Source organism: Artibeus jamaicensis, unplaced genomic scaffold (genome assembly GCF_021234435.1).
Source record: "Artibeus jamaicensis isolate MK-2021 breed Jamaican fruit bat unplaced genomic scaffold, CSHL_Jam_final contig_548, whole genome shotgun sequence".
In the NCBI taxonomy this organism is placed as follows: Eukaryota; Metazoa; Chordata; class Mammalia; order Chiroptera; family Phyllostomidae; genus Artibeus; species Artibeus jamaicensis.
Genome location: NW_026521883.1, coordinates 16189150 through 16291107, shown reverse-complemented (window position 1 = coordinate 16291107; position 101958 = coordinate 16189150). Strand labels below are relative to the sequence as shown.

The 101958-nt window shown below is 37.7% G+C and overlaps 2 protein-coding genes and 1 pseudogene across 4 annotated transcripts; 1 reads left to right on the top strand and 2 right to left on the bottom strand.

The window, feature by feature from the left end:
- The first annotated feature begins 14835 nt into the window (after positions 1-14835).
- Positions 14836-64662, top strand: TEX9 (testis expressed 9). Of its 2 annotated transcripts, none has more exons than XM_037151106.2 (12): positions 14836-14888; positions 15005-15096; positions 26417-26480; positions 28355-28434; positions 42557-42602; positions 42877-42959; positions 44962-45140; positions 47438-47520; positions 47887-48060; positions 54710-54844; positions 63827-63961; positions 64496-64662. In XM_037151106.2, exons 1-12 carry the CDS (start codon positions 14862-14864, stop codon positions 64571-64573), a joined length of 1176 nt encoding a protein of 391 aa, XP_037007001.2. In that variant the 5' UTR covers positions 14836-14861; the 3' UTR covers positions 64574-64662. The 2 variants fall into 2 exon arrangements, with proteins under 2 accessions (XP_037007001.2, XP_053526141.1); XM_053670166.1 differs by having other exon boundaries at positions 64491-64629.
- LOC119053491 (40S ribosomal protein S4, X isoform-like) lies at positions 19819-20307 on the bottom strand (annotated as a pseudogene).
- Positions 64663-64706: 44 nt separating the features above from the next.
- Positions 64707-99457, bottom strand: MNS1 (meiosis specific nuclear structural 1). Of its 2 annotated transcripts, none has more exons than XM_053670165.1 (10): positions 99412-99457; positions 98074-98292; positions 91079-91206; positions 76771-76873; positions 73135-73364; positions 72348-72564; positions 71913-72020; positions 69009-69266; positions 67748-67873; positions 64707-65697 (listed from the first exon to the last, which is right to left on the bottom strand). In XM_053670165.1, exons 2-10 carry the CDS (start codon positions 98275-98277, stop codon positions 65614-65616), a joined length of 1458 nt encoding a protein of 485 aa, XP_053526140.1. In that variant the 5' UTR covers positions 98278-98292; positions 99412-99457; the 3' UTR covers positions 64707-65613. The 2 variants fall into 2 exon arrangements, with proteins under 2 accessions (XP_053526140.1, XP_037007000.2); XM_037151105.2 differs by lacking the exon at positions 99412-99457 and adding an exon at positions 99174-99254.
- Positions 99458-101958: the final 2501 nt, after the last annotated feature.

Sequence of the window (101958 nt, the reverse complement as noted above, 5' to 3'; positions counted from 1 at the left end):
TCGATTAGACTCAAAGCAAGCAAATGACCTAGCAAGCAGGTGAGTGAGCCCATGAACCGAACTTTGGCTATGAGTGGTGCCCTCATGCCCAGTAACTGGCCAATACCAAAAGAGACTACTTTTAGGGAGTTCGAATGAGACACCTGCTGTGAAAGGCTATTTCATTGTTATTGACAGACAGGAATAGTAGCAATAAAGATAGTAACTGAGTGGCAGAGCACTAGAATTGGTAGCAATGAGAAGTCAACTATTGTTGACAAGATGAAAGAAGCAGATCGATAGCGTTACATCATTTCCATAATGATACCCCAGTTCTCTACTGCCTGGCTAGATGGTTATTGAGACTATGTCCTTTTCTTCTAATGACCTGCCATCTGTATATCCACAATAGATCCTCCTTATTTGAAATAACATGAGAATGTTCCTTAAAATCCTAAAAGGAGAGCAGTGCTTCTCAAATTTTAAAATGAGTACGTATCTCCTGAGGAGCTTGTAAAAATGCAGATTCTAATTCCGTAGGTCTAAGGTGTTGCCTGAGATTCTGCATTCTATATAAATTTATATAAGGTTGTTCAAATATTTGTAGAAGTTAATTATAGAAAACTAGTTTTGAATTTGCAATTTCCATTCATAGTAGAAGTAATCAAAAGCATTGTTATCACAGAGCACTTCCTTGTGCAAGAAAGGCACTGTGAGTGACATGTGGTACCCGTGACTTGACTTACAGCTGATTCTGTTAGTCATTTAGCAGGTAGACAAGTAGTACCTGGAAAACACCAGAAAATTGGTGTTATTAAGGCAGGACTGGGTGACCTTTGTCATTTGGGGGATGACAGATCAAAATATGGTGCAGCTTTGCAAATATCTAATTATTATTACCCATAAACATTGGCATAGATAGAGGATTTTGAATAATTACAGCTAATACTCTGCTTTTGCTCAGGAAGGATTTAACACACCTCTTGCCTGTCCTCATCTGACATTAATTACACAATGTTTGAAGGTAGGGAACAGCTGCTGAAAAATACATAGCAAAGAATAAGAGGTGTAAATATGTCTTGTTGTTTGCTGCCAATTGTCAGTCTGCTGAGGAAGAACATCCAGAAATCATCCCTCCTTCCCAAAATAGATCGTCTAAACATGTTTACAGACAGCAGTGACTTAGAAAACATTCCCCTTAACTATTCATTTTATGTATATTCAGCATGACTCTTCTAGGAAGTTGAATTTTCTATAGCATTGGACTAGTCTATTCTTAAAACTTAAAATTTTTTTCTGGTAATAATTTTAAAGGAAGTCATTACAATAAAGAAATGGGTTTTACTAAGGTGTCTACATTTACTTAAAAGTATTAAAGAGATAACCCATATTTTAACAACAGTAGCTTTTTTTCTATAAGTGAAGAGAAAGTGAAAACTTTCTATGACTTTGTTATAAAGTTCTTGATAACTAAAACTTAAAAAAAATCATGGTTTTTCTACTAGTCTTCTGACCAAGAAGAGATAAATTAAATTGGTTCCATAATTGTTTTCCTATTGCCCTGACTGGACTGGCCTTGTTTTCTTTGTGTCCACTTTTAACTGCTTTGTACATTTTAACATACATTCGATTTATTATATTGTTTGCATTTGCTTGATTTAATGGTTAAGGCACACGCTGTTGTTTTGTATTCTTACCCTTCGCGTCAGTCATGTTGGAAATGAGCAGTAACTCCCCACAGGTGCCTCACATAAATGTATATAGCCTTGGATATTTTTAAGTAAAAAATGAGAGTAACCATTATTACCTAATTTCTGATGTCTCTATAACCCTATTGGGGGAAAGTTAAAGTGATGCCAGTACTCGAATAGAGAAGCACTTTTGAAAATTTTAAATTTCAGCTTTCTGAGTTGTGAATATCAGCTTCTTTTAAGGTTACATTAATTTAATATGAACCAAATAATTATTAAAAGAGATTTTGGCCATGATTAAAATTGTCTTTTTTTTTTTTTTTATTGTGATTTTATTTTATTTTATTTTATTTTATTTTTTTTTATGGATAATATAACTTTAGTCAAAGAGTGTCATTTTGTCAAATTATTCAAAGAACAAAGGTGAATCATTTCCAGTCCATACAAGATTTCCATGTTTGACTACGGCACTGGTGTACTCAGTGGTTGGGTTCTTCCTCTTCAAGCCGACTGGTTAAAATTCTGGGAGTCCCACTCATAAAATTGGCTTCTATAGGCACATGTGATTTTTCTTCATTTAGTTATTGGCTGTTTGTAATAAAAACTTGCTTGAATTTGAAAACAAATAAAAAATAAAATTTGACAGTGTTTGTTTTACATTTGCTTAAAGTAGTTGATAAAGCATTACTTAAATTTTAAATCACTTAGAAAAAAACGGCAAAATTCTTGCTAAAAAATGTTACTGTAAAAATGTAGGCTTGATTATGTTACTGAAGACACTTTTATATAAGTAAATCAATAAGGTTATTTATAGAGAGTATAAATACTATTACTCTTTTTCACAGAGAGGTACATACAACCACATAACTAAGTAAATAATTAAATATTTTACTACCGTGATTCTCAGGGGGACTCTTTTTTTTTTTTTTTTTTTTTCTTTATCCACTCATTTATTGATGGACATTTGTGTTTCTTCCATATCTTGATTATTGCAAATAATGCTGCAATAAACATATGGATGCATATATCTATTTAATGTTTTGGGTTTCACTGGACAAATAACCAGAAATGGAGTTGCATGCTTCATCCTTCTTTAATCACTGTAGATTTTGTCTTAAAGTCTATTTTGCCTGATATAAAAGTATTACTACCCAAGATTTTTTTTTTTTTTACATTTCTTTTCCTTTTATTCTTTTTTATTTAAACCTTTCTATGTGTGATTTCAAGCTAAGTGTTATTTTTTTGGAAATTAAGTTAATAACTTATGAAAAAAACATCATAATGTCTGTACAACCTGATTTTAAAAAGCATTAACTTGGATTTGCCCCTACATAGAAATTACTCTAGTAAACATTACTTTCTTTTTTTCCTTATAACCCTGGGATTTCAAAGTTATAATACCTTATTTATACCAGCACATTGTGTTAGGATAGGCTTGATAAGCCTCTATTTTTTTTTTTTTTTCTCCCTTCCCCCCCCCCGCCCGGTCTCACCCCTCCCTCCCATTCCCCCCCCACCCCCAGTCCTCAACTCTGTGTCTTTCATACTTGTTCCTCAAAATCCCTCCCCCTTTTTCCCCTCAAGTTCCCTTCCCTCTCCCCTCTGGTCGCTGCCCACTTGTTCTCTATTTCAGCGTCTTTGTTTTTATTCTGTTTGCTTGTTTGTTTTATTCTTTAGCTTCCTGTCAAAGGTGAGATCATATGGTATTTGTCCTTCAATGCCTGGCCTATTTCACTCAGCATAATGCTTTCCAGTTCCATCCATGTTGTTGCAAAAGGTAGTAGCTCCTTCTTTCTCTCTGCTGCATAAAATTCCATGGTGTATATGTACCACAATTTTTGGATCCATTCATTTACTGATGGGCACCTAGGTTGCTTCCAACTCTTGGCTATTGTAAATTGTGCTGCTATGAACATTGTGGTGCATAGGTTCTTTGAAATTGATGTTTTAGGATTCTTGGGGTATAATCCTAGCAGTGGAATTGCTGGGTCAAAAGGCAGGTCAATTTTTATTTTTCTGAGAAAATTCCATACTGTTTTCCATAATGGTTGTACCAGTCTGCACTCCCACCAACAGTGAACTAAGGACCCCTTTTCCCCACAACCTCTCCAACATTTGTTGTTTGTTGCTTTGTTTATGATAGCCATCCTGACTGGTGTAAAGTGGTATCTCATTGTGGTTTTAATTTGCATCTCTCTGATAGCTAACGATATTGAGCATCTCTTCATGTGTCTCTGAATGTTCTGTATGTCCTCCTTGGAGAAGTGTTTGTTCAAGTCCTTTTCCCATTTTTTAATTGGGTTGGGTGTCTTCTTAGAGTGGAGTCGTGTAAGTTCTTTGTATATTTTGGAGATTAAACCTTTGTCTGAGGTATCATTGGCAAATATGTTTTCCCATACAGTTGGTTGTCTTTTTAATTTAATACTGTTTTCTTTAGCCATGCAGAAGCTTTTTATTTTGATGAGATCCCATTTGTTTATTCTTTCCTTTATATTCCTTGCTCTAGGGGACATATCAGTAAAAATGTTGCTGCGTGGAATATCTGAGATTTTCTTGCCAATGTTCTCCTCTAGGACTTTAATGGTGTCATGGCTTATATTTAAGTCTTTTATCCACCTTGAATTTATTTTGGTGTATGGTGTAAGTTGGTGCTCAAGTTTCATTTTTTTGCACGTAGCTGTCCAGTTCTCCCAACACCATTTGCTGAAGAGGCTATCTTTACTCCATTTTATGTTACTGCCCCCTTTGTCGAATATTAATTGACTGTAGAGGGTTGGGTTGATTTCTGGGCTCTCTGTTCTGTTCCATTGGTCTATGTGCCTGTTTTTATGCCAGTACCAGGCTGTTAAAATTGTCATTTTAAATGACTTATCGGAAATGAAATGTAACAAAGAAAGATAGTGTGGAAAAAATTTAAAGGGACATGTAACCACCATGAGGCAATTTGGTTGGTCAGGCCTCAGCCTCAGGTTTCTGTGTATGGACTGACTCACAAGAAGCGCACAGCCATCCTCTGGCACCAAATTCCTCAAACATATTGCGGCAGTAATTGCCTTCCACTCATTCCCTTGTAACATGGCTAATTCTTCTTCTTTACAATAAATATCCTTCCAGAAGTCAGATCCAGAGGCCTTTTCTCAGTCTGCCTATTGCTTAATCTTTCCATTGCATTTTAGGTGGTAACCTCATATTTGTCTTATTTTATTTTTAGCATTCTAAATATTATGAAAGTAATATGTATTCTTTGTAGTGAATCTGAACATACAGATTTTAAAAATCAGTTGTGATAACCATGGGTAACGTTTTAATGGTATATATCCTGGCTTTTAAATACATTTTTATACTTCGTACATTTTTATCCTTTCAGTTGGGGTCAGAGGTAGGAATCACTCTTACGTTAATGCTCAGATGTGGCTTTTGCAACACCTGCACATAGAGGACATTGCCCACTTCCAGGGCACCCTTCAAGTACTCCTGGGAGTCCCTAGAGCTGTCTCTCTGGTACTTAGAAACAGTGAGATATCCACCTCCTGCCTACTCCGGTGAACACTGACATTGGCTTTTCAGAGACCTTGAACTAACTATCAGAGTAACTGCTGATCTCCAAAAGCAGAGACATTGGGAAAAGACCAGGAAAATGATTTTAAAAATCCAAGTTAGTTATATTTATATCAGATAAAATTGACAAACCAAAATTTGTTATTGGAGATAGATTATTAATAATAGTAAATAGTTTCATTTCAGCAATATGTAAACCTTATTAGCTTCTACCACATTTCAATACCAAGATCCTTATTTTTATACACTTCTTAAAATATTTGAAGTCAGAAGGCATTTATAGTCACAATCAGATAAGTGGCAGGAGCAATGTGATTACCATTGTTTGAACATTCACATCAAAACTTGCAGAATGGGACCTGGCTTGTGTCGTTCAGTGAATTGAGTGCTGACCTGCAAACGGAAAGGTCGCCAGTTCCACTCCCAGTCAGGGCGCATGCCCGGGCTGCAGGCCAGGTCCCTGGTTGGGGGCATGAGAAAGGCAACCAATTGATGTATCTCTTGCACATCGATGTTTCTCACCCTCTCTTCTTCTTTTTCCCTCTCTCTCCTTCTCTCTCTAAAAATAAATAAATATAATATATTTTTTTAAAACTTGCAGAATGGGTGTCAGAAGAATCAAAGTAAATTCTGGAGAAAATAGTAGAGCACTCTTTGTAAGTGCTACACAACCAACACTAGACAGTACTAAAGAAATCACGGTATAGAGAAGGGTGGACATCTACGAAACATAAAAGAAAAGTGATTCAAACAAGTCAAACAGAATGTATATGAGGAATAACTTACACACAACGAAACTCCCCTATTTTAAGTGTATAGTTAATGGGTTTTGGCACTGAGGTACAATCATGTATCCATCACCACAATCAAGATATAGAACATTTCCAACAACTAAAAGTTCCTCGTATCTCTTTCCAGTCAAGGCCTTCCCTCCTCCTCCAATTCCATGCAACCATCCAGCTGCTTTTCTGTCACTACGGTTTGTCTTTTGCAGATTTTAATGTTAATGGAATCATATAGTACTACTATTTCAACCGTTTAATCTCATGTCACACATAAACTAGTTACTAAAATTCTGCAGCATACCAAAAAGTATATATTTTTGCCTACCTGACCAAAAAAAGGTATAGTTTTGATTCATTCACACCAGACAGCTGTTGTGTTTGCTGTTGTTATTTTTTAATATGATAATCTAAGGGAAAAGAGGTCAGTGCCCCAGACTAAATAGTCAATTATTGCATGTTTTAAAAATTCTTGGGACACCAGTTTAAAATGACTGCTACAGTATATAGCCTTCTGTGTTTGACATATTTTTATTTGTCTGGTAATTACCTAGATTGCTGTGTTGTATGATAAGTGTACGTCTAACTTTATGACACTGCCAAATTGATTTTTCTTTGGTCTGAAGAGTGGATCAAAGTTAAATTCTTTCTTATGGACTTATAATTGATCCAGCAGTATTTGTTTAAAAGCTAATTCTTTGGTGTCATTGAATGTCTTTGTACCTTTGTAACTTTTAAAAAAGGTGTGGGTCTACTTCTGGACTCTCTTCTCTTCCACTGATCCATGTGACTGTATTTTTTGTCAGTACCACACTGTCTTGATTACTGTAGTCTTACGGTCAAGTATTGTGAGTCCTGCAACATTGCTCTTCTTTTTCAAAATCTTTTTGGTTAGCCTAGTTCCTTTGCCATTCCATATATGTTTTAGAATCAGCTTGTTAATTTCTACAAAAAATCCAGCCAGGATGTTTGGAGGGAATTGACATCTTCAGATTATAGTGTCCTTCTCCACAAACATAGGACATCTTTCCATTTATTTAAAATTCTTTGTATCCTTCATCAGTGTTTTGCAGTTTTCAGCATTTAAATTTTGCACTTATTTTGGTAGATTTATGTGATACTTAACCATTTCATGTTTTTGAGTGCTATTATCAATAGTACTGCATTTAAAATTTTAACTTTCAATTGCTCATTGCTAGTCTATAAAACTACAATTACATTTTGTGTATTGACCTTGTATTTTAAAATTTTACTAGATTCACCAAATAGTCCCATGGATTTTTTTTGTTAGATTCTTTGGAATTTCCCAAATAGGCAATCATGTCATCTATGAAGAGAGACCATTTTACTTCCTCCTTTCCAAGATCAACTGACTGATTACCTGTTGCACAGGTTAAAATCTTCAGTCCCTCAGTATGATTGGGAATAAGAGTGGGGAGAGTGGGAATCCCTGTCTTGTCCCCCACATTAGGGGAAAGCATTTGATTTTTTCATCATTAAATTTGTTAGATGTAGGCTTTTTGAGATGCTCTTTATCAGGGTGAAGAAGTTCTCTTCTTTTCCCAGTTCAATGAGCATTCAATTCTTAAAAAAGAAAACACAAAGAACTCCTCAGTGTAGACATTACTAGTAGTAGTAGGAATTTTAGAGAAGTGATTTATTTAGACCTACATGCATGTTTACCATTTTATTTGTTTACCATTCTTTTGGCATCTCAAAGAGTTCCTTTGGCATTATTTTATTTCTTCCTGAAGTACATCTTCTAGAAGTCCCTTCAGTATGAGTATGCGGGTGATAAATCTTGTAGGTTGTATGTCTCTGCAGACGTCTTTATTTCATTCCCACTCTTCCCATGTAGTAGTAGTGAGTGAGTGAGTGCGCAGTTCTATATTGAAGTTATTTTCTTTAATCACTTTGAAGATAAAATAAAATCTGCTCATTATAAGATTGATTATGATGGAATTTTTTAATTGTGAAAAGAGAAAAGTGGGCTTATTGTGAAAAATTAAAGAAATCAGTCATCTGAGTCTGTCCAGCTGGTTGGCTAGCAGCTCTAGTGGTCTGATTCTATAATTAAAGTCTTTGCTCATCTTGGTTGTAGTTTGGCAGGAGTTGGTGATGGTTGTCTGTTTCAAAGTAAATGTCGATGGTGCCAATTCCGGATCCTGTTTCATTGGCTGCAATGGCGTTTATAGTAATCTATTTATCTGGGACCACTTTAGTCACTCTAACCAAAAGAGATAGGCTGGGAAACTACTGGCAACAGAGGACTCACCCTCTGCCTCCCTGTTCCCTCTGTAGGGTGCTTACTTTTTCCTCACCCAGCCTTCGCCTTTCCTCCATGTCCTCTAAGCCATTCACTCAGAAGAGAAAAGTTTATCCCATCCCATTTGAAAATGAGGGCGAGACAGAAGGCAGCCAATCATTAATGATTAAGAGGTGATTAATCACCAATCACATTTAATCTAAATTCTCCTTATAATAGGGCTTATTATTACGAGATTTCACTCATTATTTTACTATTGTCTGGCTTCCATTGTTGCTATTAAAACACCTGCTTTTAGTCTAATTGTTTCTTTGTAGGTTGTCTTTTTTTTTTTCTCTAGCTGCTTTAAAGATATGTTTTTCTTTGGTGTTTGAATTTTATGACAGGTCTCAGAATAGCTTCTTAAATTTATCCTCCTTGTGATACTTGGTGCTTCTTGAATCTGTGCATTCATGTCTTTTTGAAAACCTGGAAAATTTTAAGCAATTAGCTTTTGTAATATTGCTTCTGATTTCTTAACATCTATTCTTGAGATCTGATTATTTCTATGTCAGACCTTTTAAGCCTAACTTCTAGAATTGTTTGACATTTATTTCACATTTTTCATTTTATTTTATTTTTTAAAGGTTTATTTTTTTATTCAGCTGCCTTTAGCATGCATCTCAACTGAGGATCTGATGGAGCTCACAACCCTGGTATGTGCTCTGACCAGGAAATTAACTGGTGGCCCTCGGTTATGGGGCGACGCTCTAACCAACTGAGCCATGCCAGCCAGGGCTCTTTCGTGTATCTTATACTCTTAACATTCTCTGTTCATTCTGGGTAATTTTCTTAGATAGTTTACAAATTTCCCGTGTCTAATCTGCCATTTAAGCCATTTACTAACTTCCCATTTTAACAAATACATGTTTAATGTCTAAAAGTTAATGCCATTTGATTATTTGGTACATCTGCTTGTTCACTCTTGATAGTCTTTGTTTCTTGCTCATCGTTATGATTCTGTCTCTTATTTCTTTAAATATTTTCTAAATAGATACTCTACATTTCACAGCTAATAAATTTAATATCTAATTTTGTTGAGGGTTTGTATTGCCACCATTCAAGGCCAGACAGGTTCAAGAGATTTGGGCAGACAGAAGAATATTCATGGAGCCACTGGGATGTCTGACATGCCTCTATTCACGGGGGAGTGAGCCACACATGCTGCAAGCTGAGTGTCCCCCTGCATGTCTCTGCATGTCACCTGTCCCCCCTGCATGGCACCCAGCATGGCAACCCATGAGGAATCCCTACCCCCTTAAATACTAGGGACAAACAAGGCCAGCAGGATACCAACAGATCTTATATAACAGAGCTTCATACTATGCATGCGAGCCCACTTTAGGCTATGGGAACACTTTATGAGACCCATTCTCTAGGCTTTGAGAGCCCTACTTATCAGGCCCATTCTGAAGGCTATGAGAAAGTACTTCCCTCAGTTCCCCAGACACCTGGGTGAGGAAGCCAGCCTGCCTCCATTTACCATACAGGGTTCTAAATATTATTTCTTCTGATTTCTCACTCACTGTGGCTTGCTTCCTTTATGCCTGGTCATTTTTTTATAATAAACTCACATTTTCTTGATCAAAATACAGAAATCTGGTGAACTTAATTAGAGATATTTTTGTCTGAAAAAGATTTGTGTTTGATTCTGCTAGGAGCCATGCGCACTACCAATTTAGAACTGCATGGGCTTTTTTCAGTGAACCTAGTAGCTGGGAGCAAGGATGTCAGGCTCAGCTTGATCACGTTGCTGTTGACCTAAGCCTTGCTTTCTGAGCACAGTTCTTTTACGGGCATTTTCTCAGGTTAGTCCTTTTGTTCTTAATTGCCTTTTGAAGAATCAATTTTGTTTACTTCAGGGAGCAGAGAGCTGGAGGGGGTCAGAAGGACACAGAAATTTTCCCTAGTTCCTTTAATTTCAGTAATGCGTATATATGTGCGTTTTACATATTATAATTTGTATAATATATAGCATATATTATTTATGTCCCATTGCTCTCTTTAAGCTTAAATTGCTCTCCTTTCTTTCGTTGCTTAAGGTGGAACCTTATATTGTTGATTTTAGATTTTACTTCTTTTCTAATATATGCACTTAGTGCTAAGCATTCTTGTCTAAGATTTGCTGTCACTGCATCCGACAAGGTTAGAAATGTTGTATTTTCATTTAATTTAATATGCCTTTAAGTTTCCCTTGAGACTTTTTGTTTGATCCATGTATTATTTATTTATTTAAATTTTATTTAGTTATTTTTCAAGTACAGTTTTTTGTCTATATCCCCATCCCAGCCCCCTGCCCCCATGTATTATTTAGAAGTGTGTGTTTAATCTCCAAATATTTTGGGATTTTTCCAGCTATTTTTCTGTTATTGATTTCTAGTTTAATTCCACTGTGGCCTGAGAACATAGTTTGCATGATTTCTGTTATAGATTGAGTTGTGTTCCCCCCAAATATATGTGCAGCCATAGACCACCACCACTCCAACCTGCGAATATAAACTTACTTGGAAATAGGGTCTTCGCCGATGTGATCGAGGTAGGATGAGATCAATAGGGTGGGTGTGCAGAGTAAGTGCCTGGCAATAGTGTTTTTATTGTAATATAAATGCCTGTTTTAAGCTTGCGGTTGCTGGAGCATCCATTTCAAAGACAACCACCTTGAATAAACACGTTCCCAGGCGGATGACACAGCTACTTGCTAAACAACTAGTTAAGCAGCCAGTCCTCCCCCCTCTATAAAATTCTCCTTTTAGAAGGGTCTTGGATAATCTAGATAACTGTTCGAGTGACTACAGTTTTTCCTTCCTGCACCCTAATTCCCAAATTTAAAAATTCACCAAAAAAGTGAACCTACAAAACCCAAGGACCCCACCCTTGACCTCAATAAAAGGCAGAACCCAAGGTTTGTGCTTTGTCTCTCTACCTTGGACCTCTCTGTGTGGCCCTTGGACTTGACATGCATCTATCTTCCAGGACCTTGTGAGTAATAAACCTTGTCTTATCAGGGTTCCCTGATGGTTGTTGCTGAGGTGCATCTTACAATCACAGAAAAAACCACAAGGTCCAGTCCAGCCACAGCACTGGCTCTGGTTGGGGAAATGTCTGGGGTGGGGGAGTGGAGGGGCATGTTTGTGGGGGCTGGCCACAAGTAGTAAGAGCTCGGCTGAGTGCCCCTAGTCATTTCTAGCCAATACCATCACTATCCATAGGCTGAGACTGACATGAAAACAGGGTCCTAAGCCAATGGATTGGAGTCTTTTTGAGAAAAAAATGTCAAGACACACAGGGGGAACCGCCTATGTTTATTATAGAGGCAGAGACTGGAATGATGCAGTTGTAAGCCAAGGAATGCCAAGGACTGACAGCCATCAGCAGAAGCTAGGTAGAGACAAGGCAATATTCTCCCTCACAGGTTTTCAAGGGGAACATGTTCCTGCCAATACCTTGACTTTGGACTTCTTGCCTCCAAAATGGAGACAATATATTTATTTCCTGTTAAGCCACCCAGTTTGTAGTATTTTGTAATAGCAGCCTGAGAAAGTGAACAGAATTTCAATTCTTCTAAATTTATTAATGTACTTTATGGCCCAGAATGTGGTATATCTTGGTGAATGTTCCATGTGACCTTGAGAAAAATGTGTGTTTTTGCTGTTGTTGGGTGGACTGCTTGCTAAATGTCAATTAGATCAAGTCGATAGTACTATTAAGGATAATTGTATCCTTACTGATTTTCTGTTGGCTTAAACTGTCAAATGATGAAGGAGGGGTGTTGAAGTATCCAAATGTATTAGTGGATTTACTTATATCCTTTGCCTTCCTATTAGGTTTTGTCTCATGTGTTTTGACACTCATTTCTAGGTTCATACACATTAAGAATTGTTATGTCTTCTTGGAGAATTGGCCTCTTTATCATTATATAATGCTCCTCTTTGTCACTGATAATTTTCCTTGTTCTAAAGTCATCTTTGCTCAAAATTAATAGTTACTCCAGATTTTTTTGAATAGCATTGGTATGGTGTAGTTTTCTATCTCTCTTGACTTTTTCATTTTAATAATTTATTTATTTTTAATGTTTGAACAACTTGATTGATGCTTTTCACAAACCAAAAATTTGCCCATATAAAGTATACTATTCATTGGTTTTTAGTACAATATATTCACAAAGATGTGCAACCATTAACACAATCAATTTTAGAACATTTTCATTAATGCCCCCCTCACACCTCTTACCACACACACACACACACACACAAACCTCCTTACAATCACTTAGCTAATCCCGTCATCTGCTAAGGCTAGAGAGCCACTAATCTAATCTAATCTGTCTCTACGGATTTGCCCATTCTGGGCCTTTTATACAATTTGTAGCCATATTTGAATGGAACGTGTTTTTTTGTGTGAATTGTTTCTTTCACATAGCATGTTCTCAAGGTTCATTTATATTGTAGTATGGTCAGTACTTTATTCCTTTTTGTTGCTGAATAATATTCTGTTGTATGAACATACCACTTTTTAAATTTACCCATTATAGTTTATCATTGGTTATTTTCACATTTTGGCTATTCTGAACAATGCTGCTATAAATATTTGTGTACAGCTTTTTAAAAAAGACTTTATTTATTTATTTTTAGAGAGAAGGGAAGGGAAGGGAAGCAGAAAGAAACATCAATGTGTGGTTGCTTCTCAAGAGCCCCCTTCTGGGGACCTGGCCTGCAACCCAGGCATGTGCCCTGATTGGGAATCGAACCAGCAACCCTTCGGTTCACCTGCACTCAATCCACTGAGCCACACCAGCCAGGGCTGTGTACAACTTTTTGTGTGTGGGTAATTAGTTTTCATTTTTCTCAGGTATTTACCTAGGGGTAGGCTGCTGAATCATGTTGTAATTCTATGTGTAAACTTTTGAGGAATTACCAGACTGTTTTCCACAGTGCCTGCATAGTTTTATATTCCCATCAACAGTATATGAAAGTTTGAATTTCTCCATATCCTTCCCAACACTTGTTAGTGCCTTTTTTGATTACTGTATAGTCATCTTGGTGACTATGAAGTCTCACTATGATTTTGATTTTCATTTCCTTGAAGACTAATAAGATTGAGCAACTTTTCATGTGTTTTTGGTTATTTGTATACCTTTGGAGTAATGCCTATCCATGACGCTTGCCCCCAAATTACTTGGGTTATTTATCTTTTTGAGTTTTAGTAACTCTTTACATATTTTAGATGTTAAGTCTCTTATCAAACATAAGATTTCTAAAATTTCTGCCCATTCACTTTATTTATGGTATCCTTTGAAACCAGTGTTTTTAATTTTGTTGTGTTTTTTTTGGGGGGGTTCACATAGAATAAATCATTACCTAACTCGAGATGGTGGAAAATTTACACCTATGCTTTCTTCAAAGAGCTTTATAATTTTGGCTCTTAAGATTAGGTCTTTTGAGTCAATTTTGAGTCAATTTTTGTACACAGTGTAAGATAAGGGTCCAACTTCATTCTTTCACATGTGGACATCCACTTATCATAGTATTATTTGTTGAAAAGACTATTCTTTCCCATCCAACAGTGTTAGCTGAAGATTAGTTGTCCCTAAATGTGAAGGTTTACTCTGGAGATTACTGCCCCCAAATTGGAATTTTTTACTGTTTACTGTGTTCCAGGCACAAACCTAAGTACATTTCATTTATTCCTCATATCAACTGAGATGGGCACTATTCTCATTACCGTTTTACAGATGAAGAAGTTGAGACACTGAGTGCTTTGTTCAAGACTACATGGTTAGTAAGTAACACAATCAGGACATAAACTTAGGCCTAATGACTTGAGAGTCTGAGCTCTGACACATGCTATAAATAATTGTAAGAAATCAGAACTAGGAATTCCGCTGACGAGTTCATTTTAAACAAAACAGAGGAGGTCGGATTGGTCACTAACTTTGGAGAAAGACGGCGGAATAGGTTTACTATTTTGCTCCCACCAAGTATTAGAAATGGACCGGTCTTCTTTGGTTGAGACCCCTCCATGCTAACTTAAGAATTTACTTATTTATCTTTTTGTCTTTCTAAAAAGTAAACATTATTGAAGTATTACTCATACACAATAAAATACTTTAAATGTACAACTTGTTGATTTTTAACAAATTTATACTACCATTACAATCAAAATGTAAATTTATTCTATTATCCCCAAAAGTGTCTTTGTGTCAACAAAGTCCCATCAAGGTCTCATCACTGTCAATCCCCCTTGCCCCTCCCCCCTTGTCTACCACTCACGAATTTATAAGTCAATGCAGCACTTTGGCTTCTTAGGTTCAAGGCAGCGCGGGGGCTGCTACCGCTCCCGTTCCCGTTCCCCTGCCCCAGCCCCTGCCCCTGCCCCAGCCCCTGCCCCTGCCCCAGCCCCTGCCCCTGCCCCAGCCCACCAGCAGCTCTCCATTCAGAGCAGGGGAGTGAATGAAGTACGCGCCAAGGGTGTCAGGAGGCCCGAGATAAGGTAGCTCTCGCGGTAAGTTAGGTCGTTGCCTCGGTAACGGCGTCTTGGTCGTGAAAGATGGCGGGGCGAGGTCTTGGTCTCAGGGTCAGTTTAAGTCCTAACTCCTGGGACCGAATAGGTTGGGAGGAGGCGGTGGGGAGGCTGCAGGGACGCTGAATCTCTCTTAACTCTGGGTTTGAAAGTCTCCGTCTCTTTTACAGAGACGGACTGTTTCAGGGACTCCACTCCCGCCACGCGTTCAGCAACCTGCTACACCTCGACGAGACTTCCTCGCCAAGGAGGAAGAATATAAGTAAGAAATCTGACGGTTCACCTTTTCCTTATTTCTTTTACCTAAGTGAGGCTGCTTACAAATACTGTTACTGGTGGCTAGGTCCTTGGGACCACGCACTGCCCAGCAGTCTCTTCCATCTTGAGCTCGCCTTCGTCCTAGGTGTTTGAAGTGGGTGAAAATTTAGTGTAACCCTAGCAAACCTGTTCGTCAGTAAGATGATACTGTTAGACCTGGTTTTGATAGCAGGAATTTCCACGAGTAGTGCAGTTTCTAGTTTAAGGAATTCCATTTAATTCCAACTTCCTCGAGTTTATGTGTAAATTTCTTTTAGGCTTTGTTCCTAAATTGAAAGCCTATTTCTCAGGGCATTTGGAATTACTATTCTTGCCCACATTTGGTGGAGTTGGGAGGGTTTCCTTCCTTTATCTTTTGAGCGAAATTACAAACTGTTCCGACAGCACGGGCTTTCATTCTTGGACGATGCCAGTGGTCATGCCCGTTTTCACACAGATGCCAAGAGTAATCTTTTAATTTGATCATGTCATTCCCTTGCCTAAAACTTTGTAGTGGTTTTATGTTGAAGTTTACAAGCTCTGTCAGATCTGGCTCCTGCATCTTGCTGGATCTTTTGCTCTCTCCAGCCTCATTGACCTTTCGGTTCCTCGAGCTTTTCCTTTTTCTTTCCTTGAGGGCAGTCACACATGCCTTCTACGTATCATGTTCAGAGTGGCCTTCCTTGACTATGCTAAATAGGCTCCTCTTTTTTTTATGGTCTTATTAATTTTTCTTTGCATTTAGCATAACGTTACAATAAATTCATTTGTTAGTTTACTTTTTGTCTTTTTCCTCCATTGGATGATGAGTTCTACAAGGTTCAAGAGCATGTCTTTTATTTACCATTGTATGTACACTTACAAAAAATTATATTTCAGCAGTTCACTGTCTTTCTAAACAAATTTAACTTAAAATTTGGAACACATTCTGACAGTTCTTTAAATAGTTAAACAGAGTTACCATGTAATTTGTACTTAAAATTAAAGCATATTTAAAGTTAAAACTGATATGTACTCTCTTTAGATGAATGAGACGCATGCCCCCTTGCCACAGCATGTAGGAACATAATCATTCCTATTTGATGAAATGGATCTGTTATTCCCATTAGGACTGTACTTAAGCAACAGATGTGTTGTCTGTGTACAATTCTGAAACAGTTGTGCTCAACCTAAAACAGTTATTTTCATCACTATACACCAGATAGCACTAACCAGCTGTATTGATCAGGTTAATTTGTTTGTTTATTTAAGGGTATATTTTGCACCTGGGTCTGGCTGTCATTAGGGATATGGTCCTACTTAAAGGCAGGCATATACAGGAGCTATTGTATTTTAGCAAAAGTTGTTTTGTGGTAAAGGCAACCAGGTGTTACTCATTCTGTAACCTGTACTCTGCAGCGTACAAATTAGAGGCATTTCGACAAAGTAGTTTTAAGCTCTGACTGAAGCTTGTACATCACTTTTGCAGCATGGAAAAGAGTAAAATGTCTGGCCATTCTTTTTTTTTAATTGTGGTAAAATTGGTATACAATATTACATGCATTTCAGATGTCCAAAATTATTGATTCATTACTTGTATATATTACATAGTGATCAACACCGTAAGTCTACATCACTCTCTCTCCCAGCTCCTGCCTATCTGTTCTTTGCATCTATGATGGTTGGTTTGTTTTTTTTTTTCTCTTCTTTTTTTTTGGATTCCAACATATAAGTGAAATCATGGTATTTGTCTTTGGTCATTTTTATAGGCAAGAATATGAGTTCATAACACAGTATTTTGCCACTTATTATTTTGATGTTAAGCATATGGTGATATCTTTTCAATCAGCTGAACACAGGACTTCCCAGGGATTTCAATCCAGAATTGGAGGAGATAATCCCTGAGGGGATAGACTAAGAACATGCTTATCATCCAAATCAATAGATTTTACAAGTTTCATGTGTATATCATAAAACCAGAGAGCTAAACAGATAAGATTATGTGACATCTGTTTTAATTGGTCTTGATAACTGGTGGGGCCGACCTCCACACCACCTTCCACCTACCAACCCCCTGCCTGTAAATGCCAAATACATTGTATTTACCGATTAATTTGCAGAGAACTGACATCTTTATGCTATTGAATCTTCCTTTCCACAAATACGGTACATCTCCATTTACACAGGGGTGTTTTAGTGTCTGTTAATAGTATTTTATCATATTACTACATAAAAGTCTTGCATATATAATTTTTCAAGGTTCCTCATAGGTTTTGTTACTATATGATGGCTTTTTTTCATACTATATTTTGTAATTGGCCAGATGTATAGGAACATTGATTTTTGTATATTGATCCTAATACCTGTATGTATAGATACAGATCATCAGCGCTGCTTACTTTTTTTTTTAGTTGTGTCATGGCTGTTGTTTGTTACAGTGAAAGGTTACAAAGCAAAATCAGTAATGGGAAAAGGTGCATGGAGAGAAGTCTGGAGAAAACCAGTCAAAAGCTTCTTAGAGTCCTCTCTTGGAGGTTTTTTTAAATCGTGAATGAATATTGGCTTTTTTCAAATGTTTTTTTCTGCATCAATTTATATGATTTTCTTTTTTTAGTTTGTTAATGTGATGATTACATTAATTGATTTTGAATGTTGAACCAGCCTTGCATACTTGGAGTAAATCCTGCTTGGTCGTGGTATATAATTCTTTTTATACGTTGTTGGATTTTATTTACTAATATTTTATTAAGGATCTTTGCATCTATTTCATGATATTGACCTATACTTTTCTTGTAATGTCTTTGTCTGGTTTTGGTATTACCTTTATTCCAGTCTCACAGAATTAGTTAGGAAATAATCCTTTTGCTTCTAGTCTCTGGAAGAGATTGTAGAGTATTGGTATCATTTCCTTCTTAAATATTTGGTGCAGTTCACCAGTTAAAGTGTCTGGGTCTTGTGCTTTCTGCTTTGGAAGTTTTATAATTATTGAGTTAATTACTTTAATAGATACAGGCTTTTTCATATTATTATTTCTCCATGTGTGAGTTTGATAGTTTGTATCTTTCAAGGATTTGACCTATTTCATCTAAGTCAATCACATTTGTGGGCATAAAGTTGTTCATTGTATTCCTTCATTATTCTATAGGCCATGGGAACAGTAGTGATGGCTTTTCTTTAATTTGTAATGTTAGTATTTTGTGTGTTCTCTCTTTTTCTCTTGGTTAGCCTAGCTAGAATTTTATAATTTTTTTATCTTTTCAAAGAATTAGCTTTGGTTTCATTGATTTTTCTCTATTGTTTTTATTTTAAATTTTATTGATTTCTGCTTCAATTTTTATTACTTTTTTCCTTCTACTTCTTTTAGGCTTAAATTGTTTTTTATTTTTTGTTTCCTACCATGAAAGCTTCAATTATGGGTTTTAGATTTTTCTTCTTTTCTAATATCTGCATTTAATGTTATAAATTTCTCTCTAAGCTTTGCTTTTACTGCACCCCACACATTGTTACAATTGTATTTTCATTTTCATTTAGTTAAATATATTTTTAGATTTCCTTTCTCTTTTGACTCGAGTTACTTATGTTTTTTGTTTAATCTCCAAATACTTAGCAATTTTTTGTTATCTTTCTGTTTTTGTTGTCTAATTAAATTCAGTTATGATATGTGAACATACTTTGTGTGATTTCTACTCTTTTAAAATTGTAAGATGTATTTTATGGACCACAAAATGGTCTATATTAGTGAATGCTCAGTGTGAGCTTGAGAAGGATTGCTGGGTCGGGGGGCCCTGCCCACAGGCTTCTCTTGTCCCCCCCACCCCACCTGGCCTCCACAGATGAGAATAAATCTACCAAGACATGATCTTCTTGGGGAGGAAAGGTAGCTGATCTCTCAGAGAAGAGCCAAGAGCCTTTTCCTCAATGGGTTTTTCTTGGTTTCAATTTGCACAGGAATACAGGTAAAGCTCATCAATCATTGTCAGGCAGTAAAGATCAAACAATAGATAACATACAAAGAACTATGAGAACTTATTCTAACTCAGGGTCAGTTAGCTAAGGGGCCATAAAACTTCGGGAAACAAACTCATTTCCCGCTTGGATCCTTATCAGAAAATTGAGAGCATTCTTAGCAAAGCAGGTTTCACAAAATTTTATACATTCTTTCTTAGCCCTGATCGCCGCAGGGAACCCACCTCTAGCATTGTTTCAGGCTTAAGCCAGGCAGGGGAAGTAAGGTAGCCAAGAGATTTGGAGACTTGTCACAGACAGAATGAAGACTCAGGCTATATCAAAGTCGAGGGGTGAGGGTTCATCACCCCCTTTTGCTATAGCCCCCCAAGTCCTTCCCTGGGGCCTTCTTAGTGACCATGCTTGTCTTAGGTCATCCCTCCCTTGAGGAATCTTACCCATCATTGGCTAACTGGTCATGCACTGGGGGCCCGGCAGGGTGAAGTGAAAGGGGTAGAGGTGGCTCCCCTACCAGGGAGATAAGCTTTGTCTCTTTAGTGGCTTAGGGTCTCAGGGTCTCTCACTCAGCCTTAGCCATGGGGGGGTTACAGCTTCTGAAACCAGTCAGGGTGGTTCCCAGCAAAGGCTGTATATTATGTGGTTGTTAGATGGAGTATTTTTTTTCATTCCATATTATCTTTAAGTTAAAAAGCTTTCCCAATTATGTTGCCTATGGATTGTAGGTAACCCCCCATGGCTAAGGCTATCCATTGTTCATTTTGGTTGCCAGTCTCTTGTCCCTATCTTCAGCAGTACCTTTTTCCTTGGTGAAGATAAATTGTCTTTGCTAATGATAAAGATGTGGGAGAGCTGGGTGGCAAAGCTAATGCCTTTGAAATCTTTCACGTGAACCACATTAAAAGAATCAGAATGTTTCTGTTTGTTGGTGATCACACCAATTCTTTGGTTTAGCACCTCTGTCTACCACCGTACACAGTCTCCAAATCAGTTTGAATTGTGTCATTCACCTTGATGGGGAAATCAGGGTGGCAGATGGTGTGAGCATCATGAGTAACCAGATGAGAGATTCCTTTTGGGCCCACAAAGATCTTCTCACTCTCTACAACCTGTATGTGGCCTTGTCAGGTATAATATAAGGAAAAGCAAAGCAACCTTTGGTGTCATAGATCAGATAGAAATTGTTTCTGGTCTCGATGATGATAAAACCAGCAGAGTAGATTATATCAGTTCAGACCTTGCTTCAGAGCTGCTACATGCCTTCAGATGCTTCTTGGACTGAAGAAGTCAGATTCACTCCAAGTTCCAGCAGTGGGACAGCAGAGCACTGGAAAGGCACCGGGGGAACAGGAGGAGGGACTGAAGTGTCTGGCATCCGGGCAAGACCTGGAGGGGCAGCTTTCTCTCAGACTGCAGTGCTGGCAGAGGTCATCATTCCTTTTCTTGAGCCCTTCCCTTACAGAGTTGGCAGGCTGGCTCTATATCTGAGTCACCATCAGCCTTTCTGCTGAACTGTCATTCAATCTGTAGAGTTCTTTGGATTTTTCATAAACACAGTTATATCATATGCAAATTGTGATTGTTTGGTCCCTTTACAATTTTTCATGTATCTTTCTTTTCTTGATCTAGTTAGAACCCCTAGTTCAATATAGAATAGAAAAAGTGGTGGTGAACATCTTTATCTTTGTTATGATTTAAAAATTTTTATTTATTTATTTATTTTCAGAGAGAGGAAGAGAGGTAGAGAAACATCAGTATGTGGTTGCCCCTCTCATCACCCACCCCCCACTGGGGACCTGGCCCACAACCCAGGCATGTGCCCTGACTGGGAATCGAACTGGTGACCCTTTGGTTCACAGGCCAGTATTCAATCCACTGAGCCACACTGGCCAGAGCTGTTTTTATTATTTTTTAATAAATGCATTTAATTTCTGTAAACTTCTCTCCGATTCTCTCTGTATTGCAGGACCTGTTTTGATATGTATTTCTTTTGTCATAGCTTAATAGTTTTAAATATTTTATGATTTTCATGTTGATTATTTAAAAAGTATGTTTTTAGTTTCTAAACATTTTTTTTCATTTTAATTATATTATTTTAATTGCACTACAATCAGAGAATATATAGAACATTGATTTTCAAAAATGTATTGAAACTTAGTTGTGGTCAAGTACAATACAAGTTCAGGGGGAAACCAAGTTAAAGCAGTATAGTTCACTTTTTAATAATACTCTTTGATAGAAAGTATATAACTGCCCTGGCTGGTATGGCTCAGTGGACTGAGTGCCGGCCTGAGAATTGAAAGGTTGCTGTGTAGATTCCTAGTCAGGGTGCATGCCTGGGATGTGGGCCAGGTCCCAAGCGGGGACATGCAAGAGGCAACCAATTGATGTTTCTTTCCTTTTCTTTCTCTTTCCTTCTCTCTAAAAAACAAATAAATCTTTAAAAAAGAAAATGTATTACTATTTGCTGACCATTTGTTAGATTAGGCTAATTAATTTTCATGCCCATACATTAGTATACATCATTTTTTTCCCTACTAGCTGCATTGGTTTCTGTTAGAGATGTATTAAAATCAACTATAACTATAATTGAAGAATAATTATTTATGTAATTGTTTCCATTATTTGATTTATTTAAATTCTCTAGAGGTAAATTATCCCTTTCATTGTTATGTAATATCTGTTATATCTTTATTCATTCCTTTGTATTCAAACTTATGTCATTTAGCTTTAAGAGAGTATTCCATTTATATTGAGTCTGATAATTTCTGCTTTCTAATAAGTGAATTGTTTATATTATTTTGTTTGTGAATTTGAAGTTGTTTGGCCATAATATTTTTTTGTTTTATATTTATTATGCTTTTTTTTGGTTCTTCTGTTGTATTGAATGAGCTTACATTTTTTTAATTTATTTTTTTAAACATTTTTTTATTGATTATGCCATTACATTTGTTCTATTCCCCCCTCCTTTCCCCTCCACCCTGCACACCCCTCCCCCACCATTCCCCCCTTTAGTTTGTGACCATGTGTCTCAAGTTCTTTAGATTCTATATTTCCCCTACTATTCTTACCCTTCCCCCTATCTATTTTCTATCTACTGTCTGTGCTAATTATTTTCTGTACCTTCTCCCCCCTTCTCCTTTTCCCACTCCCCTGTTGCTAATCCTCCACATGCTCTTCATTTCTATGGTTCCACTCCTGATCTAGCTGTCCTCTTAGTTTGCTTTTGTTTTAGGTGTGGTTGTTGATAACTGTGAGTTTGCTGTCCTTTCACTGTTCATCTTTTTTATCTTCTTTTTCTTAGGTAAGTCCCTTTAACATTTCATGTAATAAGGGCTTGGTGATGATGAACTCCTTGAATTTGGTCTTATCTGAGAAGCACTGTATCTGTCCTTCCATTCTAGATGAAAGTTTTGCTGGATAGAGCAATCTTGTTTGTAGGTCTTTGGATTTCATGACTTGGAATACCTCTTTCCAGCCCCTTCTTGCCTGGAAGGTCTCTCTTTTGACAAATCCGCTGACATTCTGATGGGAACTCCTTTGTAGATGACAGTCCCCTTATCTCTTGCTGCTTCTAGGATTCTCTCCTTCATTTGAATCTTGGCTAATGTAATGATGATGTGCCTTGGTGTGTTTCTTCTTGGGTCCAACTTCTTTGGGACTCTCTGAGCTTCCTGGATTTCCTGGAAGTCTATTTCCTTTGCCAGAATGGGGAAGTTCTCCTTTATTATTTGTTCAAATAAGGTTTCTACTGGTGGCTGTGCCTTTCCCCCTTCTGGTACCCCTATAATTCGGATGTTGGAGCGTTTAAAGATGCCCTGGAGGTTCCTAAGACTCTCCTTATTTTTTTGAGTTCTTGCTTCTTCACTCTTTTCTGTTTGGCCATTATTTGCTTTCTTCTGGTCCACTCCATTGATTTGAGTCCCAGTTTCCTTTTCATTGCTATTGGTTTCCTGTGCAATTCCATTAATTTCAATTAGTTTCGCCTTCATATGTTTGTCTAATTTGTGGCAATAATCAGCCAGTTCTGTGAGGATCCTGATCACCAGTGTTTTGAACTGTGCGTCTGAGAGTTTTGCTATTTCTTCATCGCTTAGATTTATAGGCTCTGGGGCTTTGAGATCTTCTTGAGCCATTTTTGGTCTGTTTGTGCCCCTTAAGTATGAGGAGCGGAGCCTTGGACTCCCAGGTTGCTTGTGACACTGTATGTGGGGGCATGGTCAGAGCAGGGAAGTGGGGGCCCCCCTGCTGTTTCGCACCGCTAGGTGAGGAGCAGAGCCTTAGGTGGTTCACCAGGGCTGGGCCACTCAGAGTCGCTGGGTTATGACGCTGTATGTGGAGGCGGGGTCAGAGTGGGGAAATGGCCGGGCCCTCTGCTGCTGCTAGCCGCCTGTTGGGTCCCGTCTAATTGCCCACTCCCTCGCTTGTCTATCTGTGCAAGAATGCGTGACCACAGTCAACCTGGAGCCCTGCTCCCTGGCTGTCTCCCCGAGGTTGCTGGCAGGCTCTCTCACTAGGTCCAACCCTGCGCCTGGATTCCGCGCGCCTGAGTCCGTCTCACCGAGTTTTCCTGTGCAACCCTGCTCCACCAGCTGCTGGTTTCGCCCCTCTTACAGGTCAGGCTGAAGAATTTGTTGTTAACAGACTTCTGAAAAGTTCAATTTCCTGTGTTCTGGCTGTGTTTTCTGTTGCTAATATTTAGTTGTCTCTAAACTTGGTTGTGTGAGAACTGCTTCTCCACCTATGCCTCCATCTTGGCGGAAGTCTCCAAGCTTATATTTTCTTTCACTGGTTTGGAAAGAGCTTAGACTGCTTAAACTTGGTTTCCCCCTGCCGGTTCAGTTAGATATTATTAGCTATTTTACTTCCTTTCGTTTTGAATACCCCTACCTGTTATTTTTATAGTCTGTACTAATTTAGATTTATCATTGTGTTTTCTAATTTCTTTGCTCATCATGATTCTTCCTTTTTTCCAGGTTTAATTTTTTTCTTACTGAAGTATAGACCCTTCATTACTTCTCTCTGTGAAAATTTGAATCTTAAACTCCAGTCTTTTTTGAAAACTTTTTTTACTTTGCACTTATTCTTCAAAGACAGTTTAGCTGAACATAGAATTCTAGATGGCCAGTATTTTTCCCCAAACAATTTGTTAAAAATACCATTTCATTGTCCATTGAAATGTAGAGATGTGGATGAGCCATCTACTGTCAACTTTTTAGATAATCAGGCAGGTAGATTATCTGTTCTTATTAAATACTTGCTCTGGTAATTTAAAGAATATTTTTTTTGTCTCGAAAGTTCTGTGGTCTTACTACAATGTGTACCAGTGTGCATTAGTTTTCTTAATTCTGCTCAAGATCTATATCTTCCTTTGTGTCTGGAAAATTTTCAGCATTATATCTCTCATTTGGGATTTCCTTCTTACCTTCTCTTAGGTAGATATTAATCTGTTTTTGTCAGATAGTCTGTCTTTAATGGATGTTAACCTTTCTTTCATATTTTTAACTTTCTATTTTTGTGTACCTCCTTTCAGGTGATTTCCTCATATCTGTCTTCTAATTCATTTATTTCCCTTTCAGTTCATTCTATTGTTCAACTTATCCATTGAGTTTGAATTTTTAATTTTTATGACTGTGTTTTCATTTATGTAATTGCTATTTGGTTTTTTCCATGTTCAGTGTTCTTTTATAATAATGTGTGGTTCTTACCTAATGGTGTCTATTCTTTCTTTTTTAATTAAAAATGGCTATTTAAAAATCTTTTTAAGATTGTTTTATTATCTTCAGTTCTTATACAAATTTTGTAGCTTATGCTGATTCTCCCTCTTGGTGACTTGTTTCTTCATGCAGTTTGTTATCTTTGTGGCGCCATCGTTAGCAGGGTTTACTTCCTGAGAGTGTTATATATCTTATAGATGAGTAAATGTCCTTCAGGGTGGTTTTGCATTTAGCTTATCAGTTTTTTCATTGGCTAGACCAGCTTTCTGTATTAAAGTTTTGGCATAAAATCTCTATAGCATCTGGGTGAGATGAACTTGGACCACATTCCTGTGTGCTCTCACTACTCACAAGAGATTCTTTTTCACCTATATCTATAGTTTCATTTCTGCTCACCTAAGGTTATGCTTAGTGTTTTTGTTTGTGTTTAACAGGTGTAGCTCTTCATGACTCCCACACATGTATCATTTTTTAGCTGTTAACAGCTGTTCCTGTTAACTGTTCTCACTTTTAGTTGCTGCGTTATTTTTGGTGCCGAGGTATTTCTCTTGCCTGAGTGTGAGCTTAGCAGTATATCCTTCATTATATTATATCCAGTATTTCCATGGTTTTTGAGTAGAAGAAAAGCCTTTTGAGGCATCTTGGTCTACTATATTGACCAGAAGCTTCTAGTGGTTCTTGTTAGGGAAATGTGAGACCTCAGATAATGCTGTCTTAAATGGAACTTTAAGTCTTTATTAGATAGTTTTCTTTTAACTCATCCTAAGATATAAAAATATTCTCTAAAACATTGGACTGTTTTAAGAAGGGCTATGTTACTGATTTCTTTTTTGGGGGGTTGGGTAATTAATGTTGCAAGTGGTTTGTGTTACTTCTGAATCACATATCTAATAAAATAACAAAATATCTCATTTTAAAAATTGCTCAACATATTTTCTTCATATAACTTCAAGAGATCCTAGATGGTTTAGATATTTTTAAATTTTATTTTATGAATAGAATTAAAAAGTTACATACTTTTAAATATGTTTATTATAGTGTTACTTTTAAAAGTGAAAAGGAACTTGAACTAACAATAGGGATAGATTAATACATTATGTTAACTTCAATTGTTAGAGTATTTTATATCCATTTAAGGCACTAATTATAAAGAGAGAAATATGTATCTTCAATTTGTTATGGGAAAACGTAATACAAAATTATGTATATGCTATAGGTGAAAAATAGAAGGGAAGATAATTAAAATATCACAGCAGCACCCCAGACCAAAGCAGGCCTCTCTGCTACCCGGCCCCACTCCTGCCCCCAGTTGGAGTTCATCTCAAGGAGCCGCAGAGTGGAATTTATTCCCACCATTTTGTCATTCCCAAAGAAGTCGTTCCACCTGAAGTGAGGGTCAGAGAGAAGCTAGGAGTTACACTGTTGGAATTCTACCAAAGTAATAATAATAAGAAATAATCATGGGGAATTGGAGATAAGTGTTCTAATAGTTAGGTTAATTTTAGAATAAAGTGTTTGTTTTGAAATTTGCTGATTAGCTAAAGTGTAGTTACTGAAATTTAATTACTTGTATTTTTGTTAGGATCTTCAGTACATCCCAATTAGTAAATTATTTTCTGCTTTTAGGCGTTTAAATGCAGAATTGGAGGCAAAAACAGCTGATCTGGTTCGACAAGCTGAGGAAGCAATAGTAAGTAAATGTTAGTGATTTCATGTAAGTGCTAGATTGTTTAATTTTTAATTTGATTTATAATATACAAAAATGTACAAAGCATAAATTTTCAGCTCATCAAATTATCACAAATTGAACATGAATATATGTATAGTAGGGAGGTGTATTTATACATGTGTTTTTGATAAGCACATGTTTTCTAAAAGCCACTGAAGATGTTTTCTATTTAGGTGTCCACTCATCTCATAAGAATGGTAATATTTAATAATCTTTCCCACTATTTGAAGATTAATATATGAGCATAGCTATGTAGAATTAACACTGGTAATTGAGTAAGGAAAGAAGGAAAATGTTCTCTGGACAAAAGTTGGATAAAGGATAACAGTCATCAGATGGTAATTTGTCTCAAATTCTGTAGTTGGTTATAATTTAAATCTTAAGGCTAGAGCATAATTGGATTTATAGTTAGGAAGAATGTAGTGAGGTTATAACACTAGACAATGTAAGAGTTTTTGCCCCATGCTGAGTACCAGCGTGGTCATTCCTGCTGTAAGCATCCAGCTCTTAGCATTAGCATTCCCATTGTTCATTGATAGCACATAGTAGCGTTCCTTAGAGGGATTAATGTGGCTTGCTTTCAGACTTTCTTTTTTAGGTCTTACTCTGATTTAATTATAATTCTTTCTTTTAAACCCCACCCTTCACCCCATGGTGGACTTGATGGGGGGCAGGGAAGAAGAGGCAGTATTTTATTTTAAGGTCTTGTACAGATTTCATCATTATTTGTAGTTTAGAATAAGGAACATTTTATATATATATATATATATATATACACACACACACACACATATATTATAGTGTTCATATATATATATGAACACATTTCAGATAATTATGTAATGGTTTTTTTTACATAATATATTTATGTGATATATAATATATACGTAATATATTTTTATGTAATATATTTACATAATGGTTTATTTACGTAATATATTTATGTAGAATAAGGAACATAATATATTATAGAATATATATATTATAGTGTTCATATATATATATATATGAACACATTTCAGATAATATATTTATGTAATGGTTGCAGATTTGCTAGTTGCATTTGTAATTAAATATTTTACTGAAAAAGAAATATTTTTATTACATCTTTTAGTTTTTGTCAGTGTCTGGTGAGCCAGAAAAGACTTAAACAAGGAAACCCAAAGTTATAGTAGAATGAGGGATTCCTTAGGTATTCTGCTCCAAGAGCTCGCTAATAAGGACCTCTTTACTTACTTACTTATTTAAAAGGTAGAGTAGAAAATTGGGAAGGGCTAAGAAAGGGAAGAAGGCATTCCTGCTCCCACAGAAGCTAATGGATATAATATTTGCCATGTTGAGTATTTGTTTACTCACATTCATTTCTTGATATATCTTTGCCAAAAGGTTTTACTCTTAGTGTTTCTTTTTTTAGCCTTTTTGTGGTATACTTAACATTGAAGCTTTGTGTGATTCGTGACAAGTTTTTCTAACCATGAAACAGATTTGTTTTCCTTTCATGTGAGTCTAATTTCATTTGCATGTTACACAAGATGGAAGACTCTAATGTAGTGTGGAAGCAGTAGTTGGATAAGATCATGTAGTGGCATTGACCTCTTATATTTTGCCTTTAGAATTGATTTTCTTAACCCAAAATGGATCAAAGGTGAAACTGCATTGAAGCTACATTGTAACAGACCTTATTTTCATACCGTATCATTTAGAATTCTGTGCCTTGATTTCATGGAAACTGTGAAACAGCTCTGAAATGATGAGTGATCAGAAAGGCACATAAATAAATTCTACTTTTGTGGAGTTTTTTTCCTATGTGACTTATCTTTACTCATTTAAACCAGAGAGATCAACAAGAAGTACGATCTCGGCCTGTTTCAACACAAGTTAAATCATATGAAGAGGAAGATGATTATAGTTCAAGGTAAGTCACCTAAATTCTCAAATACCTTTTTTTACCTGGGTAGATGCTTTTAGATTGTTTTTATTTTAAATTAAGATCTAATCAACATATTGTTATTTTCAGATGTACAACAACGATTTGATGTTTGTGCGTTGTGATATGGTCACCATAATATGTCTGATTACATCTATTACATACATGGCTACAGAATTTTTTTGTTGTGATAACTTTTAAGATCTACTTTCTTAGCAACTTTCAAATATGCAATACAATGTTATTAACTATAGTCATTATGCTGCACACTGTATCCCCATGACTTATTTTAGACTAGAATTTTGTTCCTTTTCACCCCCTTCACCCATTTTTCCCACCACTCCATCCTCAGCCTTTGGTACCAATCTCTTCCTCTTCTCTGAATTTGAGCTTTTTTTTTTATTTCCACATATAAATGAGGTCATCCAATATTTGTCTTTTTCTGTCTGACTTAGCATAATGGCCTTGAGGTCCATCCATGTTATTGCAAATGGGTCTTCTTTATGGCTGAATAATATTTCATTGTATTTATATGCCACATCTTTCACTCATCTGTCGATGAACATTCAGGTTGTTTTCATTATCTTGGCTATTGTAAATAATGCTGCAATGAAAATGGGGTGCAGACATCTTTTTTAGTGTGTTTTTGTTTTCAAATAAATACCGAGAAGTGGAGTTGTCGAATCATATGGTAGTTCTCTTTTAAATTTTTTGAGGAACCTCCATACTGTTTTTCATAGTGACTGCACCAATTTGTATTCCTACTAAGAGTGCACAAGGGTGACCTTTTCTCTATATCCTCACCAGCATTTATCCCTTATCTTTTTTATAATAGCCATTCTAACAGGTGTGCAGTGCTATCTCATTGTGTTTCTTTTAAATTTTTAATTTTTTTAGAATAAAAAATTTATTTGTTTGTTTATTTATTTTAAAGTGTGGGGAAGGGAGGGCGAGAGGGAGAGAAATGTTGATGAGAGAGAGAAAAATCAGTTGGTTGCTTCTGGTATGTGCCCCGACTAGGAACAAACCCACAGCCCAGGCACGTGCCCTTATCAGGAATTGAGCTGGGGACCTATCACTTTATGGGATGATGCCCAACTGAGCCTCACAGGTCAGGCCTCGCTGTGGTTTTAAATTTACATTTTCTTGATGATCAGGGATGCTGAGTATCTTTTCATGTGACCATTTGTGTGTCTTCTTTAGAAAATGTCTGTTCAGATCCCCTGCCCATTTTTAATTGGATTTTTTAGCTATTGAGTTGTATGAGTTCTTTATGTATTTTGGATATTAACACTTTATCAGATATATGCAAAATATTTTCTCCCACTCAGTATGTTGTCTTTTTTCCCTCCTGGTTTTCCCAAGGAGTTTATTTGGACAGAACAGGGGACAAGGAGGCCCAGCATCTAAAAGAAGGTGTTGGGTCTCTTGGTGGTAAAGCTTGGCTTGTGTTGATAACACTTGTGCTGATGATGGAGGACCCAGTGGGGCAGTGGGAACTTGACCATGGAGTTGTGGAACTGCTTGACCTGCCAATCAGTGGCCAGGCCTTGGTATTCTCAGTACATGCTGTGGGTGCTGCTGTGGGAGTCGTAGCTCAGCCAGATGCTAGAGTTCTTCACCTGAAGTGGGGAATTATCAAACACTTGCCAGCAGGAGGTGATTGCCCCTGAGGACTTCTTTGTCTTCTTCAGCTGAGATACAAAGTACCAGAAGTACGTCTTGGGGGAGACATGGTTAGGTGCAGAGATGCTTCTGTGGTAGAGGGGGGCGGTGCGAGGCATTGGCGGTGGGTAGGCAACTCCTCACTGCCTTGTATTATGGCAGTGTGCCACAGGTCTTCATAAAGCTCTCTCTGGGCATAGGTTGACTTGTCATTTTGTTAATGATTTCCTTTGCTCTACAGAAGCTTTCTAGTTTAATGTAGTTCCACTTGTTTATTTTTGCTTTTGTCGCCTTTGCTTTTGGCGTTAAATTTTAAAAAATCATCATCAAGACTAACGTTAAGCAACTTACTACCTATGTTTTCTTCCAGGAATTTTATGTTTTTAGGTCTTTCTTTTAAGTCTTTAATCCATTTTGAGTTAATCTTTGTATGTAGTGTAAAATAGTGGTTCAGTTTCATTCTGTTACATGTGGCTGTCCAGTTTTCCCAGCACTGTTTATTGAAGAGACAGTTCTTTCCCCATTGTATATTTTCCTTTGTTGCAAATTAATTGACTCTATATGTGTGTCTATTTGGGACTGTCCATTCTGTTCCATTCATCTGTGCGTCTGTTTTTTTTTTTAATGACCATATTGTTTTGATTATTGTAGCTTCATAATATAGTTTGAAGCCAGAGAGAACTTTTTTTTTGATGGTACAGGTAGATGCTTTATTATATAAAATCCTTTTGCATGTAAGTAATGTAAATATATAATTTGAAGAATAATGTAATATATGAAATACTAATAATTGGGGACTTTACCAATCAGATACAATGTAATCCATTTACCTACCTTATTTTGTTTAGTTCTCAAAGTATTATTTTGAAATAAATATTATTGTCCTCATTTTGAAAATGAGGAAACTAGAGATGCTCGGTAGTTTGTCCAAAGACATAGGGACAGAGGGATACTATGTAATTTCACTGAGATCCAAACCAGAACTGATAAGGTTTCTAAACCTATTCTTATATACTATACTACCTCTCTTATAAAATTGCATATCAAGATTAGGTAAAAATAAATATGTTTGTAAAAGTAAAATGTATCAGATCTTTTTTTCCTTGAATTCCATATATGTCAAGAAGTTAGGAATATGTTTGAACATGTCAAGAAAATATTCAGGGTTAAAGTTAACAGGAAAAGTATAGGATCTGTGTGAATAAAACTATAAAATCTTGCAGAGGCAGTGGTGATCAGCAAACATTCCAAGTCTCCTGCTATGAGCCAGAGTCAAATTATTCTTTTGCAAGCCTAAAAAGACGGGAGTTGGTGTTTGAACCTCCCATTGACTGTTTCTTTACTATGATCAGTAAAAATTCAATTGGTGAGACCTCCCAGCTTGGTCTCTGGGTGACCATGTGGAACATAAAAATGGGTTCATTCTCCCTCTTTCTCTCCCTCCTACAATCTCTCTTTTTTTCCCTCTCTCTCTCCCCACTCTCTCCCCTGTTCCTTTCAGTGTATTAAGCTACTGAGATTTTGGGGTATCATCCTAGCCTATCCTAATTAATATAGCAGTTGGTATTAACAGTTGGGTGTTTTAAAACAAAACTAATAAAAATGTGGCTTTAGCTTAGCAGTTAGGTAGTGGCTAGCGAGGAAACTGGTATTGGAGGCTGGAAAGATAGAGGAATACTGTTATGTGTGGCAATGAATTTATTAAGGCTGTCACCTTTGGTAAATTGGGAGGTGGAAGAGATGTGTAATAAACTTATGCTGTAGGGGAAGAAGTTGGAAAACAGAATATTAGTAGTGTGTGCTGTTACTATTTGCCATGGTATTTAAGGAGACAAGTTTGGGAATGAAGTGGCTGTTTTGCAAGCAGAAATGAAAGGGAATATGGAGATTCTAGGAATTAGAGGCCTCAAATATTGGAAGAGTCACCTGCTTCTAATTTTGATGAGGTCCATCTTATCTTTTTTATTTTTTTATTTTTGGTTACCTGCTATTTTGGAGTCATATCTAAGAATCAATGGGTCCAGTGTCATTAAGATTTATCCCTCTGTTTTCTTCTAAGAGAATAACACTCTTACATTTAGGTCTTTGGTCGATTTTGAGTTAATTTTCTTGTGTAGTAGGAGATGAGGATCACCTTCATTCTTTGGTGTGTGGGGTATCCAGTTGTGTCAGTGTTGAAAAGACTATCCTTTCCCCATTCAATGATACTAGCACCCTTGTCAAAAGTCAGCTGGCCAGAGACACATGGTTTTATTTTTGGACTCTCTGTTCCATTGATATATGTATCTATTCTTAATGCCAGCACTGCACTGTTTTGATTATCTTTGTTTTGTAGACTTAATTGTTTATGGACCGAAAAAATTGAGAAAAAGCTGAGAAGGTCTTTGGGGAACAAAAGCCTACTAAAGTTCAACCTTGAGCCAAAAATCAGACTAAAGGTGTGGTTTTCACAACTATTGATAACATTTTCTGATGCGGACCCTGGCCGGCAGGATCTGTGTGTTGTGGCCACAATGAACAAATTCACATGGACTACAGAAGTTCTGTGGAGAAAAAGGAATGGCATGGCCGCTCTCTAAGTGAGAGAGAGGGCCCCAACCCCTGCCTGGACAGGATTTTATTGCTTTTCGGGGTACGTTACATGAGGATGATCCTCATTTACTATGCACAGCTTCCTGTAGGTGATTACCTTTTACAGATAACAAAGGAAAGAATGTTGCTAATTACTTGAAAGAGAAGGATGTTGCAGATGAAGGGGAAAAGTGGTTGAACTGGTTCCACTCCATACTAGGGAGGTTTAGCACAGATTTTAGGAAGTTACAGTAAGTACCTGCTGCCTCAGTTCAGGCTGAGGGAGTTTTAGCAAAAGCAAGTCTCATAGCAGCCTAGGTACAATGCAGGCCTGATTCCCGTCGGGAGAACCTATCCAAGGGTGTGGGTCCAGTGTGCCGGACCTCACTCCCCACTGGCCTTTCCATGGGGGCTGGGCTACATTCCCACGCCACACGGAACGGTTCCCTATAATTTTCCAAAGGATTAAGGTTCTTCGGGGCAAGGACCATAGTAAATGGCACCTAGTCAAACTTTCCAACTAGATAAAATGGCTCAGGGTAAAGATCTAACTATAGGTATAGTCTCCCCATGGAAACCTGGCAGCCTCAAAGCAACACATTTTTAAATTGGGGTGTGGAGAAGGGGAATGAGGGAGAGGAGGAGAAGGTGTTTAGGGCAAAGAAATAATTGCTTTGGAAAGAATTGTGGGTGTGCTAATGGCACATGGAACTGACTGGAATCAAATAAATAAGAAACTCACTAGTTTTTGAAAGTTATACCCACAAAAAAAATTTAGAGCAATAAACTTAAACTGTTACTTTTTAAATCTGAAAATAGGTATCAGTACTCCCATCTCTTAAGATGAAGCAGGCTGTGAGAGTTGTACAGCCCTAATTCAGGGTATAATGTTTAAACTCCTTAGAACTTAGACTCAGGACTTAGAACAAAAAAAGGAATGGACTTAAGCAACAGTATATTTGGCTCATACTTGAAATGTTGGGACATTATTCAGGTACTCAAAAAAATTATTGCATATGATTCAGCAATTCCACTCTAAATATTTAACCAAGATAAAGGAAGACATATTTCCAAGCATAACTTGTGTATAAATGTTAATTAACAAAACCTGGGAACATCTCAATATCCAAGTGGTGAATGGACAAACAAATCATGGTATACTAATGCAATGGAATACTACTTGGCAATAAATAGCAATGGACTACTAATACTGCAGCGACATGGATACTAAGTGGAAGGAGGCAGACTAAAAAATGTATGTATTGTATGACTCCATTTATTTGACCTTCTGGAAATGGTAAAACTATAGGGACAGATGTCAGTGGTTGTGTGGGGCTTGGAGAAGGGGAGAGGACTAATAAAAAGGGGCAGAAGGAATTTTTTGTGGTGATAGAAATATTCTCTATCTTGGTTGTTGTAATGCTTACATGACCTTATAAGTTTGTTCAAATTTACAGAACTGTCCACCTAAAAGAGTGTATTTTACTATATGTAAATTATATCTCAACGAATCTGAAAAAGTAATTTTTGAACATTGTTAGTGCCAGGTCTAGCTACTGGTAGTACAATGGTGAGTAAATAGACCAGGTCCTGCTTCCAAGGAGTTAATGCCTAGTGTGTTGCTTTTTAACTTTTCTTTTAATTAAACAAATTTTCCATAAAGTTTTTTACATCATCATTTGATATCTATATGTGTATATATAGCATGAAACTACTTATCCTTATTATATGTAAGGATATTTTGTGGAAATATCTGATATTTCTGATATTAAAATATCTCTGATATTTTATGGGAAACAATGTTTAATAGTTATCAAAATTTGAAACTTTGAATTACAAATAAGATTAGGCATGGCTTTTATTTACTAAACTAAAAGATTAAAATGATGGTAAAACAGCTGATCTCTAGATTCTGTTGAAGCAAGTGAGAGACTGATTCACAAACATAAAAATAAATCTGTTGATTTTTTTTTTTTTACTATCTTTAAGTGCAAGAGGGCCGGACATGACACCTCTGTTTACCTAGAACAGGTGGCTTTTGTAAACTGGCTTTGAACGGATGGCCTTTACCACAGGAAACATGGCACTGAACTAGTAGTTGGGAATTGCTGAAGATGGGAGATAATTCTGTAAAGAGATAATTTATTTCAGCTTGGAACAATGATAATTTACCTAAATTATTATAGTCAAGCAGTATTTATTATAATAAGCCCTCAGCATCCAGAGTTACTCTGTCAAAAAATGGGAGAAACCAGAATTACTTTCCTGAAAGGATATGTGTAGAGCACGTACCCTTCAGTCTGTTGGAAGCAAGGTTTACCACACAAATCATTTACATTATATCACACACAGACCTTCCATGGAGATGTTTAACAAAAGAGAGAGAAACACTGATTTGTTGTTCCTCTTATGCCTTCATTGGCTGCTGCTTGTTTGTGCTGCAGCCTTGGTGCAGCGGGATGGCCCTCGCGCAGCTGAGCTACCCAGTGGGGCTGAGAATGATTCTTTAGTCTCGGTAATTATAAGTTATTTTGAAAGCCTTTTTTTCTTCTAGAGCTATTTCTGGTTCTTTAAGAGGTTGTATTTAGTAATATCTACCTAAGTATATCTTTGTGTTTAATATTGAGAAAAATCTATATATGATTAGTTCAGTAGGTGGTATCTGATGGAAAGTAATTTTGTTTTTATGTCTTCTACTGTGGTTAGGAGTTCTTAGGAAATATGATGGAGTGTATTCCTCTTAATTTTTCGTGGCAACAGTAGATAGTAATGTGGTACGTTTTCAGAAATATTAAAATGTGTTGAAGATGATGTGGCATATTGATCAGGGGTAGGCAGATCTTTCCTTTGAAGAGTCAGACAATAAATATTTTTGGATTTGTGGATCATACAGTCTATCACAACTATTCAACTTTGCTGTTCTTATGTGAAAACATCTACAGACAATGTGTAAATGAGTAGACAGGAGTGGAGTCAGCGCGTGGGCCACAGTTTGCATCTCACCATAAGCCTCTTTGTTTTAAACTACAAATATATTTTGAACTGTGTGTGGTGACAGGTGGGTACTAGACTTACTGGTTGGACCACTTTATAAGTTATATAAATGTCTAACCACTATGCTGTATACCTGAAACCAATATAAATAATATTAAATGTCACCTGTAATGGAAAAAATAAACTGCAAATATATGTTGAAAATTTTGTGCACAGAGGTGAGCTGTATTTTAGATATACTTGTACATCTAACAAATATTAGTGCTAATTTAAAGGCTTGTATGCCAGGTACCATAAGTAGGAGGCATAAAGTAGTGAACAATCACATGTCATTACTATCATCATGGAGGTCACAATGTAAGGGAAAAACAGACACTGACCAAGTATTTAAATGCATTGAGTGGGCTCACAATAGAAAATTGTGTGTTGAATCATTTTGTAAAATAGATAATCCCTGAGTATAGCCAATTGTCACTTCTTATGATTTTTCATTCATTAAGGTTGGTGCTGTATTTGTTTAAAAAGAATATTATAGTATATCTTACCAATGGTGAAATTTTTTAATTATTTTTTTATAATTTTTTATTTTTTTATTGATTATGCTGTTACAGTTGTTCTATTCCCCCTTTATTCCCCTCCACCCTACCCCCCATCCCCACCATCACCCCCCCTTTAGTTTATGACCATGTGTCTCAAGTCCTTTAGATTCTATATTTCCCATGCTATTCTTGCCCCCCCATCTATTTTCTATCTACTGTCTATGCTACTTATTTTCTGTACCTTCTCCCCCCTTCTCTTCCTCCCACTCCCCTGTTGCTAACCCTCCTTGAGATCTTCATTTCTATGTTTCCACTCCTGATCTAGCTGTCCTTTTAGTTTGCTTTTGTTTTAGGTGTGGTTGTTAATAACTGTGAGTTTGTTGTCCTTTCACTGTTCATGTTTCTTTAACTTCTTTTTCTTAGATAAGTCCCTTTAACATTTCATATAATAAGGGCTTGGTGATGATGAACTCCTTGAATTTGATCTTATCTGAGAAGCACCTTATCTGTCCTTCCATTTTAAATGAAAGTTTTGCTGGATAGAGCAATCTTGGTTGTAGGTCTTTAGATTTCATGACTTGGAATACCTCTTTCCAGCCCCTTCTTGCCGGTAAGGTCTCTTTTGAGAAATCTGCTGACAGTCTGATGGGGACTCCTTTGTAGGTGACTGTCCCCTTAGCTCTTGCTGCTTCTAGGATTCTCTCCTTCATTTTAATCTTGGCTAATGTAATTACGATGTGCCTTGGTGTGTTTCTTCTTGGGTCCAACTTCTTTGGTACTCTCTGAGCTTCCTGGATTTCCTGGAAGTCTATTTCCTTTGCCAGATTGGGGAAATTCTCCTTTATTATTTGTTCAAATAAGTTTTCCACTGGTGGCTGTGCCTTTCCCCCTTCTGGTACCCCTATAATTCGGATGTTGGAGCGTTTAAAGATGTCCTGGAGGTTCCTAAGACTCTCCTCATTTCTTTGAATTCTTGCTTCTTACTCTTTTCTGTTTGGCCATTATTTGCTTTCTTCTGGTCCACTCCATTGATTTGAGTCCCAGTTTCCTTTTCATTGCTATTGGTGTCCTGTGCAATTCCATTCATTTCAATTAGTTTTGCCTTCATATATTTGTCTAATTTGTCGGTATAATCAACCAGTTCTGTGAGGATCCTGATCACCAATGTTTTAAACTGTGCGTCTGTGAGTTTTGCTATTTCTTCATTGCTTAGATTTATAGGCTCTGGGGCTCTGAGATCCTCCTGCGCCATTCTTGGTCTGTTCGGGCCCTTTAAGTGTGAGAAGCGGGCCTTGGATTCCCAGGTCTCTGGGTTGTGACGCTGTATGTGGGGGCGTGGCCCGAGCGGGGAAATGGCGACCCCCGCTGCCGCTTCTCATAGCTGGGTGTGGAGGAGCAGTGCCTTTGGTGGTTCACCTGGGCCGGGCCACTCAGAGTCGCTGGGTTATGACGCTGTATGTGGAGGTGGGGTCAGAGCAGGGAAATGGCGGCGCCCTCCACTGCCGCTTGCCGTGGGGACCTGCGGGCCCGGTCCAACCGCCCACTCCCTCGCCTGTCCACCCTCGCACAAATGCGCGACCTCAGTCAACACGCAGCCCCGGGCCCGGCTGTCTCCCCCGCGGTCGCTCGCCTGGTTGCTCGCTGGGTCGCTCACTAGGTCTGACCCTGCGCCTGGATTCCGCTGGCCTGAGTGTGTCTGGCCGAGTCCTCCTGTGCAACCCTGCTCCGCCAGCCGCTGGTTTCGCCCCTTACCGGTCAGGCTGAAGAATTTGTTGTTAACGGACTTCCGAAAAGTTCAATTTTCCGTGTTCTGGCTGTGTTTTCTGTTGCTAATATTTAGTTTTCTCTAATCTTGGTTGTGTGAGAAGGCATGGTACATCCACCTATGCCTCCATCTTGGCGGAAGTCCCTAATTATTTTTTTATTTTTCAATTACAGTTGCCATACAGTTTTAGTTTCAGGTGTATACCTGAGTGATTAGACATATAACTTATTAAGTGATCACCCTGATAAATCCTGTACTCATCTAACACCATACAGAGTTATCAGATTATTGACTATATTTCCTATGCTGTACTTTATATCACTAGTGACTATTCTGTAACAACCAATTTGTACTTCTTAATCCCTTCACCTTTTTCACCCATCTCCCCAGTGCCCCGCCCATCTGGCAACAGTCAAAATGCTGTGTCTAAGGGTCTGTTTCTGTTTTACTTGTTCATTTATTTTTCTTTTTTTAGACTCAATTTTTTATATTTATTTGTCTCCATTTTATTGTTTGTATTTTTTGTCTTCTTCTTCTTCTTCTTAAGCAAACCCTTTAACACAGGGTTGTCCAACTTTTGGCATTTCTGTGCCACACTGGAAGAAAAAGAGTTAGTTGTCTTGGGCCACACATTAAATACATTGTGATACATAATCACAAAAAAATCTCACAATGTTTTAAGTAAATTTATGGTTTCGTGTTGGGCTGAATTTACAGCCATCCTGGGCTGCATGAGGCCCATGGGCCACAGGTTGAACATCCCTGCAAAATTTCATGTAATACTTATTTGTTAGTGATGAATTCCTTTAGGTTTTTTCTTATCCTGGAAGCACTTTATATGTTCTTTATTTCTAAACGATAGCTTTGCTGGGTAGAGTAATCTTGGTTGTAGGTCCTTGCTTTTCATCACTTTGAATATTTGTGCGAACACCTTCTGGCCTGAAATGTTTCTGTTGAGAAATCAGCTGACAGTCTTATGGGAGCTCCTTTATAGGCATCTCTGGCTGCTTTTAAGATCCTCTCTTTGTCCTAAACCTTTGCTATTATTTTTATTACGCTGGGTCTTGGTATGGGCCTCTTTTGGTTCATCTTGTTTAGGACTCTCTGTGCTTCCAGAACTTGTATGTCTAATTTGCTTCACCATGTTAGGAAAGTTGTTTATCATTATTTTTTCTAATAGGTTTTCAATTTCTTGCTCTCTTACTTCTCTTTATGGCATCCCTATGATGTGACTGTCGGAATGCTTGCAAGCTGCTATACAGGTATCATCAAACCAAACCATACGAAAACAACAATAAAAATAGCAAGAGAATAAAAAATTGAAGAGAGGAATAAGAGATAAAAAGCATAAAAATAAGAAAGAGAAGAAAATGATAGAAAAAAGAATGACAGGAAAAATAGAATAAGAAAAGGAATTATAAAAAAGAAATATGAAAGAAATGATAGAAAAAAGAATGAGAAGAAAAAATAGAATAAGAAAAGGAATGATAAAAAAGAAATATGAAAGAGAAAATAGAAAAGAATAGAGAAGAAAAAAGTGGAGTTTGGCTCAGCAGAGTTTAGTGCCTACTGCAATCTCCCTTTGGATGTGCTGTTTATGAAGCTTGTTGGGTCTTGCTCCGACGTTGTCTGAAGCTGGCCACTTGGTATATTAGTTCTGGGTCTCTTGGGAGGGACTGTAGTACAATAATGACTATGCCTGCCCCTTGGCAACCTATTTGAAGCTCCAAGTGATCCTCAGATTGTGGCTTCCTCTTCTGGGCTTGGCTGTGCACTGGAAGGATTAAGTGCACTCCAAGGCTGGCTTTTACCAGCATAGGGCCCAGGGGCAGGTCAGCAAGTGCCCTAAGGCACACGGGGATCTGTTGCCTTCTGCCTCTGCCAGTTGGCTGGCTGTTGGGTCATTAAAAAGGCTCAGTCACTGAAAGATCATATGGTGGTGATTGGAAGGATGGGGCTTTCAGATCTCCTGTGAGGGGAGGTACCAATTGAGACTTCAGAAAAGATAGTGGGTGTGATGCCTTACCTGAGAGCCACATGTCTGAGTCTTTCCTGGGTTTTTCCTTAATGTTGGCAGGGTAGAGCCCGTATTAGTCAAGCTGGTGAGACCTCTGAAATCTATAGGTTGGGTCTGCCGGAAGCAGGGAGGGTGTTTCTATCTGATCTTCCATGAGGGGGAAGCGCCATTCAGTTTCATGGGAAAGTTAAGGGAATGGCCCCACCCCAAAGCCAGTCACTTACACCTCTTGAGCCAACCTGGACCTCTATACTCCAGCTTATGCCACTGACTCCTCACAGAACTTAACAGCCACATGGTGGGGTGAGAAAAATTCCAGAGGGTGAGGTCCTTGCTCATTCCCAGGTTCATACTGCTGGGAGAGGATCGTTGCATCCGAGAAAGAGGCTGCTGCAGTATTGGATGATGACTCAGTACCGGGATCCGGCGGCTGGGAGTGTAAGATCACCTGCTTCACCGCCATCTGGAAGCTCTGCAGATTCTTTCTTCCTTTTGCTGTTCTGATTGGGTATTTTTGCTTCCCTATATTCCAGATCCCTGATTTTGTTCTGTGTTTCTTTCATCTTCTCTACTGTTGATTCCTTGTGATGTATTCTTCATTTATGACTGGTTGTATATGTTTTTTATCTTTGTTTTTATGTTTCCTATCCCTTTGTTGAAGTTCTTACTAAATTCATTGAGCATCTTTATAACCAGTGTTTTGAACTCTACATCTAGTAGATTGCTTGTCTCCATTTTGTTTAGTTCTTTTTCTCAAATTTTGATCTGTTCTTTCCTTTGGGACATGTTTGTCTCCTCAATTTGGCTGCTTCCCTGTGTTTGTTTCTGTGTATTAGAGCTGTTATGTCTCCTGGGCTTGGTTGAGTAGCCTAATGTAGTAGGTGTCCTGTAGGGTCCAGTGGCACAGCCTCCCTTATCACCTAAGCTGGGCACTCAGGTGTGCTTTCTGTGTAGACTGTGAACACCCTCTTGTTGTAGTTGAGCCTTGATTGCTGTTAGCACACAAATGGAAGGGATTTATTCCCAGGCCCATTGGTTGCTTGATCTGGTTGTGATTACTGGCCACCATGGAGGGTAACTTTCCAAATGTCCACCCCATGGAGAAGGACTTCTTGGCAGAGCTCTGGTGCCTTCTGAATCCTCCCCTTAAATGTGTTTCTTGTAGAAATGGTTGGGTGGTCTGCAGCTGTCACCTGGGTACATTGGCTCTGGGTCCTCCCAAGAGGTGCAGGCCAAGGTCAGTCACTGCCTTTATTCTGCCCAGAGATACCTGGCATGAGCTACAAAGTAATCTTTAGGCGGCTGCTACTCGTGCTAGGCTTGGAGGTGCTCTGGTGAAGCCAAGCTGTGTACCAAGGCCAGCTGTTGCTAGTGTCAAGTCTGGGGCCACTTAGCTAGAGATATGGGGCACACTGAGCCCAGATGCTGCTTGTTTGAGAGATTTTAAGAAAGTCTGAAGCATAAGCCAACACAGGCCATTCGTATGGAAAAGCCCCTGGAGACAGCTTAGGTGGGCTTGCAAGTTGGGTGGGGTCTCAGGGAATTCAGGCCATGGTGAGCAGTGTGAGCATGGAGAGTCAGATATGGCACCCTCTTGCTGACTCTTTTGGAGGGGAGCAGGTCTCAGAAAAGGAACAGTGGCCTCTGCCAGCACTTTTTTAAAAACTTGTAAAAAATTTATTGATTTTAGAGAGAGAGATAAATTTGTTGTTCCAGTTTTTGATGCGTTCATTGGTAGATTCTTGTATGTGCTCTGAGGATCGAACCCGCAACCTCGGCATATTGCAATGATGCTCTAAGCAGCTGAGTTACCCAGCCAGGGCTCTGCCATCATTTGTGTCTCACAGAAAGTTGCTCACCCCACCCAGCTCTTGTCCCAATGCTAGACAATTCAGTTCCTCCCAAATGTTTCCTTGGTTCCTTTCAGACTACCGCCCCAGCACTGGAGCTCAGAGGGAGAGAGTCCAAGTCAGTCTGTGTGCAAGACCTGTAAGAGGAACTGCCTGTGACTCCAGAAGCCCTTGGGCTAACTCAGCCATAATCCCTGCTGGTTTTTACAGCGAGAAGTTATGGGGACTTCTCTTGCTGGCACTAGAACCCTGGGCTTGGGGGCCTAGTGTGGGCCTGGGACCCCTCACTCCTCGCGGGGGACTTCTACAGCTGAGCTGTCCCTCCTGATTTTTATCCACCCCACATAGGTGGGGGACAAGCGCCTTCCATGTCTCCATCCCCCCCAACCCCCACCCTCAATAGTCTCCATGTGGCTTCCTCTTTAAAGTCCTAGTTGTGGGGCTTACATTCAGCTAGAATTCAGGAGGTTCTGAATGTTTGTTCTTTAGTTTAGTTATAATTTTGATGTGGTTGTGGGAACATTCAAGTACTGCATTTTCAAGGTGAATTATTTAACCAAAGCACTTTTCTTGTTTATGACACTCATGTTAAATAAATTACCATATACATAACTAGAATTATAGCAATGTTTACTTGATGTATATTTTCCCTTTTATTGTTTCTTGGCTTAGTATCTATTATTAATTTATGTTTATTTTTGGTCTTTAGGGGTCTGTTATCTGAAGGGTCAGTTCATCTACATTCAGAAACTCAGGTATGAAATCAGACTTTTTGTGCATGTAATTACTTTCTGTAAAATTTAAGACTTTTAGAAAACAAAGAAGGGTTATGACTCAAGAAATAGAAGTCTTGAAACTCAGAAGATGTCTTCATGAAATGTGCTTATAAGATAAGCAGAATTCTTTTTTATCTCATAATTTCACTGAACATTTTGGAGATACACTGGAAAAAATTCTAAGTGAAATGAGTCTGTACCCTAAGGAATTTTAGAATGTAATTAATCAATCATTTAAATTATTTTCATGTAGCCAAAGACCAAAAACAGTGGTCCAGTAAACAAGGTTAAAAAAAAACTGCACTCTGCAAATAGAGGAAGGAAAACAAATTCAAGGTATAGTATGGTTTTCAAAGCATATTTTCTTTTCTAAATTTTATCATTTATAATAGCATCATTCATAATTATTAAGCTTTCTTTTTCTTCAGCTGTCTTACCCCCAGACAAAATTATATTGTATCTATCTATTCACATTCACTGAGTTAAAACATTTTCTTCTTAGAAATGTCTTGTAGCAGTCATTTTGTATTTTCTTAAGCAAAATCATATTTCAAAATTTTAAATGTTATTTTTGTTGAGATATTTTCTCAGAACTGTGACTAGAAGCTAGGTGTTATTTTCTGCCTAAGTCTCTGAAGTAGACTAAATAGCCATATACTTTTTGACTGTTTAACAGGGCACTATACCTTATTATATATATTGAGATATATGGCTCTAAACAAGAGTATAATTATGGTTTACATCCTGTTGTTTTTGGTGAGAAAGAATTCAAGGCTGTTCTTAGTATTTTAAGCATCAGATAGGACCCAAGAGTCCCTTTGGTTCAGAGGCCTTCTAAAGCAGGGGGTCACAGCCGCGGTGGGGCTGTCCCAGTCAGTCTTCCATTCACAGTGAGTTATTCCATTTACATGTCTGTTATTTACCCACACTGCTATCTGCAGTGTAAATTGGGGAAAAAATCTCTGATAATTCTTGTATCTTTTAATTGGCTAAATAACCTTTTTGATTTTTCAATAAAAGAAAAATAGACCAAAAGGGCAGGAAGAGAAAATCTAAAATTAATTGAAGAAAAAGGAACATACACTACATACATAAGAATGTACATGCATGTATGTATGGAAGGGGTTGTCTTATTTTTAGACTTCAAGTTTACTTTGTAAAGAAAAGGTTGTTTTTCTAAATAGAATTTAGAAGCCTTTGCTTGTCAAAAGTAAGTTACACTTAAAATAAGTAAAAAGTAAGGCTTTTGGAACCATAAAGTTGATGGGTTAGGTAGGCCTGGCACATTCCTCAATGCATTTAGAAGTAACTTTCATTTCATATTTCTTCCCTTCTTAAATAAAATCAAATTCAACATTTAGTTTGACTTTGATTCTGGTTACAATGTATTTCTTTTTTTTAAATATATATTTTATTATGCCATTATAGTTCTATTTCCCCTCTTCATTCTTCCCCACCCTGCACACCCCCTCCCTCACCATTCCCCCCCTTTAGTTTATGACCACGTGTCTCAAGTTCTTTAGATTCTATATTTCTCATACTATTCTTGCCCTCCCCCCTATCTGTTTTCTACCTACCATCTATGCTACTTATTTTCTTTAGGTTGAAAAAAATGTTGAGTTTGAGCTAATAACTATTCACTCTGTAATTCTTTCTCAAGAGGTATTTTTCTTCAGTGTTTTCAGAATTATGGCTAGAGTACTATCAATTTGTGCAGTTCTCCAGCAGCATGTAAAATTAAAAGCCTCAGGCTAGGTTTGACCTAGCAGGCCAAGTTCAGTACCCTTAGATTTTTTTTTTTTATTACTCCTCACCAGAGGACATGATTGATTTTTTTTTTTTTTAAGAGAGAAGGGAAGGGTGAGAGAAAGGAAGAGAAACATCAATGTGAGAGAGAAACATCCATCAGTTGCCACTCACATGCTCCCCAGCTGGGGACTGAACTGGCAACCCAGTCAGTTACCCTGACTGGGAATCAAACCCATCATCTTATGGTCCATAAGACAGCGCCCAACAAACTGAGCCACATCAGCCAGGGGCAGTACTGTTAGTTTTGATGTTCACTTGTTTGGAGACAATGTCCAAACAAACTGGCCTCATAAACCCTTCTCTAGTTCTGTGGTTGTGTGATTCATAAAGATTGACAGTCTACTAAGTCTCTTGTAGTATAAGCTTGAAAGTATCAATTATAGATTTTATCATAAATGTAAAATTTACAGTAATTTTTATATGCTCTGTTATTTGGATAAAAATCATATCTAGGAGTCGTACCTTCTTTTAATATTACTTATATAGTGCCAGTATATATAATATACATTTATATATTTAAATTTTTTAGTGTAAAATTGAAATACTCTGATGTACCAACTGCCAATGATGTTGCCATTCCAGAGGATTTCTCAGACTTTTCTCTTGCAAAAACAGTTAGCAAAATTGAAGGGCAACTGGAAGAAGAAGGCTTACCTGATTATATAGATGATGATATTTTTTGTGGTGTTAGTAAAGACATTGGAACAGGTAGGTTTTCTTTTGTTTACATCACAGTTATTCAGGAACTTTTTGGCATTTAAAATGTATTGTGATTTCTTGTACTTGTTTTAAAATTACTAGTGGGACATGGTGATGGAAGGAATGAGAGGGATTATAAATGAAGTAATTGGTTATGAGTCAGTAATTGTTGAAAATGGATGATGGGTAAGTAGGATTTCATTAAACTAGTCTCTTTTGTGGTATTGGTTTCATTGGCTGCTCTTCAACTCAGGTTAAAATGTCCCAAGTCTAATCATTAAAACATTAAAATTTAAAAAACATGGTTCTTTGAATATTTTCATGTACCATTACTGTATTCCACTTATTGCATATTAAATTAACATATGCAAAAGGGTAAATGAATTACAGATATAGCATCAGGTAAAATGATCAAATGAGTTTTCTAATGAATATATTTTCTTTTTAAAAAACTTATTTTTTTATACCCTAGAAAAATAATACTTTTTAGATCATCTAAAAGCATTATGTCAGTTACCAGTAATGCCTCTAAAATTCTGTTAAATTTATGGGCCACCTGTGCTATTGTAAACAAAATATGAGACAGTTGAGTGTATGTGAACATAGTTAATGATGAACTATAATTAATTGTGAGTTCAGGTAAGCTACTTAGCCCCTCTATAATAATATCTTAGTTTCAAAATTTAGCAGTTTGTATTAGATGATTGTAAACTTTTAAAATTCTCTCATTCTGTGAAAATCACAACAGTTATGTGTAGTAATGATTATCATGCTGCAGACTAATTAGCCATAAATAAGGAGCAGTTCATTTATGCATTTATTATGTTTATTGACTTACCCAAGCTTTCTGGGGCTAGTCGTCAGGAAGAAGTTAAATGAAGCAGGAAGTTGCCTTTATGTCTCTGTTAAGATGACTTCAGGTAACAATGGTTAGATGTTAGCTGTTCTCAGTGTAGTCACGACAGCCCTGTTATGGTGTTCCCCCTCCCGGACACAGGGAACCAGCACAAGCAGAGTAACACCTTAAGTTGCTACTTCTTCTTCGCACTGAATCATCCTTCTGCCATTTTACCTCCCTTTTGACAAGTTTTGACCTAGGTTGTATCACCTCTGATTTTTTTATTCCAGATGATTGCCTAGGGTTACCCAGGGAAAGAAAAGATCAAAAAGTTTAGCAGCACAGACTGCTTTTAAAACTAAAGTTGGAGTGGGATGGGGAGCTTAGTGCTGTGGACCTAAAGTTGAGGAGAGAAAGTCATGCTCTTCCTCTCTCCTGTCTTTGCCCCTAGAGAGCAGCTACTGCAAATGTTGCACTTTTGAATGTATCATCCACCTTCTATCCCCTGTTAGCCTGAAGTTACAGGAGAGGAGAGTTGAGACTAGGAAGATCTAGGTGGATTAGAGCCAACTATAGTTCATCAGCTCCATGGCAACACTGGGGACCCTACAAAAGAGCTCTGGAATTGGAGGAATGTATGGAGATGTTTTACACTCTGTGGGACTTACCCTAATGACTGCTTAGAGACAATTCAGTGTTTACTCACGATAAGCTCTATGAGGGCAAAGCTTGCCTTGTATGTAAACCTGCTATGCCTCAAATGCAGCAGAGACTTCATGTATTTTTTGGAATAAATGATTGAATGAATTACCAGTGAGTTCTGTGTTCATTTTTCATTTTATTTACTTTTAAACACCTATAAACCTCAAAGAGCTACTGCTGATGCTATTGAATAAAGGTAGATCTTAAAGAGGGTTTGTGGGAGAAACCTTTGGCAGTAACGTTAGTGCATTTCTCTGTTTCTAAAACACATTTTAACTTCTGTGAAATTGAGACGTGTTTGATAGCCAAAGGCGTCTTGGAACCACAATGACTGGGTTTGAAGTATAGTTTTGCTGGAGAGGTTTTGTTTGTTTCTGCCACACACATGAGGACATCGGTGACCTGAGACCACTTTACATTCTGTTTGAGGTATTTTGGACCACCTTGGTAAATATGAATTCAGTCTGCAAACTTATGTGAATACTGTCTTATGGTTCAGATTCTAAGGAGTGGTTTTGGGTTTTTCCTGCTTTCTTTACTTGGTTCCATTGTTGAGATGTGAATAGTTTGTTTCTGTCGGGTGGATTTGTTTTTCATTTATCTTTACATTAGGGGCACTTAGGGTGTTTAGTGTCCCAAACAGGGATCTCCCGTTAGACTGCCGTCTTGTGCATTTTTGTTATTTCATAGTATAATGGTCTTTCGAACAAATGGTGACATCTTAGATTCAGTGAAAGGCAATAAATATAATTGTTTAAATTCACAGAAGCACAGATCAGATTTCTGAAGGCCAAACTCCATGTTATGCAGCAGGAACTGGATAATGTTGTATGTGAATGCAATAAAAAGGTAAGTTTTGAAGACTTGTCAACATATATGCTGAAATATTAAGCAATATTTTAAGAGCAGTTTCAGTCTTAAAAATAGTTTCATTGAGATATTCAGTGAAATTTTGAATTGAAAAATTTTATGTAAATACTGAACTTTATTTGAAGATGTTGAATTTTCAGAGCTAAAGAATTTTAAATACTTGTTAGTATTTAGAGTTCTCTATATTGGAATTTACAAGTGTAAGCTATTAAATGCAAATAAAATGTCTGACTTCCATTTTTGAAGATGAAAATCAAAGATCACATGAAGTTTTTTTGGTTTTGGCCTATGTTTTGATAGCAAGTTGTGTACTTTTTCACATAATCTGTAATTTCATAACTATAGGAGGATGAAATTCAGGATTTAAAATCTCAAGTAAAAAATTTTGAGGAAGATTGTGTGAGACAGCAGCGAATGATTAATTTACAACAGTCTCAAGCAGAAAAATATAAAACTCTTTTTGAAGAAGCAAACAAAAAATGTGATGGATTACAGCAACAGCTGTCTTCAGTAGAAAGGGTAATTATAATTGTTTTGCTATTTTTCCTAACTTAATGCCACAGATGCACTAAAATACTGAAGTTACACATTTTGTATAGATACCACTTCCGGTTGTTTAGTTATTTTGTTAGTATTGACTAAAAACTCTTCCCCCATAAGACTTGATGGTAATGGAAAAAAGTACAAAAAATAAGTAAGTAAGTAAGTACTCTTCTCCCATATATAGGAGAATATTTTTTAAGATACATAATCTTTATTGTATTTTTTCCATTACCATTTAATCCCCTTAAACCCTCCTCTTGTTATCCTCCTTTTGGTTGTGAGAGGAAGCGAAGGCTTTCTACCTCCATCTTGGCTGGAACTCTCACACATTTATTGTTTTGTGAGTATTGTACCACCCTTCCATCCTTGGAATAAATCCCACTTGATTATGGTGTATGATCTTTTTAATGTATTCTGAATCTGGTTTGCTAATCTTTTGTTGAGGATTTAAACATCTGTGTTCAGCAGGGATATTGGCTTATACTATTCTTTTTTGTTTTGACTTTATCTGGTTTTGGGATTAGGATAATAATGGCCTCATAAAAATAGATTTGCAGTTCCTTGCTTACTCTCTGTTCTTCTAATACCTCTATGATCAAATGTTGGTACACACTTGATGTTATCCAAGAGGTCCTTTTTACTATCTTCATTGTTCCAATTATTTTCTCACTTTGTTGTTCTGATTGGGTGTTCCACTACCTTGTCTTCAAAATAGTTGAGTCAGTCCTTTGCTTTATCTAATCTGCAGTTGATTGTATCTAATGTATTCTTCACTTAAGTTACTGTATTCTTCATTTCTGACTTTTTTATGGTCTCTATCACTTTGTGTAAGTTCATCTGTTCTTCCTCTAGGATCATTGAGCATCCTTATAACCAGTGTTTTGAATCTGTATCTGGTAGATTGCTTGCCTACATTTTATTTAGATTTTTTTCCCCTGGAGTTTTGTTCTGTTCTCTCTTTGGAGACCTATTTCCTTTTCTCCTTACTGTGGCTACCTCCCTGCATTTGTTTCAATTCAATATATTAGGTAGAGCTGCTACATCTTCTGGTCTTGGTAGAATGGCCTTAGGTAGTGGGTGTCTGTGGGTCCCAGTGGCACAACCTCCCCAGTCACCTGAGCTGGGTGCTGCACCTGGCACCCCCTTCTGTGGGCTGTGTGCACTTTCCTGTTTTACTTGAGCCATGATTGCTGTTGGCATGTCACTGGTTGGGACTGACTCTTAGGCTGACTGGCTGAGAAGCCTTACAGCGAAAGCATCAGATGAGCTGCTGTATGGATGCTGACACTGCAGAGCAGGACTAGCTTCACAGGGGCTCTCATGCCAGGTGAGTTGGAGCCTTGAGTGTGTTACTGGTAGAGATGGTTGGGTGGTGCTCTGGCATGGTCTGAAGCTGAGCACCAGGTGCACTGGCTCTGGGGCTCCCTGGAGGTGTAGGCCAAAATCAGCTGTCACCTGTGCCCTGCCTGGGACCACCCAGCATGTGCTGTAGTGATCTGCAGATTGCTGCTAGTTGTGCTGGGCCTGGCAGTAGCTAAGAGAAATCAAGCTGTGAACCAAGGCCAGTTGCTGCTACTGCCCTTCATGAGGCTAATTAGCAAGAGGTACAGGGCATGCTGAGACCTGATGCTGCTTGCTTACTATTTGTGAACCTTTGAGAACGTTTAGAAAGCTCTGCAGCATTATCTAAGATAGGCCATTTGTAAGGAAAAGCCATTGGAAATGGCCTGAATGGGCTAGCAAGTTGGGTCTAGCAGTCTTAGTTAGCCAGGTTGATGGAGACTCAGATATGACACCTGTGTGCTGCCTCTGTGAGTGGAAGGCTCAGAAAAGGAACAGTGGCCACCGCCAGCACTTTTGTCTGGGAGAAAGCTACCACTCCAACTCTCGCCCCAAAGCCAGACAATGAAGTTCCTCCCTGTATGTCCCTGGCACCTTACAAGCTGCTGCCTCCGTGCTGGGGCTCAGAGTGAGTAAGTCCAAGTAAGTCTGTGGGTGGGCCCTTTAAGAGGAACACCTGGGACTCTAGGAGTTTACCATCTCATTCAGTCATAATCCCTGCTGGTCTTCATAGCCAAAAGTTATGGGGAATTTTTTTCTGAACACTGTGATGGGAGGCCTGATATATTTGGACCTGTTACTCCTCAGAGGAACCTCCACAGCCAATATATCCCCTCCCAATTCCCAGTTTTTAACTGCCTTGTGTGTGGGACTGGCCTGTGCTGTCTGCACCCTTCCCACCGGTACTGATGTGGCTTCTTTATGTATTTCGTTGTAGAACTGCTGTTCTGCTAGATTTCAGGTGGTTCGGAATGATGGCTCTGTAGTCTAGTTGTAATTTTGATGTACTTGTGGGAGGGTGTGAGTACGGCATTTATCTATGCCACTCTCTTGACTAGAACTCTACCCTCCATTGCCAGTATTCTTAATTTACTGCAAATGTACTGTGTGGGCTAAGCCCAAACCTTGTCAGACCTAATGTCTCCCTATTGCATACTTACTCATGTATGACCGGTGAATTATGTCTGGACAAAAATCAAAGTGGATTGGTTCTACTTTTAATTTATTTACAAATATCAAGTGTAATGCCATTTTCCCTTCCCCCTTTTTTGAGAGGTCAGTTCACTTTCCAAATTTCAGAGGTGATTTTTAAACAGGTTCTCTTTTCACCTCAGTTTTCCAATACCTCTTCCAACCTTCTTATTCTCAGTTCATGACTTTGCTCCCTATTTTATTAAGTAAACGGAATAAGAAGATAACTCTTCTTCATCCTGTTACTAAATCTATCGACTTTCCTGCCTCTAACCCACTTATCCTGCTTTCCCCTCATTATGACAGATTGCTACTCTTCTGTCTAAAGCCATTCAATGTGGACTGAATCCCATACTCTCTCTTCTATTCAAGGACTTTGCTCCTATAATTATTCCTCCTTTCTCTTGCAAAAATCAGGTTTATTATATCTACTAAATTGGTCACATTAGCATACGTACCATAGAATCTCTAATATATATTTTTAAAAACCTCTGTAGATCTCACATCTACCTCAAGCCCTGTACCATTGCTCCCCTTTATGGCAAAGCACCTTGAAATAGTTATCCATACTCAATGTCTCTATTCCTCATTTGTCATTCTCTCCTGAAATTACTCCAGTTAGGCATCCATCTCTGTTCTGCCCCTGAAATCATTTTTAATGATTTACCAGTAATCCACATTGCTAATTCTAGTCAGTTATTATTCCTCATAGTAATTAGTATCTCAGTAATAACTGACATAGTTGATTACTCCCTCCTTGAAATACTATTCATTTGCTTCTGGAGCACCACAGTCTTGATTTTGTTTCTTTTTTTTCCTTACCTTTGCATGTTGGAGTGTCAAAGGCCCAGTCCGTGGCTCTCTTCTCTGTCTGCATCCAACTCTGGGGTGCTCTCATTCATTCCCATGGCTTTATACACCATCCATATGTTGATCAGTCCCACATTTCTTGCTCTGACCTCTTTGAGCTCCAGACTTTTACATCTTGCTGCTGCTTGATAGCTCTACTTGGTTAAACTTCATATGCCCTAAAGGGAGCTTTTGTTTCCCTGCCCTATGTAAACCTGCCTCTCCTTTTCTCCCTCTCAGTAAAAGACGACGAACTTTTCATTGCAAAATCCAAGAGTCATCTTGATCTTTCTCTTTCCCCACACGTATATACAGTCCATCAGCAAGTCTTAACCAATTGTCTTCCAAATACATAGAATTAACCACTTCTCAAAAATGCATTACTTCTATCCTGTCCTAAGCTTCTTATACCATCCCAGTGACCTAGATAAATATTCCTACACTCAGTAGCAATACCACAGTAGGTAGAATAATACTTAAAAAAACTTAGGTCACAACACACAAACATCCCTGCCACACATACACATACACACATCCTACATAAAACCCTCCAAAGGCTTCCACATCATTCAGAATAAAATCAAACTTCATGAAGGGTTTATAGGTTCCACCGAAGCTCCCCCTACCTATTTCTATTTTCTCAAGATCTGATAACACTGTGCCTGTGTCACTCAGCTAAAGCCACACTGATTGTCTCGGTGATCTCTGAATATACTAAGTGGATTTCTGCCTCCACGTCTCTCTCTTCATTGTTCCTCCAGTCTAATTCTTCCCCCCTGGATCTGTACATGAATCATTCCCTCATTTGGAAGCCCTGCCCCTAACCACTTTATTGTAAATAATTAGGCCGTCTCCCCCGTTGCTCTTTGCCCTTACCATTTATTTTTTTCATAGCCCTTATCTCAGATATTACATATGTGTGTATGTATGTGTTTATTATCTGTTTCTTCCTTTAAAATTCAAGCTTTATAAGGGAGGAACTTTGGTTAATTAGCATGTGCCCATCGTGCAGAATAGTACGTGACACGTTCAATAAATGTGTTGAATAAGATATTATTAGTCCCAATGCCAGATATGGAAACTGAGTGTACCATAGCTGCCAGGTTTTCAGACTCCCAAGTTTATTGCTTTTTTGTTCCTTAGCCACTTTTTTCTAGAAGCTTATCTGATTATTTGTCTACCTCTGATTATTCCTCATCTGAATTGTTATGGCATTTTGTGTTACTTTTAAAGCATTTACAACATTTTGTCTTGTGCTACTGATGCATACTCTTTTTTCTTCCTGTTCTAGTGACTTATGAATGCTTTAAAAATTATTAAAGAATGACATTATTTCTTCTTGGATCTCGTAGTATTTGAGTTTTAAAGTTAGATTGATTTTCTTTAAGCTCTACAGCTTTTTCTTTGAAAACTAATATAAAATTCAGTGCTAAGATTTTTCATAATTTTTTTTCTAGCAATATGAAAACTGATTAACTTTTTGTAGCCATAGATTCACTTTACTGAGTATTTTGGGGATGCAAGCTCATTGCAGTAATGGTATCCTGTCTGTACTTTGTAAAAAGTACTTGAGTATGATTGAAAACAAATGTTTTCAAGATTTTTATGATGTTTTTCCTTTCTGTATGAATTTACTTACAGAGGAAAACTTTATTTCCTACTTTACTATTCTTCTTTTTTCCCCTTCTCCCAAGAAAGGGAGCTGGCAGTATTGTTTCAGGAGTGGGGGAAAATCATGTCGTGAAGGATGGTTTTCACTTTGCTATGAAGTAGGTTAGTTACAAAGTCATTAAGAATTGCGGACTTTGCAGTTGATGAGAATCTCTGCCTTTTCTGTGTGAACAGTGAGATGCGTCAGGCTTGCTCTCAGCGTAAGCTACCACCCAGAAAGCTGTGAAGAAGGCTGGTGGTAGCAGATGGTATCTGTGCACAGTTCGATTTGTTTAGAAGCCTACATAAAGAGCAGCATGTGTTTTGTTTTGTTTTCCCCTTAATTACTCAGAGCCAGGGAGATCAGTTTTCAAATAAAGCAGTGATACAGCCAGGAGGAAAACTTAAAAAAGAAGAAAATAGGCATCTGTATTTTTAACTGCATCATTTCAATTCCATATTTACTGAGTATGTTCTTTGTAAAAGTCTCTGCACTAGGCATTGTAGGTGATGCAAAGAAGATTATGTATTACAAAATGCCATTCAATAAATATGTCATCAGTGCCTCTTATATGCCACTCAAGTGCTTGGAATATAGAAATTGAGAGTTCCTATGCCTGAGGAGTTTACACTACAGTGGGGGGGGGGGCAAGGAACAAAATGGATGTTGGGTTTCACATAACAGGTACTATGATATATGTATACCAAGATGCTATAGAAGCTCTAGGGAAAGTGTACCTAATCTAGCCTGGGAGGATAATGAGAAAGACAGTGAGGAAAGGCTTATGGGAGGAGGTAAAACCATCATGTATTGCCCTATATGTCTTAAAGGGTGAGGAGGTATTAGCCAGGTAAAAATGAGAAGCAGGGAAGAATCAGGGCAGAAGGAAGAGCACAGGCAAAGGCTCAGAGGAAAGAAATACCAGTTTGTTTTTTTTTGAGAGATCCAGGTACTACTCTGTGGCGAGATTGTGGTGCCAGATTATGGTGGAGTTAGGAGTTTATCCATCATGTTCTTGTTTCTTCATGTGTGGAATACAGATTCTCTGCAACAGCATCAGAATATTTGCAGAAATGCAGGTCTAAAGCCACCTTGATATGTGGAAAATAGATCTGTTGTTTATGCTTAGAATTGAGATTTCCCTGTAAGTTAATATAGAATGTTCTGTATTTAACAACTATTTTTAAAAATAATGTCCTTTGTCAGGTTCACACAAACACAGTGTTTATGAATTTGTGTACATTGGTGTTTTGGTAGTTCCCTAAGGAATAATTATAATTATAAAAAGTTGCTTATAAAATAGAGAGCATGTATACTCTATCTTGGGGTTGATAAAAACAGGCAGAAAATTCCAAACAAAACATAATTTGGAAGCTTAATTTATGATGATATCTTTAAAGATATATTTTCCTAATATCAATTCAGAGTAAGAATTCCCTGAGACCTCTGTCACTCAGTGCTCAGCCTCTGGCACTGTGTGTGTGTGTGTGTGAAATTTGGGAGAAAGCAAGGAATATGGAAATGAAAAGTGCTGCAAAATAATAGAGGGCACTTATGTTTATAAATGCTCCATATATTTCTTTTACTGTACAGGAGTTAGAAAATAAAAGAAGACTGCAAAAACAAGCTGCCAGTAGCCAAAGTGCCACAGAAGTTCGCTTGAATAGAGCTCTAGAAGAAGCAGAAAAGTATAAATTGGAGCTAAATAAATTAAGGCAAAATAACAAGGTATGGAAAAATTGAATGGTTTTGGTAGTGATCACCTTTGGTAACCTCCTCTTTTATGCAAGCATCAAAACTAAATAGTTACTAAATTATAAATCTTGTCACCGTGTGTGTTTCCCTTTTCAGAAGAAACATTCATTATCAATAGATACATTTTCAATAAGCTGGGTTATGGTGCTTGGGCTGGTGCTATAATTGGGGGATAGTATAAATCTTTAGAGGATTCATTCATTTTTTTCAGCCCCCAAAACTTAATTGTGTACCCATATTACATGCCAGATACTTTTCTTTTTTTTAAGTATTTTTATTGATTATGCTATTACAGTTTTCCCAATTTCCCCCCATTATCCCCCCTCCAGCATTCCCCCCTTAGTTCATGTCCATGAGTTGTACATATAAGTTATACAAGTTTTTTGAATTCTGTTTCCTACACCATTTTTATCTCTCCCCATCTATTTTATGCCTATCAATTATGCTTCTTCCCTGTACTTTTTCCCTCTATTTCTCCCTTCCCCCTCCCCACTACAATCCCTCCACATGATGTCCATTTCTCTGATTCTGTTCCTGTTCTAGTTGTTTGCTTAGTTTTTGTTTTTATGGCTTTTCTTTTCTTTGAGGTTCATTTGTTGATAGTTATGAGTTTGTTGTCATTTTACTGTTCATATTTTTTATCTTCTTTTTCTTATGTAAGTTCCTTTAACATTTCATATAATAAGGCTTGGTGATGATGAACTCCTTTAACTTGTCCTTATCTGGGAAGCACTTTATCTGCCCTTCCATTCTAAATGATAGCTTTGCTGGATAGAGTAATCTTGAATGTAGGTCCTTGCCTTTCATGACTTCAAATACTTCTTTCCAGCCCCTTTTTGCCTGTGAGGTTTCTTTTGAGAAATCAGCTGATAGCCTTATGGGAATTCCTTTGTAGGTAACTGTCTCCTTTTCTCTTGCTGCTTTTAAGATTCTTTCCTTATCTTTAATCTTGGGTAGCTTAATGATGATGTGCCTTGGTGTATTCCTCTTTGGGTCCAACTTTTTTGAGACTCTCTGGGCTTCCTGGAAATCTATTTCCTTCCCCAGATTGGGGAAGTTTTCCTTCATTATTTGTTCAAGTACGTTTTCAATTTCTTGCTGCTGTTCTTCTCCTTCTGGCACCCCTATAATTTGGATATTGGAACATTTCAGGTTGTCCCAGAGAATCCTCAGCCTCTTCATATTTTGGGGTTCTTGTTTCTTCATTCTGTTCCAGTTGGATTTTTATTTCTTCCTTTTGTTCCAAATTGTTGTGTTGAGTCCTGGTTTCCTTCCTGTCACTGTTGGTTCCCTGAATATTTTGCTTTATTTCATTTGGGGTATCTTTTCATTTTTCGACCAAGCTCAATAAGATCTGTGAGCATTTTGATTACCAGGGCTTTAAATTCACCGTCAGATAGGGTGGGATCTCTTCATTGCTTAGTTCTCTTTCTGAAGTTTTGCTCTGTTCTTTCATTTGGGCCCTATTTCTTAGTCTTGGCGCACCTGATAAATTGTAAGGGGGTGGAGCCTTAGATATTAACCTGGGCAGGGCGACCCTCCTTGCTGTGCTGAGGTGCTGCCTGTGGGGGAGGGGCCAGAGAGGGAACAGTGGGGCTTGTCTGCTCATCTCTAGCATGCTTTCCAATGGACTCTTCTCATGTGAGACTGGGAGTTTCTCCCACCACAGCAACCACTGTAGTCCACAGTGAACTCTGAGTCTCAGTTTCCCCTTAAGTCAGCCCTGCCCACATGGTCCACCACCTCACCTAGGTTTTTCCAAACTGGCCCAGCCTGTGTGGTCTGCAGCCTTAATGGTCCGGTGGTTCTGGTTGATTTTTTTCTTTAATTCCTTGGTTGTTGGTGTTCCTCACAGTTTGGTTTTCTGACATTTCTGGTTGTTTATTGATTTTAGATTGGTTGTTATCCTCTATCCTCCTTTTGGTTGTGTGAGGAAGCAGAGGGTTTCTATGTATGCCTCCATCTTGTTTGGAACTCACACTTTTCTAGTCTTAGGATAAATGGTGGGAGAAAGTTTCTTTTGTATCTTGAGTTTGTTTTATTCTTCCTTGAGCCTCAATTTTCTAACATGAGGTCTGTCCAGAAAAAGTCCAGCCATTGTTAATATAACAAGAATGTTTTATGTGACATTTTGACATTAATGTAACCTGGCAGCCAAGGAGAGTGGACTGGAGTGCACATTCATGAACAATGACGACTTCACTGTACTAGTCAGTGGGGGTGGTAGACATCATTGAGGGAACATGTGTATTGTGTGGCCATTACATTCAAAATGACTGAGTAGAGCAATAAATCTGCATCAACTTTTGCGTTAAGTGTGAACATTCCTCTGGGGGGAACTATTCAGATGATTCCACAGCTATGGGCAATGGATGATTGATAGCTTCATCATGACAATGCACCTGCTCATACAATCACATCTCATGCAGAGTTTTTTGGCAAAACATCAAATCACCCAGTTGACTCAGCCCCCTACAGCCCAGGTTTGGCACCCTGTGACTTCTGGCTTTTCCCAAAACTAAAATCACCTTTGAAAGAGAAGAGATTTCAGACTGGAAGTGAGGTTCAGGAAAATACAACAGGGCAAGCTGATGGTGATTGGGAGAACTCTGAGGTCCCAAGGAGCCTACTTTGAAGAGGACTGAGGTACCATTGTGCTATGTACAATGTTTCTTGTATCTTGTTATCTTCTTCAATAAATGTCTCTATTTTTTATATTACATGGCTGGACACCTTCTGAACAGACCTTATGTAATACAAAGGGCTATTTTATAGGTCAGTGGTTCATCTGGAGGGCTTGTTAAAACATAGATTGCTGGGCCCCCTCTCCAGAGTTTCTGCTTTTTTAGGTCTGGGTTGCAGCCTGAGAATGTGCAGTTTTAAGAAGTACCCAGGTAATGCTGATGTCACTGGATCTGAGATAACAATTTGATAACCATTATTGTAGAGTTATTGTGAGAATCACCCTTGTATTCCTAGTAGCTAGCTAATGACTGTCATAGAATTAGCACTCAATGCCTAAAACTAGCTGTTGAATAAATGAAGGCTCAAGTATCAATGTGTGTGGAAACATTTTTTACATTCTAAATATTCCTATTAGTGTTTGGTTCCCTGTCAAGCTGAAAGTGATGCTCCATTGCAATCTCTCCCTTAGGACAATATTTAATAACAGTGGCTTGGATGATGAAATTAGTAGCCACCTTCATTATATATACAAAATGATATGTTTGAGATTAAATTAGTAGCATAAGACAACATTGAACAAAACTGATCTTGGTTAAGTTCTCCATCTTTAACAGAGGCAAATATGTTGCAATGAATACAGAATTTTGAGATATCTTCTGTGAGATAGTTTATACTATATAATCTTACTATGTTCATATTTAAGAGCCATCAATGATGGCATTATGATGGGGATTTATTAATAGAAGTAATTAAGTGAACAAATTAGGAAGTCTTTACAAAGTTGCCAGTAATTAGCATGTTATTAGAATATTATTTCCAATTTGGTGCACTCTAAAGGGATTCTGAATAAAATGAAATGGAATAACTGATTATGTCATGATTTGCTAATTCTGGTTGTAGATTTGATCTCTATTTTAGCACACACATTAGAGAAGTAGAAAACTTGTTTCCATGACAACAGATGAGTCTCCTAATTCTAGTCAGCCATTTTGCAAATTCAAGTAATGACTTGGTATGTGAATGATTCAGTATAAAACCATCAACTCTGTATAAACAACATAGATGTGTTCAGGACAAGCATCTGACCCCAGGACTGCATTATGGGTGATTGATTTAAACACAGTGGGATGACATTTTGGTGTATATTACTGTTTACTATCAATTGTTTTTCTAGGAGTCTCATAGATTAATCCATTTTGGGTTAGTTTTTGTGGGTGGTGTAAGATAGGAGTCTAGTTTTGTTCTTTTACATGTGAATGTCCAACTTTTCCAGTACCATATATTGAAGAGGGAGTTTCCCCATTGCATACTATTGGCTCTCTTGTCAAATGTTAGTTGACCTAATTTGCATGGGTTTGCTTCTAGGCTCTTAATTCTGTGCCATTCATTGGTTTATGTTTATGTTGTTAGGTAGTATCATACTATTTTGATTTCTATGGTTTTATATGTAGTTTGAAATCAGGAAATAAGATATCTCCCGTTTTTCTTTAACAGGATTGCTTTGTCTCTTTGATTTTTTGTGGTTCCATATAAATTTTAGGATTGTTTTGTTCTGTATCTGTAAAAAAATTCCATTGGAATTTTGATAGAGGTTTGCATTGAATTTATAGATGGCTTTGGTTGTATGGACATTTTAACAATATTAGTTCCTCCCAGTCATGAACACAGGATTCTTTTCTATTTGTTTGTGTCTTTGATAACTTTCATCATTGTCTTATAATTTTCAGTGTACAGATCTTTCACCTCCTTGGTTAAATTTATTCCTAAGTATTTTGTTCTTTTTGATGCAATTATAAAAATGATTGTTTTATTTCTGTTACAGGTAATTTATTAGTGTATAGAAATACTATTGATTTTTGAATGTTAATTTTGGATCCTACAATTTTAGTTTGTTGATTAGATCTCAATTTTTTCATGGAGTCTTTAGGATTTTCTCCATATAGTCATGTTGTCAGCAAATACAGTTTTACTTCTTCCTTTCCAATTCTGATACCTTTTGTTTATTTTTCTTGCCCATTTGCTCTGGCTAGGACTTCTGGTAGTATGTTGAGTAGGAGTGGTTAGTGTGCACCCTTGTCTTGTTCCTGATCTTAAGAGGAAAAGCTTTTAGCCTTTCACCACTGAGTGTAATGTTAGCTGTAGACTTGTCTATTATGTTGAGGTATGTTCTTTCTAAACCTAATTTGTTAAGAGTGTTTATCAAAAACAGATGTTGAAATTTTGAAATGCTTTTTTGTGTCTATTGAGACGAGCATGCGATTATCTTCCTTCATTCTGTTAATGTGGTGTGTTGCATTCATTTTCATATGATGACTCATCCTTGCCAATCCAGCAATAAATTTCACTTGGTGTATAATCTTTTCCATGTGCTATGCAATTCAGTTTGCTATTATTTGGTTGAAGATTCTTGCACCACTATCCATCAGGGATATTGTTCTTTAATTTTATTGTAGTGTCTTTGGCTTTGGTACCAGGTTAATAATGCTGGCTTCATAAAATGTATTTGGAATTGTTTTGTCCTCTTCTATTTTTTTTGGAAGAATTTAATGACAACTGGTGTTAATTCCTCTTTAGATGTTTGACAGAATTCACCAGGAAAGCCATCTACTGGGCTTTCTTTGTTGGGAGGTTTTTAATTCTATTTCAATCTCCTTACTAGTTAGAGTTCTGTTCACATTTCCTGTATTTTCATCATTCAGTTTTGGTAGCTTGTGAGTTTAATTTATCCATTTTGTCTAGATTATACAATTTGTTGGTGTTCATAGTATTCTTTTATAATCCTTTATATTTCTGGGGTATCATTTCTAATGTCTCCTCTTTTATTTCTGATAATAGTTATTTGAGTCTTATTTTATTTTCTTAGTCTAGGTAAAGGTTTATCAATTTCACTGATTTTCCTATACTGTTTTTCTGCCATGTTATTCATCAACTCTGCATTAATTTTTATTATTCCCTACCTTCAACAGATTTTGAGTTTAGTTCTTTTTGTAGTTACTTAAGTTGTAAAGTTGTTGATTTGCTATCTTCTTTTTAATGTAAGTATTAACAGCTATAAATTTCTCCCTGTAGACCTTTACTGTAACCTGTAAGTTTGTCTGTTGTGGTTTTATTATAATTTGTCTCAGTACATTTTCTAAATTTCCTTGTGATTTCTTCTTTGACCCACTTGTTGTTCATATTGTTTTATTGTTTAATTCCCACATATTTGTTTTCCTTCTGCTATTGATTTCTATTTGGTTATATTGTAAGCGGGAAAGAGACTTTGTATTATTTCAGTCTTTTGGAATTTTTAAAGATTTGTTTAGTGGCCTAATATGATCTATTCTGGACAATGCTGTGTACTTGAGAAGTACTTGAGAAAAATGTTGGGGGGAATGTTCTAAATGTGTCTATTAGGTCTAGATAGTTTATAGTGTTTAATTACTATTCCCTTAATCTTCAGATTGTTCTGTCCCCTATTGAAAGTTGGGTATTGAATGAAGTCTCCTACTGTTATTATAGGGCTATTTCTCCTACCAATTCTGTTGATGTTTGCTTTATATATATTTATAATAGTTATAGCTTCTTAGTGAATTAACACTTATCATTATGTAATGTCCTTCTTTGTCTGTTTTTGACTTTGTTTTGTCTGATATTAGAGCCACACCTGTCCTTTTGTTTACTGTTTCCATTGGTTACTATTTGCATGGGATATCTTTTTCCATTCTTTCATTTTCAGTCTATGTATGCACTTAGATTGAAAGTTAATCTCTGTAAACAGCATACAGTTGTTTATAACAGCATTTATAATTCAAGTTATTACTAATAGGGAAGAACTTCCTCTGGCCATTTTAATGTTTTCTGTATGTCTTAAAGGGTTTTTGTCTCTTTTAAATGTCTTACTTTCCTGAGTCTCAGCTCAGCTTCACCTCAGGGCGTTAGATGCTATTTTTTATTCTCTGCCCATAATCTTTTGCCCCTTGGCACCTGTGGTTCTGTAGATCCCCTGCAGCCCTCATGTCCAGCAGTATCCAATTTGATATTCAAACTATGCCACCATTCTATCAAGTGAGGCATAAAACAGTCCCTCAGGCAACCCTGTACAAGTCAGAACATCACAACCAAGTTGTGCTATTTTCTTTCCATCCCAAGGGAGGAGCTGGGAGTTGAGAAACTTTCCATTATGCCCAAGAGGGTGAGGTGAAAGAGTGAGCATAAATGCAGTGACATTTTCTACTATTTTGAATGTGGTTCTTGCTTGGTTGCTGCTGCTGCTTAGTTGGCTTCTAGAGTTCTCACAATGCTGCACTGATCTGCATATTGTATATTCAGTACTTCCATGGTGTTCCTTGGAGGAATAAGCGGGGCAGGGGGCTCTACCTGCAGACAACCCCCACCTACCACTGGCCGCCACAGATGAGAATAAGTCTACCAAGACATGATCTGCTTGGAGAGGAAAGGTGGTTGATCTCTCAAAGGAGAAGGGCCAAGAGCCTTTCCCTCAATGGGCTTTTATCAGATTCAGTTTGCACAGGCATACGGGTAAAGCTTATCAATCATTGCCAAGCAGTAAGGATCAAACAATAGATAACATACAAAGAACTATGAGGGCTTAGTCAGAGTCAGTTAGCTAAGGGGCCATAAAACTTTGGGAAACAAACTCATTTCCTGCTTGGACCCTTATCAGAAAATTGAGAGCATTCTTACCAAAGCAGGTTTGACAGGATTTTATTCATTTTCTCAGTCCTGATCTCGCCAGGGAACCTGCCCTTTCCAGCCCAGGGCAGCACTGCCCTCTGTCACTGTTTCAGGCTTAAGTCAACAAGTGGAAGTAAGGCAGCCAAGAGATTAGGAGACGTCTTTGCAGACAGAATGAGGACTCAGGCTATGTCAAAGTCGAGGGGTGAGGGTTCATCACCTCCTTTTTTGGTAGCCCCCCCCCCCCAAGTCCTTCCCTGGGGCCTTCTTCATGACCATGCCTGTCTTAGGTCATCCCTCCCTTGAGGAATCTTACCCATCATTGGCTAACTGGTCATGCATTGGGGGCCAGGCAGGGTGATGTAAAGGGGGCAGTGGTGGCACCCCTGCCAAGGAGATAAGCTTTGTCTCCTTAGTGGCTTAGGGTCTCTCACTCAGCCTTAGCCATGGGGGGTTACAGCTTCTGAAACCAGGCAGGGTGGTTCGCAACAAATAAGGGCCTGGAGCTTTATATTCTGCCATTTTGCTGACATCATTCCCAATTATCTTCTAAAAAAATTTTTTTAGGACTAATATTTACCGAGTTACTATTTCTGGTAGTCTTATTTTCTTTGTGTGTGGATTCAGATAGATATCCTTCTAGTATCATTTTCCTTTTGCATGAAAGACTTTTTTCCAAGTATAGCAAATCCTCAAGTAATATTTCATTCAATGTTGTTTTGTTATAATGTTGATGACATGCCATAGGAACTTATTTATATCGATTGGCCTACAATGAAATTGGTTTCGTTATACATTATTTTGCTTAACATCAGAGAAACTATCAATGATTGTAAGTAAGGACTTATATATATATATATATATATATAAGATCTCCCTATACTTAATAACTTCTGATCTGTCTCTTAAATTTCACTGATGCTTTTCCTGCATTGTCCAAATTGCTTCAGAGTTCATCCAGTTAATTATTACCAAGATTACAAACTCAGTCACCCTTGTCATGGGCAGTCATTGAATTCTCTATCTCAGCTCTTTACACCACAGCTGTTGCTTTTCATGGACTCCTAGTACTCTCATCCTGTACATCCCCATTCAGGGGTCCGCCAAGGATTTGAGGGAAATAGAAATGTAGATATTGAGGACTCCCTGCTCTCCAGGATTTCCCACCTGGAAATGTCTAGCACCCTGGCAGCCCTGCTGTCTCACTCCTCAGCCCAATGAGACTGTTACTTTTGACTTGCGGTGTAACCCCCTGTGAACCTATGAACCAGAAAGTGCTCTCAACCAGGATGCTTCCGTTTTTGGAAGGATCACATTGCCTCTACTTTCTGCTTACTTACCTACATCTCGCCTGTTTTTAAAATTGTGTCCAGAGTTTATTTTTGCTACTGTCTGGAGAGTTGGTCCAATACAAGCTATTTGCTATTACTGGAATTAGAACTGAGTTGTTACTTTAAAAGCATTCTTTAAAATGTGAGAGACTTGAGCATTATTAAAAGTTATCAAAGTTACAATACAGTTTTTATTAATGATGTGATGATAGTTTTTTTTATTAAAAGACTGCAATAAATATATGGGATTTTTCTTTTTCAGGATATAGCAAACGAAGACCACAAAAAAATTGAAGCATTAAAATTAGAAAACAGGAAACTAGAAAAACAAAAAGGAGAATTAATGATAGGCTTCAAGAAACAATTAAAATTAATTGATGTTTTAAAAAGGCAGAAGGTGAGTATCCTTTAGGTGTTTGTTTTGACATGCTTAGGCATGAAATTTTATCTATATAAAATGCACTAAACATAAGATTTATATATAATGTTTATATATAATGCGTCATTCAGGGAAGTAGGAATGTGGTAACCAGGACTGGCAGATATAGTGTGTGCACTCTCTAACTGAAGAACACACCATATACAAGAATAAGTATCATCTTGGGGGACTGGTTTGCCTCTTGAAATCTTGAAGAGAGAAAACTGATTTTGAGTTACCTGGTAGTGGGAAGATATGAATTTGTGGTTCTGCCCTTTTCCTTTTTGAAAGGTTATTGAGCTGTCTGTCAGCAGTAGGTTGGTACAGTGCTGGGCAGAGACTTGTATAGGCTGGCCCTTGAGTGTAGTTATGTTTCAGATACGTGTACTGGAGTTAGAGTGCACACGCCTACTGCAGAGCTTGTAAATAGAATATTATACACACTTACAGACTTCTTGTTGTGTGGCCTGTTTTTAATACTAAATTAGACAATATTGATTTTTTTAAGTGCAGATGCATATTGAAGCTGCCAGGATGCTGTCTTTCACTGAAGAGGAATTTATGAAGGCACTTGAATGGGGAGATTCTTGAGTGGGTTACTGTAGTTAGTCTCTAACCAACAGTGTGTGATAGATACACATTTCATTTAAGTTGTAATGGTTTTAATTTTTACTCCTTATAAGTAATGAAACCAAAGTAATTCTAAGGAATTCCATTTGGGGGAATACAAAAGTGACATAATTATTAGAAAAGTTATATTTAAATAAAGAAATAGGAATTTAACTTTTGATTCTGCTTTCTTGTGACCTTTGTCCACTGCACTTTAATAAAAAATATGTTCTGGAGATTTAGCTCTAGGCTATAAATGAGTTAGTAAGAACTTAAAAACAGAATTTCTTTGACAGACAAATTAGGTAATAAAGCACTTTGAAATTCCTTGCCCTTTACTTTTCTCCTCCCTTATAGTAGAAAGGAAAAAATGTTTAAAAAAAGATACATCTAAAATATTTACATTAAAAATTGTTTCAAAACAGTATAGACTTAACATTGTCTTAGTTGCCTAAGTACCACAGACCCTGGTGGGTCTGGTTTATCAACAGACATTATCTTACAGTTCTGGAGACTGGAAGGCAGACATCAGCGTTGGCTTCTACTGAGTCCTGTCCCTTTGGCTTGAGCACGGCTGTCTGCTCCCCATGACATTGCATGCTCAGGAAAAGATGTTTTAAACCCAAATTAATTCTAAGTACTTATTTCCCTGGCTAAATCAGGGAAGCAAAATTCTTAAACACAAACATAGCATGGACTGAATAGAGATGCAGAAAAAGCTCTGAAAAGTAGTATAGAAATATTAATTTCCTGGGTTTGGTTTTATATATGATACATATAGAACTCAGATCTTCAAATGTCAGTATAAAAACAATTTGACCAAATAATTCTGCAGTTAAAAGTATTCAGTAAATTTAATTTTTATAAGAAAATGTTTTCTTTTAGAGAACCATTTACAAAATGATAACAAAGATGTTTTAGAAAATTCAAGTAGAAATAGATTCCTACTATCGCTAAAGCAAAAGTCACACTGACATCTAGTGGTGACATACAAAAGAACCAGGTTTTACCAAATCTTGGTATCACTTTTCTTCACTCCTTTTCTGATATGCTTTCCTAAACTCTTCACCAAGCATTTCAATATCATCCTCTTTTTTGAATACACCCTGTAAGAAAAATATTTTATGGGTTACTTTGAATGCCAGAATATTTCCCTGAATGTTTACACAACTAGCAAATATATAGGCGTGAAATTTGTAAAGTTATTTCCAAGATAAGGAACTCTAACAGATTTATGAAAAATATCATTATCTGATAAACATACTGAATATTCTTAGACTGACCTGACCTCCTGGTTCATCAGTCCCAGTGTTGGAACTTGCAGTAGTGAAGTAGAAGATTCCTGTGACAAGTACTATCGCTTGGACTGGCTGAACAAGAAGGAATTTAATCTACACGGTATGCTTCCCTTGTCTTGAAACAGCCCTACAATCTGAGTATGAGGGCTCAGGGTGAAGAGTCTGAGTGTGGCCAGATTCATGCCTGGGACTGGCTCTTGCTTCAGTTCTGTAGCTAATCAGCAAACATTCAAACTTGCAGGAAAGAATCCAGGTTTGCCATTTAAGAAAGCCCTTTGAAATTCTTTACTTGTTTTTGTTTTCCCTAACAGTAAGAGGCTCTTTAAAAACAAAATTGAACTTAAATGTTTATTACTTAAAATTAAAGAATAAGCCCTAGCTGGTGTAACTCAGTGGATTGAGCACAGGCCTGCGAACCAGAGGATCGCAGTTCGATTCCCAGTCAGGGCATATTCCTGGGATGCAGGCCAGTTCCCAGCAGGGGATGCACGAAAGGCAACCATACATTGATGTTTCTCTCCCTCTCTCCTCCCCCCCTCTAAAGATTAATTTTTTTTTAAGATTTTATTTATTTATTTAAGAATAATTTAGGTCATTTGGGGCCATCAGGACCTAAAGTATACAAAGTCATTTCAGGCTATCTCCCCATCTCTACAATTATATCCCTACAACAATATCTAAACCCAGGACTCTCCCAGAATTTGTGGTCTGTTCCATGGAGTTTATCAATTCCATATGGCTTTTGTCATTTTGTAGTCATTAATTCTGTCTAAACAATTAGACTATAAAGTCCTGGCGGTGGGCTTTCTCTCCTTCCTTACTTTGCACTGGACTAAACATAAAATACACACTTTATTCTTCCAATTGAATAAAATATCAAATAGCACAGTTTCTGTATTTGAAGGACGGAAATTTTATTTACATGAGTCCAGATGTTTGTGGCCTATGAAACTCAGTTTATTTTAGTCACAGTGTAATGTATCTTGGCTGTACTTGATAATTTGCTATCTTCTAGACATACATTTAAAAACCAAGGTTACCCACTTGATCATAATATATGATCTTTTTTGACGTATTGCTGTATTCGGTTTGCTAATTTTTTGTTGATAAAACAGCTATGGTGCATTTACTCAGTGGAATATTATTTGACTGTCAAAAAGAAGAAAAATTTTACCCTTTGCAACAGTATGGATGGACCTGGAGAGTTATACTAGGTGAAATAAGACAGAGAAAGACAAATACCATATGATCTCACTCATAGCTAGAATCTTGTAAACAAACAGTAGAGACAAACTCAGAGAGCAGGCTGACAGTTCTGGGAGTGAGTGGAGGGACTGAGCAAAAAAGAAAAGGACCTCGTGGACACAGACAAGTGTGGTGATTGCTGGGTGGGGGCGATGAATGGTAATGGAAAAAACACATTAAAACATGAACTATTGAGAAAAACTGAGGTTACCTTGAACCTAGCTAGAACTCAACCTCCTATTGCAGAGCAGATCTGTCCCAGACTCAGTCTGAGCATGTGTCTGTTACTGGTGTTACTGACAAGACTTTCTGTGCACCTGCAGCTTCAGTGTACAAAGTATTACAACAGCTTTGTGGTAGTTTAGTTTTAGAACACATACACTGAAAGGGGAGAAAAAATCTCAAAACCTTAAAGTCAATAAATCTAGCTCACAATTCTAAAAATGTGCCAAGACTGACTCATTTTGGAGACAGTGACTGGCCAGAATCCCACTGCTGTTTGATAACAGCAAGAAGCGAACAAAACCCAGGACCTCTGTAATCCTAATAACCCTGTGGTTTTTTCTCCACTGGTAGATGTCAGGAGGACAACACTGAGTTAAAGCTCACTTACTTTAGGGAGATATCCTAGTAAGTTCGTAGCATGCTCTTTGAGGAGTTTTAGTCTTTCTTCTTCAATAATTGTATTAATACATCCCTGTCTTCTTTGCTGCAGCTGCCATTCTTCCAGTTCACGTTGCTGGAAATGTAAAGAAAATATTGTCACCCAGTCCATTAATCTTAAAAATTGTCAAAACTATTCTTGCAGGGAATTAGATAAAATTGACAAACTTACTGATACTAACTTGAAAAGATTCTAGATGATGCACATGGTAAGGCAAAAGTTGGTTTACAGTTGTTTGCATGGAAAATACAGTAATAAAAATAAACTGCTTTATGTGCTCACAACTGTAAACCTACTTTTGCCCCACCCTGGGATTTTAGGAAGGCAGGTACATATATTCAGGATAATATCATTACCAAGAAAAAAAAAAGTGTTGAAAGAAGTGACTTCCTAATTAATTCAACAAATATTTACTGGATGTTTACCATATTGCAGGTGCTAACGGCAGCTCACAGTGGAAAATAAAGTGGGTACAACCAAACGGACAGCTAACGAAATACAGGGTCTGGCACAAATAACGCCTCTTTTTATTACAAACTTTTTTACAGAATCATAACCGTGTAATTCCATAACATAATGATATCACCCTCGAGCACACCATATGACATTTTAGGTGGAATGTCCAAATTGCTGTCCATCTCGTGGGAGACATTCACGTTCCCTACCAACCACACTCCAGCAGGTATTACTTCTGCTGGGCCCTGTACTTCCACATATTAAATTTTTAAAACCCAGTATGAAGTCCAAGAATAGCAGCAAGAATTCTACACAGAGAAATTTCTCAGGAACAAGTTCTGAATACTCAACCACACCAAAATTCTGTGCCATGTGAGTCAAAGAGATGACTAGCTTAAAAAAGTTTCTAGGGCTTAAAAGAACTCTTAAGGAAATGTATCCAACAAATCCTGTTGTGCAGGGAGGGATGCTACAAGGTAGACTGTTGAAATAATGAGTTCCTGCCAAGAATTACTTTAAAGTAGTCTTAATGCAAAGCTTTTCTTTGAGATTAGTTATTTACTGGGGTCACTATTTCTTCAAACCATTCCTTGTCAAATTCATGGAAACTAGAAAGAAAAATTGTATATACAATTAATATATAACATCACCTGGCACATAAAAGGTTCTCAGTTAACTGTTTAGTGGATAAAGGCACGAACTGATTGCTGTTAAATGGTAATGGCAAAAACCAAACCAAACCACTTTTCCTTACTTTGTCTGCAAGGAACTGTTTGCGGCGCTCTTCAATAAGTTTTTCCACAGCCCTCTTGTGTTCCAGTTGCTTCATTCTTTGCTTCTGAGCATTCATTAATTCTATGCGATCATCCTCGGCGAGTTTGGCTAACATAGCCTTTCTGAAGATCTCCTCTTCCTCCTTTGCAGCCTGTTGTACCAGTTCCTTCAAGGCCATTTGTTCTATAAAATTTTGCTTCAATTCTTTTTGCTTTCTCAATTTCTCTTCTGCTTCTTCCTAAAAAAAAACACAACAGTTTACATGTAGAAGGTAATTCAGTAACTGTTGCTTTAAAGCAGATTTATAAACTGAGGGTGGGATAGTTTGGTTAAGCTTAAAAGACTAAGGCAGTGTTCTCTAGTGTAAACTAGTTGAAAAAAGGACATGTGACTTTTGAATTGCCTTTTACTACTTTCTCTATTCAAAATTAACACATAACTACTCTGAAAAGGGCTGATATAAGAACTCTTTTTGCTTACCTAAGTTTATTAAATCTGTATTCTATGAAATTTGTACCAATTATAAATCATTCTAGAATCTTGCATGAAACTATTATTCAGATCATTGATAAATATTTTTCAGAACAATAATCTAGCAATGACAATCAGAAATTTTTCAGGGAAATTCAAATTTACTTTGAACAGTTAAAGTCCTTTTCTACACATTTTAATTTTCCCAGCATTTTATTATGAGAAATTTCACACATAACCAAAGGGGTAAAGAATTTCATAGTGATCACTCACATACCTAACACCTGGATTCTACTAACAATATTTTACTGTTTTTGCATTATCATCTCTCTATTCAGTTGGGGCTGATATAAATTTTAAGTCCTCTAATCTAACCAACTTTGCCCGATTCTTACACAAGCTCCAGGCAGTCCAGCATCCTCAAGGCATTCAAAATACTGTCTTAACAGCTGTATGGATAAGGCTCGTACTTCCAGATCACACCAACTCTATGGGATTTACAACAGGCCACCAGCTGGCATATGACTCCGAGCAGAGGTCCAGGGAAACAAGCTGACATCCCACTGCTGAGATCCCTGGACGACAACCCCACCAAAGCTACCCCAGTGACCTGGTCTTCCTAGAGCGGCTGCTCTCCCACCCATTTTGCTCCCTGGTATCGTCAGACCCTGACAGGAGAAGGGATAACTGCTGGAGATAACCTAGGTCACGTGAAGAATTCTAACTGAAAGAAGAGAAATGTAGTTTTAACTTTATGGTGTTTAAAAACAGATGTTTTTAAAAAGCAGTAGGATGGGTTTGAGCCACTCTGCAGTATCAGCTGTAGCCACTTTGATAGTTACATTGTGTCTCAAACCTCTCTTTCTTCACTCATCCCTCTCTAATCCCCTCCCCAACCCTCCTCCTCCATAATTTTTCCATCTAATTTTACTTCATATATATATATATATATATATATATATATATATATATATATATATGCCTTATCCCCTCACTAAAAATAAGTTACAAGAGGGAAATCTTGTTTTTCTTTGCGTGTACTATTTATCCACTTATCCACTGACGGACACTTTGAGGTCATTTCCACATCTTGGCTATTGTAAGGCTGCAACTGGACATCCAAAAGCAAAACCTGGACCTTGGCCTAAGTCTCACATAGTATACAAAATATTAACTGAAAATGGGTCACAGACTTATAAATGCACAAGTCAACAACTTTTAGGGAAATAATTATTTGGCTAGGCAAAGACTTCCTAGAATTAGTATCAAAAGTATGATCCATAAAAACAAACTGATAAATTGGACTTCAAAGAAATCAAAACATTTTTTCAGAGATAGACCCTAATGTTAGGAGGATGAAAAGATATAGACAAGGAGACAAGGAGAAAATATCTGTAAATCATATACCTCACAAGGACTAGTATCTAGAATACATGAAGAACTCAAAATTTTATAGTAAATGAACAACCAACCCAATTAGAAAATCAGCATATCATCTTGATGTGAGGTCAAGTTTGTTGATACTTTTTCAACACTACATCCCTGTGGTTTTCTGACTACCTTTTCTACATACAGTGGCACCTCGGTCCTTGTCATTAATTTGTTCCAGAACTGATGAGTGCCGAAATCAAAGAGCACTGAGCAAGCTATGAGTGATGAAGCATTTTTTTCTCATCAAAATGCTATGAGTACAAGGTTTGACAAGTTCTGAAGCCAACAAGTATTGAGGTATGACTGTATTAATGAGAAGGGGTATTGAAATCTTCCAATGTAATTATGGATTTCTCTGTCTCTCCTTTGGTTTCCGTCAGTTCTGTTTCGTGTGTTTTGAAGCTTTATTTAGGTTCATACACATTTACAATTATTATATCCTCCAGATGAATTACCTTATTATCATCTTGATCTCCAACCTGCTTTTGATTAGTGTCTGCATGGTATATCTTTCTCCATCCTTTTGTTTCTAAAGTATGTGTCTTCATATTTAAATTGTGTTTCTTGGACAACATAGTTGCATCATGCTTTTTCTTGTTGCTATTACAGTTGTCCCAGTCCCCCCAGTGCACTCCCCTGGCCCGCCCAACCCTGTACCCCGGTTCCCTCAGTCACTCCCCACCCTGTCGTCCATGTCCATGTGTCCTTTATCCACGTTCCCTGACTAGAACTTTCCCCTCCTCCCTCCCCTCCACTCACTGTCAATATGTTCATTTCCATGTCTCCTGCTTCTTAAGTAGTTTGTAAACTGCTGCCTAGGTCTGGCTTTTTAAATCCAGCCTGAAAATTTCTCTTTTAATTGTAGTGTTTATACCCTTTACAATAATTATCAATATTTTGGGGTTTAAATCTATCTTTCTACTTTCATCTCAAAATGATATTATTCTCTATGTTAATCATTCTTTCAATTTCTAAAACTTACTTTTAGTTTCCTCATATGTATTTCAGCTTGTTCTTCCTCGTGTAATTCTCGTCGCACTTGTTCCAAATCTTCACGTTGCTGCAGCATTTCTTCCAATTTTTGTGTCAACTATTAAATTTTTTTCAGGGAAAAAAAAAAAAACCACTCAGACATAATAGGACCCAAACCCTATTTAAAAAATCAGAATTTTGCCCTGGCTGGTGTAGCTCAGTGGATTGAGCATGAGCCTGTGAAGCAAAGGGTTGCCAGTTCGATTCCCAGTCAGGGCACATGCCTGGGTTGCAGGCCAAGTCCCCAGTAGGGGACACATGAGAGGCAACCACACATTGATGTTTCTCTCCCACTCTTTCTCCTTCCCTTCCCCTTTCTCTAAAAATAAATATTTAAAAAAAAATCAGAATTTCTCCAATGTTAAAGAAGTGGTTATTTTAATACCATATTCTGAAGTTGTAGCCTTTTTTCTTCATTTTCTTGAACTTTCGCCATCCAATCTTCTTCTCTTTGTTGCTGCAAGCTGGCAAACTCTATGATCTTTCTGTTTTCTTCTTCCATTTCCTCGCGTTTCTTTTTTCTCCAGAGAGCCTGCTCTCTCTGAAACTCTTCTATATACCTTCGAGTTGCATTCTTTTTTTCTAACTCTTGTTGTCTCTCTCTAAAATGCAATAGTGAGTACAGTTTTATAGTAACAGAAATTTTAAAATATAGAAGAATGTGTGTCATTTCCTTCAGTCAACAATGTTGGAAAAATGTATAGTTTGTTCATGCATTCATGCAACAAAACATTCTGAGTTTCTATTAATGCTACTAGATATGTTAGAGGGATGAGTTTTCTGAGTAAGATACCACCACCCTTCTTCTCTAACCGGTTCGCGAAGGTGTAAGCATCGCACTTCACAAAGGCTGCAGCCTGCCAACATCTGCCTCCCGGCACTCTGCACTTCACTGTCTACCAAGGAAATTCATCAGAAAACAAGGCCGCTGACGTACCATATGAGCATATTTAAGAAAAACAAACTTTTGTGATTGTCACTTAATGAGCACTTGTTAATTACCAGGTAATCGACTATCGTGCTAAGAGACATATAGGAGCTGGTCTCAGTTTATGAGCTGACGCCACTGCGGACTTCTGTGGGTCAGGCAGTGTGTAGGTGCTTCACCTCTTCAGAACAAGCCTGAGATTAACATAAATGTTTAGGCATTAACAAAGTTGGGGTTAACTTACAATTGATCTTCTTCACAGATTTTCCTGACAATTTCATCAATCATGAGTTTTTCTTTCAATAACTGCTCATAAGCTTCCTGCTTTTTCTTCTCTTGTTCTTCAAGTTGTTTCTCTAAGTCAAGACTGTACTGTGTTTTCACTTTATTTCGTCTGTCTTCTGCAGCACTCTCTTCCTTCATTATTCTCTCGTGCTCTTCCTTCATGGTTCGGGCTATTTCAGCATCACGTTTCTGTTATTAAAACAAAATTCATCTTTCCATTTTCAAGTCTGAGCAGAGTGTGATAGAATATTTTAAAGAGATGTAACTGAGTATCTTAAAGCCTGTCACATAAAATATTTTCATCTGTGTAAGTTAAAAGCAAAGGTAAGTCACTGTCACCTAAAGGGTTTGAATGACGAGCCACACTGTGAAGAGGCCTTCCTGTTCCTCCAGGTAGCTCTCTCAGGGCAGCGTACAATAGGGATAGTTAGTAACTCTGCATTTGAAAAGTGGTCAGGTGAGAAGTGCTCTATTCATAACTTTACTATGCTAACTGCCAAAGCAGTAGTCATCTTTCTGTTTTGTATTTAGTAGTGGCAATTTTCACAACTTAACTTTATTATGTATGTGGATTAAAAAAGAGTTTTATGGAGAGTAATTTCACAGGATGATCTGTCTATAGATTCCTAACTGGGCAGGTCACAGTAGGTAGTCATGCCCTGGGCATACGGCTTATCTTTGTAAAAGATAAAGTAAAAGGCTTATCTTTGCCTTAAGCAAGCCCTGTACACCATTACTGTGCCTCTAGGTTAACATACCTTTGAAATGAAGTACTACAAGCTCTCAACAGGGCACATACTCTCATTAACTACCCTGTAATCCACTCCCCACTTTGCTGTCTCCCACCTCCATGTGCCCTTCCTTATAGTCCCTCCTTAATTTCAAATGCATAAAAGAAGCTGCAAAAACTATTCTCTGGAGCATTTGAGTTTTGCTCCTCAGCATAATCAGTTTGTCTCAAATAAACTCTTAAAAAAATTCTCTACAGGTTTGAACGTTTCTTACATTGACATGTATCAGCCACTATTTAGAGTAAGGATGGTGCAGGCACCCCTTGGAGACACTGCGGGTTTAGTTCTGGCACCACAACAAAGCGAGTATCACCATAAAGCAAGTTGTAATTGTTTTTGCCCGTGGACAATCTTGCCTCCAATTTGTAAGAAATGCATGAGGGAGCGAAGTGTAATAAAATGAGGTATGTCTGTCTGCCTGTACTGTCTTTTCCATACGGGTCTGCTGTTTACAGCTCTGAGTGAGGCTTAAGTCACTCTCAGCCTAAACTTTCTTTCCCGCCACTGGCCTTTTAAGTCTCCCCTTTTCTCATTTATTAAAGGCCCTTTGTATTCGTTTTAACTTAAAAGTGTTACATATGTCACTGTGTCTGTTTTCTGCAGCTTTTACTTCACTCATTCTCTAACTCATACTTCTGAGTTAAAGATAGTATTGCTTCTGGAATAGGTTCAACCCCTTATTTGTTTTGAGCATTTTTAAATCATTTAACAAAATAAATTTTAAATTAAATATATATCGGGGCAATTTAAAAAATTGCCCCTTACTATTGTGATCACAGCCCAAATGTTCTGATGGCAGAATGGTTGGCAGCATCAAATATAAAAGGAGAGAGAGATCAAAATGTGAATGCTGCTAAATGCCATTCCTGATCTAACTGATGCCTTTAACACTACACTGTTAATATTACTTAATCAAAATTCTTTCTTGGCTTCTGTTCTTAGCACATGTTGTACTAGGTTCTTTAGAAAAATATAAAATGATAAAAATAAAAATATTACATTCTACCATACACTTATATAAAGACAGTGTTCTCCTTCGCAGTTAAGAAAAGTAAACCTTAGAAAGACTGAACCAAAACTAGCACCTAGATATTCTGACACCTGGTCAAGTCCTAGGAGTATCTGACTTTAAAGTTTGTGGGTCAGTTTTATTAAGAAAATAGCAATTGTCTCATGAATCAGACAAAATGCCTACAATTGCTTTGAATAACCTCAATTACCAAGGTAATTAAAGCTGTAAACTACTGGTCAAACAGTATATTGTTTATATTCTACTTTATTTTTCAAAAGGTAGAACACACCTCTATGGCTTAGGAAATGAAATCCCGCTCTCGCCTGCCATCGGTGCTAACAGCATGCTACACGACCCCAGGCTTTTCTGTACGAGCACGCGTGCACGTGCCCGGGCGTGCGTGTCACCGTGGGCAGCCTCTATTCTTATTTGATACCTACGTTGTGCTGCACCAGCTGAATATTTTGATATCGCCTCTACCTGTATGCGTGTATGAGTACATGTGTGTATCACTATATACAACGCATACCATATTCTGCTGTGTATAATGCGTACCCACGTTTTTTGGTGCGCATTATACACTGATTATTATACCCATTATTAATTGTCTGCCTCTCACACACCCCCAACTGGGGACCCAGCCCGCAAGCCAGGCATGTGCCCTGACCAGGAACTGAACCAGCAACCATTCAGTCCATGGGCCTGCACTGAATCCAAGGAGCCACACCAGCCAAGGCTATTACACCCATTATTATACCCATGGTATGTAATCATACCCATGTATAATGTGCATCCTTATTTTTCCCTAAAAAATTTGGGCAAAAAATGTACATTAGACATGGCAAGGTACAGTATGTGTGAATATATATACATATGTTGATAGCCACATACATATATGTGCAGGTTTTTTAAGTAAAAATGGTCTGTGATATGTATTATTCTCCAACTTGATTTTTTTGCAACATCTTTTCCATTCAATCTAAAATATATATGGTCCAAGATAAAAGCCAGAACATTTACCTCTACCCCCTCCTCTTTAACAGCTGTGTAATATCTTGTGAAAGGGATCCAGGAGAGAGGGGACTCTGCCACCTCTCTATTTCACATAATAGAGCGACAAGAAAAGGGGAACGTAAGGCTGTGTCACAACGAGTCAGACCTTTTCATCTGTATCTAGCCTTTGTTTGTGACAATGAGTGCGCACGTTATGACTTGCACCTGCTTTTAAGTGTTAACTCAATAAAGCCTGTTTTATATTGGTGAGTGTGCCTGAAACTCCTTTGCCCAAGAGTAACTCCTGCCCTGAACTTGGCAGTTTGTCAGGAGTTAGAAAAAGGGATAGAGGGAAACAAATAGAAAATGCTATTTATAAAACAGAAGAGTTTGCATAAAATTATAAAATAGTTTATTTTTTAGGACTTTAGAAAATAAAAAAATAATAATATTTAATATATTAATCATGCTAACAACTTGCACTGTATTAGTTTGTCAAAGGATAATTGGTTAGAGACCAAAAAGAATGCTGGGAGTTACTGAATAAAGCCATTCATTCTAAACAGCTGCCTAGTCCTTTGTGTCTCTGAAAGGCTCTAATATTATATTAAACAAGGCTCGAAATTAAATAATCCATGATTCCCTATACCTTAAGGATCTGAAAAGCATGAAGTATTTGAGAAATCTAGCACTGTAAATTCCTTATAGTATGTAACAATTTTTTTAAAAATTGGTCTATTTTTGGTTTTTTAAATGAACCTAACAACACAGAAAGCACAATGAGCAGAAACATGATTACCATTTGTTCATATTTAATGGCATCCTTTTCAGCAATCTGAGCTGCCCTTTCTTTATTCATGTAGGCTGCTTTTAATTTCTTCTCCAGTTCTCTGAGCTCAATACTGTTTAAAAAGAAAAGACATTTAAATTTGAGGACCACTACTGTAAAAATAATCTATATCTGAAATTAAAAGAATTTTTTTCTAAATGTGTAAAACAAATTTACATTATTTAAATATTTTGAAAAAGTACCCCTTTTCCCCTTCATCCAAAGTAACATCAGAATGTAAAATGGGACACTGTAATTTTCTAAACAAAACAATCCTTTTACTTTCAATAACCATTACTAAAAATCTTTTTGCCAGTGCCTGGCTCAGACAAAGTGCTTTGTCAATATTGGTTAAAATTTCTGTCCAGCTACTAATATTATCAAACTAAAAGAACCATATAGTAAGGGGATTTAAACCTAAGCAAGTTACTTATATTTTGTTCCTTGGTTTTGCTGTATGTAAAAGGAATTTTGCTTTTACTTTGCTATATGTGAGAATTAAATTACTTAATGTGTATAAAGAGCTTAGAAAAGGACCTGTTACACAGTAAACACTCTATAACTGGTGATTATTTTTGGATAATGAAGATGAAGAGGTATGACCACGGAGAAAGTTTGCTTCATTTCTCTGGGCTTGTTTTCTTATCTGCTAAAAAATGAGAATTGGGACTTCTGGCCATGATGGAGGCATAGGCAGACACATTGCCTCGAGCAAGCAAAATAATGACCACAAATATTTAGAAATAAAGAAACAACCAGTACTGACATGAAACTGAACTGTACGGAAGTCCAACAACCAAGGAGTTAAAGTAGACACATTCATCCAGACTGGTAGGAGGGGCAGAGTCAGGCAGTAAGCAGAGAGGGGTCGTGGCAAAAAAAGCAGTGGTTGGTGGACCCTGGTCCACCAGGGGTTGGTGGGTCCTGGTGGGTGTGCAAGGCAGCAGCTGGTGGACGCAGCGAGGTGGCAGGATTGTGGAGGGGCACAGTGCCATAAGGCAGCTGACAAACTGGGTGGTCCCACATTTGCACACAGATAAACCAGGTGAAACTGGGGCGCAAGACAGTGCAACCCAGGGCTCCAAAGCAGGGGAAATAAAGCCTCAAAACACCAACTGAAATCACCTGTGGGGGTTGAGGTGTTGGGAGAGATTCCCAGCCTCACCAGAGAGCTCGGAGAGAGCAACGGGGTCCTAGTACATGCACAAGCCCACCCACCCGGGAATCAGCACCAGAAGGGCCCAATTTTCTTGGGGGAAGGGGCGGAAGGGATGATTGAAATCCAGCAGAGAGTGGAGCAAGTGCAATTGTTCCCTCTAAGACCCCTCCCCCACACACAGCATCACAGTACAGTTATGTGGGTTGACCCACCTGGGTGGACACCTAAGGCTCTGCCCCTTACTAAATAACAGGTATCCCCAGACAAAAAAGAAATGGCCAAAATGAAAGAACAGATCAAAGCTCCAGAAAAAATACAACTAAGCGACCGAGAGATAGCCAATCTATCAGATGCACAGTTCAAATTACTGGCGATCAAGATGCTCACAGAATTGGTTGAATTTGGTTGCAAATTAGATGAAAAAATGAAGACTATGTTAAGTGAAATAAAGGAAAATGTACAGGGAACCAAATGTACATGTGGGAAGGAAACTGGGACTCAAATCAATGGAGTGGACCAGAAGGAAGAAAGAAACCACCAAACAGAAAAGAATGAAGAAACAAGAATTCAGAAAAATGAGGAGAGGCTTAGGAACCTCCAAGACATCTTTAAATGTTCCAATATCCAAATTATAGGGGTACCAGAAGGAGAAGAGGAACAGCCACAAGTGGAAAACTTATTTGAACAAATAATAAAGGAGAACTTCCCCAATCTGGCAAAGAAAATATACTTCCAGGAAGTCCAGGAAGCTCAGAGAGTCCCAAAGAACTTGGGACCCAAGAAGGAACCACCAAGGCATATCATAATTACATTAGCCAAGATTAAGAGAATCCTAGAAGAAGCAAGAGATAAGGGGACAGTCAACTACAAAGGAGTTCCCATCAGACTGTCAGCTGATTTCTCAAAAGAGACCTTACAGGCAAGAAGGGGCTGGAAAGAAGTATTCCAAGTCATGAAAGGCAAGGATCTACACCCAAGATTGCTCTATCCAGCAAAGCTTTCATTTAAAATGGAAGAGCAGATAAAGTGCTTCCCAGATAAGGTCAAGTTAAAGGAGTTCATCACCAAGCCCTTATTTTATGAAATGTTAAAGGGACTTATCTAAGAAAAAGATAAAAAATATGAACAGTATCTAAGAAGATAAAAAATATGAACAGTAAAATGACGACAAACTCACAACTACTAACCACCACACCTAAAACAACAAAAAAACCAAAGCAAACAACAGAACAGGAACAGAACCACAGAAATACAGATCACATAGAGAGTTAGCAACAGGGGAATGGGGGGGCGGGAAAGGTAGAGAGAATAAGCAGCATAGATGGTAGGTAGAAAATAGACAGGGGAGGGTAAGAATAGATTGGGAATGTAGAAGCCAAAGAACTTATAAGTATGACACATGGACATGAACTAAAGGGGGGAATGTGGGTAGGAGAGGGTGTGTAGGGTGGAGGGGAGTAAAGGGGGGAAAATGGGACAACTGTAGTCGCATAATCAATAAAATATATCTTAAAAAATGAGAATTGGCCTCAAGTAATCTCTGAATTTTTTTTGAATCCATCACTCTCCTAACCTCAGTGAAAACAATATGCCATACAAAACTTTTCATTTTAATGTGCCAGTCATAATTCTGAATATGATAGAATATGAAAATTCTGAGCTAGAAGGGTCCTTAGATGCCAGCTAGATGTACATCTCAATTCTGACAGAAACTCAGAGGCAATGGCCTAATTACAAACTCAACTCACAAGTACCCCAAACCCACAAAGAGATAATCAAAGGGGTAAGGGAAGAAAAACACTCCTGGTGTTATGGTGTGTCCTTCTTGCCCTTACAGCTGTAGGTGTAAATGTATACAACAAAATGTATACAACATCAGACTGACTCCTTTCATAAAAATATTATACATGAGGATTAAGGTTCTAGGTAAATCTACATACTTTACTATGAGGTTGACATACATTTATATCAGGATGGTTTAAAAAAAATTTTTGGAGTTGAGTTCCGATTGTGAACCAACATATAAACCCAATTACAATTTATAATTGCCTCTACAAAAAATGTACATCAAATTCCAAACAGACAATGTGCAAATAAGTGACCTTCATTTGAAGGTCAAGTTCACATATTTCCACTGGAAATATGATGTCTGTCCAGAAAGTACCCAGCCATGTAATATGAAAAATAGAGACATTTATTGAAGATACAAGATACAGGAAACATTGTACATAGGAGAACAGTACCTCAGTCTCCTTCAAAGTAGGCACCTTGGGACCTACTTTGATTAGTGATTAGTAGGCACAGTTCTACCAATCACTGTCCGCTGCCTTGTATTTTCCTGAATCTCATCAATAGTCTGAAATCTCTTCCCTTTCAAGGGTGATTTTAGTTTGGGGAAAAGCCAGAAGTTGCAGGGTGCCAAATCTGGGCTAAAGTGAGGCTGAGTCACCTGGGTGATTTAATGTTTTGCCAAAAAATTCTGCACAAGGTGTGATGCATGAGCAGGTGTGTTTTTGTGATGAAGCTGCCAATTATCAGTTTCCCATAGCCCTGGCCTTCTGAATCATCTAAATAGTTTCTGTGGAGGAATGGTCAAGCTTAACCCAAAATCTGATGCAGATTCATCACTCTGCTTGCTCAGTCATTTTGAATGTGATGGTCATACAATACACATACTCACTCAACAGTACCACCCCCCACTGACTAGTACAGTGAAGTTGTCACTGTTCACATATGCACAGTCCAGTCTACTCTCCTTGGCTGCCAGTTACATCAATGTCATGGAAACTGTTCTTGTTATATTAACAATGGTTGGACTTTCTAGACAGAGCTTGTATAACTAGAAAGTGAAATTTCTCAGTCAGAGGGTAGACTATGTTCAAACTTAGTAGATGCTGCTTTCCCAGTGATTTGTACAGTATTACACTCTCATTAACAATACCATAGCACTATTTACCCACTCTCATGGGTACTTCATACATCATTGGGATTTTAAGTTATGTTTCCCTATTACTAATGGAACTGAGACATTTTCATATGTTGTAACTTATATACTTCTGTGAAATTCTTGTTCAATATTTTTTGTCCATTTTAACACTGGATTATCTACTTCTTACCCTTGTATAAAAGTTCCTTATATATTATGAATACAAGTCTCTTGTTGGTTATATACATTGCAAATATCTCTTTCCAGTCTGTGGTTACTCTCATAGTTGTTTCTTTAGATGAAGAGATGTATCCTAATTCATCAATATTTTTCTTCATTGTCAATGACTTTTACATCACATTTTAGGAGATACTGCCAACCCCATAAAGATATTATATTGGTCTCTCAGAGTTTTGCTTCACCACTTTTAGACTACAATTTTTCAGGAATTAACTTTTGTGTGTGGCATAAGGGAGAAACAAGTGCATTTTCTTCCATGTGGATATGTAATTGATGCAGCACCATTTTCTTAAAATGTCTATTTCATCTAATGCTCTGCAATGTCCGTTTCATCATAGTTAGTGTGCATCATCAATGCATGTATCTGTTTTTGGATTTTCTATCCCATCCTTCCTCAACTGCCTCACAGAAAATTAAGTGATTTGTATTTTTAATTTAGAGACAGTATATAGCTGATATTATTTTAGGTCGGAGGTGAGCTAATTCATTGCATATATAGTAGTATCTCAGTACTCACCATTAATTTGTTCCAGAACTCATGATGAGTACTGAAATCGACAAGCACTGAGCAAGCAACAGGTGATGAAGCACGTTGTCTCGGGAGGCAGTGTTGTGACTCATACAAGTTCTAGTGAGTGTCATGAGTCTGAAGCAAGCACCGAGTGCTGTAGCATTTTTTTTTTCATCAAAATGCAGTGAGTACAGGGTTTAGCAAGTTCTGAAGCTGATGAGTCCAAGGTATGACTGTAATGGAGACCTTATGTCATTATGGCCTAAATTTTCTGGCTGAGAAGAGCTTCTCTATTCTACTCCATCAATCCATTTCTTTCCCTTGCTAAAACCACAGTTTTAATTATTGTAGCTTTAAAATAGGCACTCAGATACTGGAGGAGAAGTCTCCAGAGACTTCCAGTCAAGATGGCAGAGTAGATAAACACTGTGCTCACCTCCTCCCATGACCATTTCAAAATTACAACTAAATTATAGAACCATAATTAAGGACCACCAGATGACTAACTGAACAGAATTCCTGTAACTAAGGATATAAAGAAGCCGCCACATCAAGCCACCGGCAGGAAGGGTGGAAACATGGAAACGGCAGGTCCCACACACAGTGTGGTGATTAAGAATTGGGAGGGATATCGTGGCTACAGAGGTTCACCATAAGGAGCAAGGGGTCCCAGCCTGGGACACTTGTGCCCAGAAGAGGAGTCCCCATAACATCTGGCTATGAAAAGGAGTAGGGATTGCATCCAAATGAGACAGAGGGCTGCTGGAGACCAAGATGTTCTGCTTGAGGAGCCCATACGTGGACTCACTAGCTCAGGACTCCAATGCAGGCGCAGCACGTCAGAAAGCACTAGAGACATAATACAGGGAGGAACTGAGTTGACTAACTCAGGGTGAAGTTGGAGGGGAATGGGTCAGGGCAGCTCTCCCCAGGGACAGAAGCACTGGCAGATGCCATTGTTTTGTTTTGTTTTTTTCAAATCCACACCCAAGGACATGTTTATTGATTTTAGAGAGAGAGAGAGGAAAGGAGGGGGAAGAGAAACAGCCATGTGAGAGAGAAATATCAATCAGTTGCCTCCCATATATGCCCCAATCAGGGATTGAGCCTTGAAGCTAGGTATGTGCCTTGACTAGGAATCAAATCTGCAACCTTTTGGTTTATGGGATGAAGCTCCAAACAATTGAGCAACCCAGCCAGGGCAAGGTGCCATTGTTTCTTAGTTGAGCACTCCTCTCACCCAGCCATCTGAGCTCTCCATTTATCCAGTTGGTGATATTCTGAAACTCTGCCTCATCCAACTCAAATGCTCAACCTGAACCTCTTTCACTGTCTTTCCCACATAAGCGCCCTGCCTCTGCTCATGCTGCAGACTTTTGTAAGTTCTATGAACCTCCTAAAAACAACAGTTGGCCTCAGTATACCCTCAACCTCTTGCTCATCAGTCCCAAGCCAGGCCCAGTCTCAACTTGCATTATAAGTCCCATCAGGTGGCCTTCAAGCCTGGCATGAATGGCATTGACCTCAGCTCACATCCTGGTGTCCACCACAGGGTTCCAGCTGTACCAGTGGCAGCCAAACTCAGTTCACAACATAGCATCTCACAAAAATCTCAAGCATGGAACAAGCAACCAATCAGAGATTACTTTGTACCTCCTTCTAGGTTGCCCCAAGCTGGTCAAAAGTGATGGCTGAACTTGACCTTACTGGAGGCAAGGCCACAAAACAAATTCCAATAAATTTAAGAATACTGAAATGATAAAGAATCTCCAATCACAATGGTATGAAACCGGAAATCAATTATAAGAAAAAAACCCTAAAACACACAAATGTGGAGGCTAAATAACATGCTACTAACTAATGAGTGGGTTAACAAGAAGATTAAGGAAGCAGTCAAAACTTACTTTAAGGCAAATAAAAAGGAAAATGTCCCAAAATCTAGGGCATATAGCCAAAGCAGTTTAATAGGGAAATTCATAGCAGTACAGGCCTATGTCAAGAAACAAGAAAATTATCAAATAAACAATCTAACCTGACACCTAAAGGAACTAAAAAGAACAGCAAGCAAAGCCTAAAGTGAGTAGAAGGAGGGAATAATAAAGATCAAAGTGGAAATAAACAAAATAGAGCCTAAAAAAATAGAAAAGAGCAATGAAACAAAGAGCTGGTTCTTTGAAAGGATATAGAAAATTGATAAGCCTTTAGTCAGACTCATCAAAAAAAAAAAAAACAGGGCCCAAATAAATAAAGTCAAAAAAGGAAAAGTGACAACTGACACCACAGAAATACAAATGATTATAAGAAAATACTATGAACAATTATATGACGACAAATTGGGACAACCTGGAAGAAATGGATAAATTCCTAGAAACATGCAATCTTTCAAGACTGAATCAGGAAGAAATAGAAAATCTGAGTAGACAAATAACTGCAAATGAAATCAAATCAGTAATCAAAAAATTCCCTACAGCAGAAGTCCTACATTAGATAGTTTCACAGGTGAATGTTACCAAATATTCAAAGAAGATCTAACATCTATCCTTTCTGAAACTATTCCAAAAATTTAAAAGGAGAGAAGGCCCCCAAAAGTCCTTTTATAAGGCCAGAATTGCCCTGATTCAAAACCAAAGGCATTACCAAAAGAAAAAATTATAGGCCAGTGTCCCTGATGAACACAGATGCAAAAAACCTCAACAAAATGATTGCAAACAGAATTCTTCAGTACAGTTAAAAGGTCATACACAATGATCAAGTGAGATTTACCCCTGCAGTGCGAGAGGTTGGTTCAATATCTGCAAATCAATTACCCTGATGCATAATATAAACAAAATGAAGATAAACATCATATAATAACAACAGATAGAGAAAAAGCACTTGAAAAAATCCAACATGTATTATGATTAAAAAAATAAACTCAGCAAGGTGGAGATAGAGCAAACATACCTCAACACAATAGGGGCCATGTATATTAAACCCATAGCCAACATCATACTCAACAGTGAAAACTTAAACCTTTTTTTTTAAGATCAAAGATAAGGATATCCACTTTCACCATTTTTATTCAACACAGTTTTAGATGTCTCAGTCACAGCAATCAGACAAGAAGTGAAATAAAAGGCACAAAAATTGGAAAGGAAGAAGTAAAACTATCATTTTTTGCAGATAACATGATACTATAGAGAATTCTGAGAATTCCACCCCCCAAAAAAGAGCAACTATTAGAACTAATGAATTCAGTAAAGCAGAATACAAAATTAATATTGAGAAATTGGTTGCATTTTTACATACCAGTAACAAACAATTAGAATGAAAAATTGAGAAAATGTCCCATTTCAATTGTATAAAAAAGAAAAAATACCTAGGAATAAATTTACCAAAGGAGGTCAAATACCTACACTCAGGAAACTGTAAGACACTGAAGAAAGAAATTGAGAAAGACACAAATGAAAGATATACTGTACTCACAGACAGGAAGAATTAATATCATGTCCATATTATTAACGTCCATACTACCCAAAGCAATCTACAGATTCAGTGCAATCTCTATCAAAATACCAATGGCATTTTCCACAGAACTAGAATAAATTAATTCTGAAATTTATATAAAACTGCAAAGAACACTGAACAGCTAAAGCAATATTGAGAAAGAAGAACAATGTTGGTGGTATTAAGCTACTCAAAATCAAACGATACTACAAGGCTACAGTAATCAAAATAGCATGGTAGTGGCTTAAAAATAGATGCATAAATCAGTGGAACAGAATAGAAAGCCCTGAAAATAAACCCATGCCTATGTAGTGAAATAATTTATGACCAGGAGGCAAGAATATTCAATGGGATAAAGAGTGTCTCTTCAATATATAGTGCTGAAAACTGGAAAGATATATGTGGAAAAAAAAATGAAACTGGATTACTTTCTTATACCATAGGGAAGAATAAACTAGAAATGGCTTAAAGACTTAAATGTATGACCCCAAACCCATAAAATTCTTAGAAGAAAATATAGGCAGTAAAGTTTTTAATGTCTCTCTCAGCAATATAGCATATTCTTTTGGATCTGTCTCCTTGGGTAAAGGAAACAAAAGAAAAAATAAACAAATGAGACATTACCTAAGTTTTTACATAGCAAAGAGAGCCATCAACAAAGTAAAAGGCCAATTTATTGAATGGGAGATTATATTCACCAATGATACATTCAATAAGCAGTTAAAATTCAAAATATTTAAGGAACTCATACAACTTAATATTTAAAAAAACTCACAATCTGATTAAAAATGGGCACACAACCTGAACAAACATTTCTCCAAAGAAGACATCCGGATGGCCAACAGACACATAAAAAGATGCTCACTATCACTAATCAACAGGGAAATGCAAATTAAAACTACAGCGAAATCACCACACACCTGTCAGAATGACTCTCATCAATAAATCAACAAAACAACTGTTGGCAAGGATGTGCAAAAGGGGAACCCTATGCACCGTTGGCAGGATTCTAAATTAGTGCAGCCACTGTGGAAAACAGCATGGAGGTTGTCAAAAAGTTAAACACAGAACTACCATATGACCCAGCAATTCTACTTTGGGAATTTATTCAAACAGACCCAAAATACTAGTTTGAAAAGATATATGCACTCCTGTGTTCATTTCAGCATTATCTGCAATAGTTAAGGTATGAAAGCAACCTAAGAGCCCATCGATAGACAAATGGATACAGAACATGTGGTACATATATACAATGATGTGTCACTCAGCCACAAAAGTAAGCCAGACAGAGAAAGACTAGTACCATGATTTCACTTATGTGTGGAATCTACAAAACAAAATATACAAACAAACAAACAAAACAGAAACAAACTCAGATGCAGAGAACAGACTGATAGTTGCCAGATGGCAGGGGCACTGGAGAGATGGGCAAAAAAGGTGAAGGGCTTAAGAAATACAAATTGCTAGTCATAAACATTCGTGGGGATATAAAGTACAGCGTAGAGAATATAATCAATAATATTGTAATAACATGTATGGTCACAGATGGGTATTAGACTTATCAGGATGATTACTTCATAAGATACGTGAATGTCTAATCACTATGCTATACACCTGAAACTAACATAATAGTGTATGTCAAGTGTAATTTTGAAAAATTTTTATAGTTTTGTCTGAGTTTTTCTTTTGCTTAATTCCTTCCAATTTTATTCCAGCCTTCTAGCTCCCCGCCCTTTTTTTTAAAGGTGAAATTTTATTTAGAAAAAAAATTCTTGACCACTTTAACTCCATGTACAATATTTACTTCCTATCTCACTTTTGTTATAATTTATATTTTAAATCTTTACATATATTAAACCCCAAAAGACATAATAAATTATTTACATATTCAAATTACCTAGATTTACTATTTGTTTATCTTACTGAAGCTCTGAAATTAATGTTGGGATCATTCATTTCCTCTACCTGAAGGAAATACCTGAAAATGTTATTTTTTTATCCATATCATATACTTAGTATTCATAATTAATACCTTTTTTTGGTCTCAGAAAACCTGCATTTTATTTTTTTAAATTATTTTATTGTTGTTCAAGTACAGTTGTCTGCATTTACTCCCCACCCCAGCCATCCCCACCTCCCTCCCCTGATCCCACTCCCCTTAGTTTTGTCCATGTGTCCTTTATAGGTGTTCCTGAAAACCCTTCCCTCTCCACCCCCCGTTATCCCCTCCCACATCCCTTCTGGTTACTGTCACATTGTTCTTAATTTCAATGTCTCTGGTTATATTTTGCTTACTTGTTTGTTTTGTTGATTAGGTTCCAGTTAAAGCAGAGATCATATGGTATTTGTCCCTCACTGCCTAGCTTATTTCACTTAGCATAATGCTCTCCAGTTCCATCCATGCTGTTGCAAAGGGTAGGAGCTCCTTGTTTCTTTCTGTTGCACAGAATTCCATTGTGTAAATGTACCACAGATTTTTGATCCATTCATTTAGTGATGGGCACTTAGGTTGCTTCCAGCACTTGGCTATTGTAAATTGTGCTGCTATGAACACTGGGGTACATAGGCTCTTATGGACTGGTGTTTCACTGTTCTTAGGATATAATCCCAGCAGCATAATTGCTAGGTCAAAAGGCAGTTCCATTTTTAGTTTTCTGAGGAAATTTCTATACTAGTGGCTATACCAGTTTGCATTCCCACCAACAATTAATATCTTGATTATGTGTCTGGAATACAATTGTACTGGCATCAGCAATGAACAGGTTATATATTTAACAAGGAAAGACTATCTCTGTCTCTTCTTTGAGCTTGTTTTTGTGGAAGTTAAATACAAATTATATATGAAATATTGTTTTTGCATGTTCATAAATACATTTACTATGTACTAAACATGTAGGTGCTAATAATGCAATAAATATAAATTGTATAAGTGATTATAATTTAATTACAAATGGTAATTATTATATAGTTAATGAATAAATTTTGATAATTATAAATAAGTAACTAATAATTGTGTTATTAACTATAATTATTCATTAATTTGTTCTACACTTAACATAAGATTTCTAAAAATGGGCAGTGAGTTTCCCAACTCCAGTTAAAAGCACTGATACAATTAAATTATTTTAAATATTTTCTTACATTAAAAAAATCATGTGTTCAAAAATCAAATAACAAAAGTCTCATGACTTATTAATGTAATTATTTTAAAAATAAATTTCAACTTTTAAAAAATTTACCCTGAGTTTTCCTTTCATTTTTGGGGTAAAATTTTATTTATTTAATTTTAGAGAAAGGGAGGGAGAAAGAGAGAGAAACATCAGTGAGTGGTTGTCTCTCATGTGTCCCCTACTGAGGACCTGGCCCACAGCCCAGGCCTGTGCCCTGACTGGGAATTGAACCCATGACACTTTGGTTTATAGGCTAGTGCTCAATCCACTGAGCTACACCAGCCAGGGATATCCTGAGTTTTGAAAATTATTTTAAATGTAAACAGCCTAATCTTAATATAGGTGACTTTGAGCACCACAGCAAACATTTCCATAGACTTGGCAATTTGGTGAACACACATTAGGAAATCAGTCCATTTTTGCATGTTAGTCAAAAATTTACCATGGCTTATACACAATATAAGATATCCTTAGCAGTTCTGCATTGCTGAGACACAGCATACGCTATCTGAAAGAATGTATAACTGAATTAGTTTTAAATTTAAAGAAAATTTTCACAAGGTATAGAATTTTAGATGGGCTATTTCTTTCAGTCCTTTAAATCTGTCTTCTAGTTTCCACTCTTGGTGCTGAAAATGCAGTCATAGTTTTTAGTGTTACTCCTTTAAAGGTAATAGTCTTTTTTTGTGTGGCTACTTTTCCTATTTTCATGATTTTTATCTACTGTTGGATTTCAAAAGTTTGACTATGAGTATAGGTGTAGTTTTTAATTTATTGTATTTTAACCCGTGGCTTTATGTCTTTCATAATTTTTGGAAATTCTTGGCCAGAACCTCTTCAAATATCATCGGTCTGCATCATCCTCTTTCATGTCTCACACCAGGACTAAAAGTATGTATTTGTTAGACCTTTCCATCCTACCTCTTTCACGTTCTCCAGCATATTTTTCTATCCTTTTGTCTCTCTGTGCTTTATCCTGGATGCTTTCCACTAACCTGCTAACACTTTATCTCTTTATCTGTTTCAATCTAATAAAATCTAATTCAATTCTGTACTGTTGAAGGAAAGCAGACACCACAGTGCACAAATCTGAAGCACACAACTTGTAGAATGATGTCAAACACCTGGGCATCTGCTTATTGGTCAAGCTCTGCTTCACTTAACTCACTGTTTGGGGGAATCAGCAGATTACAAGCTCCAGGCTCACCATTCTGGTTTCCTTCCTCTCCTAGTTCTTTTACACTTTCTCCAGATGCTTTCTTCTCAGAGAGAATTTATCTGCATCACCTAGTCTACAACTGCTAGAAGTGGAAAGCTCTTCTATTTAAATCTTGTATCAGTGAATTAGACTCAGACATGTCTGATAATATAAAACTGCGAGTGATAGCTAACAATGATTGGAAAGTTAAAGTCCAGAAGGTTAGTCTGAGACTAGAATGACATGAAGACATTCTAAACATTCGCAGTCATTCTAAATCATTTTTAAGGAATAATCCCTTAAAAATTTTATAGACTTTAAAAGCTGTGGACATACAAAAATACACATGGGTTTATTTGCCAAACACATGATTTTTTAAAAATGTTACTGATTGCAGAGAGGGAAGGAGAGAGAAAGGGAGAGAGAAAAACATTGCTGTGAGACAGGAACATGGAGTGGCTGCCTCCCATGTGCACCCTGGCAGGGGATGGAACTCTAAACCTAGGAACGTGCCTGACCCAGAATCCAACCCCCAACCTTTTGGTGTATAGGATGATGCTCCAGCCAAATGAGCCACACCAGCAAGGGCCAAACAGATATAATTTAATGAGGCTTAAAGCCCCTGAAACTCATCCACGGCCGTAACATATTCTACAGAAACACTGCTGAGATAAAATGCAACAACTATCAAAGTAAATTTCCAGTATATTCACTTACATACCTGCAAGTACAGGCTGGGCATTTAGTTAGCCCTGAATTTTAATCAGAAGGGTGTCATGGCTGCCCCTAAAAAGTAATTCGATCTTAGGCAATATTAAGAAAACACACTCTAGATCAATATGGTTAGTAGTCCCATTATTAGGGGTACTAAGCAGTACCCAGAAGTGAGTGCAATGATACAAAGAAAGAAATCATGGGGCAATATTTTGTTAAGGAACACCAATAGTCTCCATCAGATCTACAGAGAGAACCTGGATGGTGAGCAAATAAAAGAAGGAGGGATATTTAACTTACAGAAGAAAACATTTAGTGGATTCATAAACATGAAAGAATGTCCTAAAGAAGAACTAATTTTTTCCATCTGATAGCAAAACAGAGATAAATGTGTAGAAGTTATAGGGAAATTAATTTTAAGATGGGGGGAAAAGATTATTCAAAATTAGTGCTGAACAAAAACGAAAATTCCTATCACAGTCGCTAGAGGTGCTGACCACCGCTGACCAGCCACGATCCAGAAGCACTAGGAGCAGTTTACGTAGGAGCATAAAAATTAAATGAGGCATCACCTAAGGTTTCTCTTAAGAGTTTCAATGAGTATTTTTTTTTGCAAGAGGTAATTTTAAAAATTATGTTTTGAGAAAAGAGCAGAGGGAACTGATTTTTTTTCACCTTAAATATTAACACTTTACTTCTAGAAATACAATTTCTTTTCTCAAATGAATATATAGAGGATATAAAGCCATAAGTATTTCAAGGCAAAATTAACTATGTACAATTATAAAAAGAAATTTCACTCTCAGGTACTAAGCATTACATAAGAGTTTAGAGATAAAAACTAAACAAATGAAATTTATAGACACCAATGTACCTGTTCTCTCTTACTTGCTGCCTCATCTTTTCGTCCTTTAGGCTGGCGTGTTTTAACTTTGCCAGTTCCACAGCCAGTTTTTCTTCCTGCTCACGCTGGAGTTCCTTCAGTCTTTTGTTTTCTTCTGCCTGAATAAAAAATGCATCACTTTAGTTAGTTATCTTCCCGAATCAGATTTTTTTTCATCAAGGTTGAATTTGTTTATATCAGAAAACTGCCGGTGCCTTCAGAACAGCAATCAAGTATTTGTTTTACTTTAAAATACAAACTACTATTTAAATAAATAATTTTCCAAATATTTCAGCATGGAAAACTTCAAACATCACCAATGGTTAAGAAAAATACGAAATTACACCCTCGGGTGGCCGTCGCTCATCTTCAGTGACTGCCAGTATTTCGTTAACCTTTTTTCTCTACTCTTCCATGCCACTCTTACTTTTCCTTTTCCTATAGTACTTTATTATATTTTTTAAAGATTTTATTTATTTATCGTTAGAGGGGAAGGGAAGGAAAGAGGGAGAGAAATATCAATGGATGGTTGCCTCTCGTGCGTCCCAGGATGGTTGCAGGCTGTGCTGGGAACTGGCCTGCAACTGCAACCCAGGCATGTGCCCTGACTGGGAATCGAACCATGATGCTTTGGTTTGCAAGCCCGTGCTCAATCCACTGATCTACACAAGCCAGGGCAAGTATTTTATTATTTAAAAAATTATTTGTGATCCTCACCCAAAAATATATTTATTGATTTTAGAGAGGGGGAGAGAAAGAGAGAGAGGGAGGGAGGGAAAGAGACATGGATGTGAGAGAGAAACATCGATTGGTTGCCTTTTCTACATGCCCCAACCAGCAACTGAAACTGCAACCTAGGTAAGTGCCCTGACTGGGAATTGAACCTGCAACCATTGGTTGTATGGGACAACACTCTAACCAACTGAGCCACCCTGCCAGGACTCTAGTGTATTTTAAAACAAATGCTAGCAATATCATTACCATGTGTATAATTGAGTATTAATCTGTACCTAGTAAGAATTTCTTCCTATATAACAACTATGCCATTAAAATGTCTAAATAATTAACAACAAAATAATTCCTTAGTAGAGTCTAATGCCTCATCCATATTCAGGTTTCCTCAATTGTCTCAAATATGCTTTTTAAAAAAAGTTTGTTCTAATCAAAATCCAAACAAAGCCCACATATTGCATCTAGTTATTATTTCTTTTAAGTCTCTTTGATTCTGCAACAGTCACCTCTTATATATATACTTTTTCCTTCCAAGCCACTGATTTGTTGTGGAAATTAGAACCCATCTCCCATAGAATGTTCCATTTCTGAATTTCGCTCATTGCATCCTGAGGATATTGTTTAACTTGTTTCCCCCTTTTGTACTTCCTGTAAAATGGTAGAGATCTAGAAGCTTGATTAAATTCTGCATCAAGGGAAGAATAAGCACATGATTGGATGTTCAACGTCATGAGCTACCAGGACATGCGAGTTAAAACTACAATGATATACCACTACATCCCTATGCGGATGGCTAAAATAAACAGAGTGGCAAAACCAGATGCTGGCGAGAAACTCCATCACTCACCCACACTGTTGTGTGGAGATGTAATAAGATACAGCCACTCTGACAAAGTGTGGTTGTTCTTTATAAACCTAATATGCCATTATTATACAATTCAACAACTGTACTCTTAAGCATTTATCATAGAAAAGTGAAAACATATTTATTTAAAAACCTGTACCCAAATGTGTGCAGCCGATTCATTTAAGAGTCAATACCGGAAATACCAGACATCCCTTAATAGGTGAATGGCCGGATAAACTGAGGTGCACCCGCACCACGGAATGCTGCTGGGTGACAGGAAGGAGTGGGGTATTGATACATGCAACAAGCTGGATGAATCTCTGGTAATTATGCTGAGTGGAAAAAACCCAGTCCCAAAAGGTTACATACAAACCGTTTGATCCCATTTAAATAATGTCTTTGAACATGTTCTTCATTTTAACAGCATAAAATCCACTTTTCACAGTTTACAACTTGGTAGTCCTTTAGTATACTCACAATATTGTCAACCATCACCACTACCTGGTTCCAGAACTTTTTTTAAAAATAAGACAATTTTTTTAGAGTTTTGCATTCACAGAAAAATAGAGCAGAAAAGAACAGAGTGTCCATATACCCTGTGTGTCCACACATGGACAGCCCCCCTCACTGTCAACATCCTGCACCACAGTGGCACACTTGTCACCACCAGCCTACACTGACATGTCATTGTCACCCAAAGTCCACCATTTACATTACAGTTCACACTTGGTGCTGTACATTCTGTGGGTTTTGACAAATGTACAATGACATCTACACACCACTGCGGTGTCATACACAGTAGTTTCATGGTCCCCAAATGCCTCTGTGCTCTGCCTGCTCATCTCTCCCTCCCTGAAACTCCTGACAAGCATTGATCTGCTGTCTACAGTTTTGCCCTTTCCAGAATGTTGGATAGTTGGAGTCACGCAGTGTGTAGTCTCTTCAGATTGGCTTCTTTCACTTAGTAAAATACATTTGAGGTTCCCCCATGTATTTTCATAGCTTGCCATCTAATTTTTTTTTAGCACTGAATAATATTCTATTGTCTGGATTATGTATCACTCACCTTCTGAAAGGTATCTTGCTTGCTTCCAAGTTTTGGCAACTATGAATAAAGCTGCTATAAACATCCATTTGTGGGTGGGTTTTTGCATGGACATAATTTTCAGTGTTTCAAAACATTTTCACCATCCCCCCCTCCGCAAAAAAACAAAACCCATACCGGAGAACCCACCATAGCCCTCATCCTCTGGCAACCACGAACGTTCTATCTCTATGGAGTTGTCCATTCCAGGTGTTTCATTTAAATGAAATCATACAACATGTGGCCTTTTGTGTTTGGCTTCTTTCACTTAGCATACATTTTCAAGGTTAATCCATGTTGCAGCAAGATTTAGAAATGCATCCTTTTTACAGCTGTATAGTAGTCCATTGTGTGGATATAATACATTTTGTTTATCAACTTATGGGCATTTGGGTTGTTTCCACCTGTTATCATGAATAATGCAGCTATGGGCATTCATGTGAAAGTTTCTGTGTGGACATGTTTTCAATTATCTTGGGTGTATACCTTCAGTGGAACTCCTGGGTAATATAGTAACTACATTGAACTTTTTGAGAAACTACCAAACTGTTTTCCACAATCATTACACTATTTTAGACTTCTGCCAGCAATGTAGAAGAATTTCAAGTTCTCTATAACTTTGGCAGTTTCTTTTTTAAAATTATAATAATTGTCCTGGCAGGGTAGCTCAGTTGGTTAGAGCATCATCCCCATATGACCAGATTGCAGTTCAATCCCTGTCAGGGCACGTACAAGAATCAATGCTTAAATGCTTAAATAAATATTGGAACAAAAAGTTGATGTCTGTCTGTCTCTTTTCAAATCAATAAAAAAAATAATCCTCATGGGTCTACAGTGGTGTCTATTGTGGTTTTGATATGCACCTCTCTAGTGACTAATGATGGTGAGCATCTTTTCGTACTTCTTGCTAATTTGTGTATCTTCTTTGGAGAAATGGCTGTTGAAATCCTTTGCCCATTAAAATTTTTTTGTCTTCTTGTTGAGTTGTATATATAATACTCGTGAAATGACAAAACTATAGAAACGGAGAACATATTAGTGATTACCAATGTGAGAGATGAGGTAAATGTGCAGAACAAACAGATGGGTTTGCTTATGAAAGAACAACATGAGGGATCCTGAGGTCACAGAACTCCTGTATCTTGACTGGGGTGCTGGATACACAGATTTACACACGCGATCAACTGTACAGAACTAAACACACATGCACATGCACACAAACACAACTCCAGTAAAACTGGGGAAATCTGAGTAAAACTGATGAATGGCATCATTATCGATATCTTGTTTGTGACATTGTACTTTAGTTTTGCTAGATGTACCACTGCGAAAAATTGGGTACAAAGAATATAGGATCTTTCTGTTTTATTGCTTATAACTACATATGAATCTACACTTATCCCAATAAAAATTTCAATTAACAAAAAGCAACAGCAAAGCAACTGGATCTCTTACACATTACTTGGGGAAATATAAAATAGTGCAGCAGCTTTGGAAAACAGTTTGGCAGTCTCATAAAATGAAATAACACACCTACCATATGACCCAACCATCCTACTCCCAGATTCCTATTCAAGTGAAAAGAAAGTTTGTGTTCATACAAACGTTTGTAATCAAAGTTTATAGCAGCTTTATTCATAATTGCCAAAAACTGAAAATAACTCAGATTTCCTTCAACTTATGAACGAATAAACAGTGGTAAATCCACAGACTGAAATACTACTATACAGTTCAGCAATTAAAAGGAATAATTCATGCAACAACATGAGTTGGAATCGAATGAACAAACTGAACTAGCAAGGCAAATGGGGACAGACTCATAGATGGAGAGCAGGGTGACAGCTAGCGGGGGAGGGGGAGTGAGGGAAAAGGAATTAAGTATTCAGGGGATGGGGTATAAGGGGACTAAATGGCAATGGAAAAAATACAATAAAGATTCAGTTTTTTAAAAAGAAAACTAATATAGCAAATGAACAATATTCTTTAAAACTGTCAAGATATGAAAGACAGAAAAGTGAGGAGCATTCATGTACTGGAGCAGACTAGGGAGACACGGCAACTAAATGCCATTTGTGATCCAGGAACAGAAAAAAAAAGACATCAATGGAAAAACTGATGTAAATCAGCATTTAAAGTCTGAATAAATCCTGTAATTTAGTTACCAGTACTGTACCAAGGCTAATTTCCTCATTTGAATAAGTATCCCATAAAGGGAATTCAGGTGAAGGATATACAGAAATTCTCTATACTATTTTAGCAGCTCTTCCATAAATCTAAATTTATCTCAAAATAAAGTTAAAAACTCGTGTTATTTCCAAGGTCCATCCACTAAAAGACCCGAAATCAATAACTCAAGAATAATGAGCATGTCTAGCACCCAAATTGCCTCTAAATATTATTTCCACTAAATGATAATACAACTCCTTGGTACAATAGCCAATTCCAGGTGTGAAGTAGAAATTTACAACATAAGCTGCCTTGTATTAGTCGGGACTTTCCAGAGAAACAGAACATGATGGAATTGGTTTAAGGGATTATGGAAGCAGGGAAGTCCCAAGATCTGCAGGGTGAGAGGGAAAGCTGGAGTGTCAGGAGAGCCAATGGTGTAGTTCCAGTCTGTGTTGTCGGAAGGACTGAGACCAAGAAAACTGATGGTGTGGTTCCTGTCTGAAGCCTGGCAGGCTTGAGACTCTGGAAGAGCTGATGTTTCCGTTGTGATACAATGTCAAGGGGAGCAACATCTGTGGAGCAATTGCCAAAAAGTTGTATATAAATCTAATAATTTAGCCTTTAAGGCTAATTTCCATGTAGAGGAAATGTAAGAGATAGGGGAACAAACTAAAGAAACCAATGAGGAAGTAAACAGATAAACAGCCTAGTTAACAAGCTAGAAACATGAAGTTAAAAAAATTAAGGATGACAAAGGGGCTGCCTTAGATGAAGAGGGACCTAATAGGCATAACAACCAAATGTGCTGTATGAACCTTGTTTGGACCCTGATTAAAACAAGCCACTTGAACCCTGGCTGGTGTAGTTCAGTGGATTGAGCATGGGCCTGTGAAGCAAAGGGTTGCTGGTTCAATTCCCAGTCAGGGCACACGCCTGGGTTGCGGGCCAGGTCCCCAGTGGGGGACACATGAGAGGCAACCACACATTGATGTTTCTCTCCCACTCTTTCTCCTTCCCTTCCCGTCTCTCTAAAAATAAATAAATAAAATAAAAACCACATGAAAAAGTAGATTTCTGACACAATAGAATTAGTAGATTTCTAATACCTTTTGCTTATGAAAAGGTATTAAATGATACCTAGAAGTTATCAATAATTCTGTTGGGTGAGACAGTGACATTATGTAAGAAAATATCTATTTTATAAGATGTAAACTAAAGTATGTACAATATAGTTGACAGGTTATCCAGGATTACCTTGAAAGCAAAATACAAAAAAAAATCTAAACCGAGGGATCTTGCTCAGGATTAAAAAAATCATGTCTAAGTTTCTGGAATTTGGAACTCAGAGAGATGGCTACTACTTTTAAAACTTGCCTTTGCCGCTTCCCACAATGTGCTACAAAATGTTGAACTTAGGAATGCAAAAAATACTGAAATATCAGATACCTCTTTTACATTTATAAGAACTCATTGCTTATTGGTTTCCCTTTTTCTCCCTTCCTCATCCCTTTAAATATTTAGAAATTTTGCTGAAAAATTATCTCCATATTTTAGGAGTTATATACATATAAATTGTACTTGAATTCTTCAAGGCAATATTTCAAAAATAAAAAATTACCAAGTAAATCTATACCTGATACATTAAGTGTTCATTTTCTACCACTTTAATAATATACATATTTAATCTCAGTAAATTCAAAAGGTATTACATTTTTGTCTTCAGAATTTTATGGAAGGCAACAGAACTGTATTTATGTGAACAAAATTGGTTGTTAGTAATTGTAGATTTCATATTTATGAAATAAAACCTGGGCTACTCTCTTCCTGGCATTATCCCAAGGACTTTGCAGGTATTAACTCATTTAGTATTAGAACAATCATATGGAGCAGGTACTGTTATTATTCCCATTTTATAAAGAGGCATAAAAAGGAAAAGTGCCCCATCCAAGTTTCCACAACTAATGTACAGCAGTAATAGAATTCAAAGACATAATCTAGCTCCAAACCCCAGCTCTTACTTCTACACTGGGCTTTCAGTGAGGTGTCCTTTGTCTGAAGGCGTTACCTACTCAATTCCAGTATATGCAGTTAGCATTCATTGTTTCCAAGGAGAAAAATAAAGAAAAAATGTTAAGAATAAATAGTAAAACTTACCTTTTGAATGGCCTCTTCCATATCTAACTCAAATTGTTCATTTTGTAATAATCTGAGGAATCTCTTGTGCTCAGCACGGGCTTCATTTTCATTCTGCACCATTTGAGTCCTGACTTGATTATCTATCTTTTTTAGTGTCTCAATGTACAATTGTTTGCTGTAGTTTTTATCTACTAAATTCTGGTGCTTTTCACTGACGCTCATTCTTCTTTTGGAATCCTGTAATGCCAAAAAAAAAAAAAAAGTATGCACGTTTTGGTGTTCCAAAATCTAATTTTTTAAAATATATTTATGTAAGTCCCAGGGACAAATGACAGAGAGATAGGTATCAGTAATAAAGCCAGGAAGGGGCTTTGGCTTCCTTCCTAAATTCAGGAAAATATACCATAATAAAAATGTAAAGATGGTAGGTAAATATATCGATATACCCATGAAGCAGGTAGGATCTGTTATTATTCCCCATCTTATAAATGAGGAAACAAAAGTAAAAGCAACTTTACAAGGTTGTTCAGCTCATAAACAGCTGCACTAGAATTGAAAAAAGTGCAGCGGAGCTCTCTATACACACGCAGCTCTTTACCACCACCCGGGGAATTCCTCCTCTCCCCATCCATTCCCACCTCTCCCCCAGGCGCCTTTGCAGTAGCCGTCCCCGGCCCCCAGCTTGGCCGTTAAGTGCCGCTCCGATGCCCAGGTTTTCCTAATATAGGGGTAATGGATCAACCCACTGCTAATTACTCATTCGCTCTCTCCTGGATTTTAATTTCCACTCATCATTTGTTCAGCGGTTCTTAATCATTTCCTAATGTTCCTGAAATTTGGTCAATAAGATTTTTACTGGGAGGTCTAATAGTGTCGGAAAAAAAGCAAACAGAGCTGGCAGCTACAGCAGAGTGGCCCTTAAGTAATCGCTCCTGAGGCCTCTGAAATCAAATGCAACCTTCCAACTAATTCTCAGGTTGAGTATTTCAAATTCTTTTTTTTTTTTTTGTTTTGTTTTAAAGCAGACTAGATCTAAAATACAACTCAATCAATAGATAGGCAAGTCGTTTCAAGACCTGGCCCCCACAAACTCCCTAACCCCTGCCCCAGCCTCTCACCATCTTGCTGGACAAAAATCCTCGTCCGTGGCTCCGAGGTGGGGTGCAGGGGGGTGCTGGGCACAACCTCCTACTGCAAAGGCGCAAACAACTGCAAGCTGCGCAGTCTGGCGTTTATGTGGTTTCCCAGCAACGACCTCCGAGGTGCCCCAGAATCAAACCAAGGTGCGGCCTCCCATTGGACAAGCAAGATCCAATGGGCTGCGAGCTTCTTGGGAGCTGACAGAGTTTGTATTACCGTAGGTCCACTGGCGGGAAGTCCGGATTTTACGTCCTGATGCAAACTCTTTAGGTAGCTCAAGATTTCCCTCAGCGGCTAAACTCTCTTGGTGGGGGTAGGGCACCAAGCTGAGGTTACTGTTTACATAGAAATACATAAATTCTGTTTTAGTACGTGAGGCTAAGGCCACTTTCCACACGCACAATATCTGCGCCCCCAATGCCTATTCCACCTGGGTGGATGATTGCCTTTGTCCTCAGCAGAGGAAAGCATGGTCACTGTCGCCCTTGCTGGGAAACTGTGAGGCGCGGTGGGTAGCTCGTGCTTGCCCAGAGCCTTCTCCTCACCAGCCCCCTCACCCCACTCGCCCCCCCCGCCCCCCCCCCCCCCGCCCCAAGCTGTTGCTAAACTTGGGGAATAAAATGTATGGGCCACATGGATATCATTCTGTTATGTAATACGTGGCCTGGGTACCAACGAGAAAAAATAACTAGGATGGCAGGATATAGGTCTGGTTTATTTTTATCAGCAGGTTAGACACTAAAGTTCATTTTAAACAGAAGAATGTAAGGACAGGAATGGGTCAGAAATTAGTTAAATATTGATTTTAGAGATTCTTAGGCATATTAAGAGAAACCTCATCAAAACTAAAAAGCAAAAGAAAATTAAGGCAGGAAGTGTGAAAACCTGACAGTTTGTGTTATCTAATTTGAAGTCCATCTTGTGTAGCAATATCTCTGCTTAAAGTTTAATAATAAAAAGGACTTTCAGTTTCAGCTTCAAAATATAAAAGGCTTAGAAGTCATCATTTCCATCTTTACTACCAGAAAAAGCTAAGTAAACTAGAAGTTAATCATTTTTCTGTGACTAATTATAGAACCAAGGTCACAGGGCAGCCCACCACCCTGAAATCTGGAGAGAGAGATGAAAACAGGGAGTCACTGCGAGACCTACTTGCCCAGAGCAGAAGCCACTGATGCCGTAAACCGAGACACTTGAGTGGTAATTTTGATGAATTGACAGACTGAGTGTGGACTAGCATGAAACTACTGGGGGCTGCAGTCTTAGGGAGGCCCCCACACTTTCATGGGTCTTGCCTCCGGGAACCCCAGCAGGTTCTCACAGTGTAAAACCAAAAGGATCTCCTCTGGGATGAAATGTGTCCAGAACCTTCTCCATAACAAAGGTCTCCGGTCCAGAGGAAACCATTTTACCAGAGCCTTATCCCGCCTGGCCATTTCTCCAACTATAGCCTCCTGCAGCCTTCCGGTCTCACCTAAGTGGAGAGAGACAAGCTAAGAAACACCTGTGAAGGTCACAGCCCTAAAATAGAGATTTAATTATAAAATTACAAGTGCTTTCCCTTTTCCAGGCTTTACCACAACACCAACAGTGCTCCAGGGTAATTACAGTTGGTTACAGCTGCGAGTGCTACAAAAACACACTCTAGCAAGAAATTCTTAGGGAAATCCAAGGGCAACAAGAGACAGAAACAAAATGAGGAGGAATTTGAAGTCTCTGGCACCTCCGGATACAGCAAACATTAAACACGGCCTAACTTCTAGCCATATAATACAAAAACCTCATACCTCACTAAAGCCTTATTTACCTCAGTTCCTGTTACCCAATAGGTCCAGGTTTCAACAAGAAAACTACAAGGCTAAGAGCAAGTTGCTATAAGGCAAGGAGGAAACACAGTGTGAAAGGCAGAGTAAGCACCAGAACTAAACTCAGCTTTGACAGATCTGGTGATTATTGAACAGGAATTTAACATCACTATGGTTAATGTAGGCAGAGTTCTAATGGAAAATGTGGACAGCATGCAAGAACAGGTGGGTAACGTAAACAGAGAGATGGAAACTCTAGGAAAGAATCCAAAAAAATTCAAGGAATCAAAAACACTAACAAATGACAAATGACTTAGACAAGCCAATCGGTAGACTGGACACCCATGAAGAGAGAATCAGTGAGCTTGAAAATATGTCAATCGAAACTTGACTACAGGGCATGCACCATGCAAAACATTTTGAAACCAGCATGCAACTCTTATGTGCATTTAGTCCCCTTAGTTGAGCAGCTTCCACACGAACTTTACCAAAGACATGGCTAATGTACAGCTTCTCATGAAGCAGCCTCCAATTAAAACTTGTTGGTTAGGCTGTTGCCAGAAATTTTTGTGTTGGACACTGATGCGTCCCAAGCATTTAAGATAGTGCCTGGCATAGAATTGGTACTAAACATTTATTCAATGAGCATATTATTGAAACTATATTAATGTTGTGCACATAGGAATAAACTCTACCCAGAAATAACTTTAAAGAAATACTATTCTTCAGAGTTTTGTTAATTTTATTTATATTTTCAAAGAGCAAACTTTTGTCTTTATTTCTTCTATTGTTTCTCTATTTTCAAGTCCATTGACTTCTGCTCTTACCACCATTAGTTATTTTTCTGCTTACTTTGGTTTTAATTTACTTTTCTTTTTATAGTTTCTCAGGGTGGGAGCTTAAATCCTTAAGACCATTCTTCTTTGAAAATACAAATTTATAAATTTTCTTCTAAGCT

Excerpts from the sequence above, each read along its gene's own strand:
- MNS1 (XM_037151105.2), bottom strand. Across the intron at positions 67,874-69,008 it reads AACAGTTCCTTGCAGACAAA|CAACGTGAACTGGAAGAATG; the intron begins GTAAGGAAAAGT and ends TTACATTTCCAG. Across the intron at positions 65,698-67,747 it reads TACTAGGATATCTCCCTAAA|GGTGTATTCAAAAAAGAGGA; the intron begins GTAAGTGAGCTT and ends TTTTTCTTACAG.
- TEX9 (XM_037151106.2), top strand. The coding sequence starts at position 14,862 with ATGGCGGGGCGAGGTCTTGGTCTCAGG. Across the intron at positions 26,481-28,354 it reads GACAAGCTGAGGAAGCAATA|AGAGATCAACAAGAAGTACG; the intron begins GTAAGTAAATGT and ends CATTTAAACCAG. Across the intron at positions 48,061-54,709 it reads AGCTGTCTTCAGTAGAAAGG|GAGTTAGAAAATAAAAGAAG; the intron begins GTAATTATAATT and ends TTTACTGTACAG.